Source organism: Carica papaya, chromosome 2 (genome assembly GCF_054855325.1).
Source record: "Carica papaya isolate Zhongbai chromosome 2, ASM5485532v1, whole genome shotgun sequence".
NCBI classification, from domain to species: domain Eukaryota; kingdom Viridiplantae; phylum Streptophyta; class Magnoliopsida; order Brassicales; family Caricaceae; genus Carica; species Carica papaya.
In genome coordinates this window covers 30,823,856-30,953,049 of record NC_142310.1, presented here as the reverse complement: position 1 = coordinate 30,953,049, position 129,194 = coordinate 30,823,856, and the positions used below count along the sequence as shown (strand labels likewise).

Sequence of the window (129,194 nt, the reverse complement as noted above, 5' to 3'; positions counted from 1 at the left end):
AGTTCTATTTATTATTCTCTCTATCCAAATAAAACAAAGGTATCTAAAGGAGGAGAAATACAAAAAGGTAGAGGGATAGGGATAATCAAAATTCGGAAGTTGGGTAAAAATTCCTCTGAAATGTGAAAATGAGAATAAATTCCGGCGTTTTGGATGTTTGGGTTTTTGAGCATGCGGCTGTGTCCAGCTGAGTCTAACATTAGACCTGACTGTTGCCTTCTATGACAGACACAGACAGCTTCCATTTTTTATATAGGGGTAGGTCTAGGGGTAGAAAACGACCGACGAACTAGACTCTAAACACAGTATATATCATGATCGACGAGCAATCTTTACTTTCTTTTTTAATCTAAGAAACTTTTCAAGAGGAAATAGCAAATTTGAAAAAAAAAAAAAAACATTTTAGAATTTATTTTGGAATTTATTGCACTACCATTCATTAATAATTGATGTTCCATTATTAGCTCCATTTATTCATTTTATGCGCATTATGCACACTAATTATAGTAAAATTTATGATTTTTAACTAATAATAAATCATAAATAAACTAAATGTGTGTCACAATATTACCGACGATTATGGGATAAAAATATTTGAATTTAATATACAAAATTATATGCACACAAAGAGGTAGATAACAAATATGTTACTCTATGAAAACTTACATACACATAAAAAAAAAAAAAATGGGAACCAACTGAATTAATAAGACTAAAGCCTTGAACTCCGTAAATTGGTGTTGTCCTACTCCTTTTTATAAGTTAAAACATTAGAGAAAGTTGGTTAATGAAAATAAATTCTCAAAACCAAATATTGAAGTAAACAAACAAAGTTTTGTTTTACATTATGTTGGAATAACCATTTTTTTTATAAAAAAAATAATAAAAATTCGAATCATATAAAATTTTATGTGAAAAGAAAACAATAAATTTCAAATTTTATTAAATTAAAATTTTATACGCTTTAATATTTTTCTGAGTACAAATTTTATTTTCTTATGACAAAATTAAATATAATTTCAAAATGATTTTTATTAAATTTATATTTTTCTTCCCAATATGGCCTTTTGTAACGGCCCCGGAAAATATTAAAATGAAATGAGTATTTAAATATATCGAATGCGGAAACGAGATCAAAATTTCAGTTAACATCCCTTACACGAAAAACCAAATAAACGTACTTAAAATATAAAAGGTTAAACTAACTAAGAAAGAAAACTCGAAAATAAACTATGCATATGACTACAGAGTCTCTAGGCATCCCCTTCGTCGTCCTCCTGCGGAACGGGCTCGGGAACCATGTCTTCCTGATCTGAAATGGTTAATTAAGGAGTGAGCTACACTAGCCCAGTAAGAACATCACGATATCTCACCGTCACGGAGATAAAGGTGGGTAGAAAACCACAAAAAGACCAATGGAGCATAATTTACAACAAAACCTTTTATCAATAATAAAACTTTTACCATCCACTTACCTTGGTGGAATTTATGAAAACAATATGAGAAAAACAATAACATTATCATAATCATTGAATAATCTAAGCTGTAAAACATAACACTTATCACGCCTCTTGTAATTCAATCATTGTACAACATATCTTTTTTCTCATTTACCAGCCTACTAGTATCCGTGGGGGTCCATAGGGGTTCCGCTACCCGTTAACCTTTAACATTCATAATCAGTTTCCAGGGCCGTCCCCATACCCCGTCCGGTATGGGCGCCAAAACCATGAACCTCAATACCCCGTCCGGTATGAGGGTGAAACGGGCCGTCCCCATACCCCGTCCGGTATGAGGGTGAAACGGGCCGTCCCCATACCCCGTCCGGTATGGGCGCCAAAACCATAAACCTCAATACCCCGTCCGGTATGAGGGTGAAACGGGCCGTCCCCATACCCCGTCCGGTATGGGCGCCAAAACCATAAGATCTCCATACCCCGTCCGGCATGTGAGACCACAATCCCGGTAGGGTTCCCTACGGACCCGGTCCGTCCACCATCTCCCAGGATATCTAGTCAGGCTGACCCCCATAATACAATTATCAGTCTACACAATCTTTCATTTTCCTTTTCCTCAATCAGCATCATCAATTCACATTTAAACAAGCAAATCGTAATTCATACCAAACAGACAACATACAGTATCAGTTTTTCAGTCATTCAACCCATAATTAATAAAAACGTAGTACATGCACACAAATCTGTAAAATGAACACATCAAACCTCATTTTGCATTTAAAGCTGTAAACAGGCCAAATAACAGTAAATCATCAATCACACTAGACTCGGGCTCCATTAGCAACCTTAAGCAATTTCACACATGCGTTAATTCAAGAAATACCGTTTTATCATTTTGAACTTTAATACCGTGATAGGAAATAGGGTGAGGGGTCCTTACTTGTTTTCGGGATCCGAATACGATTCACAGTGCGCCTGCAGGCTGTCCCTAATTTTCCCTGAATTTTTCCCGGGGAACTGAAACACACTAACAGTACCTGCACGTGTTCCAAAAAAAATCCAAATTAGGCCCAGGGCCTCTTTCGGCCCAAATCGCAACTCCGGCACGACGGCTCCGCCGTGCTCCGGCGACGGCGAGTCGCCTCGGGTTGACTGTTTTCGGCCGAATTCGGCCACTCTCGTATTGGTCCTTGTCAGAAAACAACCCTAGGGCCCTCGGGGGGCCAAAAAATCACGGAAAAGCGGAGCTTACCGGCGGCGGCGCTCTCGGGTGCAGCGGCTCTCCGGCGAGGTTCGTGTTTTGGTGATTCGGCTCCGGTCAACCTGTAGAGAAAAGAATGGTGATCACGGTGATATAAAAATTGCATCGAACGGAGGCCGGGAAGGGCCTCGTCGGAGGCAAAAACCGAGAGGGGGCGCGGCGGCGCCGCTGGGCTTCGGCCGCGTATTCCGGCCGTTTGGCCGGGATTTCGGCCTCGATTTGGCCATAGGAGGAATCAGCGGGGAAAAACGAGTCGGGGGTATGAAATTTACCTCGATCGGCGGTCGGAAATTTCCCCGGTGCGGCGGCGAGTGGCGGCGGGTGGCGGCGGTCGGCCTCTGGTTCGTCTTCTCCGGCGAGCGGCTGGCGGTTAGGGTTTTTGGTCTGGTGTGGGGGTTCTATTTATAACCCCTTGCCTTTTGATCACAGCCGTTCATTTCGTTTTAATCTGGACCGTTCGTTTTTGATTGAATCTGGACCGTCCGTGCGTTTGAATCTGGGCCGTCCGATCGCGCGATTGATCTGGGCCGTCGGATCGCACCCACGCGGATCGCCAACGTGGCTCCTTTCGGAGTGACGCGATCTTGCCACGTGGCAGGCCCTGGTTGGCCGGGACTGCTGACCGGGCCTGCTGACGTGGCTGATGACGTGGCCCCCCCCCTTTTTTTTTTTTTTTTTTTTTTTTTTTCCCTCCTCCTTTCCGGGTGCTACAACTCTCCCCCCCATAAAGAAATTTGGTCCCCAAATTTGCCTCATTACTCTTGATCAAACAGATGAGGATATTGGACCCTAAATTCTGATTCCAGCTCCCAAGTCGCCTCCCTAGGCGTGTGGTTCTGCCACAAGACTTTTACAAATGATATTTCCCGGTTACGGAGTATTCTGCTTTCTCGGTCCGTGATACTGACCGGTACTTCTTCATAAGACAAGTCCTCTCGGAGTGAAAGCGGTTCATGAGCCACGACATGAGAAGGGTCCGGATTGTACTTGCGCAGCATAGATACATGAAACACATTGTGAACCCGGGAGAGCTCAGGGGGCAGTGCAAGTCTGTAGGCAGTGGTACCAATTTTGTCTAAGATTTCAAAGGGTCCAATGTATCTGGGGTTTAATTTTCCCCTTCTGCCGAACCTACTAATTCCCTTGAAGGGGGTGACCTTAAGAAACACCCGGTCACCTTTCTCAAAGGCCAGGTCTCTCCTCCGGGTATCAGCATAGCTCTTCTGCCTACTCTGAGCTGTCTGGATGTTCCTCTTGATCTTAACTATCTTGGACGTGGTTTCTTCCACCAAATCCGGGCCAAACAATCTTCTATCGCCCACTTCCTCCCAACAAATCGGTGACCTGCACGGACGCCCGTATAGCGCCTCGTATGGGGCCATGCCGATGCTTGCTTGGTAACTGTTGTTGTAGGCAAACTCTATCAGGGGTAGATGGTCGTCCCAATGGCCTCCGGAGTCAAGGACACAAGCTCGGAGCATATCCTCCAGCGTACGGATTGTCCTCTCTGATTGTCCATCGGTTTGGGGGTGGAAGGCAGTACTGAGAGACAGCTTTGTTCCCATAGCTTGCTGGAAACTATTCCAAAACCGAGAAGTGAATCTGGGATCCCTGTCGGATACCACTGTTACTGGGACCCCATGCAGTCTGACTATTTCCCGGACATACATTCTTGCCAACTTGTCCAACGAATCAGTCATTCTGATGGCCAGGAAGTGGGAAGACTTAGTGAGTCGGTCAACAATTACCCATATGGCATCGTGTCCCGATCGTGCCTTGGGTAGTCCCGATACGAAGTCCATGGTGATGTGTTCCCACTTCCATTCTGGAATCGGTAAAGGCTGAAGCAACCCCCCTGGGCGTTGATGTTCTGCTTTGACCTGCTGACATACCAAGCACTTAGATACAAAGTCGGCTATATCTCTCTTCATCCCATTCCACCAGAATCGGGGTCGCATAGTTTGGTACATTTTTGTACTTCCTGGATGCATGGCGAACCTTGAACTATGGGACTCTGTCATGATGTCTCTTTTTAATTCATTGTCGTCTGGGACACACATTCTGTCCTTGAAACGAATCAATCCGTCGGCAGAGATCTGAAATTCTGAGTTCACTCTCTGTTCTGCATCCTTCTTGCGGTTTACTAGGGCGGGGTCGATTGACTGGGCTTCCTTTATTCTTTGGATTAACTCGGGTTGGACTGCTAGGTGGCTCAAACATGTGGCCCTCTTCAGATCTTGCAGTCGAACCTGCTGCGTAGCCCCAATGGACCTGCATTCCGAAACCATCAGATGGGCTAGGGTGCCTGCACTCTTCCTACTGAGGGCATCGGCTACTACGTTGCCCTTACCTGGATGGTATAGGATGTCACAATCATAGTCCTTGAGGAGTTCCATCCACCTTCTCTGACGCATGTTGAGATCCTTCTGAGTGAAGATGTGCTTCAAACTCTTATGATCGGTGTAGATCTGAAAGGTCTCTCCATACAAATAATGGCGCCAGATTTTCAGGGCGTGTATGATTGCGGCAAGCTCCAAGTTATGGGTAGGATAGTTCTTCTCATGATTCTTTAGCTGTCTAGACCCATATGCTATAACCTTTCCATGCTGCATCAGGACACAACCCAGGCCCAGATAGGAGGCATCACTATAAACTGTATACCCTCCTGATCCACTCGGTAGAGCCAGCACGAGTGCAGTAGTCAGTCGCTTCTTCAATTCTGAAAAACTCCTTTCGCAGTTCTCATTCCAATCAAACTTTGCATTCTTCTTTGTGAGTCGGGTTAGAGGGGCCGCTAGACTGGAGAACCCTTCGACAAACCGGCGGTAATAACCCGCCATCCCTAGGAAACTGCGAATTTCCTTAACTGTTGTCAGCCTTTCCCAACCAAGTACCGCTTCAACCTTTTCGGGGTTCACCGACACCCCTTCCTTCGATATAACATGTCCTAGGAAGGCGGTTTGCTCGAGCCAAAATCCACACTTGCTCAACTTTGCATACAACTTCTTTTCCCTGAGTACCTGGAGGACTTGGGCAAGATGATGAGCATGTTCTTCTCTACTTTTTGAGTAGACTAAAATATCATCGATGAACACGATGACAAATTTATCCAAGAACTCTCTGAAGATTCTGTTCATTAGATCCATAAAGATGGCCGGGGCGTTGGTTAGCCCAAACGGCATAACCAGGAACTCATAGTGTCCGTACCTGGTTCGGAATGCCGTCTTGGGGATGTCTTCTGCTCTCACTTTTACCTGATGGTAACCTGATCGTAGATCTATTTTAGAAAAGACCTGTGCACCCTGCAACTGATCGAAAAGGTCATCAATCCGGGGGAGAGGGTACTTGTTTTTAATTGTTACCTTGTTTATCCTTCTATAATCAATACACAGTCTCAACGTTCCATCTCATTTCTTTGCAAAAGTAACCCCGGCACCCCATGGGGAAATGCTGTGTCTAATGAAGCCACTGTTTTGTAGCTCAGTGATTTGTTTCCTTAGCTCTTCCATCTCGATGCGGCTCATTCGGTAAGGAGCTACCGAGATGGGTTGGGTTCCTGGCTGTAAATCTATGGTGAACTCGACCTCTCTGTCCCCTGGTAGACCGGGCAGTTCATCCGGAAATACGTCTGGAAAGTCTCGGACTACTGGAATCTCTTGGATACAAACTTCCTTCTTGGGTTTACCTAGTTAGGGAAAATACAATATCAACGCACTGGGAATTAAGAAGAAAAGAATTTGTCATTAGGGAGAATCAGTACCGAATAATTTTATTAACTTGTAAATGGCTCCTCGTTGGGAGGATTAAATACAATCTTTTTATTAAAGCAGTCTATGGTGGCGTGATACGCCGCCAGCCAATCCATTCCTAGGATTACATCAAAATCCCCTGTGTCTAACCCTATCAGGTCTACCCTCAATTTCCTATCTGCTATCTCCACGGCACATGCCCTGTAGACAACCTCTCCTAGTAATGTCTCCCCCCCAGCGGTAGATACAAACAATAATGAATCAAGTCTATCAGGTGGTACACAAATTTTGGAAGCAAGAACATGTGAAATAAAAGAATGTGATGCACCAGTATCAAACAAAATATGAGCAATGTGGCCAGAGATAGTATACATACCATGTACCACGTCCGGGTCTGCATCGGCATCCTTCTGGGTAAGGTTGTAAACTCTGCCCTGGATTGGAGGCCTCCCTTGATTCTGGTTCCTAGGGCACTCCCTCGCATAGTGCTGGGCACTGCCGCATATGCGACAGGTGTTGTTGAGGCGGTAGCAGGGTCGGTCCCCATGATCCCTGCCGCAGTACTGGCAGATCTTCCCACGAGCTGCCCCCATAGCCTGAGGAGGGCCCTGAACGGCAGACCTGGGTCTCTTACTGGGTTGGACAGGCATGGTAGGCGCTGGCCTGCGGAGTGGGGCTGAAGGTCGGGAACTTCCCGTTAGCTGAGGGCGGGTGTCGAAGCTCCTTTCTATGATCTGCGCCTTTGCCAGGACTGCCGAATATGTCTCGAGCTCCATCACCAACAAGTGCTGTCTGATCGCCGGGCGGAGACCCCACTGGAATTTCCTGGCCTTTCGGCCCTCATCCAACAATGTCTCCGGGGCATGTCGGCCCAGCTCCAGGAACTTGCGGGCATACTCCGACACTGTCATATTACCCTGGACCAACTGAGCAAATTCAATTTCCTTTAAATGTTGGATGTGCTTAGGGAGATACTCCGCATGGAAAGCCGCTAGGAACTGCTCCCAAGTAACTGGTACAGGCAGGGTGGCCCGCTTGAGCTCCCACCAGCGTACTGCTTCCCCTACCAGCATGTAGGAGGCAATGGCAGCCCTCTGCTCAGGAATTACTCCCAAGGTCTCAAAGGCTCTCTCAGTCTCCGCCAGCCAGTATTGGGCCTCTTCAAAAGAGGATCCCCCTGAAAAAGTAGAAGGGTTCAGTCTCCTGTACCTCTCTATGAAGCCGGGGTCGATCAAGGAGGGGGCGGGGTCCCGAGGTAAAGGAACTGGGGCCGGCTGAGGGTGAACTGGGGGACCCTGTGGTGGCGCCTGCTGATGGGGTGGGGGCACTGGAATATGCTGTGGCGGTACCTGTTGGTACTGTGGCTGTGGTACCGGGTCGTACCGCGGCTGTGGTGCCGGGTGGTACTGTGGAGGAACAGGCTCCTGCCGGGGTGGCTCGGGATCAGCCTGCTGTAACGGGGGCTCAACCTGCGCTAGCGGAGGAGGTCCGGGTAACTCCCTTCTCTCCTCTTGCCTTCGCTGGGCAGCTACGAGAGCTTCCACCATCTCATATAATCTGTCCAAATCCTCCCGAAGCGAATTATCTTGGGCCGCTCGGTTTAGTGGGGGCCTTCCTCTCCTCATTTCTGTGTACCTGCATTTACAAGGAATGGTTGAGTAACGACCCATCGGTGAGTATTTCTTTAAAGGACTATAGTGTAAGGGATGGGTCCGAGGAAATGCGGCTCTGATACCAACTGTAACGGCCCCGGAAAATATTAAAATGAAATGAGTATTTAAATATATCGAATGCGGAAGCGAGATCAAAATTTCAGTTAACATCCCTTACACGAAAAACCAAACAAACGTACTTAAAATATAAAAGGTTAAACTAACTAAGAAAGAAAACTCGAAAATAAACTATGCGTATGACTACAGAGTCTCTAGGCATCCCCTTCGTCGTCCTCCTGCGGAACGGGCTCGGGAACCATGTCTTCCTGATCTGAAATGGTTAATTAAGGAGTGAGCTACACTAGCCCAGTAAGAACATCACGATATCTCACCGTCACGGAGATAAAGGTGGGTAGAAAACCACAAAAAGACCAATGGAGCATAATTTACAACAAAACCTTTTATCAATAATAAAACTTTTACCATCCACTTACCTTGGTGGAATTTATGAAAACAATATGAGAAAAACAATAACATTATCATAATCATTGAATAATCTAAGCTGTAAAACATAACACTTATCACGCCTCTTGTAATTCAATCATTGTACAACATATCTTTTTTCTCATTTACCAGCCTACTAGTATCCGTGGGGGTCCATAGGGGTTCCGCTACCCGTTAACCTTTAACATTCATAATCAGTTTCCAGGGCCGTCCCCATACCCCGTCCGGTATGGGCGCCAAAACCATGAACCTCAATACCCCGTCCGGTATGAGGGTGAAACGGGCCGTCCCCATACCCCGTCCGGTATGAGGGTGAAACGGGCCGTCCCCATACCCCGTCCGGTATGGGCGCCAAAACCATAAACCTCAATACCCCGTCCGGTATGAGGGTGAAACGGGCCGTCCCCATACCCCGTCCGGTATGGGCGCCAAAACCATAAGATCTCCATACCCCGTCCGGCATGTGAGACCACAATCCCGGTAGGGTTCCCTACGGACCCGGTCCGTCCACCATCTCCCAGGATATCTAGTCAGGCTGACCCCCATAATACAATTATCAGTCTACACAATCTTTCATTTTCCTTTTCCTCAATCAGCATCATCAATTCACATTTAAACAAGCAAATCGTAATTCATACCAAACAGACAACATACAGTATCAGTTTTTCAGTCATTCAACCCATAATTAATAAAAACGTAGTACATGCACACAAATCTGTAAAATGAACACATCAAACCTCATTTTGCATTTAAAGCTGTAAACAGGCCAAATAACAGTAAATCATCAATCACACTAGACTCGGGCTCCATTAGCAACCTTAAGCAATTTCACACATGCGTTAATTCAAGAAATACCGTTTTATCATTTTGAACTTTAATACCGTGATAGGAAATAGGGTGAGGGGTCCTTACTTGTTTTCGGGATCCGAATACGATTCACAGTGCGCCTGCAGGCTGTCCCTAATTTTTCCTGAATTTTTTCCGGGGAACTGAAACACACTAACAGTACCTGCACGTGTTCCAAAAAAAATCCAAATTAGGCCCAGGGCCTCTTTCGGCCCAAATCGCAACTCCGGCACGACGGCTCCGCCGTGCTCCGGCGACGGCGCCAGCGGGTTGACTGTTTTCGGCTGTTTTCGGCCGAATTCGGCCACTCTCGCATTGGTCCTTGTCAGAAAACAACCCTAGGGCCCTCGGGGGGCCAAAAAATCACGGAAAAGCGGAGCTTACCGGCGGCGGCGCTCTCGGGTGCAGCGGCTCTCCGGCGAGGTTCGTGTTTTGGTGATTCGGCTCCGGTCAACCTGTAGAGAAAAGAATGGTGATCACGGTGATATAAAAATTGCATCGAACGGAGGCCGGGAAGGGCCTCGTCGGAGGCAAAAACCGAGAGGGGGCGCGGCGGCGCCGCTGGGCTTCGGCCGCGTATTCCGGCCGTTTGGCCGGGATTTCGGCCTCGATTTGGCCATAGGAGGAATCAGCGGGGAAAAACGAGTCGGGGGTATGAAATTTACCTCGATCGGCGGTCGGAAATTTCCCCGGTGCGGCGGCGAGTGGCGGCGGGTGGCGGCGGTCGGCCTCTGGTTCGTCTTCTCCGGCGAGCGGCTGGCGGTTAGGGTTTTTGGTCTGGTGTGGGGGTTCTATTTATAACCCCTTGCCTTTTGATCACAGCCGTTCATTTCGTTTTAATCTGGACCGTTCGTTTTTGATTGAATCTGGACCGTCCGTGCGTTTGAATCTGGGCCGTCCGATCGCGCGATTGATCTGGGCCGTCGGATCGCACCCACGCGGATCGCCAACGTGGCTCCTTTCGGAGTGACGCGATCTTGCCACGTGGCAGGCCCTGGTTGGCCGGGACTGCTGACCGGGCCTGCTGACGTGGCTGATGACGTGGCCCCCCCCCCCTTTTTTTTTTTTTTTTTTTTTTTTTTCCCTCCTCCTTTCCGGGTGCTACACCTTTACTCAAAATAAGATTGGTAAAAATAATTACTAAGGTGGAGAATATTTTTTAATTTAATTTTTCGCTCCTCAAAATTGAACTTCATTTATTTGGAAATGGAACCATCACTGTCATAACCGTTTTTCCGTTTGTTGCATTTCTCTCAGATTCCCAAAAAATTTTAATAAAAAAATAAAACTATTCTATTTCTCTGATCCAATCCAAATTCAAACATTTTCTTCTCCTCTCCTGAAAAATCCCCAATCAAAAACCCAAGCACAAAATCCTGCATCGCTTTCATTGCTTGCAAGATCTCCGCGCTTCCCGGTTGGCTTTCTAAATTCTCTGAAGATGGCTACAATGCAGAGCCTGATTGGTCTCATCAACAAAATCCAAAGAGCCTGCACCGTTCTTGGCGATCATGGCGGCGAGGGAATGTCTCTTTGGGAAGCTCTTCCTTCCGTTGCTGTCGTTGGTGGCCAGGTAATATATACGTACATACAATTAGATATACACATGCATTTCTGTTTTTCGTATTTTTTTTTTCTTTTCCGTGTTGAGATGTGTTGTTTGAATATTTGTTTTTGGTTCTGGGCTAGTAGAGTTCTGGAAAGTCGTCCGTCTTGGAAAGCGTGGTGGGGAGGGATTTCCTTCCTCGTGGATCCGGTAATTATGAATTTCTTCCTTTGTGATATACCTGTTGTTTTCGGTTTTCAATCATGTCTGTTTGGTTGGGTGGAAATGAGTGAAAAGGTTAGAACATGACTTTGATCTTTGGTTAATAACAGTCCATCTCAAGAAAACGAATTTAATGCGAAATATTGTTTAAGTTGACTAGTCTGGTTCTTGGTATAGTGGTGAACAAGTTGATTTCTATATTGAAGAAATAAGTTACCAAGTACAAGTATTTCACATTCTCCTTATGACATAAAATATTAAACTAAGTAATCACCATCATCTAATTCCTGTTTTAGTAACAAGTGGAACTACAATGAGCAATTTGTTTCTTGAAGAATCATTTTTACTTACTTTGCCTTTTTTGTTTGTGTGTTTTGTTTTTCTTTTCAAAAAGGCATTGTCACTCGAAGGCCGTTAGTACTGCAGCTTCATAAGTTGGATGATGGGCAGTCTGAATATGCAGAGTTTCTTCATGCGCCAAAAAAGAGGTTTTCTGAGTTCTGTAAGTTAAATACAAAGGCAATGTTTATAAGTTTCAACTCACATCATGGTTCCTCATGCAATCTTGAACATTAGTTGCTGCGTTCGAATTTGCCTTGCTGTCATAATTTATGGGTGTTCTTTCTGGCTATGCTACTCAAGGCATGCTAGGTGAATGTTCTGTACTTTGTACAGGTTGGCTACTGTTTATGAAATTATAGTTCTTCTATGAAGTTCCTTGTTTGTCGATGTTGAAGAGAACTGCCTGTGATGAGCAGGCAGGCAGAGGCTGATTGTCTTCATCTTGAAAATACCTCAGTAGGTCAGATAACATTGGAAAACCATATCTTGGTATTTATAGAAACTTCAAATTTGCCATCTTATAGATTCTTATTCCTGGCTTACTTTTAAGATTGAGAGTCCTTTGCTTCCAAGCCATATTTTCAAGATTCATGTTCTTGTCAAACAAAGCGAGTATTCATCTTAACCACCTCCCAATCTTGTATATTTTCTATATTTTAAATGATAGAAGTGTTGGTTTAGGGCATTGACCCTGCACTTTACTCATGGCTGAAGTCCAGGAACACATTAAAAAAGAAAAAGTTAGCCGAGAGCATTTAGTTTTAGGATGTGAAAAAATTTATTCAAATCCTGACTATAAAATAAAACAACAGAAAGATGACAACAAAATACAATAGGCAGTTGGCAGATCAAAATAATGCAGAAAGGCTTAGACCATTTTCTTCCTCCCTTTATAGACCCTGGCAAACAGTTCAATTCTTGGGACCTTACTATATCACAATTGTAAAAAATGTGGCTATGGGAGGGAGCATCATGAAAGTACATAATGCACAAATCTAGACACCAAGCACAGTTATGCTTGCCAACTTGAAGCAGATCTTTAATATTAAGACTTAAGCGTAAAGCCATTTATTGCATAGTAATGAAAGATGATGTAGTCTAAAAATTGGAAGGGTTTTCTGTTGGAAGCAGCAACTGCTGTGTAGGCCTAATCTTAATTTGGAGTATTAAAGAATTTTGGTGGAGTTGGGATCTTTTGCTTTGTTTCTTTTATTTATATATACTTTGTTTAGAACTGGGACGAGCCGAAATTTCAGATTTAGAAATTCATGGTATCCTTTCCACTTATGCTAGTAAACTTGTGATGGAGAGCGCATTGTCCTTGTTACTTATTCCCACCTTGATTTCGTAATGACTTAAGTGTTAATGGACATTGAATGCAATATAATGCCTATTATCGTACATGTAAATGACCATATGAATAGAGACAAACATTTCTTTTACCTGGTCATCTTACTAGAAATCTTTGTTGGGTTATTTTTATCGTAAGTAATTATTTTAAATAAGCATTGTATTTAAAATGGAATTATAAAGGTCGAGATATGTTCGAAGTATTTCTCCTAAAAAAGGAATCATAAAGTTAATGCAGTTATGAAGTGAAAAACAAATTATTTGAGCTACATCCTTTGTTATGTCCTTTTTTCTCATCTATAATAAAATTTTGTAATTATCATTACAAAGAAAATAGTACGTCTCTGTGGAGCAAAAGCTAGCTAATGGTTTAAATTTATTCTTCTTTGCTTGCCAAGCAACACAAAGTCTGAGTTGATCACCCAAAACATGCACTAAAGATGTGGGATTTGAGGTGCACTAGTTGCACCAACTCCTCAAGGGGAAAGAAAACTAGCCTACAAAATTGCTCATCTAGTAAAGTAGTTAGCTTTATTGCATCTAATATTTGGAACGGTTGGCTCTTGGTGTCACCAGGCTGATTCAAAGCATTGCCTTCTCTGGGGAACGATTAATGATAGATTTGGTATACAGAGAATGCATTCTGATAGTTGTAGATTTTTCACTGCCATCCCTGATTGTATGTGAGCTATAACATGTATCAAGGTACGATGAGCATTATTCAATTTTGCAGCTGCCGTGCGTAAGGAGATCCAAGATGAAACAGATCGCATAACAGGGAAGACAAAACACATCTCAAACATTCCGATTCACTTGAGCATATATTCCCCACATGGTTTGTTTTTATGGTTTCCTTTTAACTAAATACTGATTGAAATCATTCTATTAACTTACTGCAGAACAGATAACGAAGAATTGCTTTATCTTTACTTTTGCTTTTTTTTTTGTTTTCTTGCCAAAATTATGGATATTCTGAATAAAGAATAATGGTATTTGTTTATCCATTATTCCTTTTTCCTTCATACATTCATTTCTACCTTTATCTGTTCAATCTTTCTGCTGAACACTTAATGAGTGTTTTATGAGAATTTTACTAGTGGACAAGAGACTATTGCTTGATCACCGTGATATATTAATCCTGCGGTAATAGCTAATTTAACACAGTGAGGCATGCATTTGATATTCTTGCACCTGGCAAATTCAGCTACTCGAGTTCCATATTGATGCAGTCTCATGCAGGATTTTTTATTGGCGACCTATCTGTCTTGCCATTCTTCTTTTCCTACTTATTTGATGATAGTTGTGGTCCCGAATAAATTAGTTTTCTTCTTGTGTTTGATTTTGTTATTACTTTAATTCTTTCATCTATTGGTTCTAAGTTGACTGTAAAATGCATGATTCTATTTGGCAGTGGTCAACTTAACTCTCATAGATCTTCCCGGGTTGACAAAGGTGGCTGTAGGTAAATAAGACATGATGTTATCTTCAAATACAGGCTAAAAACATAAATCATTCAATTAATTTTAGCAGTTCTCATTTTTTGCAATGCAATGTGGCGATTTTTCCTTTGGCAGAGGGACAACCAGAGAGCATTGTTGAAGACATTGAAAACATGGTTCGGTCTTATGTTGAGAAGGTGAGAATCCTGTATAACTGGGCATCTGCGTACCTATAAATATTTTGAATTCAAGTAATATATTTGTTTGAAGCATATTCTGTCTAGGAAGTTCTTTGCATTGCCAATTCTTAAGGACTTCATGTTTACCAAATTCTCTGATTTTTCTAGCCTAACAGCATTATATTGGCTATTTCTCCTGCCAATCAAGATATTGCCACTTCAGACGCCATAAAACTTGCAAGAGAAGTTGATCCTTCAGGTACTAAACATTCAGTATGTTCAAGATTAAAAGTATTCTGTTCTCTCCAGGCTTCCAGGACACTGTAATAATTTCAGTTATTGAACAAAGAGGTTCACATTCCATAATCCTTGGTGCATTTAGGTGAGAGAACTTTCGGAGTGTTGACAAAACTTGATCTCATGGACAAGGGAACAAATGCACTGGATGTATGGATTTTCTTTGTTCTGCATTAATACCAAAGACTCCCTTATTTTCTAACATAATATATCAAGATAATAGTTGCTTTGTTGCATGTTTAGGTTCTTGAAGGTAGGTCATACCGGCTGCAACATCCCTGGGTTGGGATCGTGAATCGTTCCCAAGCTGATATCAATAAGAATGTTGACATGATTGTTGCTCGCCGAAAGGAGTGTGAATATTTTGAAACAAGCCCTGAGTATGGACACTTGGCAAATAAAATGGGATCAGAGTACCTTGCAAAATTGTTGTCTCAGGTCCTTATCATCCAGATTCTCTTATATATGTTTAGCTTGGATTGTAACCCTGGGACGTGCCTCACCTTGGACTTCTATTTCTTTTTTGCTTTGGTTCCTCCTTTTTGTTTCTCTTTTTTATCTTCTTCAGCATTTAGAAGTTGTAATCAGACAGCGTATACCAAGCATCATTGCTTTGATAAACAAGAGCATAGATGAGATTAATGCAGAGTTAGATCGCATTGGCAGGCCTATTGCAGTAGATTCGGGGGTAACAATAGATAGGAAATCAGTTATTTTATAAATGAAACTATTAATTTTTGTATCCCACTGATTAGAAGTTTTTTCCCTATATGAACAGGCCCAATTATACACAATTTTGGAATTATGTCGTGCATTTGACCGTGTCTTCAAGGAACACTTGGATGGAGGGTAAAGTCCATGAACTTCTTCAGCATTGTACTTTCTTTATAAGACTATTCTCTGATACTATATTTTCCAGATTGTTTGATGAGGATCATGATCTGGACCTTATAAGAGATACTTTTACCATGACCTTTTTCAGCATTGTTCCTCTTTATAAGATTATCCTCTGATAGTATTTTATCCAAATTGTTTGGTGGCAGTCATGCTCTGGACCTTCTATGAGATATTTTGTTTTCATCCGCTAAAGTTCGTAACAAATTCCAAGTAGTTTGTCCATTTCTACAAACTGGAAAATAGGTATCTGAATGATTTCCATTCATAGTAACCACTGCAAAGAAGATATGATTTAGGATTTGGAGCTCAATGTTTACTCATTGTTAGTGAAACTTACCTGAAGAGTTAGTAGACCTTGCAACTGGGAGTTTGAAGCAAATTAGAGTATTCATGGATTTTCCATTTATCTATGTCTTTAAGCATAACAAGCTGCCTTCTTAATGGAGGAAAAACAGGAACTTATCATTAGATTTTCACTAGATTTGAATGCCATTTTCTTCACCAGAATGAACCTTCTAGATGGTAGACTGAAATCTTGTCCTATTCCTAAACTAATTGTCATGGGCGTACAAATGTATCAAGTAAGATCAAGTTCTTCTGAACAAATTTTACGATCCTACTTGTTGGGACTCCTCCTGATGATATCCAGCTAATGGTTCAATACACATGAAATTTTGAGAATACAAGAGTTCTTCACTCTTGCTCAACCCTAATGCTGAGGCGAACTGAAAATTTGTCTTCCTGAATTATGCACTATAGATATTGTGGGTAAAGAAAAAAATACAATTAGGTTTTATTTGAAATGATAAATATTCTTCTTAAAAGGTTTCATTCTTATTTTGTTTTTGCATATTAGGAACCAGAAGGATAACATTATAAAGAAGGAACTGAAACAGATCCCTTTTTTTGTTCAAGGGACACGCCTCCCTAGGAGGATCTGGTGTCCTCTTTGATATTTTGACTAGCTTGTAACTATTCTTTTGTACATGGCGGTGGCAGTCCTCTAGTGACTTTTTAAAATTACCCTAGCCCTTCTCTTTTAAAAGAAAATAAAAGGGTAACTTGTTATCATCTTATTGTTTTGTGATTGAGAAAACTAAATGCTTGCTGAGCTGGGTTCAATATGCATTATGATATGATTTCTATCTTACCCTGATTCCTTCTGTAAGTTGCATGTTAGATAATGTAAGTTTGCTACTTCAGACGACCAGGTGGAGATCGGATCTATGGAGTTTTTGACAATCAATTACCAGCTGCTTTAAAAAAGCTCCCTTTTGATCGTCATCTTTCTTTGAAAAATGTCCAGAAGGTTGTTTCAGAGGCTGACGGTTATCAGCCACATTTGATTGCTCCAGAACAAGGATATAGAAGGCTCATTGATGGATCAATTAGCTATTTCAAAGGCCCAGCTGAAGCCTCTGTGGATGCTGTAATGTTCTTTGTTGCTTTCTATCATAACTAGTGACTCTTATTCTTGTGGTTATAATTATAGGATGGGAGCTATTTGTTTGATTTTTTGTGGAAAATAATTTCTTTCAAAAACCATACAGATAATCTCAATCACTAATGGATCCATTCAATGTGCTTGCTTAATGCTTCTAGTTGTGCATAATATGATTTATTTCAAAAAAAATGTCGTGCCTAATATGATAGTGCTGATTACATACACATATATGAATACAAATGGTAGAATAAGTTGCTTTACCTTGTACATCATACAGTTATATGACCCTCTTTTCAACAAATTGTATATTTCTATAAATCTATTGTTACTAGATTAGTTACCATCATTATAATCGTGGTCCCTATTGATATATTTCCATTGTAATGTTGTTGTTGTTGTCACTGTTACATCTATGAAGTTACTGCTAATGTTAGTTTTTCTGGCTGCAATGTCAAGAACCATTGAGAATGTCAGAACCTTTTGTCATGGTTCTGATCTGAAGAAAAAAGAAGAAAAGAAGAAGAAGAGAAAGCAGAAGACCAAAGTCGAGGAGAAATAGGGAATAAATTTATTTCTTTTCCGATGATGTCTACAAGCATAGATAGATAGACTTTCATAGGCTTAAACACTATGTTTCCAGCGAGGATCACACAGCCATTTTGGCCCTAGTAGCGGCTGCGGCTGGTGATGGCAGATTTGTTGGTAATACAAAATAAAAGAAACCCAAACCCTAAATGTTTACAAAAAGACTATTTTGCCTCTTTTTTGTAATTTTTCCTTTTTACCCTTAATATCTTGACAATACTATCCCTTTAAACATTAACCTTATCCTCAAGGTTGATTTGGGAAAACTTTGTCTTCGAGGATCCCTTCTGTGACAATCTCCTCTAAGACCATTACCGTTTTACTCGTGCAATGGTGTCTTGGGAGGTACCAATCTCCACACTTGTAACAAACAGTTGTTACTTTTCTAGGTTCCATATCTCTTCCTGTAGTTCAGGGTGGTTGATCATAATTTTCAGATCTTTATGAAAATTTGGCATCATTCCCAGTAAAATATAAACTTTGAGATATTTCTATAACAGATTGTTCCTGTAATAAGGTCTGTTCGAATACTTGATTAAGTGTTTGCGGCTTGAGAAACCTTATCATGAGTTGTAACTCTAGTTTAAGGCTACAAATAAAGGTGGGTATGAAAAATATTTCTAAAAATGTTGGGTTATCTACATCCATGAGAAAGCATATATGTTCAAATTGTTTCAAATAGTCGAGAATAGTACCTATTCGGGATAGTTTGATGAACTCTATGAAATTTTTTTGCGATGGTCCCCCAAATCTACGGTTAAGTTCCTCCGCTAAATATTTCTAATCCATTACATCAATTTTGGCTAACCACACATGGTACCATATATTGGCAACTTCTCCCAAATATAATGATGCAACCTCCATCTTTTACTCGTTAGGAGTGTTGTAGATTATGAAGTATTTTTCACATCTCTGAAACCACCCGCGAGGGTTTACTCATTCGAAAAGTGAAATTTCCAACTTGGGAAGCAAAAAAAATTAGGCGGAACCGGTTTTGTGCATAGGATCCAGTGGGCCGGTTCGATTCGGACAGTTTCGGACTAACTTGGTTCAGTTTCAGTCGATCGGTTCAAAACCAGGTCGGGTTGGTCTGTCTGGTCCAGGGTGGTTCGGATCGGATTGATTATGTCCAGATTGGTTCGGTCTAGGCCAATAATTGGGTCCGAACTAGAAAATCTGATTTTAGATATCTGGGGGGCCTCTGAACCCCATATTTCTTTTGCTTATTCCTCAAGTGTGAAAAACGGCGGCAAATTCTCCCTCTGCCCGTACGTGACTGCCATTTGGACTGTTGAGGTTGGCATCCTGTGGCGTTGCATTCCATCGCGTTTTGACTCCTCGTGTGTGAAGGGATGTGGCCGATTTTCTTGTAGTCCGATTGGAGCGGTTGTTGACTGCTCCGTCGGATTCGACTTCTACTAATGCAGCGCTCGACCGCATATTAGCTCTGCTAGGTAATCAAACTGATCCTGGAACTCATGTTTCATTTCGTGTACTTCTTCCATGAATGCGGTGAGTCTCTACTCGATATCCTTCATGGTGAGCCTCGATCACTGCTGCCTTCCCTTTAGATCGAGTGTAGGATGCGACACCCGGCAGAGGACTCAGCTGGTCCCTACTCTGATACCATCTTGTTAGAATCCTTTGTCATGGTTCTGATTTGAAGAAAAAAGAAGAAAAGAAGAAGAAGACTGAGGTCGATGAGAAATAGGGATATAAATTCGAATTGTATCATTCCGGTAAATTTGTGAAATTTTTGAACTCCAATGAGTTCAGAGAGTTCAGGCCCATTAGTTTGGTAGATTGCATGTATAAAGCCTTTGTGTAGACAAATTCTTGATGCTGTGATGGTTGCCAACGAGATGGTTGATGAGCGAATGGCTATAAAGAGGAATGGTTTAGTGTGGAAATTGGATATAGAGAAAACATATGATCATGTAAATTGGAATTTTGTAGATTTCATGCTGTATAGAATGGGTTTTGGGTCTAAATGCAGGAATTGGATGAGAACTTGTATCACTACTACTTCTTTCACTGTTTTGGTCAATGGGGGTCCCTCAAAGTTCTTTAACGCCTCAAGAGGTTTAAGGCAAGGGGATCCTCTATCCCCCTTACTGTTCATTATGGTTATGGAAGGCTTAAACGGGCTACTTAGGAGAGCGAATGATCTTAATTTACTGAGAGGTGTTGTGGTGGAGAATAGTGACAATACAATGGAGGTGTCTTATTTATTCTTTGCTGATGATACACTCGTATTTTGCCAGCCAGATTTGAAGAACCTATTGCATTTGAAAAGTGTTTTGTTATGGTTTCAAGCTGTGTCGGGACTTAAAATACATCTTTTCAAGTCTGAATTAGCAAGAATTGGTGGTAGCTGTGAGGCTGGTAATTTTGGTTCGATTTTAGGGTGTAAGGAGGTAAAATTCCCTTTCAAATATCTTGGGATTCATTTGAGAGCTAAATACAAGGATCAACTTACATGAGAACTAATTATTGATTTATTTGATAAAAGACTTGCGGAGTGGAAAAGAAATTTTCTTTCTAAAAGGGGTAAATGTACCTTAATTAAAAGCACACTTACAAACATCCCAATATATTATCTTTCTACTCTAACCATTATAGTGAAGGTGGCAAAAAAGCTGGAAGCTATCCAATACAGATTTTTATGAGGCAACATGGATGATAACCGTAAATACCATCTCGTGAATTGGAATACCTTAAAAGAACCAATCACAAGTGGGGGGCTTGGCTTTAGATCTTTGGTGAATATGAATGAAACTTTACATGGCAAATGGTTATGGAGGTATTCGAGGGAGGAGACGAGTTTGTGGAGGAGGGTTGTTGAGGCCCGGTGGGGCAAATTTATAAATTCTAGTGTTTCTGACCGCACTTCTATCCCCCATGGGAGAGGGTTATGGAGGAAGATTCTTATGCACAGAACCTGTTTTATGCACTGCACAAAGTGGAAACTGGGTAGGGGAAATAAAATTAAATTCTGGGAAGATAATTGGGTGGGAGGTGGCCAAGCATCTTCAGTATTACTCAAAACAAGAATATGGCTATTATTGAGGCTTACCAGAGGTCTGATGGGGAAGTGGTTTGGTCTATTAATGTAACAGAAATTTAAATGACTGGGAGTTAGGGGAATATAAAGTTTTATTGCAGCTATTGGCGGAACAGAAAATTTCTTGTGAGGATGATCAACTTGTGTGGAATCTGGAAAAAATGGCTTCTTTTCTGTTTTCTCTTATTATCAGTTTTTGTGTCTGGAAAGAGAAGTGGGCAGGATTGTTTTTCCAGCTAAATAAATTTGGAAGACCTTGGTTCCTCCTCGTGTGTCCTTTTTTGCTTGGGAGGCTTGTTGGGAGAAGATTTTAACTACTGATAAACTTAGAATCAAGGGCTGCATCCTGGTGAATGGGTGCTATTGTTGTTTGAAGGCAGAGAAAACTTGTAACCACTTATTATTGTGGTCTCCCATGCCTTATTGTTTGTGGTCTTTTATTTTTGGGTTGTTGGGCATCGAGTGGGTCATTGCGGGTTTGGTGGGAGATGAGATATGGGCTTGGGATAGGTTAAATGTCAAAAATAAGTTGGTTAATATGATCCATTTGACTGTTTTTTGGGTCATATGGAAAGAAAAGAATAATAGAACATTTGATGGTGAGTCTAGTAGCATGATTAGGTTAAAAGATAGATGATTGTTTTATTTTGGGTTTATATTGTTAGGATATGATATTTTTAGTGATGTAAATTTTGAGTTTGTCATCAATTCACTAACCATATTGTAAATTTTTGTATATGGGCGGTATCTCTGTTTTTGGTACCTTGCTAATATACAATTGATACTTTTTATTTAAAAAAAAGAAGTATAGATAGATAGACTTTTATAGGCTTAACCATCATGTTTCTGGGGAGTATCACGTGGTCGTTTTGGCCATGGTGGTGGCTGCGGTTGATGATGGCAGATTTGTTGGTAGTACAAAATAAAAGAAACTCTAATGCTAAATGTTTACAAAAAGACCAGTTTGCCTCTTTCTTGTAATTTTTCTTTTTTACCCTTAATATCCTGATAGAGAACCATAATGATTCCCTTGTTATCCAAGTGTTCCATGTATGTTCCTTTAGTGATTTATAACTAAAAAACCAAAAAAAATTCTAAAATTAAAAAAAAATGAAAGTTTTAGAATCAAGGTAATTCAGGAAAGAAATACTAATTTACTTTTGAGGGTTTTTAGTTCGAGTCCTACGGAAAACAAGCTTGCTAGAGAGATAATAAAATTGAAAGCATGAAACCATGGTGAGCTCATAGGGAGGAAAATGGATTTAGGGATCAAGTAGAGCTCATGAAGAGGGAAATGAATCGGGAGCAGGGGACTAAATCAGGTTAAGGTGTATAAACAAAGAGCCAAATACGTGGCGCAATCTAGTGAAAAAGAGAATAATGGGTCTACATCATATCAATCGGAGAATGTTGAGGATACGTGGCATAAATCTAGGATAGGTAATTAAGGAGAAATTAGAGTTAAATGAAGTGTATTGAAGTCAGAGGGTCATTCGGGTGTTAATTGGCTAGGGTTCTCCTTGTTGCTCTATTTTCGTGGAGGATCTTTAAGAATTATTCATGACGATTCTAGTTTTTTTAGAATTTAAGTACTCTGTACTCGTTGATCTAAGTATGATAAGTCTGAATAGCAAACATTTTTCTTCTAGTTTTTAAGTTTTTTCAATTCTTCTTCCCCTTTACTCTTTCTTTTTTTAGAATTTAAGTACTCTGACAACTTGATATCAGAGCAGATCGATTCTGATGAGTCGCCTATAAGTTTTGTAGCCATGGTGAAAAATAAAGGGAAGGTGGTAGTTAATGAATCACAGAAATTGCCAACAATGGAGGACAATGTGAAAGAATTCAATTAGAAGCTCTTGGACTTCATGGTGGAGATGTACAACGTATAGCAACAAACCAGGGTTCTCCTAGACCAAAGGTTCAAACAACTTGTAAAGATGCTGTGAAGTGGAGTAAGGTTGGGTGAGTTGTCACTAAATTTACGTCATTCATATATTATATCAACTTAGGATCGCGATTTACTTCCCATCCCAAAGCAGTGAGGTGCTGGGGGTAGTTGCATGTAGAACCCATGGAATAACCCGTTGGGAAACTCTACACGGAAGGTGGATATTCCCATCTTTAAGGGTCAAAACCCTATAACATGGATAAGATGATGTGTGAAATACTTTCATGCATATAACATAGTTAAAGAGAATAAAGTAGAAACAACAGCTCTTTACTTAGGAGATAAGGTGGAGATATGGTTTCATGGGCTAGCCAATTCTCTGAGGGTGTTATAATGAGATGTATTTGTTGAAGAAGTTTGTAGAAGGTTTGGGGGCTAGCTAGTATTGATATTTTAGAAGAATTTAATAACTTAGTACAAGAACATATAGAGATTAAGTATCAAGAAAAATTTGAAGAGATGAGGTCACTATTACTCATTAATAACTCTGAACTCTCAAAGAAATATTTCATGTTAAATTTTATTAGTAGTTTGAAAGAAGAACTTTGATCCATAGTGAGAATGCATAAACCATTTACTTTGAACCATGTTTGTGAATTAGCTCTATGGCAAGAGCAAGCTGTTGAAGCAATAAACCGCAATAAAAGAAGTAGACACCTTAGTTCTACAACCTATAGTCTAAAACCCCACTATCCAACCTCTAGTTTTGAAGTACCTACTGGCAGTAACAATAATTTACCCAAAATCTCAACAAATCAGAAAAGTCAGCATGGGAGAACCCAATATCAAAATGAGAATAAACTAAATGATTCTTGCTACCAATAAGGAAAGAAATATTTTTTAGGGAATCAATGTAAACTTAAAACAGTCACGACAATGAAGAGATGCAAGGGAGAGGAGGTTGAAAAGGAAGAAACTTGAAGTTTTTAGAGAAAATAAACTTCTAATTTTTTATTTCTTCTTTTATTTACATTTAGAAGATATATATAGACTAGTTATTTTTATTCTATTTGAACTCTAATTATAGGATATAATTATACTATTAGAACTCTAAATAATATAGTATTCAACTTAACATAAAATCCTTATCAACACTCCCCATTAAGTTGGTGCAAAAATATCACATATGTCCAACTTGCAAATTAGGTTCTGAAGAGATTTGTTGTATAATTCTTTAGTGAAAATGTCAGCCACTTGGTCGTCAAAAAATACATGATATAAACATAGAGAGCCATCAACTACCTTCTCTTTTATGAAGTGTCGATCAATCTCTATGTGTTTTGTTTTATAATGTTGAATTGGATTATGAGAAATGTTAATTGCTGTTTTATTGTCACAAAACATAGATAGTTTCTCATTTTTAAGCAGTTTTAACACCCTCATTAGTTTTTGCAACCATAATACTTCACATACTCTTTGGGCCATTGCTCTATATTCTGCCTCAGCACTGGAGCAAGCAACTACACTTTATTTCTTATTTTTTCATGTGACTAAGTTGCTTCCTACAAGTGTGCAGTAACTTGTAGTTGATCTTCTATCATTTAGGGAATCAGCCCAATCGGCATCTATAAATGCTTTTATTTTAAGGTGACCATACTTAGAAAAGAGCAGACTTTTTCCTGGTGCAGACTTCAGGTATCGTAATATACGAAAAACAGCATGTAAATGAGTCTCACGAGGATCATGCATGTACTGGTTCACAAGACTAACTGCATATGCTATATTGAGTCTGGTATATGAGAGATAAATGAGTTTTCCAACTAATCTCTGGTATCTTTCCAAGTCAACTAATGTACCACTACTTACTTGCAATTTGTGGTTGCTCTCAATAGGTGATTATGTCGGCTTGTAATCCATCATACCAGTCTCTTCTAGTGAATTTAGGATATATTTCATTTGAGAAATGAAGATCCCTTTATTAGATCTGACAACTTCAATCCCCAAGAAGTATTGCAATGTTCCTAAATCTTTTATTTCAAACTCTTGAGCAAAAAATTTTTTCAACTGAGCCGTCTCCTTTATATCATCTGCAGTCACCACAATATCATCCACATAAACAATGAGAAGAGTAACTTTATTCTTACGATGTTTAATAAATAAGATATGATCCGCATTACTTTGTTGATATACAAAAGAGATCATAACTGTTCTAAACCATTCAAACCATGCTCTTGGAAACTGTTTCAATCCATATACAGCCTTTTTTAATTGATAAACTTTTCCTTGCATCCTCTCATCTTCAAATTCAGGTGAAATTTTTATGTACACCTCTTCCTCTAAGTCTCCATTGAGGAATACATTTTTTATATCAAACTGCTGTAAATCCCAATAAAGGTTAGCTGCGCAAGACAAAAATATTCTAATTGTGTTCATCTTTATAATAAGTGCAAATGTTTCCTGATAGTCAATCTCATAAGTCTAAGTAAATCTTTTGGCCACCAATCTAGTTTTGTACCTTTTAATAGATCCGTCTGCTTTGTGTTTTACATTAAACACCCATTTGCAATCAATTATTTTCTTTCCTTGTGGAGGTGAAACAAGTTCCTATGTTTCATTCTTTGTCAATGCTCTCATTTCTTCAATCATGACTTTCTTCCACTTAGGATATTATAGAGCTTTTCTCCAATCCTGTGGAATAGACACAAAGGAGACAGATAAGATAAAGGCTCTATAGGAGGGAGATAGAGAGTCATAGGAAACAAACTTATATATAGAGTGCTTAGTGCAGGTTCTCGTTCCCTTTCTAATAGCAATAGGTTTATCTGATAAATCATAAAATAAAGATAACTCACCAGTATCTTTTGTAACCAAAGAAGATTCTTGATCTGAAATAGATTGCATAATGACTTTTTCAGACTTCTCTCTCCTTGAATATCTTTTCAAGTATGATTTATTTAGACGTCCAACATTATTTTCTTGATTAAGACTTTCTATAATAGAATTCTCCTCCTGAATATGATTCTCAATAATTACCCAATTATGTATCATTTCTTCATTCTCACTCTTTCCCTGAATATGATTCTCAATCATTACCCAATTATGTATCACTTCTTCATTCTCACTCTTCCCCTGAAGAGGTGTTGGGTTTGAGTTGAAGTAAGACTCATTCTCCCTAAAGGTAACATCCATAGTTACAAAGTATTGTCTATATGGTGGATGATAATACTTGTAACTTTTTTAGGTAGAAGAATATCCAACAAATACATACTTAAGAGCTCTAAATTTTAGTTTACTCACATTTCTAATATGAACAAAACATACACATTCAAATTCTTTTGGGAGAATAATATAGAAATTTTTTCCTTACAAAACCTCTATAAATTTTTTAAAATTCAGGATCTGCAAAGACTTTCTATTGATAAGATAAACAGGTGAGAGAACTGTATTTTTCCAGTAACTCTTTAGTAGATTCATGGTGAATATTAGTGACCAAGTTACCTTTAGTATGTGTCTGTTTTTTCTTTCAGTAACCCCATTTTGTTCACTGGTGTAAGCATAACTTGTTTGATGAATTATCCCATTTGACTCCAAGTAGGCACAGAACCCACTATTTATATATTTTGTACCATTTTCAATTCGCAGAATTTTAACTTTAGCACTAAACTGTGTACATATCATTTTTAAAAAAAATTAAAAACATGAAAATATATCACTTTTTGCTTTTAACAGATAAATCCATGTTAATCTAATACAACAGTCAATAAAAATAACAAACTATTTATGAACAAAAAGAGATGTATTCTGAGTAAGTTCCCACACATCAGAGTGAATAGTTTTAAAAGGATCAATACTTCTATTATTACTTAAATGATAAGAACTTCTCTTATGTTTAGCAAGTTTGCATGCATAATAAAATAAAGACTCCATAGAAGTTATTTTAAATAACTTAGCATATAATTTTTCTAAAACAAAAAGGGACGGATGTCCCAATCGTCAGTACTGTTATAGTATCTCCATATTAATTTCTTTATTCCCAATGGTTGCTTGATTTCCAATTAAGTTCAGATGTTTATTCAAGACATATAAACCATCTTGCAGTCTACCAGTTCCAATCATCTTTCTGGTTTGAAGATTCTAAAAGATGTAATGATCAGGAAAAAATTTAATTTTACAGTTGAGATATCTAGTTATGACACTAATAGATAAAAATTATTAGAAAAACTAGACATATATAAAACTGAAGACAGTGTAATGTAGGAGTACAATTAATGAAACCTGTATCCGACACGGGAGTGTATGACCTATCTGCTATACGGACATTATCCCCTTCAGTATAAGAAAAATAGGTTAAGAATTCTTTAAAAGAGCATGTCATGTGTTTGTTAGTTCTACAATTTATGATCCAATTATCAGGAGTGAAAATAGAATTAACAATATCTGATTTTACCATATTTGATGTGCTAACAGTTGATGAAGAGTTAAATTGATTTAGAAGACATTTCAGATTTTGAATTTCTTATGTGGAAAAGACTCCAATGGATAGTGAACCAGGTATTTCCCTAACTTCAACAAAATTTACTTGAGCTCTTGTGGTTCCACCTCTTCTTCTTCCCCAACCTATAATTGGTCTTCTATGCAACTTCTAACAAGTTTTCCTAGTGTGTCTTGGTTTGCCACAATAGTCACATTTCCATATATCTCTGGATTGATCAGACTGAGCAAGTAATTCAGCTTTCTCAACTGGTATAATGTGAAGTATGGTATTTCATCTACTCTCTTCTTGCTAAACATAAGCATGAGTTTGTTCTAATGAAGGAAAAAGATCTTTACCAAGCACTTGGACTCGTATTTGATCATATTCGGTGTTCAAACCAGCTAAAAAATTATAAATTCGCTTTTTTCTATCAATTTCTGAAATTTGATTGCATCTGCAGGGCACTCTGCTTAAAAATCTTGATAGTAATCTAATTCCTGTCATAATTCATTTAGTTCAGAAAAATATTGAGAAATAGTCATATCTCCTTATTTTGTGCCATGAACTTTATTGCGGAGTTCATAAATCTAGGTGTCATTACTCATCTGTGAATTTATGAATTATGACATTACCAATGAGCTCTCAGAATCTCATCTATTATATTTTAAAGTACTAACATCTGGTTTTTTCACTTTACTAGTAATGTAACCCTGCAATCCTCTAAATTTGATGAACAATAAATAAGATTTCGACCAAGCAAGATAATTAGTTCTATCAAGTTTTACGGGATTGATTTGTAATGAAGGATTATCAAAACTAGTAACACTTCCTTTTTTTACTTCTGTTCATTTTAGACTGCTAAAAATAAGAAGAAAAACTATCCAGTAATAAAAAATAGACCTATGTGCACCAAGGAGCTAAAAAAGAAAATCAGATCTAGTTCGGCTATAAACAGCTCGGGTTTAGTTCTAAAACGGTTCAGACTCGGCTCTAGAACGGCTTATACTCGGCTCAAAGTCGGTTTGACTCGTCTTATCTGGACAGATCTCTGAACGTGCGCCAGAAAAAGGTAACGGTGTGGCCTTTTTTACATGTATCTATTGATGTGCGGCTGTAATTTTTTTTTACTAGTGTTTCTAGATGTGCGGCTACACCTCTTTACTGGCGCTTGAGGATGTGCGACTGCAACTTTTTACCAGCGCTTATGGTTGTGCGGTTGTATATTATTACCGGTGCTTTCGGAGGTGTGACTGCACTTTTTACCGATGCCTGCGAATGTGCGGTTTCAATTTTTACCGATGTTTGCGAATGTGCAGTTTCAATTTTTATCGGTGCCTGCGAATGTGCGGCTGCATTTTTTTATCGGTGCTCTGATACCATGAAATTTTTAAAGAAAATAAACTTCTAATTTTTTATTTCTTGTTTTGTTTACATTTAGAAGATATATATAAACTAATTATTTTTATTCTATTTAAACTCTAATTATAAAATATAATCTTACTATTAGAAGTTTAAATAATATAATATTTTAGTTAACATAAAATCCTTATCAACAAAACTCAAACAGAAGAATGACAAGAATCCTTAGAGGACCCTGTAACCTTGAAATTACAGGCTACAATAGGCTGTTCCTCAGGGGGTGTTGTGAGGATAAGAGGTATACTCAATAAGAACGCTATTATAATTTTGTTAGACAGTGGTAGTTCCTATTCATTTATGGATACCTAGGTGACAGAAGAATTGAAGGGCCAGGTGGAATACAACAGACCTCTCACTAGGATAATGGCTAATGTTCACAAAGTGACCAATGAAGGTGAATGTTTAGGAATCCAATGGAGAAGGCAGAACTACAAATTTTGTTAAATTTCAGAGTAACTCTACTGAGAAATTATAACATGATACCTGGGGTAGATTAGATGAAGATGTATAACCCTATAATCTTTGATCCTGTGAAGCTAAAGTTGAGTTTCAAACTGGAAGGAAGGCAAATAACCTTGTAAAGGGTGAGGGTTCCTGACAAGTTAACCAATTCATCAGGAGAGAAACTTAGTAAGATGATAAAAAAGTGGAGGTAAGCATAGGACACAGACAGTTTATTGTCTATGGTCCATAGAATCTAACAGCAGAAAGCCTGGGAATTTTTCAAGATGAAAAGAACCAAACAGAACAAGTGTTACAAGTTTTCCAAGATATCATTGAGGAGCCAGAAGGCCTTCCACCCTCTAGAGGCTTGGATCATGGCATTTCTTTGCTGAACAACAATTCCCCAGTTAACCTGAGACCCTATCGATATCCACAGTTTCAGAAAAAAATAGATTAAACATCAGGTTAAAAAGATGCTTGATGCCTCAATTATCCAACCTAGCCACTCTTCATTTGCATCTGTGCAGTCCTATTAGTCAAAAAGAAGGATGGAACTTGGAGATTATGTGGGATTATAGGGAGTTCGACAAGATTACAATCAAGGATGAATTTTCAATTTCTGTCATTGATGATCTTTTTAGATGAATTGCATGGGGCAACAGATATAGTTACCACCAAATATAAATGGAGGAGGAAGACATTTACATGACAACATTTCGAACTCATCATGGATATTATGAATTCACAGTCATGTCATTCAGTTTGCCAATATACTCGTCACATTTCAATGCCTTCTGAACCAGGTATCTGAAGCTTATTTATGGAAGTTGTACTGATTTTATTTGATGACATTCTGGTATATGGCCCTTGCCTGGATCAACACAAAAAGTACCTAAAATTGGTGTTCATACTGCTCAGGCAACATTAATTATATGCAAAAAATCCAAATGTTATTTTGCCGAAGAAGAAATTGAATATTTGGACATATCATCTCTAAACAAGAGGTCAAAAAAATCTTTAAAAAGTAGAGGCCATGCTGATCTGGCCTCTTCCAACCTCTATCAAAGGCTGCAGGGTTTTCTTGGACTCACAGGGTATTATTGAAACTTTATCTGCAATTATGGTACCATCAGCAAAGCTCTGACTGATATGCTAAAAAGGAAGTATTTAAATGGATCGAGGAAGCAAAAAACACATTTGAACTGTTAAAAGAGGTAATGAGTGGAGCATCAGTATTAAGATTACCAGATTTTTCTAAGTCATTTATTTTGAAAGCTGATGCTTGTGGAGTAGGAATACGAGCTGTACTTATGCAAGAAAACAAATTAAATGGAGGTATTATTTGGAAGGTGCACCCTTTATCATAAAAACAAATCAAAAAAGTATCAAGCACCTGTTGGAGCAAAGAGTAACATCATGTGCAGCAAAAGGGAATTATTAAATTACTGGGATTGAACTACTCTATTCAGTACAAAAAGAGAGTAGAGAACAAGGTGGCAGATCCACTCTCCGGACGGGAATATGTAAATCAGAAAAAAGAAGAGGTAGCATTACTATCGGCAGTTACCATTAATTCCCCCACTTAGTTGGTAGAAGCCACGAAAAGCTAGCAAAGAGATTTTCCTACTGAAGAGCTACTAAAAGAACTGACAATTGAGAAGGATGGCCGACTATCCTACCAACTCCAGGCAGGAATATTGAGATGCTTTCAAAAGCAGGCTGGTCATCGGAACATTAGGAGGATTAAGAGAGAAACTAATCCAAGAATGCCATGATACAGTATTAGGAGGTCATTTGGGAATCAGAGGCACTTAGTATGCTTGAAACAATATTTTCTATGGCCTGGCCTAAGAAAGATGTGGTGAAACAAGTGCAAAACTGTAAGATGTGTTAAAGGTGTACTATGGAAAAAGTTCAACTACCGTGGTTATTATGACCACTTCCTTCATCAGAACGAGCTAGGACCTACATATCAATGGCTTTTATTGAGTAGTTGCCCAAATCGGCAGATAAGGATACCGTCTTAGTGGTGGTGAATCTTATGGCCGAATATGTTCACTTTATAACCCTGAAGCACTCCTTTACTGCTTCAAAAGTGGCTCAAGTTTTTCTTGATAATGTTTAAGATTGCATGGTAGCCCTAAGATGATAGTAACAACATTTTTACTAGCCTATTCTAGAAGGAACTCATGAGAATAACAGGAACAACTTTGCATTACAGTTCTTCCTACCATCCTCCTTTACTCTTTCCTTTTCTTTTCTCTTCGATCTAACCATTTTTCTTCTCATTCTTGCACTCACCTTCATTGGCTACATGTCAGAAGTACCTGACATTCAGATATATAGCAATTATTGTAATTTTATCAAATTTCTGAACTTTATATAGCATTTTGGAAATTCTGGTAGTGAAATTTAAAATTTTAAAAGTTCAAGTGAGGCTACTTATTAGTTTCCTTATTAGGTATTTTACACACAGTGAAATTCTGGTTTTCTTTTACATGAAGACGGGATGTGCACAGATTTTTTGGACCCTATCAAGGTCTTTGTTTTGCACCAATATTTTCAATGTTTGACTTTTTGTAACAAAGAAGTTAATTATTTACAAATTGCACTTAAGGTTGAATACATGCACGACTGAGGAATTTTCTGTATAATTCAGTTTTGGAAGTATGTATTAGATATTCTCTATCTCCTGTACATGGTAACTGATTAGATCGAACCATCTTTCTAAGAGCAACTTGTCTAAGTTTTTTAATTTGGTTAATTTGGTTAATTTGGAAGCATGTATTAGATATTCTGCATCTCCTGCACATGGTAACTTAGTAAATAGAACCATCTTTCCAACCACCCTTGTCGTGATTGGAAATTGAAACTAAGATGTCTCACCCAAAAATGGAAGTGGTACCACCAGAGACAAACTCTCTTACTGTCACTTCTCAAACTTATGTTGAAAGGCAATGACTGAAGATATTGATGAAGGGGAAGTGTATTTTTATCATTTTACCGCCTTTGAATGTCAATACATCACTTGTCCAACTTGAAGTTGAGGATAAGCTCTTCATATTCTGAGGCACTTTGTTTTTGAATTTTCTCCATTGAATATGTTTATCTTGTTCTGTTCCTCAGGTGCATTTCATATTGAAAGAACTTGTACGGAAGTCAATAGCCGAAACCGAGGTAAAAGAAACTTTTAGCTGGACTATTGAAGACATCTTGCATGAGATTCTAATTGGACTTATATACAAGTGAAATAATTTTTATTTTTTTTAAATTGGGCAATTTTTGTATTGCAATAATTCTGCTTTTGTTGCCAAAAAAGAGCTATCACCTCTATGGGTAAAATGGTGGCTTTTCTGATTGCATTTAAACTATTCTTCTTCTTTCTCTATCATGTAGAAGCTGGCAGGAACCTGAAGGAAGAATTTTAAGGAAAGCTTTTTCCAATTTCACACAATGCAACTCTAATATGTTTGTCATGCTTTACTATCAAGCCTGTCTTTAGCAACTTGGATCTCTGGATATTATCTGTTAGCATGTTTGACATAGGTTGTTCCCTTTGTCTTATGTAAAGTTAAGGTTGAGTTTGACTAAAATTTTGATTATGCAGAATAGAAACGAGAATAAACTGCAAATGAGATAAACATTTGCGTAAAAAAAAATTTCTAATTCTCAGTCATTTCTATATTCAACTTAAATTAGGTACTGTTGTGATTGATCTCTTCACAGGTGTTTGTCTTCATTGTATGCATGTCTTAATTTCTGATGGCATTTGTTTATGGATCCTTGAGTAGAAGATTAAACCAAATGAGACATGAACCATTTGGCATTCATGAACCTTTTTCGTCTGATTTCTGTTTCATCTGTGTAACAAAATGTATAGAGTCAGAAGGGTGCCCGATACTGAAGTCTCTCTCTCTCTCTGTGTCTTATGAGATTTTGCACTTTGATTTATTAAATTCCTACCACATGGCATTGCAGGAGTTGAAGCGGTTTCCAACACTTCAAACTGACATAGCAGCTGCTGCAAATGAAGCATTGGAAAGATTCCGAGATGAGAGCAAGAAAACAGTTCTACGGTTGGTGGATATGGAATCTAGCTATCTAACAGTTGAATTTTTCCGGAAACTTCATCTTGAGCCAGAGAAGGCTCAAAATTCCTCAGGCCCAAATGCAGACCGTTATTCTGATAATCATTTCAGAAGAATTGGTATATAATATTTTTCTTTCTTGATTACAATAAGTTTGATATTTTTCACTTTTCTACTTAAAAAAAAAAAAACCTCGAGCTAATATACACAAGATTCAGTGATCTGCATTTGCTGATTCTAGAATTAGTTTAATTTGTTTCTGTTCTGTTAGGTTGAGACAATGATGCTGGAGGTATAATGTCATCCATCGTTAGGCTATGTGTAGAAAAATCAAGAACTCTTTTGGAATTGATTTGGAAATTCACATTCATTGCAACTAGTTACTGATGGTATTTTATTAGCATATAATAAAAATTGACCTATTAAGAATTTTAAGTAAAAATAAATCAACAAATTCCAAATTGCATAAGTTCTAATCAAAATGGATGCACTGGTCCGTTCGACTTGAAATTCTCTATAAATTCAATCTTTAATTATTTTAAATGAGATTTTCATCGTCCTAATTAGAGTAGTTATCCACAGGACTCCTTAATTTATTCCAAACATAGCTTTAATATTTGGGGTATAACATATTTATCAGTTTGAAATTCTTTTGAGTTTTCCTCTGTTTCTGTGATGCAGTTACCAACTGACCAATGCAAGACAAAAAACAATAAAACTTTGCACTGTCCTTTTATTTCTGCAGGATCAAATGTCACTGCTTATATAAATATGGTGTGCGACACGCTCAGGAATTCTATTCCGAAGGCTGTGGTTTACTGCCAAGTAAGAGAAGCCAGGAGATCACTTCTAAACTACTTCTACAGTCAAGTTGGGAGGAGAGAGGTAATTTTTGGGTGCTTTTTTCTTCGAACCCCTCAACCCTCTTCCTGACTCTTGAGAAAATATAAAATGAGATAGATGTTCTTATAACTTGAGAGTTTTCTTATTGTCTCAATGGGGCTCATAAAATTTTGAACGCCCATCCTCATGATAATGAGGGGGAAAAATAAACAACTCAACCACAGTAAGTTGGTTTATAACTTGAGAGTTTAAGATACAAGGCTTAATTTGATTTGATTCTATTTCATCCTCACTCAATTCCAACTTTTTGATCTTTATAGTACTTTTGACATGAGTTAGAACAAAAATTTGTATGTTAAACCTCCCCTCCACCTTGACATTGAACTTTTAGAGGGTAGGAATTAAATTCATATGAATTAAAAAGGAGAATTGGACTTCTATTTTTAAAGAATTCAAAGTGGGGGCTAGAGGTAAGATCCAAAACGTAAAAATATAACGTAATGCCACAGAATCAATGTCATTTCTCAAAGTAGGTGCTGTATGGTTCAGTTTATTGTTGGTAATAATAGGAAGAGGATGGAAAAAGGTGCAGAATAAATTTGAAGCTAATAATTCCATTTCCATGGTGTGTGCAGAAGGAGAGGCTTGGTGCAATGTTGGACGAGGACCCACAGCTCATGGACAAGCGAGCAACCTTAGCTAAAAGACTTGAGTTGTACAAGCAAGCTAGAGATGACATTGATTCTGTGGCCTGGAAATAGCAATCTCTGATTCTATAACAATTATGCAGGCTTGCAAATTTTTTATGCTTAAAAAAGCTTCACAGCCTAAATCTTCTCTCAACTTTGCACATTCTTTTGTACTCAATTTTGAAAAGTATCGAGTTTACTTTGGATTACCTCTATGTTTTGTAAATTGAATTTCTTTTTTTTTTTTTTTTTTTAAATCTGCAATCTTTTCTCAATTATTTCCTGCAAAGATTAATACAAACACCTAAATACTTTTTATATTTATATTGTATTAGCCGCAAAGATTAATACATACACGTATTATATTGTATTAGCACATACATACACATTTCTTCATATCATGCAAAGTTCACACTCTTTTTGAGTTTTGAGATTTCGACCCACGGGCAGGTCTTTACCTCAGAAATGAAGATTAGGCAGGTTTGCAAAATCATAATGAAATGGGTAGTTCATAACATCTATAATCGATTCATCCGTTTCTGCGGACTTCAAATGGATGAATGGCAATTCTGCTATACCTGCCTGTAGCAAAATGTTGTCTACAAAATATCTCAGACCGTACAAAACATTATGCCTCAGACATGTACTTTTTTTCCTTTATTTTTAAAATGTCAACAAACAGCATATAGACATTCATATTCCAGGTATATAATTAAATACACGGTCAAAAGGACAAAGAAGATGAGCGTCAAAAAGACAAAGACGACAAGCCTTTGTACAGTATAACCCCCAACTTGAAAAAAAAAAAAAAAAAGAACATAAAAAATAATGCATCAGGAAAATACATGAAATCTGTAATGTACAAACAAAGCAGAAAGAAAAACCTCTATGGGCGCAGATCTAGCAAAATTTCCTCCCAGAGCGGTCAGCGAAACATTAGTTACTTCTGGTGTGCACCAAACTTGTATCATGAGTCTGAGTCTTGGCGGCTCGCTAGGCACAACTCATGCAGTTCATTGAGTATCCACTCCTCCCCAGTGTGTCCACCCAAAACCAGGACCCTTGTGCCACCAACCGCGCATGTGCTATGCCCCCAAGCGAACTTAGGTGGCTGGCCAGGAACGTTAAGAATCCTCCATGATGGTTTCTCCTCTGCCGGGTCTAAAAGGAAGAGCTGAGAAGGGGAGTGAAGCCCAGCAATAGAACCACCAAAAACAATTATCCTCCCACAAGGCATGCTGACAGCAACATGATCAAGTCTAGGAGGAGGGACCACTGCACTTTGGCTCCCTATGCCAGTGAATGAACTACATTCCAGCTCCCTCCATTGTGGTTTCTCATCCTCCAAATCAATCGTATATGCCTCACCAGATCGCAACCGCAAGTGCCCACTCTTGGCAAGCCCACCAAACATAAGAATTTTTGTTCGGCCATAAACTGAAAGTGAATGCCCCAATCTAGAAGGAGGTGCCCATGAAGTTGGAATTTCTCTCCATGTTGGCTTGTCCGTGGTGAGATCCAACAAATATGTATCACTGAGGAGTACCCCAGCATCTGTGCATCCACCTGAGACAACCAGCTTTGAGCCTTCTATGGTGCATGAGCTATGCCAGGATCTAGGGAGAGGAGGAGTTCCCCCAGACACTTCTTTCCATGTTGGCTGCTTGGCATCCAAGTCTAGGACAAAAACGTCATTGAGCAACCCTTGCCTTCCGCATCCTCCAAATACCACCAACCATGAACCATTCAGACATGACAGAGTGTGACCCCAGCGTCCTGGTGGGGATGATTTCACACTCACTCTCTGCCACTCTGGGTTTGCTGCATCCAGATTCAGAACAAATGTGTCATCCATTGGCTGCATGTTAACTCCTTCCCCACCAAACAACACAAGGCGGTTCCCTGCAGCGCATGCACTGAAATTGCAGCGTGAAGGCTCAACTGCTCCTCCAACAGTGAGTTTTCTCCAACAAACTGCTTCAAGAGTGGTCAGCTCCCTCGCAAGACGCCCCCATCCTAATTTTTTCGTCATTATTTCCAGTGTTCCAGTGACTTCTCTTCCCCATGCATTTTGGCAGACCATCTTCCGGACATGCTCATTCTTTGTCAATTGACGGATCCTTCTGCAGACAGATCCAATGGATGCAACATCCCTTGGAGTCAAGCGCGACAATATGTTGTGAGCCAAGACTTCATCAGAAAGTTGAAGTATACTACAAGTCTCTTGATACTCATTAAATGGTGACTGTCCACTCAGAGAAGGATATTTGGACGAGTGATCATATTGCTGACTGCAAGTCTCTTTGAAAACAGGATAAGAAACCTGGTTTAAATCTACTTTTGCTTCTGAAAACACTTGAATACCTATTACGTGGGTAACAGTCCCATCATCATCATATATAGGCGCAAGTCGAAGCCTGTTCACCAAGGGAGTCCCATCCTTCCTGAAATTCAGAAGCTCACCTTGGAATTCAATACCTTCTTCAAGACATCTTCTCATCTCCGAAACAACAACTGGGTCCACTAAAGGATGCCGTCTTTGAGCACGAGGATCTCGGTACTGTAAGAACCGACTGGAAGAAAAAAGTTTTTGTTAAAAGTACGACAATTATCACATCAAGCTATCAAATAATCATAGAAACATAAAGCAGAAACATAAAAACATGTACACACATGCCTGGTTATGTATTAATTTCTTAGCGGTATATGATTGTTAACAGTTCTTTGGAACTATACTTTAAATCAGTGCCATCAAGATAGTAAAAATATGTGTATATTCATTATACAAATAAAAAAAGATGCCCGTTTAATGTCATAACTATGTTCATTATGCAGATAAATACAGTAGTAGTTAAGAAAGTTATTTTAACAATAAAACTACTTCAGAAATGGTCAAAAAAAAAAAAAAAAAAAAGAAAACACAGATGGCACACTTTTGCGTAGTAAATGTGAACACAAGAACATGTTCCTCGGAGAACACAACTGCATACCCTTAAATAAACAAGTCAACTTAAGAAGTTAAAAGAATGTGAAAAGCAGCAGAGAAGCAGTAAGGCATGACTAGAAAAACTCCATTCCAAAGGGAAATAAAATTATTAAGATTGCATCTTCTTCAGCTTCTTTTCATAAAGGCAACACATAAACAGTCAACAAGCCGCTATCATACCAAACATCGGGAATGATGTTCCAGTCTTCATGTCAATTCAATCAATGAACCTGCTTTGCAGTTAGCATGTCCAACCATCCTTTTCAATTTATAGTTTTCAAAACTCAACATCCACATGCACAAATGTAAACCAGCAATATTACAGCAATAGGTACGCGATACCACAGAATTGTCTTAAAATGTAAATTTGTCTTCAATATGAGTGAAAAAATTAAATTACTCATGATTCAATACTTTTATCACCATATGAAGTTTCTCGTCAACCTCGGCATTTGTTGACAAGTTTCACATCACTTTTTGGGTTAAAAACAAAATTGAGTTTGGTTACTGCAACTCGAAGATTAAATACTCGATTAAAAATTCATGACAGCAACAAACATGCCTAAATACAACTCGTGAAAATTGTTTCATGTTGGTGACCAAAATAACCTCTAATGGGATCTTGAGTCAGTTTCGAAGATGAATTCGTTAGCGTGAAGAATTTTCGTACAGTGAGATTTTTTAAAGACTAGATTTGAGAAAAAAAATTGCTTCAACACAGTAGAATTAGAATATCTTTGAAGCCAAGCTGAAAGTTCAGACCTATTTCAGCTAATTATATTCATCCAACCGTTACATGTCCCCATCATGAGTTTTAAGCACGCAGAAGTAACTTTCCTCGATCAAAATAGCAAATAAAGAACTCGTTTGAAGGAAAAAATTACTCCTCTGGCAACCGTTTTCACCAGAGGTAAAATCAGTTCCCTCACCAGAGAATCAAAACAATCGAAACGCCCGAAAAAAATAAAATCCGAATTCAAAAAGCACACTGATAAGCCACCCTGCTTTCACCGCTTTCTTTTCAGCTCAAATTTTCTCAGCGACCAGACAGAAAAATAAGCAACAGCATTATACCAAAGAGAACTTGAAAAAAACAATAAAAAAACGAACGAACAGCGAAAAGAAAGCAGAAGAAAAGAAATCGGAGTTTCCTTACCAGTTCCGACCAAGGACCTCGTCAGCGCGGTAACCGGTGAAGATCTCGAAGACGGTATTGACGTAAATGATCGGGAAATCATGCTCCAAAGCATCAGATACAACAAAAGAAGTAGGCGTGGTCGGATAATAGAATAGCCCTGGCTTCAACGGAAGCCCGCTCTCTGCTTCTTCTCCCTCTTCTTCTTCTTCTTCCTCTTCCTCCTCCTCCTCGTCCTCGTCATAGTCGTCTCTGGAGCATTTCTGTCTTTTATTTCCCGTTCCATCATGGATCTGTCCTCCTCCTCCAGTTGCCATCTGTCGAAGGTGGATTAGCTTTCCAACGCCGGTATTTCTCTGTCTCTCTGCAAAATCGAGGAGTGTGGTTTTTTGTTGTTTGTACTGTGAGCTTCTGGTATGATATTTGTTAATTGTCGTCTCTGAAGATATTTATCACTCATCAAATGCCATCCAAAAATGCTCCCCTTTTTCAATTAAATTACCAAATTACCATTCAATTTAAAATATTTAAATAATAATAATTTTTATTTATTTAAAAATATATACTAATTTAAAAGAAAATAATTGGTAAAAAAAAAAAATCTAAAATATAAAATATATTTAAGGGGAAAAAAAAGAAAAGGAGGAGTCCACGTAGGATTGGTGGGCAAATTACGGATGTTGACATGAGAAAATATCTCGACCTAACCAGTCATTGGCGTGATTAGGCCGGGACTTTGGGTCCACCCACCCCCCCGGAGCTCCATTCTTTTTTCTTTTCTTTTACTTTTAAACTCCATAATTTCTTCAATAATGAATTTCTCAATTACAATTCCATAATTTTTATTGCCATTATTGGAAACAAAAATTAACCAATCAATATATATATATATATATGTTGACATCTCTTTACAATATACTTCAGAATTTTTAGAATTTTTTTATTGCTTACAGCAAAAATGTTTTCATATTTATCTTCAAATTGTTACTTACGTACAAGAATGTAATATATTTAAAATTATTTATCAACTAGACTAATCTTTCTTTTAAGTTTTCAAGCCAAATTTCTTGCTATTAATTAAATCGTCCCAAATAATTATTAGGGCATTTTTTTAAATTATAATAATGTAATATATTTAAAATTTTATCATTTAATTATTATTTACAGCCAAAATTTTAAATTAAAAGTGTGTCTGTTTATTTTTTTTTTTGGGTTAAAAAATGAAAAAATAAATAAATTATTGGTTGATGATACGGACCAAACAATATCTTAATAATGAATTTATTTATCAACTTTAACCAAACCATGCGTATTAATTTGGAGATATTAATTCTTGTAGTGATTGACACTATTGATAGTGAAAGTTGGTTCTCCGGTGTTTTAACTCCCAAAATGTTCGAGTGCAAATAAACAATTGCATGTGCATTCATATATTTTTTTGTCAAAATTCACAAATAAACGTTTCCTTTTTTTTTTTTTGTCTTTTTGCCAATATCTAAGAAAATATAATTATTAAATTTGTATTCAAAGAAATAGAATTTTTAAGAATTTGAGTGAATATATAAAACTCGTTACTTTATAGATGCATTATTGATTAATAGTAATCAATTTATAATATTTAATTTAGTATGATTAATCACTAATATATTAATAAAATTGTGACGATAAAATTGGATTAAATCATTGTGAGCGTACTTTGATTGCTCATGATACCATTTTTTTAATTTTTACTTAACTTTTAAAATCTATTTTTTAGTTCAAGATCTCTTTTACTGGCACTAACTAGAATTAAAGAATTAGTAGATAAATTCTGCTCAAAATGAGAATGGGCTAAAGTTATGAACATATGATCGATAATACGATGATCGGGTCGATTTTATAATTATAAATTTATTCTATATCAGACATGACCAAAATAAGATTATATATATTCTGATTATGAAAAATTGTCATTTAAACGTACGTAAATAAATATTATGTTTACATGTGGATACTTATGTTATTACATTCTATTTAAGATTATGAATAGGCGTAATTGAGCCTACTTTGATGACCATTAATATTTTTTTTTTCTTTTTCTCCATATGTAGGATATTATAATTATTAGATTGGTATACAACCTAATAGATTTTTTAATAGGTTTAATAAGTATGTAGAACTCATCATTTTATAAGCGTATTTATTATAAACTAAAAATAATCAATGTATAATACTTAATTTAATGATATTAAAAATTAAATTATTAATATATTAATGACACTACAACAACTAAATTAATTTAAAATTTTGATATAACTTTTTTTAAAAAAAATCATATTTTTGATTTAGGAAACAAAAGAATTTTGATTAGTTAATATTTTACATCAAGTGTCAATTTTATTATTTAAATCATTATTAAAAAGTCGAATTTAACTACTTTAGATAATTTGATCCACTAGTAAAAATCTGATAGTAAATTTTTAGGGAGATAGCTTCGATTACTTGTACCTCAGTACCATTATTTTCATTTATATATGCCTAAATTTAAGGTGGATATATATATATATATCTCTCTCTAAATTACCTTAGCAATAAGGATAGTAATTTGCTTTCGCTTAATTTAATTTACTCAAATCTGATTTGATATAACGTCTTTTACATTAAAATATGAGTTGGATTCAGGTAAGGTCAAGTTGTAGGAAAAAAGAGAGAGATTAAGGCTTCTTGAGGTTAAATCTTTCGAAATCTATATGTATATTTTATTTTATTTTTTATAGATTTATTTATATTTATATTGACAAATATAATTAACATTTATTATTATATATACTAATAAATATATTTTTAATTTTTTAAATATAAATTTATAATAATATAACAAAACAAATTCAACACAGTTCAAATTAAGGGGGGGAAAAAAAAAATTTAAATCCGCCACTTTGCCACCTCTATTACAGGCCAATTTTAGTGCACTAAAATATATTTTTAGACCATTCACACTGGAAGTAAATGATTCACAAGAAAATTTTTCTTCCAGCCTTACCTCAAAAGAATTGGATCATGAATCTGATTCGAAAGCTTCCATCTGCTTATGAACAGAATAAATCTTCAAGGTTATAGATTTTTGTGTCAATAATAAACAATAAACATAACATTATATGTATCCAAATGATTAAACTTGAGCAATTGAAGGATTTCATTACCTACGGTTGGTTAGGAAGAAGTAGACGACGTTTAAAGTCGGCCCATGTCAGGCCTTTTTCAAGATACTCAATATTTGAAGGATCGAAGGGTCCTTTAATTCTGTCTACAGACCTTATCAATGCCCCAGCTGGAATTACACTTGTTGATAGGTCCGGTGATGTTCCGTAGCTCAAACATGAAGAAAAACCCTAAATTGTATATTAAAAAATTATGTAAATAATTATTTTTTGAAAAATTAATCACTGATAACGAAAATAAACTAATCAAAACCTAATTACAATTGATTTTGACTGGTGAAAATTATTGGATTAAAAAGAAAATTCAAATTTCCAGATGCAATTAGCAAGAGTTTTGGATAAGAAAGATCACAATAAGTAGTTCCTATAATTTGATCCGGAACATAGCCCAGGGTTCTTTTAAAATTACAGTTCAATCGAATAAATTGAAAGAAATTACGACTTAAATTATCAGAAAACAGACGCTTAATGTTTTTTTCGAAATAAGAACTCACCTTAAATATAAGCACTTCTACATCTTGCTCGTCCACAAGCGCATGAACAATAAGCGCTTCTCCTCTAGCAGACTGGGAATATAATTCCAGCATCGCGATCTCCTCATTATACTCGTCCTCTTCATATTCATCTTCGTACCTCACTCTCCTCCTCGCATCGCACCGGCTTCTGCTTGAAAAAGCCTCTTGTTTGCTCAGCTTCAGAACTTTCACGGCGGAGACAACGGCGATGTCAGGTACAATCCTCTGGCGAAGAGAGGTGTTCAGCCGTGAGAAAACAGGGAAGATGGCGGATGAGGATAGCGCAGCCCATTTCCCTCCTAACTGGTTCAACATGAGGCAATAGATTAAAATACAGAGCAACGGATGCAGCCCAAATAAATAAATATTTATTTTGAAGAAGCCGCCTGTTCTCTCTCAAGATAAGGTTGTTTTCAATTTTTAATCAAATAAATAAATAATTTAAAGAATTTATATATTTATGTATATCAAAGTAATATCCAAAAAGGTAAACGGCAATTTGCTTAAAAAAAATAAAGAATATATTAAGATAAAATTTTAGATATTATAATTTATTTATTTTTAAAATATAAAAACAAAATTTATTTTTTAATCGATTATAGATTATGTACTATATAATATTTAAATAAAAAATTAATTAATAGTTAAATTTTTAAAATATAAATAAAATTTAATTGTAAAATATGTATTATATAATTAAATTTTTAAATTATAAAACCATGTATACCACGCTACAAAAAATTTATTAAAGGAATAAAACTATAGACAATAGTTTTTTTTTTGTACAAATTAAATGTAGAGTATACTTTGATTATTTTTCATAAAATATAATTTATATTTTATATTTCAATTTGTTAAATCCGGGTTGGCAATATGTGGGAATTATAAAATCTTAGCCCGACCCAATAAAATTATTGCAAGTCCCAAATCTATGCCAAATTTTATTTATTCCAATGATTTTTAGAGATTTGAATTTTTTTTAAGAACACTAAATTAGCATAGTGATTAGATTTTTTAAAAAGAACAAAATAAACAAAAATACAAAAGGTTGAAAGAAGATGTCTCATTTAATTTTCAGCATTTACAACAAGCAAAAAATCTAAAGACTATAACACAGTGATATATGTAGGATTTTGGATAAAAATGGTATGTGTTTTTACTTCTAATTATGTCGATAACAAGATAAGAAGCGATTCTCTTTAGTGCATTCAAAACAAATCCAAAATTTGTTAGCTAAATTCTTATATAAATATTTTGAGAATAATTCAAAATATAAAATAATTTTACAATTAAAATATATGATGGACAATAGTTAGAGAATTAAAATGATAATATATCCTTTATTGTGACTTTTTAACGTAAAAGATTTGGTTCATGCAAACATTTATTTGTATTATCAGCACGTAAGTCTAAATAATGAGAAAAATATATTAAAAGTAGTAACAAAACAACCATCAACCATAAAAACAATAAAACAAGAAGAAAGATGGTAAGATAAGTCAAACTTGAAGTATAAACTTAAATAAATTAATGAATTGATATTAAAAAAGTAAAGATTTCACACAAAAAAAAATTGAATAAACCAAAAAAAAAAAAAAAAAACCTACAAAAGAAATTCGTAATGTAATGGAAGAAATAGTAATAATAAAAAACTGACAAGATAAACAAAATAATAATAATTAGAAGAATTAGATGATAAAAAATCATGAATAGAATCTAGTAGTATAAGTAACAATAAGAAAAAAGAGAATCAATAAAGTGAATATTAGTAATAAAAAAATATTGAAGAAGTAAAATATAAACTGCTAAAATTTGTTGTTGATTTAAATTTTTTAGAGAATTTTCTAGATTGCTAAACATACTTCAAAAATTTATTTATAATTCAGACTCTTTATGTAATCACTTTAATATACTTTTGTAATGTTATTGGGATTATAATAATTAGTTTAGGTAAAATTTGATACATAAAATTTTAATAGTTATTAATGTCTCAAAAAAATAAGAAGTAAGAGGTTGAGAAGGGTGAACTCATGTTGCCTTGTCCTTTCATTTATAAGGGAGTTGCTTAAGCATTTTATTTGATATTAAAAGAATTTATGACATAATATCAATTTGTTTTGCATGATGAAATCTTTTAAAAAACTTAAATTATGACATTTAAATTTTAATACTGGTATTACGTCAAAAATCTGATTGATTGAAGAATTTTGATCAAAATTGAAAGAACACTACCTACTTTAATATTTTTTTAGTCTCTAATAAAGCTTATTGAAAATTTAAATTGATGTTTGAATTATAAAATCTTAGCCTAACCCAATAAAATTATTGCGAGTCCCGAATCTATGCCAAATTTTATTTATTCTAATGATTTTTAGAGATTTGAATTTTTTGAAGAAGACTAAATTAGTCTAATGTAGTGATTAGATTTTTTAAAAAGAAAAAATAAATAAAAAATACAAAAGGTTGAAAGAAGATTTCTCATTTGATTTTCAACATTTACAACAAGCAAACAATCTAATATATGTAGGATTTTGGATAAAAATGGTATGTGTTTTTACTTCTAATTATGTCGATAATAGGATAAGAAGCGATTCTCTCTAGTGCATTCAAAACAAATCCAAAATTCAGTAACTAAATTCTTATATAAATATTTTAAGAATAATTCAAAATATAAAATAATTTTACGATTAAAATATGTGATGGACAATAGTTAGAGAATTAAAATGATAATATGTCCTTTATTGTGACTTTTTAACGTAAAAGATTTGGTTCATGCAAATATTTATTTATATTTTTAGTACATAAGTCCAAATAATGAGAAAAATATATTGAAAATAGTAACAAAACAACCATCAACCATAAAACAATAAAACAAGAAGAAAGATATTAAGATAAGTCAAACTTGAAGTATAAACTTAAACAAATTAACGAATTGATATTAAAAAAGTAAAGATTTCATAAAAAAAAAAACTTGAATAAACCAAAATAAATAAAAAAACAAACCTACAAAAGAAATTCATAATGTAATGAAAGAAATAGTAATAATAAAAAACTGACAAAATAAAAAAAATAACAATAATTAAAAAAATTAGATGATAAAAGATCATGAATAGAATATGGTAGTATAAGTAATAATAAGAAAAAAGAGAGTCAATAAAGTGAATATTAGTAATAAAAAAATATTGAAGAAGTAAAATACAAACTGCTAAAATTTGTTGTTGATTTAAATTTTTTAGAGAATTTTCTAGATTGCTAAACATACTTCAAAAATTTATTTATAATTCAGACTCTTTATGTAATCACTTTAATATACTTTTGTAATGTTATTGGGATTACAATAATTAGTTTAGGTAAAATTTGATACATAAGATTTTAATTGTTATTAATGTCTCAAAAAAATAAGAAGAGGTTGAGAAGGGTGAACTCATGTTGCCTTGTCCTTTCATTTATAAGGAAGTTGTTTAAGCATTTTATTTGATATCAAAAGAACTTATGACATAATATCAATTTGTTTTGCATGATGAAATTTTTTAAAAAATTTAAATTATGATGTTTAAATTTTAATACTGATATTGCGTCAAAAACCTGATTGATTAAAGAATTTTGATCAAACTGAAAGAACACTACCCACTTTACTATTTTTTTAGTCTATAATAAAGCATATTGAAAATTTAAATTGATGTTTGAAGAGTCAATCAGTTTTAAATTGATCAAAATTTATTTTGTTTTATTAAATAGTAATATCAAATGTTACATAGTGTTAGGTGTACATAAATTAGTTAAATAGTTCATACACCTTAATAAGACAAAGACTTTTAAGATTAAATGAATTTAGATGCCAACCATGATGTTACACAAATTATAAATGTACTAGATGATTAATCACGTGACAAATATTTAAATTTATTGTTTAAAAATTATTATAAATTTTATAAAATTAAGATATTAATTATTATTCTATATAAATTTAAAACTAAACGTTTAAAGTATCTTTTATAAATAAAAAGTCGAAAGGTTGTTTACACACTTAATAATAAAACTCGAAATGAAAGATTTAAAATGAATATAATAAGATTGAATAGATATAACCATGTCATCAAATTATAATGACATAAATGCAATGTGGTATTATTGTAGAAAGTATATCAATTACAAATGTATTAGAATAGAAATAATTAATTATAAATTTATTAAGATGTTAATTCATGAACCCAGAGATTTCAAAGTTCAAGGTCAAAGTACAAAGAATCTGAATGGTCTAAGGACCAAAAATAGAATTAAGTGTTTTTAATATATATATATATGTATATAACTTGAACTTTGAAAATTGGTAATAGGGGCTAAGTTTCAACGATCTTATATCGTAATACATGTTATATTCTCACATCGTTTTCATTTTGTTTTTGATTGCCTCATTTTATTTTTATTTGATAAAATTAATTACGCTTTTTGTATAAAATTGTTATTAGATCTTACATCGTATATAAAAGAATATATTAACATATTTATCTACTACTTATTTAAATAAATAAAAAATTTATATTTAAAATAAACTATCGACGAATTAGATAATTTTATATTACTATTTTAACGTTTATTTCATGCAATATTTCCTTATTTTATTTTAGTTATTCGTAATTTTTCTAAATTTTGAACATAAAATTTACGCTATTTGGAATAAAATAGATTAAAAATTCACATGTGGCACATTAATTTATTGATAAAAAAAAAATCTTGTACTAATCTGCACTTATAAATGTCATTATAAATTTATAGTATGATATCTGTACAAATTAAATATAACTTTACTTGTATGAAATATAATTAAAAAATTATAATGAGCATCCCTAATTTATTGGTGTAAGAAGAGAAAAACAAATTAAATGGCAAGAAATCTCCATAAAGATCATAAGACTATGGATTTAGAGGAGCGGACGAAATCGCTGCTGTGTTCTTTTCCTGTTTTAAGGACTCTCTTCGTGTATTTATTCATCCTGTGATCTTCCCCTTCCCTGTGTCCTAAGTAACAGGGACTAGAGGCTTCAATCAATCATCTAAAAGAAGCTCTATATCCCTAGTAATCCTCTCATTTTCCTGTGAGATCAGATACCTTTAGATCACTAAGTTTTCATTTGATCTCTCTTTCTATCCCGTAATCATAGGGTTTTTCTTTACGTTATAAATAGATCTTATCTCCACATTCAACTCATCAATTTTTCTCTTTTCTGCAGACACACAGGCTATTGAGGAACAGAGACATAGACTATACAGTTTAGTTGTCGGCTGCGAGGAAACAAACCGTTTGCGTGTTAACCTTGTCTTTGCTTATCGAGCCATGGCTGCTTTGCAGATAGTAGATGAGTCGAGCGTCAACGACAACGTTTTCAGTTTTGAATGGTGTAAGGGTACTGAAGTTGTTGTCCCCGACAACTTTCCTGCCGGTTTGAGAGTCCTTGTCGTCGATGATGATATTACGTGCTTGCGTATTACTGAGCAGATTCTTCGCCGTTGCAACTATTGTGGTTAGTCACCGCATCCTAGCCTTTTATTTATTTATCTTTTTTTTTTATCATTAATTCAGTGAGTGTTCCGCCGAAATGGAGCGAACTCCTTGGGATTGAAGTAGTATTTCAGAATGGAGGAATTTTGAATTTTCCAATTAATAAATGACCCTAATTACCATTATTATTGGCGGCTTCGAGTCATGCTGGATTGTTGTTTCATGAGATTTAACTTTTGAGTTCCTATCGACATCCTTTTTCTCCATTCTGCGTTGCATCAGGAGTAATGAACCATTTCTTATTTTTAATTAACCAGACAACGCGTTGACAGTGTTGTATAAAATAATTGTTGTTTGACCATAACATTTAAAAGTATTATTCTGTGGTTAAGAAAAAGGAATAACCTTAAGGATGAGAAGCAAATTCAAGTGGATGGCTTTACTTTCTGTAAGCTTGAATTTGTAATGACCATTTCTTCCAAGTAACTTCGAGGTATTTGATATTTTTTCCCCCACTTTTTCATGAGAGACGAAATATAGGTGCAAAAATGCAGAAGTAATATACAGTGTTCTCCCTGTTGCTCCTACTTATTGACATGGTTGCCTTCATTGGCTGCAGTTACCACCTGCTCACAGGCCGTGGCTGCGTTGACCCTTCTGCGGGAGAAGAAAGGCTGTTTTGATCTGGTTATAAGTGATGTCCATATGCCTGATATGGACGGGTTTAAACTGCTTGAACATGTTGGGCTTGAAATGGACCTTCCTGTTATTAGTGAGTATTATTTTATTTATGATGAGGTTTCCGTCTAATAATGATTTTAAGTTGTTTGCATGAACAAAGATGTTTTGCATGTCCAGTGATGTCTGCTGACGGGATAACAAGTACGGTCATGAGCGGAATTAGACACGGGGCTTGTGATTACTTGCTTAAGCCTATCCGTGAGGAAGAACTTAAACATATATGGCAGCATGTTGTCCGGAAAAAGTTGAACGAAAACAAAGAGCTTGAAAATTCTGGCAACCTGGAAGAGAACGATGGCAATAAGCGAGGAAATGATGACTCTAAATATACTTGTGCCAATGATGGAACAGTTAAAGCTCAGAAAAAAAGGACCAATACTAATGATGAAGGTGATGCTGAAGTGGAGAACAAAGATCCATCCACAGAAAAGAAGCCACGTGTAGTGTGGTCATTGGAACTCCATCAGCAATTTATTAGTGCTGTTGACCAGATTGGGATTGATAGTAAGATCACGACAATTTATTTCTCTTATTTAATTTACATTATGTTGACTTATTACTTTGGCTACAATTGCAGAGGCTGCACCGAAGAAGATTCTTCAAGTGATGAATGTTCCTGGCTTGAGCAGAGAAAATGTTGCAAGTCATTTGCAGGTTTGTACTTTGTGTTAGTCTTGTTTGTTTAAATATGTTACTTTGCTTTAAACCTATTGTCATCAAGAGTGTAAAATCAGTAACCACTAAAATTTATGTATGACTTGGATAGGCGTCAACAATATTTGAGTTAAAATTTATGTAAATGCTGATATTGTTACATAATTTTGCAGAAATATAGATTGTATTTGAAGAGATTGAATGGAGTAGCTGAAGAGGGAGGGATTTCAAGTCCACTTCCTGGTAACATAGAATCCAACGTACAACTTGCTTCTCTGGGAAGATATAACATTCAAGCTTTGGCAGCCTCCGGACAACTTCCTCCACAAACAATAGCTGCACTCCATGCAGAGCTTTTAGGTCGACCAGCAGGTGACCTAGTTTCGGCACTGGGCCAGCCTCCTCTCTTACAAGCATCTCTGCAGGGGCCCGAGAAAAACCCTGAATTATATATTTAAAAGTTACAATAATAAAAACTTAGTTACAGTTGATGTTGAGTGGTGGAATTATTGGATTGAAAAAAGAAATTCAAATTTTCATATGCAGCTTGCAATAGTTTTGGATAAGAAAGATCATAATAAATAGTTCTTCTATTTTGATTTGGAACATAGCCTAGGTTCTTGTAAATTTACAGTTCAATAAAATAATTCGAAAGAAATTACAACTTAAATTATCAGAAAATAGACGCTTAATGCTTTTCTCTAAATAAGAACTCACCTTAAATATAAGCACTTCTACTTCTTGCTCGTCCACAAGTGCTTGAACAATATAATTCCAGCATCGCGATCTCCTCATCGTATCTCACTTTCCTCCTCGCATCGCACGGGCTTCTGCTTGAAAAAGCCTCTTGTTTGCTCAGCTTCATAACTTTCACGGCGGAGATAATGGTGATGTTAGGCAAAATCCTGTCGCGAAGAGACGTCTTCGGCCGTGAGAAAACAGGTTTGGTTGGCTGGTGAGGATAGCGTAGCCCATTTCTCTCCTAACTGGTTCGACGTAAGGCAACAGATTAAAATGCAGAGCAAAGGATACAGCCGAAATGAATGAAGAAGCCGCGCGTTTCTCTCTAAGGGTTTAAACAAATAAATAAATATTTATCGAATTTATATATTTGTATATAGAAGCAATATCAAAAAAGGTAAACGTTAATTTTTAAAAAAATAAAAAATAAAGATAATATGTTAATTCTAATTCAAATTATATATTAAGATAAAATTCTATACACTATTACTTATTTACTTTTTAAAATATAAAAATAAACTTAATGTAATAATATATATATATATAATAATTATCTATTTAAAATTTTAAATATAAAAATAAAATTTAATTTTTAATTAATTGTAAATTACACACTACATAATATTTAGATATAAAAATAATTTCAGTGATTTATATAATAGTTATTTATTTATTTTTTTAAAAATATAAATAAATGTTTAATTTTAATTAATTATAAATTATGCATTATAAGTTAATTTTTTACATTAAAAAACAATGTGTTACGCGATATAAAAATCTAATTTAAACAAATAAACTATACACAATAATTTTTTTTTATTTAAGAAAAAAAAAATGAAGGAAAAGTACAAAAGGTTGAAAGACTCTCTCATTTTATTTTCAGCATCTACAACAAGTCAACAATCTAAAAGACTACAACATAGTGAAACATGTAGGATGTTGGATAAAAATGGTATATAATTCTATCCATAATAGGATAAAAAGCGATTCCCTTTAATTTTTGAAATAAAATGAACAAAATATTTATTTCGATATGTATGGAAAAAACTGAACAAGTGCTTTTTTTTTGTTAAAAATTAGATTTAGTCAATGCATTTAAAATGAATCTAAAAATTCGACTACTAAATTTCTATAACAATATTTTTATAATTCAACGACTAAATTTCTATGTAAAACATTTTTACAATTAAAGTATCTAATCGATCATAATTAGAGGATTAAAATGATAACACGTCCTTTAGAGTACATTTTTAACCTAAAAAATTTCGTTCTTGCATGCCTTTCTTTGTACTTTAATAGGTAAATAGAAATTATAGAAAAAATATATAAAAAAATAGTAAAAGGATAACCATCAACCATAACAAACAATGAAAAAAAAAAAAGAAAAAGAATAAAGATGGTAAGATAAGTGAAGCTTGAAGTCTAAGCTTAAACAACTTAATGAATTGGTATGAGAAAAAAAAAATGATTTCTTAAAAATACTTGAATAAATCAAAATAAACAAAAAACAAAAAAAAAAACCTACAAATGAATTCATAAAGTAGTAGAAGAAGCAATAGAAAAAGAAAGTTATGATTAATAATGAAAAATAGATATTAAAAAAATAACGAAAATAGAAAAGTAAGAGGATCAACAAAATAACAACAATTAGATGAACTAGACAATAGCAGTATAAGTAATAACAACAAAAATAGAATCAATGAAGTGAATACTATTGTAACACCTGGAACTGGAATTTGACCTTAGATAATTTTTTTCATTTACAAAATATATATAAATAATTAAAACTTTTTATTTTTATTTAAATTTTTAAAAAAAAATAAATTATGGACGAAATTAAAAATAATTTTGAAAAAAATAGATGAAATTGAGAATAAGATGAGTGTTTTTGAAAGAAAATTTAAAAACAAGATGTAACATCATAAAAATAGAAAGTTTGGCTACGTAGGACGACCTGGTTAGAAGCCATAGCGAACCAGAGCATGCTGCTTGGCAAACACGCTGATATCAGCACCACGCGGGAGGCCATGCAAGCGATCCGTGTGCTTGACGATTTGATGGTCCAGATCACATCTCGTGTGTATAGAGGACTCAGATACATTTTCTCTTCAGGTGTGATCAGACGGATGAGGTTAATTGCGATGGACGGCTCAGATTCGTTCAAGCAATCAGCCTAAATGAAAAATCATCGAACGATCATCCTCACTCCACTTTGATTCAAATGAGCGATCTGGATTGAATGGAGGAGAGTATTTAAACTCCTCTTCGCAGGGAATCAAAACCCTATCTGACAGAGGGGTGACTGGAGAATAAGAAGAAAGGTGGTAAAAAAAAGAACCAGACGCTGGAGAAGGAGGCCGACCACCGTCGCTGCCGCACCGAAGCCACCGTCGAAGCCAAAACAAGTATTTGTTTCCCTTCCCGCTAAGAATTCAATCCCAAGTCTCCCTATACTCATATCAGAGCTAATAGATTGACGGATGAGCTAAAAACTGCGGGTAAAGCCCGATCAAGTCGTTGTGACCAAAATCTAAAATCCTCTCCAATGACCTTTTTCTCGTTTTCCGTTTCACGTAATATTTTGATCACCGTGTTCTCCATCCTTTTCTAGTGCAAGTTAATTGAAGAGGAACCTCAGTCGCTAAAGAGAACCGGTGGAATTATCGCACCCGGATATCCCCCCGCCAGTAGGTTTCAATTTTTATTTTTTTCGGTCAATCGAGGCTTCCTAACCTATTTTTTTCGCAAGTTTAAGCGTAAAATCAGCCAAAACTAGTCGAAACTAGCCAAGCCAAGGAGAACCACCACTATGCCGAATCCTAAAATTTGCTGAAAAAGTTTTTAAATGTCTATTTTGACCTTTTGGGGTATTGTTATATACTTGATGGGTGCTTTTAATTTTACATAAAAAAATCGAAGAAACCCGAAAACTGTCAAGAAACATAGTAGATAGTATAGTATTTCGAACATCGATCTGGGGTAAGAATCTTTTACCATTTTTCTTGTTACGGTAAACTGAGACTTAATAATCAATAATATTATATTTTATAAAATCTAAAATTAATTACAGATTACTAGTGAAGTCAGAACCGATCAGTACATGTTCGTCCTAGTTTTTTGTTTAGTTTCTCTTATACAACATAAAATACTTACTATTATGTTGTGTGTGTTAAATTGCTACTTTCTATTACCTTCTCGGTTATTTAGTTTATTTAACTGCATAACCCCAATTGTTGGTTCGTTTGCAATAAGTGTCTCAATTATGTTATTTTGACTTATGTACAGTCTCTTTGCATAGTTTATTATTGATTGGTAAATATGAGATACTGATATATAATTGAGAATTGGTTGATAATGCAAATCTATATATAAAAGATTACTGGGTATCGTGGAAAAGGATTGATGGACTTGACACATAAAAAAAATTCTACTGTGAACGTTACATCAATCAGACGGGACTGGAAAGTCCTATACCGAAAGAGTTTGAAAAATATAGTTCACTCTCATACCGGACGGGATATTGAGATGATTGTATGTTTGGCGCTCATTACCGAACGAGTTATGAGAACGATCGATTGCTTAACAAATTTGGATATTGAGTTTACATGTAGGGGAGATATCCCTATAGACCCTCAGATGTACCAGTAAGCAGGTAAAAAGAAAAATTATTGTTCTTGCTCACTTATATATGAAATTATAATGTTATTTGAGTTATTGTCCTCATAGGTCAATTTTGAAAGCTCATAACGGTAAATATAGAATAAATGATTTTATGTTAAATGAATTTATTTAAGAAAGTAAATGATTGCATTAGTTATTTTATAATTTTTATCAACATTCAATTTTCCGTGTCAGTGATTAGTGTGATATTCTTACTGAACTAGTGTAGTTCATCCCCCTATTTAACCATTTTAGAGTAAAAAGATTAAGATCTAGATCCTAAATAACATGATGATTACGAGTAAAAGTTACCTTTCGGACCTCGTCAAAGTTGCTAGTAGAGGTTAACTCCATAAAATTTTAGCTTCATTTATGTTTTTATTATTTAACTATTTTTAGGGACATTTTCAAAACTTTATTGGACATCCCAAATTATTGTATAAAGAATGTAAACTCTAATTATTATTTGTTTATACTATTTTAATATATATTTATTTCTTTAATATTTCAGGCTTTTACAACTACTAATGAAAAAGATATCAAAGAAGTAAAAGTAAAATACATATGACCGTAATTTGTTGTGAATTTAAATTTGCTAGAGAATTTTTTATACTACTAAATAAACTTTGAGAACTGATTTCTAATTTAGACTTAATTTGTAGTCACTTTAATGTACTTTTGTAATGTTATTGGAATGATAATAATTAATTTATGTAAAATTTGACATATGAAAATTCTAATGGTTATAGATGTTTAAAAGAAAAAAAAAAGAGTAAGAGATTGAGAAGGACGAATTCATTTTGCCTTGTACTATCATTTACAAGGGAATTGCTTATGTATTTTTATCTGATATTAGAAGAATTTATGGCGTAATATTAATTTGTTTGCATGATGAAACCCTTTAAAAGACTCAAATTATGGTATTTGAGTTTTGGTGTTGATATTGCATCGAAAACCTTGTTGATTAAAGAATTTTGATAAGAATGAATGTATGTTATCTACTTCACTATTTTTTAGTTCCTAATAAAGCATATTGAATATCTAAATTAGTATTTGAAGAGTCAATTAATTTTAAATTAATCAATCTTTATTTTGTTTCACTAAATAGTAATATCAAATGTTACATAGTGCTAGGTGCATATGAATTAGTTAAAAGAGTTCATGAATCTTAATCTAGTTGAATAATTTTAATGTTCAATGAATTTACATGCGAACCATAATATTTGAATTTATTATTTAAAAATTATTATAAATTTTATAAAAATAAAATATTAGTTATTATCTTATATAGATTATAAGATAAATGTTTAAAGTAATTTTTAAAAATAAAAGGGTTGAGAGGTTCTTTACAAACTAAATAATGAAAATCAAAATGAAAAAAAAATTAATATGAGTATAATAATATTGAATAGATATAACCTGGCGCCATGTCATCAAATTGCAAGGACATGAATGTAATGTGGTATTATTGTAGTAAGTATATCATTAAAAATATATTAGAATAGAAATACTTAATTATAAATAAATTAAGATGTCAATTCATGAACCTAAAGATTTCAAAGTTCAAGGTCAAAATAGAAAAGAGTGTGAATAGTCAAAGACCAAAAATGGAATTAAGTTTTTTAATAGTCAAAGACAAAAATGGAATTAAGTGGTTTTTTATAACACATGCATAACTTGAATTTAAAAATTGGCAATCGAGATAAGTTTCAATGATCTTATCTCGTCATGCATGTAATATTCTCACAACGTTCTCATATTATTATTGATTGCGTCATTTTATTTTATTTGAAAAAGTTAATCACGTTGTTTATATGAAATTATTACTAAATTTTATATTATATATAAATAAATATATTGATATATTTATTTTTTATTTTTTTAAATAATAAAAAATTATATTTAAAATAAATAATCGACGAATTAGATAATTTTATATTAATATTTTAACACGTATTTCATGCAATATATTTTTATTTTATTTTAATTATTCATAATTTTTTTAAATTTTAAATAAAAAATTAAATTATTTAAAATAAATCAGCATAAATACTTACATTTAGAAAATTAGTAATAGAGGCAAGTTTCAATGATCTTATTTCGTCATGCATATAATATTATCATAACATTCTCATATTGTTATTGATTGCGTCATTCTATTTCATTTGAAGAAGTTAATTACGTTTTCTATATGAAACTGTTACTAAATTTTATATCATATATAAATAAATATATTAACATGTTTATTTCTTATTATTTAAATAATAAAAAATTATATTTAAATACTTTTATGTGTATTTCATGCAATATTTTCTTATTTTATTTTAGTTACTCGTAATTTTTTTAAATTTTAAATAGAAAAATTTCGCTGTTTGAAATAAAACAGATTAAATATTTACATGTGGCACATTAATTTATTGATAAGAAAAACTTCTTGTACTAATCTGCACTTATAAATGTCTATATAAATTTATAGTATGATATCTGTACTAATTAATATGACTTTACTCTTATGAAATGATAAAAAAAAAATTATTAATTAGCATCCCTAATTTATTGATTTCAAAAGAGAAAAAAAAAAAAGAAATGGTAAGAAATCTCCGTTATAAAGATTATAAGACTGTAGATTTTCAAGAGCGGACGAAATCAATGCTAATGTTTTTTTTCCGCATTTAAGAACTCTCCTCCGTGTATATTTATTCATCCCATGATCTTCACCTTCTCCGTGTCCTAAGTAACAAGGACTAGACGCTCCAGTCAATCATCTATAGAAGCTTTACATCCCAAAATTCAGCATCTATAACCTAGCAATCCTCTCATTTTCCTCGCAGATCAGATCCTTTAAATCACTCAGTTTTCATTTGATTTCTCTCTCTATCCCTTAATCCTAGGGTTTCTCTTTACCTAATAAGTTGACCTTATCTCCATATTCAACATGTCAATTTTCACTTTTATGCAGATACCCGGCTCGGTGAGGCACAGAGACATAGACTATACGGTTTAGTTGTTGACTGCGAGAAAACAAACCGGTTGCGTGTTAACCTTGTCTTTGCTTATTGACTATGGCTGCTTTGCAGAGAGTAGCTGAGTCGAGCGCCAGCGCCAGTGCTCTCAGTTATGGAACGTGTAAAGGTACTGAAGTTGTTGTCCCTGATAAATTTCCTGCTGGTTTGAGAGTCCTTGTCGTAGATGATGATGCTACCTGCTTGCGTATTGTCGAGCAGATGCTTCGCCGTTGCCAGTATTATGGTTAGTCACCGCATTCTCAGCCTTTATTTATTCATCTTTTTTTTTTTCTTATCATTGATACAGTGGGTTTTCCGCCGAAATGGAGTGAACTCCTTGGGGTTGAAGTAGTATTTTCAGAATGGACGAATTATGAATTATCCAATTAATAAAGGGCCCTAATTACTTTTATTATGTGCTTCTTGTGAAGCGTGTGAATTGCGGCAATTGTTAGCAGTGGTCATTTTGAAGGCATAAATCACGTCTTTATATATATTTTTTTGTTTTGTTGGTTGGATTGTGTGTGTTTCGTGTCCGTGAGATGTTCCTAGAAGACCTAGACACCGTTGACTTGTTACCGCTTTCTTTTTAAATTATTAGAAAGAAGTATTATTAACGGCTTCGATTCATACTGGATTGTTGTTTCATGAGATTTAGTTTTTAAGTTCCTATCGACATCCTTTTTCTACATTCTGCGTTGCTTCAAGAGTAATGAACCATTTCTTACTTTTAACTAACCAGACAAGGTGTTCAGACAAGGCGTTCACAGTGTTGTGTAAAATAATTGATGTTTAACCTTAACATCCTAAAGTATTATTCTGTGATTAAAAAAAGGAAAAAGCTTAAGGATGAAAAGCAAATTCAAGTGATAGCTTTACTTTCTGAAAGCTTGAATTTGTAATGACTTTTCCTTCCAAGTAACTTGCGTGATATTTGATTTTTTTTCCCTACTTTTGACGAGAGACGAAACATAAGTGTAAAAATGTAAAAGCAATGAGCTTACCTGTTGCTCGTATCTCTTGACATGGTTGCCTTCATTGGCTGCAGTTACCACTAGCTCACAGGCTAAGGTTGCCTTGACCCTTCTGCGGGAGAAGAAAGGCTGTTTTGATGTGGTTCTATGTGATGTTCATATGCCTGATATGGACGGGTTTAAACTGCTTGAACATGTTGGGTTGGAAATGGACCTTCCTGTTATTAGTGAGTATTGTTTTACTTATGATGAGGTTTTCTTCTAATGATAATCTTAAGTTGTTTGCATGACCAAGATATTTCTGTCTCTAGTGATGTCGGATGATGGGAGAACAAGTGCTGTCATGAGGGGAATAAAACATGGGGCTTGTGATTACTTGATTAAGCCTATCCGTGAGGAAGAACTTAAAAATATATGGCAGCATGTTGTCCGGAAAAAGTGGAACGAAAACAAAGAGCTAGAAAATTCTTGCAGCCTGGAAGATAATGATCGGCATAAGCGAGGAAATGATGACTCTGAATATACTTCTTCTGTCAATGATGGAGCAGAAGGAACAGTTAAACCTCAGAAAAAGAGGACAAATGCTAAAGAAGAAGATGATGGTGAACTGGAGAATGAAGATCCGTCCACGGCAAAGAAGCCACGTGTAGTGTGGTCAGTGGAACTCCATCAGCAATTTGTTACTGCTGTTAACCAGCTTGGGATTGATAGTACGCTCACAACAATTTATTCTTTTATTTAATTCTGCATTATGTTGACTGCACATGGGGCTTTGTAATTTGTGACTTATTCTTCCTGATTTCCTCTTTCCATTATTGCTGATTATAACTGTGGCTACAATTGCAGAGGCTGTACCGAAGAGGATTCTTGAATTGATGAATGTTCCTGGCTTGACCAGAGAAAATGTTGCAAGTCATTTGCAGGTTTGTACTTTGTGATAGTCTTGTTTGTTTAAATATGTCTCTCTGCTTTAACCCTATCATCATCAAGAGTATAGAATCAGTGATCACTAAATGAATGACTTGGATAGGCATCAGCAATATTTGGGTTAAATTTATATGAAGAAAAAGTATTTTTTATCATTTCAGTTCCTTGTAATTATATTATGTCTGAAGATCAATGAAGGAAAATGCATGAAGTTGCGTAAGGTTTAGTTAGAAGCATTGAGGAAATAGGATTGCTATGTTTCTAGGTACCCTTATTCTTGAAACTTGGCTGTTGTGTTGGTTCTTTTTTCAAATCATAGTCCATGTCAAAATTGGACTTGTGTTGGACGATGGTCTGAGCCATTTCTGCCTGGCAGTGGCAGCATATCCAACCAACACTACTTCTTCTTGAAAGGAAGCCTGTTGAATGGTTGTATTGTTAGGAATTATTAACATTTTTCTGAAGCTTGGTTGAAAAACAAACTTTACTGTGAAACTGTTCGTTACAATTTTCTTATGAAGAACATTTTAGTTTTGGTTGGCTGGATGCGACCACGGGGATTTTTTTGGATAGTAATGGAGGTCCTTTTTTGGGTAGATCATAACAAGATGCATCAATTAAAGGCAGAAGCTCTTGCCACTTTAAATTTTCACTAGTAGCATGCAATTACTATTTTTGAAAATCAGATGTTTCATTTAAAATTATGATTCTCTGAAATATATTTTACATTTATGTAAATACTGAAATATATTACATAACTTTGCAGAAATTTAGATTATATTTGAAGAGATTGAGTGGAGTGGCCCAACAAGGAGGGATTTCAAGTCCACTTTGTGGTAACATAGAATCCAATGTAAAACTTGCTTCTCTGGGAAGATATGACATTCAAGCTTTGGCTGCCTCTGGGCAAATTCCTCCACAAACATTAGCTGCACTGCATGCAGAGCTTTTAGGTCGACCAGCAGGTAACCTAGTTTCGGCAGTGGACCAACCTCCTCTCTTACAAGCATCTCTGCAGGGGCCCAAGTGCATTCCAGTTGAGCATGGTGTGGCATTCGGTCAGCCCTTAGTGAAATGTCAATCTAACATTCCCAAACATTATCAGCAGTCTATAATGCCTGCTGGGGATGTTCCTCCGGAACTTGGAGCATGGCCATCAAATAATAATCTTGTTGCTGTTGGACATGGAAGCAATCTTGGAGGGTTGAGTTCTCATAACAGTAACATGTTGATGGATGTGTTGGAGCAGCAGCAGCACCTGCAACAACAAAAACAGCAGCAGCAATCTGCATTCCCTGACGCCAATCGCTCTATCAATGTTCAACCATCTTGCCTTGTGATGCCTTCTCAGTCAGCAACCAGTTTTCAGGCAGGAAATAGTCCTGCTTCTGTAAATCCGAATTGTGTGAATAGGACTGCTATTATTGATTACACCCTTCTCTCACCTCAGTCAAGTAATTCATCATTCACTATGGGACAAATCCCAGATGCGGATCTAAGGACCTCTGGTGTTCTTAGCGGGTACTCAGCACCTGGTTCTATTTCTGCTGCAGCATCATCTATTTCAGCATATGCTGAAAATAGCGGCCATCAGCAACTTCGAAACTCAACTATCCCATTTAAAACTTCCAGACAATTGCCAGCACTTGTTCCTAATGTCTGTTCCTATGTTGATAAGCCAAATGAAATGATTGATCAAAGATCACTTGGAAATCTTGGATTTGTTGGTAACGGAACTTGCATTCCAAGTCGGTTTGCAGTAGATGAATTTGAATCACCAATGAACAATTTAAGCCATGGAAAAGCTTTTGTGGAGAATAATGGTGTTCGGATGAAGCCAGAACCCAATATGGAATTTGTGGATAATGCAAAAGTGGGCACGGGAGTATTGCAACAATTTCCTTCAACTGATCTCATGAGCGTTTTCACAGAATAGGTACTTTTTATTTGGATTTGACCTAAATCTATTTTGCTTGGGTTTACTTGGTTCTTATGTTAATGTGCTCTTGACTGTTCTCGGGTGCTGTTAAACATTTTGTTGGCATTTAATTTAAGCATAGATCATAAGACATAGAAGCTACTTGATTCATTTTAGTTCATTTTAGCTTTCTGATAAATTTTTCTTGTTTGGTCAGGATATTTCTGTGCCTTGTCCAAACAGAACTAATTTCTCTCTGGGTCTGAAAATTACTTAACTGGTTTTTATAAAATAGCTGAAGTCACCTTTTCAGTTTTAGGGTATGTTCACAATAAATGGACTTTTTTTTGGAATTCATTTGAAAAATATATTTTTAGTTTAACTTTTGGAGGATGAAAATTTAGCTTTAAATGAATTTTCAAGTGTTTGGAATTGGAAATGATGGTTCCCTTTCCACTTGAAAGAAAGATGGTTAATTTGTTTTGAACAGAGACTTAGTTTCACATCTCTTTGAAGTTTTTATTATATTTTTAATTATATCTGTATACTTGATCTGGTAAAAAGGGAGTGTTTAATTATATGATTTACTCACAGCAGGTTTGTCTTATGTGCTTGGCCAATATGTACAAAGGGTAAGGATTTTTTGGTACCATCAGGTGTTGCAAAGGGATTCAAGTTGAAGTCTATCATTTTTACTGCAGACTTAATTTCCAGTGGCTGCATCAGAGTCAGGTGTGCTATGGAGTCAGGATCACTGCAAGTGTGAAAACTAGAACAGTGGAACTTTATTTTATCTTCTGAAGGTTAAACAGTCCTGAGTACATGCATCCAGTTGAAGTATGATTTCATTAGTCTGTAGGAAAATAAGTTTTTAGACTCCAACAGGTTAAATTCATGTCCAAGATGATGGCATCGTGCCTACATAGTTATGCAGTTAGGTGGATTTAATTATGTTGGAAAACTCATTTTTTATTGTTCAGATTAATCAAATTGAAGTCCTTCTATGTTTGGCATCTTTTGTGGTTTGGAGGATGGTAAAATTGAACATACAGGGTGGTCAATATAACTGTCAAATAGGATGTAGTGGATAATTTTCGGCAGGTACTTATTTTCTTGCTGAAGAAATTTGACAGGTACTTTAAGCAGGGAAACTGTTGATAACTTCCCTGACCCCTTGCCTGATTAGGGCTTTGAATATGTGTGCTATTCCGGAGTTTTACTCTATTCCCCTCCAACGGGACTGCTTTGCTTTCACTATTTTATATGATTATCTCGCATAGGGTGATCATCAATTAGGAATCAGACTAAATTACATCTGGTTGGACGGAATCGGATAAGTTAGAATAGACTAAATTAGATTGAATTACCGAATTAAAAGGGATATTAGAATCAAAGATCAGACCTGTTTTATCCAGTTCGGTTGGAATGGACTGAAATAGACAATTATTTTTGTATATATGTATTTATGTATATAGTGTGAAGAACACTGAACTGTTCGGCTCTCTCACCTTCATCAGCGAACTCAAGAAGAAGACAAGTGTGCAAATCTGTCCGGGTCAGTAAATGATCCCAGTCAGCAATCCAACTCAGCTTTTTGCCTCCAGATGAAGCACGCATGGCCAACAACTGGAACGTAATCGTCCTTTCCTGCAAGCTGCTGATGTCCTTCTTTATCTTCTGCATTTTCAGTTTTGATTTCGTGCAGAGTGTTCTTGATATGTTCTTTGTTTTCTTATGGTGTATGATTTTGAATTCTTGTAAAGAGCGGCCAAGCTCTATAAATTCTGTAGCTCGCCTGTTAACATTAATTAATGAAAAGCTGTGTAGTGTCCAGCTTCTCTCCCCCAGAATCAAGCTAACTTGTTTCTTAACTTGAAGAAGCTAATAAAACATTTAGTTACTAAAGTATATCATGGTTTCATTTGAGATGCTTTTAACTCAAATTCACAAAAAATTCATCAGGTATTTTTTTAATCTCTGGTTTCTGGAACCGCTGTCGATCTCTCTCCTTTGTTTTTAGCTCGTCTCCTTTCATCTTCTTCTCTTCCCCAAGCCCTGCAACAGTTGAGGTGAAGAACAAACAGTCAAAAACTTTAAATTATTTATAATATGGTTTCTTTCGAAATAGGCTTTCAAATATTGTTTAGTAATCTATAGTTAAACAAGAAGTTCCGTTGATCAGGTACGGTACTGTCAATACAAAATCACTCTAATATTTTATTTCTATTCCACTTTAAAAAATGAGTGCCCTCGTAACATTAAGAATCTGTCGGTGCTTCTTTTCCATTCTGTCATTTTGTTCTACAAATTCGTTGATGTATGATCCATTTCTTATGATAGAATTCTTTCATCTCGAGCTCTCTTCTGCTATCACTTCGTACAATCTTGATTTTAGAATTAAATTAGGTTTCCACAAGAGCACAAAAACTTTCCAAGGTGTGACTTGCCCATGATTTAGACTCATGCAGATATATCCATACACAATGACAATAATCATTTAAAATGGAAATAAAATACTGATATTCATCGTAAGAAATCTTGTTGCATGGACACCAAATGTCACAATGTATTATCTTTAAAGCATAAATTTAATATTGACTATTAGGAAACATGACCAAGGGACATACACAACAAGGTCCACATTCTTTATTCTTTGTATTGTTTGGAATAAATTTTGCAACAAATAATGAACTACGTCCTATTTTATAGTGCCAAACATTAAATTATTTTTTGAATTCAAAGTGGAATGCAGCCGACAAACTTTTACAATTCATCATTGCATTGTTATCAAACTCTAACTTATGCCACCATTCTTGATTATACCAACTTCAATTGTCTTGGAGGTTGAAAGATCTTGCATGATGTAAGATTATGATGTGACAATTCATATATTCAGCTAATTTTCTTGTTGAAATCAAGTTAAAATTGAATCACATATAATGCGATGTATAGTATTAATGCATCACCGATCTTTAGTATATCAGTGCGTAAGACTTTCATTCTATTTTCGTTGGACAAAACAATATATGAGTTAATTCTATTTATAGCTTCAGTAAATAAAAAAAAAAAAAATGAACACACAACACAATTTGATGTCTAATGTTTAAAATCCAAGATAATTCTTTGTTGTTTACTGTGGAATGAGCAAAAAGACAAATGTACATATTAAAACATTCTGTTGGATTTATTTCTAGTGCTTGTAATAAGGAGGGCTGCCTTGTCCTCGACTACAGTATGACCACAAGTTGTGTGTATTCTTCTTGAGTAATTGTAATCAATTTTTGCCATTTTCTGATTCACTTGAGGCTATTGAGGAAACTTGATTGAGACTGGAGGATTTTTCTTTTCCATGATTTTTGCGCCTCGTACAGTATCTATGTAACTTGTAATCTATCCATAATATATCTTGTAATCTTACAACAAATTTACTTATTTGGATTAACTTTATAATATCTCTCTAGTGATTGCCTAGTGATTTTGCAGTAGGTATAATGATATTTTTCTTTGTAAGAACTAATTTCTTTTTATAGTTTTATTCGTATTTCTAGCACTAAAAATTAGGATTTTTTTGTTATAGAAATTAAGGAAATATCTCTTTGCTTTTCTTTTTACTGGATTATTGAATAAACTTTACTTAAAGTAGCAAAAAACTTTATAAATAGAACTTAAACTCTAACTATTTGTATGACTCGTTTATTCCATAAAGAACTTCATTACCCAACCTCACTATTGGTAATCAACTAAAGTTTTTAGTCTTCCACATGTACACTTTGGGATGAACTCATAATTTATTAACTCATCAAAGAACTCCTTTAGTTTCGAAAAATATATGCTCACTAGTCTTGATTCTTTATAAGGTCAATAATTGCTTGCTTTACCTTATATATCATCATGACATTTTGTTGTGAATGTCTTTGTTTCGACTCAATCTAGAATTGGTAAGTAGTGTTGGTATGATATGTTCCACTCGATGTCAGATGTGAGTGTGTTTTGTGTCCAATTAATTAGAATCTCATTACAAATAGTGGAATAAAGACAATATAGGATTTGGTTAGCATTTTTAAAGTGTCGTCTATAAACCCTAGTTTATTTTTGGTTATCAACGTTATTTGTACAGATCTAATATTGGAATAATAACTTATTGCATTTAGAGGTTGTGTTACAAGTAGTGCAATCGAGACATCAGTACTACCTATTTAATATGAACTATTAAGATTTATATGATCGAGAATATTACAGCTTGTTGGAGAGATTTCTTGATGAAAGGTTAAACCTTCCATATGAGTCGAGATTTCTTCATCAATATGCTCTGGTACCATTTCAAAATTTGTTTATGGAAGAGATTCTCGTGTAGCCATTAATAGATCTCTAAGAGAAATATAAAAGAAGTGAAAAATCCAACAACAAAGGTAACAAAGGTAAGTGGCAAAAAAAAAAGTCCGTTAGAGTTTTCAAAAAGAGAAATTTTTATTGTTTTCTCGATGCTTATTAATTTATAGAAGTTAGGTACTTATATCTAAGTTTTCTTAAATTATATGATATTCATACACCATAATTTTACTAAATCATCTTCCAAAAGTATCGGAAAAAATTTCCACATGGGCTCTTTTTTTTAGGGTAGGTCACGAATATTTACATTCCTCTTTAGGCTAAATCAAATCTACTTACGACTCAACTTTTTTCTTCAACATGTTGTGCTTGTGTTTCCTCTTCAAGTTGCTGATTTTGGGTGTTTTCTCGTGGGCTTTACAACATCGGCTCTTCATATTTTAACATCGCTTTTAAGTAAAATTCGAATCTCATACTATTTGTACACACACACACATGCATACGCTCTAGTGTTATGCATATAAATGTAAAATACATCTCTTATATATATGTATATATATTATGTATATGTATATTTGATGTATGTATATATGTTATTAATTTATTTTTTGAATTTTCAGATCTAACCAATAACAAATGAGGATTAAAGGAATTTACACCTTTTATAATTGGATTGAAGACTGAAATAATTAATATTTAATTCAATTTCATCCAGTTTAAATAACCAGTTGTATTCCAATTTTTGAATCTGGAGCAGTATTATTTAGTCACCCCTACTCTCAATATTCATCTCTTTCCCATGGTCATATGATTCTTGACATTTTCGGCTTATATTGCACAAGCAAATCTCTTTGTACTTCGGCAGATGTATGCTATGAGTTGGACTCAACAGTATAATTTCTGTACTAATTCTTTTTTATTGTTAACATCTAGGTAGCTGACACTAATTGAACATCTTTTTTTTATTAAAATTATTGGTTATCAAGAGTTTAATTTAAGGCTGCTTAGCTACTAGATTATATATATATATATATAATAGTTCAGTTGGTATAAATAATCAACATGATTTGTTTAGTATACATGTTTATTTAAAAGAGAATATCATTATATTTTATTAAAATAACTTACTTCTAACACAAAAGAATTCAATTTAGTATGAATATAAATCGGATTAATATATAATCTAACGCAAACTAAATTATCATTGAATAATTCAAATATATTTTTAAGATACAAAATTATTTAATTAAAATTAGAGTTCAAATTTCACCACGTCTTATCTATTAAAAAAAAGAGTAATTTTTTTGAACAAAATGGATAGTACCCTCGTTATTCAACTTTTAAACAAGATGATCAATAACGAGATGGTTGTCACGCATGCAAATTTCAATCTCTTACTTACAATTAAAATTTGGTTTATGAAAGACTGAATTGTTAAGGTACAACAAACATATCAGAAAGATAATATAGGTGATGATTACTTGGCGAACCTAGCTTATGATAGGTTTATAGGAGGCTACTCCTTATTGTAATCCCCTCCTAAGTTCCTGAACATTCTCCGTGAGAATAAATTTAATATTTTTTTAATTTAAATTATGTAATATCTATGTTTGATTGTTTTTATTAACTCATTTAATTATTATTTTTGTATAAAAAAAATAAAAGTATATTTAAACACAAAATTATAAGCACTTCTTTTTGTAAGATCCTTAAATAGATAGCATACATTCATTGATAATCTTATATAAACCAAGTTGCTCTACAAACACCATATCTCTTCCATATCCAACCCAAGGGTTCATAGACATTTTAGTAGCTATATACTATTTTATTATTAAATATTTAGAATGACAAATTTGTTCATTTCTTTTTTGAAAAAGATAAATTCATTCCTGTTTAATTCTACATGTACCGAACTAACATATATAATTTCTTATCATACAATATTTAACTATATTTTTTTCTGTTTACCATGTAATCAATGCTACCAGCTGTTTCGCAAGAATCTTCTATTTATTTATTTATTTTTTTAGATCCAGTTCTTCACTTCTTTTTCTATTATATATGTGACTATGAGTTGACCACAAACTTATAATTAAAGCTTCTTTTTTTCTTGACCAAACTTTACAGGAAGATAAGTTAGCAAATCCCGAAAAGTTTTGACGTGATTAAATTGAAGTTAGAAAAGATTAAGCATGAGAGTGCAATTTACAGAAAGGTGATGATGGGTCATGGGGGCAAATTTCAAAACAATCATTTAGTTTATGTTCATGAATCACGTTGAATTTTCTTTGGTAATTACCTTTTTGGTGAAGAGAGAGAGAGAGAAAAGGAAGTTGCTTTCAATGCAATTGGGTCCGTGTACGTGGCCAACAACCCATTTGATTAATGATGTTTCTAAGTTTTAATTTCTAAGGTCTCTGTCCATCTTTCTGATTTTGGTATTAGCTCTGTGTATTAATTTTCTTGGTTTAGTTTAAATTAGTTTTGTCCTCTTGGCACATCTTCTAATTCTCTTTGTCAATACTTAAATACTCTCTCTTCAGTCTTGTATTCTTCTTGGAGTTTTAAAGCTTTCAACCCCCTTTTTCTCTGGTCTAAAATTGAACCAAATCACCTTTTCTGGACCTTGTAAGTTCCAAGGCAGCTTCCTCATGGAAACAAACAAGGAAGTTGCCCTGACCCAGATGAGGAAATCAGTACAGAAGCTTGGTTCTTCCGCAGAGGTAAGGCAGCTTTATTTTATGCCGTTTCTTTGCAATCGATGACTCGTTTACCTGATTCATTTGTCTCAGTTTACTTCTTTTTTTTCCCCTGTGGTTTTTGGTTCTCTTGGTTGCAGGAATATGGGGATCCAACACTTATGAGGTTCTTGATTGCAAGATCAATGGACCCAGAAAAGGCAGCCAAGATGTTTGTTCAATGGCACAAGTGGAGATCTGCAATGGTTCCAAATGGGTTGATTCCAGAATCTGAAGTAGCCGATGAATTGGAATGGAGAAAGATATTTCTGCAGGGTTTATCAAGAGATGGATACTCGATTGTGATTTGTAAAGCAAGCAGACATTTTCCTGCAAAAGATCATCTCCAATTCAAGAGTAATCAGCTAACTCTTCTGCTTGCATGATCTATCTTCTTTTTTCTTTTCTGGAAGTACAAATTGATAGCTTACCGTTCTCGCGGAAACTTGGGTTTTCGTTGATTGGATTCGGTTTGATTGTTTAAATGATGCCGTTTTGACATGCATTGTCCTCATCTATGGGCCATACCAATAATGTCTTTTGACATTCACTTCACATGAATGAGTCATGAGATAGAGTTTGCCGCTAGGTGACTAATAATTTGGTAGGTACTTTGAACTCATTGCTCCCATGAATTCTTTATTATTTGTAGGTTTTTAATTGTAAAAGTATGCTGGTTCTGTTGGGACCTTTTTAGAAAACTTTAGGAATATGCTGCCACTGATTAGAAAATATAATATAGTAAGGTTACAATCAGCAGTGTCGGAGTGCTTCTCCTCCATAGAACATACTTGTTGTTGCACTTGTTTGGATAGGGCAGGAAAAAGTTCCATAATGAAAAATGCTTAAACTTCTGATGGTTTATTTTTGGTGAGTTGGTGGAGGGGGAAGGCAAAAGAGGTTAATGTTAAATAGTTAAGGGTAAATCGGGTCTTGTACTGCTACCTTATTACCAAAAGGCCGAAAAATAAGGAACTTTAATTCTCACATGAAGTTTTCTGGAAATAAGTTAGCTAATGTGATCCCTTTGACAGTATTTTGGGTCTTATAGAAAGAAAGGAATAGTAGAGTGTTTGATAGTGAGGCTAGTAGCATGACTAGGTTAAAGGATAGGTGGTTGTATTATTTTGGAACTATATTGTTAGGGTATGGGATTATTAGTGATGCGGATTTTGGAACTGTTATTAATTCACTAACTTTATTGTAAATTTTTTGTATATAGGCGGTACCCCCGTTTTTGGTACCTTGCTAATACACAATTGATAATTTTTATTTCAAAAAAAAAAAAACAAGAAGTTTTCTGTTAATCTAAGTTAGGTGTATGTTATTGTTTAGGCTATAAAGTTAGGAGATAAAACTGAAAGGGAAGAAAAAAGTGAAGGAAGAACATATCAGCTATGAAACCAATTCTTTTCCTGATTAGTTTGAGAGAAACGTGAGAGGGAAAAAATGGATATTATTGAGTTTATACTTCTAAAAACCTGTAGTTCAAAATTTAAGTTTGATTGATGTACTCCAGTTGAAATGGCTTCCTGATTATATGTCATGATGGATCATTGGCTAAAGTGAGGTTTTATAATGCATTAGGGCTTTTCCTTGTTTTTCGAGAATCTCCTCACTTTTTCTACTCTATCCTGAAGAGTAATTAGGACAAACTCAGTCACGTTTTCATATTCCAATTCAACACTTTGTTTGTCGATGAAATTAGCAGATGAAATTCTTATTCATTTTGTTTGTCGATTGGTGCAGAATTTGTGGTTCATCTGCTGGACAAAACACTTGCAAGGTATACTTCATTCTCACTAATATTTGACAATTGTACACTACAACTTACCAAAACTCTTGTTTGAGATTATGGACCATTTGGAGATATGATTCACCAGTAAAATGTGTACTGCTAATACATTGACAAAAACCTAAAAATATCTACTTTATATTATTATAAATGTTCCTTGCTTTACATGTATGTACTAAAAAATGATAAATCCATTCTGTTACATAGCTTGCATAACTCCAGTGGATAAGTTGCAAAAGGCCAGTATCAAAAAGAGCCTCGAAGTAGCCCAAAAAATCAGAAATGACCGAAGTTTGATGTGAAGGGCATAATTTATGACTGAAAGATAAAAGAAAAGAAACGTAAGCAAAAGCCCAATAGGTTAACCAAAACAATTTCGAAGTCTTTAATTCTGCCCTGGCAATGACCCTTGTCAACTATTTGCACCTTCTGAGTGACTCCATATCTTGTATCTATGTCAAATCAATATAATGGTGATTGTAATCTTTGAATGATGAGGATGGGATATCCAAAAAAATTTTGAAGCTTAACTTATGTATCAAAGAAATGAAAAGGCAAAAGAGGGGCCTTGGAATTTACTGGAAGAGGAAAATGACCAGGTAATGCTTCAGAATCTTACGAATGAATGAACATCTGCTTGAATGCAGTTGCAGGCTCAGAGATATAGTGTTTGAAAAGGTAGGGAGGGATCAGGAGCCAAAAATTTTCCTTCGCAAACTAGAGGGTCATATTGGAAAACTAGATGGATTGCTTTGAAAAGTTTTACATTCTTGGTGAATAATCCAAGAGATGATCCAGTGATCTTAATAAACTGGGATCTTCTTGACATCTGCCTACTTATTTTGTCTAGGTATGCTTTATGGTAAAGAGATACGGGTTCATCTTAAATGAGGTGTTTGTTGTTGCCTATTTCAGCTCCTTTAAAGGAAGAGAAATAGGAAATGAAAAATTGATTGGCATTCTTGATCTGCAGCATATAACATATAAGAACATTGATGCACGTGGATTAATTACTGGGTTTCAATTTTTACAGGTAAAACTTTATTCTGCAATTTTTCTTTGTGAGAATACATATATGGTATTGTTTGCTTCATTTTCCATTAACTACTGGCTAATCTCTAATTCTAATTAGAATATGATTTATTGTCTTTGAGTTATCTCCCCCTATCTTGAATTTCTTGAATTAAGGTAACTCAAATTCAAACGATCATGAATATTAAACTAATAAAAAAATCAGAAGTAGGAATTTCAAAGGTGAACCTTGGGCATGAGAGAATGTTATTGGGGCTTCCATGTCCAGATAGAAGATCACCTCAATCATTCCCTGTCTATTTTTGGGTCATATGAAGGCAGAGAAATCAGAAAGCTTTTGGGAATTCTTCCTCCTCTCTTGCTAGCATTAGGGATCATTGGTTGAGGACTCTTTATATTTTTGTTGAAGGTCACCTTATTCAAATTGGGGTTGATATTCTGGATATTTTAATCCTCTTCTATCCTTGAGATGCGTAGATTCTGTATATTTGGTGTTGGATGGCAACCACTTGATTCTGTTCAATGGTTTAATTTTCCCTAAAAAATTAAGAATTGGAAATTAGCTAGAAATTGAATGCAAAATGAATCAGACTAGTTGGGTGGCTAGGAGAATTAGTATATTTGTTAACAGAAAAGACAGGAAATATGTGACATTTAACCACTCAATAATGTATACAAAGCAAAAATGCACCATGGAAATCTTTTATCTTGGCACTTACTGTTGTAGACCGTTGATATTGTTGTGGTCAGTGCAGAAACTTAAGTTTTCACATTTACACATCAAAAAGCAAAATTTGTGGCTAAGAATGGCAGAAGGAAAAGCCATGTTGGTGACTTCTAACTTTTGTCCAAGCCTTCATGTTGGAAATGAGGCTATTTACTTCCCAAAGTAATTGAAACTCACTAGTTCTACATCCTTTTTTGAACTTGTAAGTGCTAATCAAACCTGCTGTTGATACAATTTAATTTGGTAAATGAGTTCTAATGTATCTTAGTGCTGGAATACGTTAAAATATTGAGGGTATTCTTGCAAAAAAGAAAAGTAAAAAAAAAGGCTATAAATCGTACCAGCACAAAGCCAAAAATAAAAAGTTTGTCTACTTAACTTTTTTAATCTTGACTTAAATATACGTAATCTTAAGTAATTTAGAAACTAAGCAAACTCTAGCTTATTATTTTTGCTCTATATCAATTTTAAGCCTGGTTGACCAAAGAGAAACTCAATTTGAACACTCTCTTAACTCGTGTGCATTGAGTTTACAAACACTCAAGCCCATGCAGAGCAGCTTGGCAATGGAAAATACATGTTTCCTTGGTAGATAAGATTTTGAAAAGATTAAGGGAAGCTGAACCATATAGAAATTTGGCATCATATCTTGCATCTACTTCTTTTAGCTTATGGAATATTGTAGGGTTGAGTAGATGGAACATTGTAGTTTTAGTTCATCAAAGGATACCCTAGGTTTAGGAGGTATGTAAGTTGTGAAAAAATACCACTCAGACGAATTCTTGTTTTACTTGTGTAAAGACTATATCTAACACTGTTTCTCTCCAAGAATGCACATTTCACCAATGACATCTTCTCATGATTATTTACTTTTATGATTCTACTCCTTACGCTACATCAGTAACTGAAGGAATTAATGAGTTGCTTTAAGAAAAGGCGATTCTGAGTTGTGTTGTGTAAAAGCAACAATGATGGTTATGCAGTTGGTGTTGTTTTGAAACTGTATAATGCTGGTGTCTGCATTTAGATTTGCTTTAGCTTTTTTTTTGTTGTACATATATGCAGGCTTACTATCCTGAACGCCTAGCAAAATGCTTTCTTTTGCATATGCCAAGATTTTTTGTTAGTGTTTGGAAGATGGTTTCTCGATTTCTTGAGAAGGCAACACAAGAAAAGGTTTGTTTGTCTGCTATCAAAATCTGTGTAGTCAAGCCAAATCAACAAGGCCATATATATAGATATATATATATATATATTCATGAGTAACTACTTATTGTCTATGTACATGTTCCATTATATAAAGTTTTAAATGCTGTCACTGGTCCTGATATCAAACTGTTTGACAGATTGTGATTGTCACCAGTGAAGAAGAAATGAAGGAATTTATAGAAGAAATTGGCGAGGAAACCTTGCCGGAAGAGTATGGTGGCCGGGCAAAACTCATAGCTCTTCAAGATGCTGTTGTGACCGAATTTGAAGGTTAATGTCAGAACATGAGCAGTCACCCGAATTGCAGCAGTTGGAAGGTTGAATCTTCCAAAACAACGGAATTTGCAGTAGCCGGATTGAATACCTAATCTCATAGAACCAGACTATATGCTTATATGAATAGTAACTGAGATTGAGTAATAATGTTGATTGATATACATACTAACACTTGGCTCTTATATATATATATATATATATATATATTATCTATACAATCATTTTCATATGTATGCGGCATAATGAGTCCTTCATTGATGGGGAAATAATCCGGTTAAAAGGATTGGTGTTTGCTTTTAATGTTCTTTTTCCTTTTACTCTGTTCATAGGAAATGAATGAAAAAACAACAGTTGCTCTTTTGCATAACTTACTCTTTTAAGTGTCTGTATCTGAATAAACAGAACAGAGCACATGGTTTTAGAAATATAAAGGTGAGTCAGACTGCCCCTTTTATATTTGTCTTATAGAAAATTGGAGAATTTTCTCCCACTAAAACAAATATAAAGTTGTCTTAATTATATAAAATAGAAACGAGAATATGAAATAAAATTAATAAAAATTTAGATTAAAATTATACTATAAATTTAATTCTTTTTTTTTCTTCAAAATTTTAATTCAATGGTATATTCAAGTTAAAGTTTATATATTTATGTTTCTATAAATATTTAAATAGTTTTTTTTTTTTTGGAATAATAAGGGTAATTTTTGGTATTTTGTTTTATTTTTTTATTTATTGTAAAAGTTTTAAGAAATATGAAAATAGTTAAAAGGTGATCCCTGTCACGCACGGCCGCACACGATATCCCTCGACAGCAAAAAAACTATCGACTTCAAACTAGGAACTCTCAGCCGCCACCGCCACCGCCACAACCCCTTTCCTCCCCACACGAACTCCCTCTTCTTCTCTTCACTTCCACAGCCCCCAGTCTCTTCACCCAATAACCGACAATGGCCGCCCTCACACACCACCGCCACCTGCAAACACACTTTCTCTCCAGACTCCCCGTCGCCAAACCCATTTCCAGACTTCAAACCACCAGAGTTCGCATGTCCCTCCAGGAATCGGGCCCATCTGTCGCGGTAGTTGGCGTCACCGGTGCCGTCGGCCAAGAATTTCTCTCCGTGCTATCGGACCGGGACTTTCCCTACCGTTCCATCAAAATGCTGGCCTCCAAACGCTCCGCTGGAAGGCGCATCGCATTTGAGGGCACCGAATTTGTAGTGGAGGAGCTTACCCCCGAAAGCTTTGATGGTGTCGACATCGCCCTGTTCAGCGCTGGCGGCTCCATCAGTAAGCAGTTTGGTCCCATCGCTGTCGAGAAAGGAGCCATCGTTGTGGACAACAGCTCCGCGTTTCGGATGGTCGATGGCGTGCCGCTCGTGATTCCGGAGGTGAACCCGGAGGCCATGGAGGGGATCAAAATTGGCACCGGCAAGGGCGCCTTGATTGCGAATCCTAATTGCTCTACCATCATTTGCTTGGTGGCTGCCACTCCTCTTCACCGCCGCGCCAAGGTAACAAAATATAAAAATATGGAGATGATAGGTTAAGATAACTAAGTATGAATTTCAAAAGAAATTCCAGAAATTAGTTCAAAAATAGCTCTCTTAAGATTTCATGATTTATTTCAAAGACCAAAAATTATCTTGCGTGTAGATTTCTTATTCAGTTAATTCATAAATGTAATGAAATTTCGTTGTTCATTCCTCCAATACTAGCCGTAGAGGACTGCATCTGATATGCTTAGATGTTATGTTTTTTGAGCTCCAACTCTGTTTTGGCGTATTACAGGTAACACGAATGGTCGTTAGTACTTATCAAGCTGCAAGTGGCGCTGGTGCTGCTGCAATGGAAGAACTTGTGCAGCAAACTCGTGAGGTTTCTCCATTTCATTATGTCTTATTCATAGATGGATCAGTTCGTAAGATTGATAAATCTATTGCTTTGTTATGTCCTTGAAATTGACTCGGTTTCCTCTTTTGGTTTGAAGGTCCTGGAAGGAAAACCCCCAACTTGTAGCATATTTAAGCAACAGGTAAGTTCAGTTGGCATATATTACTGTGGCGTTTATGGTATCCCATCAACTTTCTTAGATTGCCATTGTATTTTCATTTTCTGCAGTATGCTTTCAATTTGTTTTCGCACAATGCTCCTGTACTCGAGAATGGATACAATGAAGAGGAAATGAAATTGGTCAAGGAGACTAGAAAAATATGGGTAAGTATCAAATTCAAGGTGCTTTTATTTTGATTTGCTTTGATGCATCTTTTTTTTTTTCATTTCTAACTCAATTATTAGTTCTATTTCTATCTTTCAATTGAATTATTATCATAAAAATATTTCAAGGCAGAGTGATCATTCATCTAAAGAAAAAAAGGTCAGTGATGGTAACTTAAAACAATAATATTGTTCTAATTATCCAAAATCCTAATATGAATTAGAACTAAGAATGTAACTCTGGTAAAGCTAGGTGGAATACAAATCTGTTAGTGTATACTAAGTGCTTCACAATCCTACAGAATGACATGGAGGTTAAAGTGACTGCCACATGTATACGAGTTCCTGTCATGCGTGCACATGCTGAGAGTGTGAATCTTCAGTTTGAAAAGCCCCTTGATGAGGTAATAAAAGACATTGTGATTTACTGTTAGTTTCAGGTCAATCTTCATTCAGCCTCTTTCTGTTTTTTCTAGGTTAGTTTGTCGTTCAGATCATTCTTTTTTTTTATGAAGTTTGTCTTTCAGATCTTCATTGTTTCCAATGAACAATATTGCATCTCTATATTTGCATTAAGGAATGAGGTTTGGGTATATATCTTTGGGGTTAACTTCTTGTATTTGTTTTGAGACTATATTTACCGTCATTAAAATCAAACCTAAATAGTCAATAACTAGCGAAAGCTTCTACGTAGTTTTTGGATAGATTTGCTTGGTAAAAAGGTGTTTTCTTCCTCATCCCTTCATCAATTTATGAGCCTTTGCACTTTCCATTTCTTCTCTTTTGTCCTTCATTGGTGAACTTGTGTTTGTTGAAAAGCTTGTTCATCCTTTTTACTAGATCGAATAAAGTATGATTAAATTGCCAGTTGTAGAAAATCTATTATTTTATTCTTCCTTTTCTAGATTGCATGTGCAAGGGAGGAACTGCAGGACTTTTTTGTTCTTCCCAAATTGAGACTTGAGGTTTTCTGGTTCTGAGTTTTGTTATGAGTTAGTTTTTCCATTAAATCAGACAAAAATGTTCAAGCAAGAATAAAATAATTAATTTGAGACAAGCTGATTCCATCCTTAGCTTACCTTCTGTTGGCATTTTCATCCTTTGACTTATTCTGAAAAATTTGGAACCAGAGAGGTTTTAGAATTTTAATATTAATGCTGTCCAATAATGTAATTTATGTATACTTGCACCCTTTGAGCTCTCTTTGTTTTGTAGTCAAACGGAAATCTTGCCTTTTGGTGCATGATTGAATATGGCCTTATGGCCTAGATTTGATTTTGTTTCTGCTGTACCAACTGTTGCATGTAAAAAAATGTTTTCTATTATCAGCTTTATCAAGTAAATTTTTGATGTTATTTTTATTCTTTAGGACACAGCAAGGGATATTCTAAAGAATGCTCCTGGAGTGGTGGTTATTGATAATCGGTCCTCTAATCGGTTCCCTACACCATTGGAGGTATCAAACAAAGATGACGTTGCAGTTGGGAGGATTCGTCGTGATGTTTCTCAGGATGGAAATTATGGGTAAAACTTTGCATAGCTGGTCTGTGTTTCTTTCGATAATTGCTCGTCGTTTTCATATCGTAATAACATTACTGGAGTTCTTCAAAACAGGTTGGATATCTTTGTCTGTGGTGACCAGATACGCAAAGGAGCTGCACTCAATGCTGTTCAGATTGCTGAGATGCTGGTCTAATCCACATTTGGCTTTAGTGATGAGGTTTTATCTTTGCACGGGTTAGTTGATACGGTCAGGTGGGCTGATTTTAAGTCGCTTGTAGTAGTGTATCATCTGCAGATGATCGTGCTTCTGCTAAGATTTGTTCAATTCTTGCAGTCTCTTCATTTTTGCTTCCTAAAGAGTTATAGCTGTATTGGTATCTATTTGGGTAGTTTACTTATGAGATTTATACCTTTGTTTAAGAAGGGATTTTGTTGAAATAGTATTGTAATGTAACTTACAAGGATGATGGTATCTGATAGTTTTGGGATACAGTCTACGCGCATATGCCCTGGAAGTCAAATTAATTTAGAAGGTTTGATAATTCTTTTAATTTCTTTTTTCTTACTCGTTTTATCTCCGGTTTGGCTTTGCCGTTGATTTTGCATATTTCCTTTGCAATAGCATTACTGTTTCGCAATGAAAATATGACACAGGAATCTCCGAATTCAGAGTTGTTATTTGTTTTTTTGAACTGAGCCCTAGGGAAGTTAGAAGCCCAAAAATTCTAAATCCTTAAAAATTTTTGGTCTTAAAGATCTATTGACATATAACTTGTTTAGAATCTCCAAGCAATTCCATAAGATCCCAAACACTAGTTTGGTGTTTATAGATTTTAATTTGTCTTTCACGAGATCAGTACATACTACTCTGGGATCGATCTATAGCTTGAAATACAAAATTGTTTGCTTTTTAGATTACGATGTTAGAATTTGAGTATAAATAAGACATGCCTGGGAGATTTTGACAAATATTTCACCTGATTTATTTAATGTGAAAATATTTGCAAATTAGTCTCTTTTTTAAGTGGAGATTTCTCATCGAAACTTTAACCTAAAATTTAAAAGGTTGTTGAAATGTTAGAACATGGTTTGAGATACACTGCAGTATAATTGACATTATTGCAAAATGGGTGTAATGATATAATATTTATGCTACTATAATATATCCATAACTTTTTATTGTAATCCATGGTTATGTAATGAAAGATTCGATGACAACAGAACGAGGGTGAGAGACATTTATAGGTACAGGGAAGGAAGATTAGATTAGATTGAAGTAAAATAAGAAACATTTTACAGGTAGGGAAGGAAGATTTGACGAAGCTACTGTTTGGCCATTAAAGTTGTTTCTTTTTCATAACATATTAATAGTTACTACTTTTTAAAATCATTATGAGAAAAGTCACCACTCTTAAATTTGAGGAAAAAAAAAAATGTTTAAAGGCCTCAGAACAAATTAAATTTCAAAATTTGATGTTTATTTGAAGAGTTCAGTTTCTACTAATAATAATAATAATAAAATTAATATAATTATATGAGATTATTATTTTTTTTATATATAAAAAAACGGTTTAAAAATAATTAAAGAAACAATTTTTTTTAAAAAAAATGTTCAATTTTTTTTTTATTTTTAAATTGGTTATTAATTAGTTTAAAATTTAAATGTATTTTTAATGATTTTATGTTAGGAGAGAGAATAGTTTTGAAAATAGATATAAAATTTTGAGAATTAAATGTTTATGAAATAAATATAAAATTAAATTTAAAAAAATAAAATTGAGGGGAAACGTATAAACTAAACGGTAACAGTAAATTGGATGTGTAGATGATACCTTTCTTCCCAGCCAAGGGTAACCTTAAAGGATTTGACAGAAGAGATGCGAAGAGTGATTGGGTCACATCAAACTCCTTCCCCGCCAAGTTCTTAATTTTCCTTCATTTACAAAATTGGTCAACCTCAAGTCTACTTTTATTTTTATTATAATTATTTACCTAATAAAATATTTATTTTATTTAAAATATTATACTTTAATTAATGAATTAATTTCTAAAATAATTCTCTTTATTTCTGAATTTTTTTCTGACATGTATAGTGGATTCTCTCCCTCTCTCTCTTTTTTTTTTTTTTTAAAAAAAAAAAACTATAAATATAAATTACATGTGACTCAATTTAATTAGGAAATTATAAGTAACTTCATCATATAATTTAATGACATTTTGAAATTTAATTTTAAAAAAATTAACTCAGAAAAACATATAAAAAATATTTTATTTATTTTCCCCCGGATACTTAATGAAACTTCCAATAACGTGTCGCCACGTCGGATGGAACCTTCCAGAATTTCAGGAAACAACCAATAATGTTGAATGTTTCTACTAATAATAATAATAATAAAATTAATATAATTATATGAGATTATTATTTTTTTTATATATAAAAAAACGGTTTAAAAATAATTAAAGAAACAATTTTTTTTAAAAAAAATGTTCAATTTTTTTTTTATTTTTAAATTGGTTATTAATTAGTTTAAAATTTAAATGTATTTTTAATGATTTTATGTTAGGAGAGAGAATAGTTTTGAAAATAGATATAAAATTTTGAGAATTAAATGTTTATGAAATAAATATAAAATTAAATTTAAAAAAATAAAATTGAGGGGAAACGTATAAACTAAACGGTAACAGTAAATTGGATGTGTAGATGATACCTTTCTTCCCAGCCAAGGGTAACCTTAAAGGATTTGACAGAAGAGATGCGAAGAGTGATTGGGTCACATCAAACTCCTTCCCCGCCAAGTTCTTAATTTTCCTTCATTTACAAAATTGGTCAACCTCAAGTCTACTTTTATTTTTATTATAATTATTTACCTAATAAAATATTTATTTTATTTAAAATATTATACTTTAATTAATGAATTAATTTCTAAAATAATTCTCTTTATTTCTGAATTTTTTTCTGACATGTATAGTGGATTCTCTCCCTCTCTCTCTTTTTTTTTTTTTTTAAAAAAAAAAAACTATAAATATAAATTACATGTGACTCAATTTAATTAGGAAATTATAAGTAACTTCATCATATAATTTAATGACATTTTGAAATTTAATTTTAAAAAAATTAACTCAGAAAAACATATAAAAAATATTTTATTTATTTTCCCCCGGATACTTAATGAAACTTCCAATAACGTGTCGCCACGTCGGATGGAACCTTCCAGAATTTCAGGAAACAACCAATAATGTTGAATGTTTGATTTTCTTCCGTTAATATTTCGGTGAGGATCACCGTATCAGATCATTGGTCGTCAACGGCCGGAGACTAACGAAGGAAACGACCGGAGAACCGCGACAAACCCTTTTGCTCTGACTCTTTGACTTTTTTATGCAAGACCAACCACAGCACGAAACGTGCAACATCACCGACGTGGCTGTTTCTAAAGATGCTCCTGCGATGGATAGGATCATTACCCCTCAACCTATCACGTACGAGGAATTCTTCTCTGGACAAGCACCAGCCTTTTCCTCTCTCTTTTCAATTTGAATAAGAGAAACACGCACTCTCTCTCTCTCTCTCTCTCTCTCTCTCTCTCTCTGTATGTATGTGTATATATATATTGTATGTGTGCTCCCTTGATCATAGGGCATAAGGTCTCTTTTGAATTTTCATAGTAGCTGTCATCTTTCTCTGCATTCTCTGGTTAGTTTCATTTTCTATATTCAATTGCATTTCGCTTATTTCTCTTCATATTTTGTTATTTTAGATATGATCAATTTTTAAGCTCGAGTTAAATTATTGGCATGATAACCACTGTTGTAGGAGATAACCTTGATCTCAACTCTTTTTATAAGCTATTCTTCCTTGTATAAGTGAACTAGCCAAGTTTTGTGGTCGATTCAGCTTCTTGTGTGGCAGAAGATGTTGATGGCTCTTTTTTCTCTTTCTAATGTGAGTTATGAGAAGGTTGGAGCGGCTTTAATGTTCTTGATCTTTGAGAATAATTTATGATGGTCTTAACTGGATTCTTTTCAAGTCTACTTTCTTATGATCAGTAATGTAAGTTATATAGTTTTGGTGCTAGTTTTTTGGATTTTCTGAAATTCGAGTAAAAAGCTTTACTTCGTTTTCATTTTCTAATCATGCCAAAAAGAAGAACACTTCCCAACAAAAGCCCTTGACATTCAATTTTCTTTTAATCTTGAGAGTTATTTACTAGAGATTGATAAGATTGGGGCTAGATAAGTTTTCTTTTAACCGATAATCCTTTCAGGGTAAGCTTCAGTTATATTTAACAGTGGAACTAAGAGTCTTCTGCTTCACTGTTAAATTCTTGACAAATATGTACATTTTAAATGAAATAAATTATTTTATACCTTTGATTTTTTACATTCTAACATCATGGACAAGACATGTTTGGTAATCTGCTCTACTAATAGCCTAGGCAACCTCATTGGCATTCGGACTTCTCCATTGAAAATTTTGATGCATTATTTAGGTCTGGAAAAAATTCCACAAAAATAATATGTTAGTCCTCATTCCTACTAAAACTAAAAAAATGTCAGTTTATCTTAGAAATGTTTGAGTGAATAGATAAAAATTACAAGCCAACAACAAAACTCCATTCGAATTAGAAGTACATAAATATCTCATCCACTTCTGCTTAACATTGTTGACAGGTTTCCTTATAAGTAGATGATTTCATTATGTTGAAATGAATGTTTTTTACATAAAATTTTAGAGTAATGCATCAAACGATGGGTAGAGATGTGGGTTTGCTCTCTGTTGCATTAAAAAAAATGATAAATTATCGGCAAGAACTTTTTAGCCGCAAACAGATGGAGTTCAAGTTTATAGGAACTTTTGTTAATCTCCCTGCTTAATTAACTTTTTCTTGTTAGTGTTACTACCTCGTCATTTTATGTGTCAAGTCAATTTTGGGAGATTGTGCATTGGTGAAAATGATGAATAAAATTTTAGTACATCTTATCCTGAGATCAGACAAAATGATGATTGCTTTGTTGATAATCAAAGTAGTCTGCCTGCAAGGGGCACATCTTTTCAAATGGCATTCCAGAGCCAGTCTGTTGCAAAGATCCCTGCTGCACAAAATCTTGCTTATTATGAAGCAAGGAAATTGTATATAAGATCTTATGGTTGTTTGTGACTCATTGGATCATTACATGAAAAAAAATCCTGTATCTGGTATAGCATGGTGTTTTTTTTTTTTTTTTGTTTTTTCTCCTAGTGTGTGTCTGTGCTGCTTTGGCATGTTAGACAGTATGCTATTAACTTCAACTTAAGGAATTTTTTAGTTTCAAGTTCCAATCCTCTTTGGAATCTTTATATGTCGTACTTACTAAATATCTTGTATATAGAAACTGCAGTTAAAAATCATTACAGAATGGGTGAGACAATTAATTTGTACGGATTTGCCTCCGTTGTATCTCCTGAATCTCTAAAGACATTTCTGGAGAGACATACAGGGAAAGGAACTATTTATGCTTTAGAGGTTGTGCCACCGAAAAATGAAATGTTAAGAGCACGTGCCAAAGTTCAATTCATATCCGCAGAAAGCGCTTGCTATATTGATTTCTTGGCTAATAAACGTTCCCTGTGGTTTGAAAATTCTTGTTTGAAGACTTCATTTATGGACTACAATATTGCACCAGAGCCAAGGATTTTTCGGCATAGCATAGATAATGTCACAGTGAACTTTGGATGTCAGATTTCAGAGGAAAGGTTTTCTGTTCTCTGGAAGAAAGCAAATGTTCTAGTAAGATTTGGTTTGAGAAAGATGTACTTTTTTCTGTCTTATCTTTCTACGGATTTCAAGCTTGTGCTCTCCTTTGATAACATTTGGAAGATTGAGCTACATCGGCCACGTGGTCAAACAAAAAATTTTTTCATCATTCAGGTACACCATGCTGAATTTATAGGTTTGTCATTTCGTCCCCAAGTTCTTATGTTAAAAGTTTTCATCTTTTTAGCCTAAAGAATGAAGGTAGTTGCAAAATTATTTCTTGCATTAACCAATTAAGTGTGACCTTACTTACGGAGTCCAAAACTTTTTACTGGGAGAACTAATCTATTCCTTAGAATGAATACATAACCTTTTTTTTTTTAAATATTGAACTGGTTACCTCTTATAATTTATTATACATTTTGTTTTAATTAAGATTGGCAGTCCACTCCAGTCCATAGTTTGTTATATGTTTTTTAACCTAAAGAATGAAGATAGTTGCGAAATTTCTTGCATGATCCAATTAAGATGAACTTACTTACGGAGTCCAAAATTTTTTACTGGAAGAACTCCATCATGACTAAAATTCCAAGTATCTATAGGAAATATTTAGGTCAATTACACAAGCTTCAATTGAAAATTAAACTCAATATCTACTTTAAGATTTTTCCTTCAAAAATTTATTCATTCCCCTTTAATTTTGTGGTTATTGCGGGATGTTACTTGACTTCTCTATGTACATATATGGCTAGAAATGTTAGAAGAGAGAAAATTACTTGATATAATTTGCAAACCCTAAATGTTTGTGCTTACTGAAATAAAGAAAATAGTACTTAATTATTTATTATATTAAAAATAATTCTCTTAAACATATCTTTTTTTTCTCTCTTAATTAAGTTTTTAAGTAAATTATATCCATAAATACTTTTAATTTAAAATTTACCTTTATTGTAAATTAAAGTTTAAAACTTTTATCTCAAAAACGTTAAGTGGATCATAGTAATGAAGTCTTAATAGTTTGTTTACATTTAAACTTGACACTAACATGCATATTGTAGAACACAGTGCAGGAAATCATATAATTGTAGCAGAAGACATTAATTTTGTTAATAAAAAGAGGAGCTGGTGAATTATCTCACACCATCATTCAGAATAAGCAGGGTTTCCCAATGATTTTATTAAGGAAAAATAAAACTAAAATAAATCATATGAGCAAACTGGTTCAATTAAAAAAATAATAATTCTTTATTCCTTCTAAGGAATCCATTAAAAGGTTCAAGCGGAATCTGCTTTCCATTTGAAAATGTTAAAAGTTGCTTTTAGCTTCTGTTGAATAGGGGAGATTGTGGATATTCTTCCTTAGTGTTTATCTTTCTCTTGCTAGTTACTCGGTGCTCCACGAATTTATGAGAAAGATGTACCTGCTCTCAGCTACTTCAAAGAGGCTACTGATGACCAATGGGTGAGGCAAGTTGATTTTACTCCATCCTGTTGCATTGGGCAATCTTCTGCTATATGCTTGGAGCTTCGATGTTGGAGACAACTTTCAGATTTTCAGAAAGCCTTTGGCTATTATAAAGAAAGGATAGGAAAGTGGATTCTGGAGACAGGTTCTAGTTTCTCTTGTAATCAAAATCTCGTCTCTGTAGTGAGCCCACCCCAAGGCGTAAACTTGCCATATGAAATCTTATTTAAGGTTAACTCCTTGGTTCAGCACGGTTGTCTTCCAGGACCAGCTCTAAGTTCTGGTTTCTTTAATTTGGTTGATCCACAGAGAGTAAACATTGCATACATTGAACATGCTCTTGAGAAACTATATAACTTGAAAGAATGTTGCTATGAACCTTTAAGGTGGCTTAGTAAGCAATATCAGGAATATCAGAGGTCAAGCCGACTGACTATTTTTCCATCTGTTGCCTTAGATGAGGGATTGGTTTACATTCGGAGAGTTCAAGTAACCCCATGTAAAGTATATTTCTGTGGCCCAGAGCTGAACCTGTCCAATCGGGTGTTGCGCAATTATCCTGATGATATCAATAATTTCCTTCGTGTTTCTTTTGTTGATGAGGAGCTGGGAAAGATGTATTCCGCAGATTTGTGTCCACGCTTATCATCTGCAGATAAAGAAATACTTCCTGTGGATGAGGAAAGAAGAACTAGAATTTATCAAAGGATACTGTCAATTCTCAGAAATGGCATTATTATTGGTGACAAGAAATTCAAGTTTCTTGCCTTCTCTTCAAGTCAAGTAAGAGAAAATTCTGTATGGATGTTTGCTTCAAGACCGGGACTTACTGCAGCAGATATCAGAGAACGGATAGGTGATTTTCGTCAGATACGAAATGTAGCAAAATATGCTGCCAGACTTGGTCAATCTTTCAGCTCATCAAGAGAAACTTTACATGTTAGTAGGGAGGAAATTGAAGTGATTTCTGATGTAGAAGCTACAAGAGATGGGATTAAATATGTTTTCTCTGATGGAATTGGAAAGATATCTCAGCAGTTGGCTGAAGTAGTTGCTAAAAAATGTGGTTGTAATGGTTATACGCCTTCAGCCTTTCAGATCCGTTATGGTGGATACAAAGGTGTTGTGGCAATTGATCCTGAATCGTCCGTAAAATTATCCTTCAGAAAGAGTATGGACAAATTCAAGTCTGATAGTACTAACTTGGATGTTTTGGCATGGAGTAAGTATCAACCTTACTTTCTTAATCGTCAGTTGATCACCCTTATGTCCAGCCTTGGGGTTAAAGATGATTGTTTTAGAAAGAAGCAGAAAGAGGCTCTAGCTCAGCTGGATGCTATGTTAACAGATTCATTGAGGGCACAGGACGCACTCGAGTTGATGTCCCCAGGGGAGAACATGCACTTCCTTAGAGAAATGCTTAACTGTGGTTACAAGCCAGATTCAGAACCATTTCTTTCGATGATGTTACGAAGCTTTTGTGCAGCAAAGCTGCACGATTTACGAACTAAAACAAGGATATTCATTCGAGATGGAAGATCTATGATGGGATGCCTGGATGAAACTGGGAAATTGGAATATGGTCAGGTATTTGTGCAATATTCTGGTGCCAACAGATGGGAGGTCTCTGCTGATTCCTTGCAAATATCCAGTGGCAATGGCTTACATGTCGTTCAGGGCAATGTGGTGATTGCCAAAAATCCTTGTCTACATCCTGGAGATATGCGAGTTTTAAGGGCTGTAGATGTGCCAGCTTTGCACCACATGGTGGATTGTGTTGTTTTTCCACAGAAAGGAAAGAGGTCAGCCATTGTATTTGCTACTTCATATTTTCTTGTTTCTTGTATGATCATATATGGCACATATTTCTTAGGTCATGAAGGAGCTTATTTATTTTAGTATGGTGCCCAATGATACAGGATACATTTCTTAGGTGGTGATAGAAACTGATCTATTTACAATGATGTGATTTTTGACTCCAAAAGAACACATGCAAGTATGTCTATACTAAAATTTTCCTTTGCATGCATGACTGATGCTAGATGATACAATGTTGGTCTCCTCTAGTTACATCTTCAATTCTCTTATTTCTACCTTAGCTTTCACTAGAATTCAAGATATTCTTTTTGTCAATCTAGTAAGTGAAATGTTCATCGGTTTTATCATGATAACATCCTTCAACTACACTTTTTTCCCTTTAACTGGTGAAGAAAATTTATGCATTCAGATGATTCTTTTTTTTAAATTTCAACTTTTCAGTTTTTGCTTACAAAGGCTTAAAAATAGTTAATAAGGCCATGAAATTTGCAAAAACTAAAATAACAAAGAATACAATACTAATTTTCCATAGTCACATGTAGGTATTTCATATGATAGTGTGAGCTAACTTTTCAACTGTATCATACATGGTGGTTGAACTTTTCCTCCCAGATATTCTCTGACGCTTGTGAAATTGTGGTTGGATGTCAAGGAAAAAAAGTTCCATCCTAGTTCTTTTTTTTTTTTTTTGAAGTTTTTCTGTTCCCATGGCTAACCTGTATAACTGTGTAGGACTATCTTTTTACGAGTATATTTGTTGACATTAATTAGTAAACTTTTTAGACCTCATCCTAATGAATGTTCTGGGAGTGATCTGGATGGCGATATGTATTCTGTTTGCTGGGACCCTGATATCATTCCTCCTCAGCAATTTCCACCTATGGATTATACACCAGCACCAACTATGATTTTGGATCATGATGTCACCATTGAGGTATAACTCTATCAAATAATTTCATATCTAAATTAATCTAGATCAAATCTATGAATAAGTTTCTTCTTTCCATATTTCCCCACTGTTTTTTTTCTTTTAAATTTGTGAGCATCAGGGCTATAACCTAAATTATATGTTCTTTTTGGCATCTCAGTATTTAATGTCTAATGCTCATAGCAAAACGGATGACCTTTGAATCTTTCTGAGTGAGACACATAGATGTTCTTGCATTGAGTTCTGTGTTTTATTTTATTCTTTCTTTTTTCTTCCCCCTTGATGTATTTTGCTCTATTCTCTCTCTAATAAGACTTAAGACAACCTTCTCCACCAAGACCGCCATAATTGTGTTGCAAATATATTAGATTTCATGAAGAGAGCTGAAATTGTCTGCATAAGTTGTAATGCAGGAGTACATGTTGAAGTAGCCACTCTGACCTTTATTTATATCAACAAGTCTGAGATAAAAGAAGAATGAACTTTCACAAGTTTCTTAGATTCTCATCTTGTCATCTAGTGAGATTTCTAGATGGAGATAATATTGGATCATCGAAGTGTTGATTCAAGTTGCATTGTCATTTTCTAATAAAGTTAAACTACTTATACATTCTTGGAAGTTCTAATTCGATGTTCTGTATCAGTTATTTACATTAACATAAGTCTATATGTATATCATTGAATTAAAGTTTTCTCTTGTTTATCTACTGATTATAAATACTCATGTTTATTTATCATTATTTACAAATTATTTTAAACTATTTATGACTGGATTGGTGCTTTTTGCTATCCTAAATGTTCTCACTTTGCAATTGGCTTCTTTATTCACAGCAAGTTGAGGAGTTTTTTGCCAACTATGTAGTGAATGATAGTTTGGGCATCATTTCTAGTGCTCACACTGTCCATGCTGATAGAGAACCTATGATGGCAAAGAGTGAATCATGCATAAAGCTTGCAGAGCTATCTTCTATTGCTGTAGATTTCCCAAAAACAGGTGTTCCAGCAAAAATACCTCCTAATCTACGCATCAAACAATACCCGGATTTCATGGAGAAATGTGATAAACCCACCTACAAATCCAAGCGTGTGATTGGAAAGCTTTACCGTGAGGTGAAAAGGATTGCATCTCAGGAAAACCCTATAAGATCTTTCACCAAGGAAATGGCAAAGAAGTATTATGACCCTGATATGGAAGTAGATGGTTTTGAGGACTACGTAAATGACGCTTTGTGTTACAGAAGAGATTATAATGACAAATTGGCCAGCCTGATGCATTACTACGGGATCAAAAGCGAGGCTGAAATAATAAGTGGGTGTATCATAGAGATGTCCAAGTCTTTCCACAGAAGGGATGTGGAGCAGATTGTTTTGGCTGTTAATGCATTGAGGAAAGAAGCACGCTCCTGGTTCAATGAAAAAAGGAGTGACTTAGACTCTGGTGCAGATAATATATTTGCAAAAGCATCAGCTTGGTACCATGTAACCTACCATCCTAAATATTATAACGCTCGTGGCCATTTTCTTAGTTTTGCATGGTGTGTTTATGATCAGCTTCTCCAAATCAAAAGGGACAAAGTAAGTATCAGAAGATCTTCACCCATGTCTTCCCCGGAGAGTCATGTCCTTCATGAACTGAATGTGAACTAGTTTGCCCCTTAAGTTTCCGTATGCCTATAGAAGAACCATCATTAGCTTAGAATGACAAATTGTGTGCATATATGCTTATGTAGATGCAGCGTGTATATGTATAAATGAGCATATATTTTGCTATGTGCGTATGCTTAGTTTTACAGTCAATTTTACAACTACAAAAGTTATTTTCAGTAAAAAAATCAGGTGGTCATTGTACTTCTAGTTTGTTTTCTTTTTTGCTTGAGTAATTCAATTGTAGTTTCTTTCACGGAAACAAACTATACTACTCTCCCGCATTTTGTGATGTAAGTCACCCGGACATAAGCATGCATTTGTTTGTTAACACTTTGTCAGGATTTTTTCTGCTATTTCATATATTAACTCAAATAATTTTTATATATATTTTTTTTATTATTGAATTGAAAATTTAAAAAATGCACTGTTAATTTTAATAATTAAGTAGATGACTCATTAAATTAATATTTTATTATTTTTTTTATCTATTTATTATTGAAGTTAATTTAAAAAATATTTAAAATAATAGATAACCATTATAAATGAAAAGATATTTTGATGAAGTGAATAATTTTAAAATAAATTATAAAATTATTGTATTTTATGAATATTAAATTATAATAATAAAAATAATTATCAATATATTCAATTATTTTAAATATAAAAATAATATAAATTCTCATTTTAAAATATTTTTCATTAATTAAAATTATAAAATTTTTATGTATAATAGTTAGATAAAGAGAATAAATGAATTAAAAAATTAATAATTTTTTTTAAAAAATTTCTCAATGCATGTATCATTTTTTATTATTTTTATATAAATATATTAAATTTAATAAAAAATAATTTATACATAAAAATTTCTTATAAGCTTGTATTTATTGTATTATATTAACACAAAAATATTTGTGTATGCAAATAAAAAAAGAAAAGACAACATCAGCTTACAATCACACAATAAAATCTATACTCACCCAATCAACTACCCAGGTAAATAAGTTAATTCTTTTTTTTTCAAACCTTTACTTTTTTAAGTCTCACTTTTAATCCCATTTGGAATAGGAATCACAATGTCAACTTTAAACCCATTTTTTTCAAACTAAATAGTGGGTTTGGAGTAAGTCAGGTTTGGATTGACATGGAAAGTAGTTGGAAGGTGAAGCAGCTGTGATTGGCCTACCAAAATTCACAAAATAATTGAACTGTGTGCAAATAAAATGACTTGCAAAATTGACACTGGTTCAAAAAAGTTTCAAAAGACTTAACAAGTAGGGGTAGAGTTTTGAGTGCCATAAATTTACTCCATTGTCTTCCCTGATTTGGAGTGGAGCAGATGACAAATAATTGGGTGCATATTCTATTGCTATCCCTGATCACTAAAGGGACAGCGGACTAAAATGCACACATACGAAATATAATTATGTTCAAACTTTGTATCTTTTTTATAGAGATAAAAGTTATAAAATTATTTATAAAGTCTGCATTCAAACTTGGTGTAGTTGAGAGAGGTGATGTAAAATTTGAAAATTCATAATAGGAATATATTTCTTTTCACAACACTACTAATCTAGACATGATCAAAATAATTTGGTCCACGATTAAGGTCAGGCCAGCATTAAAGTTGTTCATTCACACCAATTTTTCTAAACGAGAATTAAGCACTGTTATTTATTTTAAAAGTCAAAGTTAAAGAAAACCCCAAATTTAGCCTTTTCAATTTTGTCCATGGCCCTAAACAACACTATATTAAAAGCCCCTTTGATCCTTCAGCCCAAGGAAAAAAAAAAAAAAAAACAATGAAAACATAGAGGAGGACCAGACTCCACTTCACTTCCCAAGAAACGCCATCGTTTAGGGAAGATTTTCTTCCTTCTTCAAGACTGGCTAAAAACCGCTGCAGTCGGGAGAGAGGCTTGTTTTGATGGTGACGGGTCTAAGAGATTGATATTGAAGCGCAAAAGAGGAAGGTGTTCGACCCAAGGGAAGGGAAAGAATCAGAGAGCAGCGTGAAAGTAGGGATTCAGTGTTAACTCGGGAGAAAAGAAGGGATATCAGAGGGTTTGACCGGGGAAAGATTTTGGTGAAGAAGGGGGAAGCAGGTTCTAGAAGGAGAAGAGGCCGAGAGAGACGGGAGAGAGAAGGGAAGATATGAGGGAGGAGTCTCCTGTTTTTCTTTGAGGGGGAGCTTCTGTTTTGAGGATTGGGAAGACAGCGATTTGGTAAAAAGGGAGGCCGAAGAGAGAGAGAGAGAGAGAGGGAGGTTTATTGAGGGAGCAAAAAATCTCAAACAAAAGACGGGAAGGTGAAAGAGGGTTTCGGATTTTTCATTGTTGTTTGGCGAGAGTGAAAAAGAATAGCAAAAAGAAGAGGAAACGGGGAGCCTCGGTTTTGTGAAGAAGAAGAACAGTGATCGATAAAGAGTAGACTAAGGAAAAGCTGGACAAGCAAATTATCGTGTGACCGTAAGTAACTGTCAGTTGTCTCATTAACATAAAATATATTTGATTCATGTTTTTGATTCATATGACTGAGAATGTAAACCCACGTGGAAATGGAGGCTCTGAGTTTATTCATTCCGATTAGCCTTTTTTTGTTTCTGTTTTCCACGCTTATCAGTTATATCTGCTTTACATTTGCGCATATATATATATATATATATCTGCATGTATATATATATTTATTTATATATTACCATAGAACAGTGTCTGCACAAATGCGAATCGACTAATTACGTTAGTGCTTGCTTAATTTGATATTGAGCTTTCATTCTGCTAAATGGATTAGAAATTCTAAACGTAAAAATTTAAAAAATGGGAGAGAAACAAAGCCTTGTTAGTGATAACAAAAATATAATATTCGGTTGGGCCTTCAGTTCAGAAGGTTTTAAAATCAGTTCTGGAACACTGAGCCCCCTCTAAAAATAAGGGTTCTGAAACTAGTGTTAATATCTTCCCTTTTTCCTTTCTCGTCCAGTGAGTCATCCCTTCTCTACCTCCCAAACGTACTCTAGCAAGCAAGGTCTCTTTTTTCCCCCAATTCGTTTTTTCTTCCTTTTCCCTATTTTCTTTTTATTCTCCTTCTCTATCTAAAATTTAGACCTTGATATTTTCTTTCTAGTACTTGTAGTTTGTCTAATTTTGCAACTGCTGAAACTTAATTTTTCGGATTATTAAGTTATGGGCGTATGGTTTCCAGAAACTCATTTTTCTATAAAGTAAAGGTGTTTTTTAGTGACTATATGTTTGAGTAGCTTCCTGTTGTAATGCTTTTGAAAATTGAAAATTGTGAGAAGGATATTTTTTAATGGTTACCCAATTCATTTAGATGTATATTTTGGCTATTCTTTGGGTTCCAATATTTGGTCTGAGTTTCTTTTTCTTTTTTTTTTTTGAATAAATATTTGGTCTGAGTTTCTATGGTTTCTTACCAACATGTTAATCTGTTGAATTTTGGAACATCTCTGTTACAATTTCTTAGCACAAGAGCAGAAGCACAACTAGTTTGGCTTCCAGTTTCTCTCTCTGAAGGACAAATTTTTGTTTTACTTTGCAGTTGCAAGTACAAAGCACTTTTATGTGCTTCGGTATATGCAGGCATTTATGTGAAAAGGGATTCTACCTATAAGGACATGCATAATCATTAGCGGGGAATCATCAGACTGCAATGTCTTATTCATGGATGCGAACCTTTTCAGCTCGAAGAAAATGCTATGGCATTGGTTTCCTCCAGAGAAGCGCGTCTTCTCCAAAAATCCATGTGTATAGTGTTCACTCAGCCCCCATCTTCTCCAAGCAAACTCTCAAGGAATCATTTTTTGGTAACTTTTTTTTTCGGTACTGGAATTCTAATGCTATAGATTTTGTTTTGAAGGGTAGTATTTTGTTTTTTGCATCAATAATTACTGGCATGTTTTTTCTTTCAGGATCATGTTTCAATTCTGTCACTAATGGAAGTGGAATTTTCTGGTTGGGTCAAAAGCCTTGTACTATTTCACTTACAAGCGTGAATCGTAATAGTGTATTTCAATTCACCAGTCTCTTTTGCTCAGTATCCGAAAATGAATTATTCGATGATGATCATTGCTCAAGTGATGATGCATGTGATCACATGGAGATTTCAGGTTTTGATTCTGCGGCTGATGTTGTGGGTAAACATAAAGAAAAGATGGTGTACGAGAAACCCATTGATTTCACTAAAGTAGACATTAACCTACTACCAACAGTCATGATTGTTGGTCGCCCAAATGTTGGCAAGTCAGCCTTGTTTAACCGGTTAGCTTTATTTTTATCTATTTACGAATATGAATTATTTTATATTATTTTGGTGACAAGGTGATATTTCTGGTGATGTTGAAGGTTGATCCGGAGGAGGGAAGCTCTTGTGTACAACACCCCTGATGATCATGTCACTAGGGACCTAAGAGAAGGTATTGCCAAACTGGGTGATCTGCGATTCAGAGTACTTGACTCTGCTGGCTTGGAAACAGAAGCATCTTCAGGGTCTATTCTTGGCAGAACCACGGCAATGATTGCCAATGTGCTTGTGAGGACCCAGTTTGCAATTCTCCTAATTGATGTGAGGTCAGTTGTAAACCTTTTATGCAATTTTCGCTTGTCTTTTAGACAAGAAATGTCTATGATTGATGTTCAGCTAGGCAGAAACTTGTCTCCTAATATTGCAGCCTTAATATGGTGTTAGGAAACATACCATCAATGAGTTAACAGAAGTTAAGAATGAATTTTAGGACCTGACAATCCCTTTTGCCACCAAAATAGACACATTCACGAGAAAAATGAAGAGAAATAGGGAAAGAAGAGAACAGAAACTCATATCTGATCTTTCTGGTCTTTAAAGTTTTTTTTACAGTATAAGTTATGTATTGTTATTGAATATATTTTGCTGCTCTTGAGGTGTACATGTAATTGATTTCTTGCTTCTTTGTCTTTAGGAATGGACTTCATCCGATGGACTTGGAGGTTGGGAAGTGGTTGCGCAGACATGCACCAGAAATTAAGCCCATAGTAGCCATGAATAAATCTGAATCACTTCATGATGGTGTTGGTTCTTTTGCTGAAGCTGCTTCTGAAGCCCATATGTTAGGATTTGGGGAGCCAATTGCTATATCTGCTGAGACTGGATTGGGTATGACAGCACTCTATGAAGTTCTTCGACCTCCACTTGAGGATTATATGGTCAGAGCTCTAAACGGTGAGAAGTTTGTTCTTTGAGATAATTTGTCATGCCAATTGAAGTATTTATTCTCCCTCCATCATATGAGTGATTTCCACTTACCTCCCTATTTCAGAATGTAGCTACTAGGATAACCTACTTTAAGTATTGGCTACATGCCAAATTGACAATGAAATTACTATTTATGGTCTAATAATGTGTATAATAGAAAAATAAATTTGGTGGTTGCTGGATTGCAAAATGTTTTATATGGATTCTAGGGTGGTATTTGTTGGGGACCATGGCTTACCTTTTCAAGAGTGGCAATGGTGTAGAAGACTTGCTATGGCCTTCCTTCATGTTAATATTCTTTAAAAGGATCTGTTGATGGTAGTTATTCCTGTATTTTTTTCTTTGTAGTTTAGCCTTTTTGTTTTCGTAGTTGTGGAGACAAGTTTTACCAGATATCTGCTCATCATACTGGTTTTGTAATTCTCAGATTAGTTTGCAGTCTTATTTATTCTTGCCAAGTTTGTTAGAATATCTGTTTTCCAATCAACTTCCCCTTTGTTTCTAATTGCAAATTGATGATCTAGGTATAAAGTAAGACATATTTGGATCCGAAGACAAAGTTGTGTTTGTTGAAAATCATGTATCAGAAGAATCCAATTTATTAAATTTTAATCTTATAAGTCTAGTGGTGCACTTTTTTTAAAAAAGACGTTGAGTGGGGCACAAATGCCTATTAAAAAAATATTTATTTCTCCTAGATTTTGTCACAAATTCCTATGCTACTTTCACTTTTATCTACATATATGAATAATGTATGCCATTTCTATGAGATGCTCATATTTAAAATTTTCTGATGATGGAGCACTTCTGAAGCTTAGCCATGACTTATTAATTTACAAACTACATTTCTTTTCTTGTCCATGATCTTGGATCTAACTATTCCTGTTGTCATTCTGTCTCTCTGTCACTGCTTTGCCTTCTATTATCCTAGACAGTTGCAGTCAAGATAATATCTCAAATCAGGACAGTAACTCTGGTGAGGTTGATGAGTCTAAGTTGCCACTACAGTTAGCTATTGTAGGACGGCCTAATGTGGGGAAGTCAACACTGCTCAATGTATTGTTGCAAGAAGAGCGTGTACTGGTGGGTCCAGAAGCTGGGTTGACGCGAGATTCTGTGAGAGCACAGTTTCTGTTTCAAGGAAGAACTGTATATTTGGTACATATCAACTTTTGACGATTAACTCAACTTGTACATTTCAGCTTCAGCTTCACTGTCTTATTGGAAAAATGTGTTTGTCCTGCATTGATCTCATGAACTTCTTTTTATCCTTATCATTATATTTATCTTGTTGAATAAAATTGAATACACTATTAACAGAACTAGGAATTCTAAAGCATTAAATAGATTTTTGTTTGCCAGGTTGATTTGTTAATTTATTTTCTACATTGATATCTGGTGAAAAGCATGACAAATCCATCTTTCTTTTTGCTTTCGCCTGCCATTAATGTTCTGCTGAACAAAACTTCTACACAATTTAAGTCTCTTTTCTGTTTTTTCCATGTTGATCACAGTATTTGTTTAAACTATCCTTTACCTGCAGCAAAAGAGGAGTTCCTTTGTTGTAAATGTGTCTGGCTCATTCTTACCCAGCATTAGGTATTCTAATGCCTACATTGTTGTGCTAATAAACAGTTTAGGGCATTACCTGCTTTTGGTAAAAGTCAGTGTCTGTTTTAATGTGTTTTATATATATATACATATATCAAATCAAAATACATAATTTGATGTTTTTGTGCTTTATTACTCAGGTTGATACTGCAGGTTGGTTGCAGAGAACAGAGCTACAGAAAGGACCGGCATCATTGAGCATCATGCAATCAAGAAAGAGTCTGATGCGGGCTCATGTAATTGCTCTTGTCCTTGATGCAGAAGAGGTGTGTATACATTTATTAGCCATCTTGCTGTATTCATCTTGGCAGTTAATTTAGTGCATGATAACAGATACAATAAGATTCTTCTGGGAGGTTTCTATAGTTAATACTTTGGACCAATATAAAGTTCTCATGTTTTTGGACACTTGAGAAGCCTACCTCATTCTTACCTATATGGATATTTATAACACAGTTGAGAGATGTTCAATACCAAACCATACAGCATGAGGATTTCCCCCCACTTCTAATTTACCTTTATTCTATGTTTATGGTACATATAATATTCAGATTTCAAAGGCTAGAAGGAGTATGACGCATGCTGAGGTAGTCATAGCAAGACGGGCTGTGGAAGAAGGACGTGGTCTGGTTATTGTTGTAAACAAGATGGATTGTCTAAGGGGGAAACAGAAATCCATGCTATATCAGAAGGTCAAGGAAGCTGTTCCTCAAGAAATTCAGACAGTTTTACCCCAGGTTGGTCACTTTATTTCCATGTCACTCCCCATTCTTTCTGCTTCTTGTCCTTTATCAAAAGGACAAGTGCAAAGGCAGGGCTTGTTGTCATGAATGCGGGCACTTCATTCAGATACTTGAAAGACAAATCTTGTTTTGTGAAGATCTGATGGTTGCTTAATGACATTTTTAAAGCCGATTTTGGTTCATGTGCTGGTTTCGATTTGTTTGACTTGTTCTACTTATGCAGTCACTTTTTCGTCTTTCATTGTTTTAGTATATTTTGAATTTGTTATACTTGGTATACAATGTTCTGATGTTCTTGATCTATGAATCAATTAGTGGGAAGTTAAGTGCTCTAGTATCCTCTCTAGTTTCTGGTATAATCTATGTTGTGGCCTCTGAAGCTGATGACTTCGGCTTTGCGGCAGGTGACAGGAATACCAGTAATATTCATTTCAGCATTAGAAGGAAGAGGCCGTATGGCCATCATGCGCCAGGTCATTGATACATATAATAAATGGTGTTTAAGGTTGCCCACAGGTCGTCTTAATCGGTGGTTGTGTAAGGTCAGTACTCATTACTTTCCATCCCCCCCTTCCCCCTTCCGCTAACATAGCATGGGAAATTCGAAGGTGACCTGGTACTATAGTAACGATACTCTGATTCTGATTTTGGTAATCACTAGATTTAAATTGAAAATCGTCTAATTGAATTTAATGGAAAAGAGAAGAGAATATTAATTATGATGAGTCGATTTGCTACCATAGTGTCTTGTAGAATGTGCCAACATAGCAAAGGCACATGGTAAGCAATAAAATTTGATGTGTATGAGTTTGTGTTTGGTCAGGTAATGAGCAGACATTCGTGGAAAGACAAGGCTGCACAACCCAAGATCAAGTACGTCACACAGGTAAAAGCCCGGCCACCCACTTTTGTAGCCTTTATGAGTGGGAAGACACAGCTATCGGACACGGACCTCAGGTTCTTAACAAAGTCTTTAAAAGAGGATTTTGATTTAGGTGGAATTCCCATTAGGATCATGCAAAGGTCTATTCCTCAAATGTCTAAGGTTAGCGGTAGCAAAAGCAGCCAGTTCACCGGCAGAACGGTTCAAAGAACCTTGTCCGAAAAGAGAGAGGTGCTTGCTTAAGAATCCAACAATTTTAGCTTGCTTTCTCATTTTGTGTTTTTTTTTTTTTTTTTTTTTTTTTTTTCTATTGTATTTATTTATTCATAGCTTTTCTTGGCAAGGAATAGCCCTTAACTAGTTGCTTAGAAAGACTCTGCTGACACTTCTGAGCATGGATAAGAGGATAGTAACATTTATATGTTCCTTAAAGTTTTTTATTTAGGTGGGTAGACTAGATTTTCCTCATTTTATAAACATTTATGTACTTTTTGGCGTCATATTTCTTTATTAAATCACTCAGTGTAGATATGTCTTAAGAAAATTATAATTGTTCTAGTGGTAAATGTATATGATGTTTATATTAATGAAAACTGGTAAATGGATACTTGAGGTCCAAAGATTAATCCCTTCAGCATAACCTTGCCCCTTGACGTTAAGATCTGGAAAATTGGGCCTGGAGAAAACAAGCTTTCCCATCTACATTTGGCTGATCCTCCTCTGAAATAATTCCAAAGTCTCCACCTTGAACTGACGAGCATTTGTTTCGCAACTTGTTTGTTTCCATGGATGAATTTCTTTTCATCTCTAGGATGAAGTTTAATAATGTCTATAATGTTATTTATAATGGATGTGTATGTATAAAGTTACAAACTTGAAACTGAGTATGATGAAATTATAAATTAGACAAATATATATATACTTAGCTCCGCTATAAACATATAATTAATAAATTTTTGAAAATTAGTACTTATTATAATTTAGTTTTTAATTTTTTTTTAATTATAATTTAATTATTAATGTTTTTTACTTATTTAAAGTTTTTTTTAGCAAATAAAATAAAATAATTAGGGTATGTTTAGATTATTTTACAAAATAATTTTAATTAATTAATTAAATTAACAAATTAATAATAATTTATTGCTTGATAATAAGTACGAAAATTTCTACTTCCTATGTAGCTATGAAGCAAAACTCCATGGCCGCTCATCTCTAATTTATAGCAATGAGCATGTCCATAAACTATCAAATTCTGATACAATGGTTGTTCAAATTTTCAATTAAGTAAAAAATCAAAATTCTACTTTGTCTAACACAAAATTACCTGAAGTAGCATGTCCTTACATGTAATCCCCTGTCACCCAGCAGAAATATTTGCCGGGATTATTGGGTACGATATTGGAAGCTTAATGGCGTAGGAGCAAAAGGAGTCACAAAACTGAGCTTTATCCGCTGCACTAGAGTTCTAAATGACCGGGTGAAACCGAAGTCATCGGGGTAAAGTTGACTCTTTTTGTCACTACTCAATCACAGGTCGAAACGTGTCGAAAGAAAAGCAAAAAGCAATGAATTCTTCTCGGGAGTGGAGACCACTTCAAGATCAAAGTCAGTAGAGTCAAGGGCCAGTGCTACTTGGAAAGTGGAGTGAGTGAGAAAGAAATTGGAGGGACTTGCCTTGAATAGAATTGACGAAGACGATCAAGAATATATTTTCTCTTCGACTAAGCTTCGCCTTCTTCTTCTTCTACTGGTCCATTTTTTGCTTTCTCTGGTTCGGTGAGTCTTCCTCTTCGCTTATTTTCGTTTGCTTCCTTTTTTTTTTTGTGATCTCCTTCTTTTGTACCATTAAGATGGATTTTAACTTCATGGATGTTTGCGTGGTTTTGACTATATGTTTGCTTAGACGTGAAGCTTTATTTCAGTCAACTTAGTTTAGTGCATTTGAAGTTGTTGCTGCGTTTAATTTAATTATACATCGTGTTTAATTTTTACGTAATCCTGGTATGATTCTGGTTGAAAATGCAGGGAAGCCTGTGTTTATCATTTTAATTCTCTTTCTTTTCTCTGTTTTTCCACTTAAAATTGATGATAACTTATAATGTTCATAATTTCTTTTAAATGTTTTTACTCTCTTCTTCCTTTAGCTTTTTTTTTTTTTTTTTCTTATTAGTTACAGAACTACTAGCTAGTCTGTGACTGTATTAAGTTTAAAGAGCAAGTGAGTTCGGTACATGTGGAAATGATCGAGCTCGGAATAGGAACAGAGGAAGACTATCATTTTGAAATTAGATAGATGTCAGATAAGAAAATTTAGTAATATAAGTATATAAATTTGTTTCTATGCGCTAGCTCAAAATGTTTTTCACGGTCTGCTGTAAATTTTCTTGTTGCGGACAGATTCTGCTCCTAACTTTCTCCGCCCTCTTGATAAAAGATCCCATCTTTCTATATCTATATAGAGAGAGATCAAGTCCCCGTTTGGTTAAAACTTCTTTTAGTTTTTATTTCCTAACACATAAATGTTTACGTAAGAAACATGTTATGTTAATTGAAAATTAGAATAAGTGGAAAGAGAACATGACTTTCAAAGTAACAAAAAGTTGTTTTCCATATTTACTTAAAAAATTATTATTTTTAAATGCTTAACTACCACATGCATACTACAATACGTACTTCTGTATACCAATGTATTTGTTTAGAAAATAAAAACTATGGGTTTAGGAATTATGTACCTGGAATGTAGTCTTGAGAAGAGAAGAAGAAATAGAGAGAGAGAAAGAAGTAGAAGAGAATAAAAGGAAGGATCAAGAAGAATAAGAAACAAGTTCAGAGGATTTGCGGAGAGAATTTAATATTATGTTCCGTATTTCATTGAATGAAGAGCAAGTGCGAGGCACCAACTTATATTTAAGATTATTCTTGTTCTAAGGGATAGACATTTAGGTGTGGCAACAAAGTGTCTCTTTGCTCAACTCACGCCTCCATGCGAGGTGCTATAATCATTTTACCAATCGACAAGAGCATGTCGATCTGTATTCTCATGAGATTTTGATGCTTCCCTTGCTTCCTGTTTTCCTCCTTAAAACAAGTACATGGATCTTCTAATAAATGGACAGGATTGCCATCTAATGGCATCTAGAGAGTTAATTGAGGATGGAGAGTGAGGAAAATTTTGGATATTTTTGTTCAAAATTCTGCTGTTCAGTGAAGAAGGTAGAGGCTTGTGCTATGCAAATTCCAAATTGCACTGTACTCACCCATATGAGGGTGACATTGAGAAGAAGCTTCATGTCCGAGGTTTATAATTCCCAGCAGCAAACCTGAGCCCTCATCAACCAAAAGATGGCTCTTTTCAGTCAGCAGGTGGAGCGGCTCACCAAACTACTGCACGGTGGAGTGCGGCTGAGTGAAATGCCTGTAAAAGTAAGTTTTTCTGCCCCTGCTTTGAACATGGATAGAGGATTGTTGTCAAACCCAAAGTATAGGGAAGTTGGGGTTTGTACTGGTCCGGGGTTGAAGGGTAATCTCACTAGAAACCCTACCCCAAAAATCAATATTCCTATTTTTGGAAGAAGATATCCAAGAACTTGGATGAGGAGGTGCATTAAATACTTCTAAGTTTTTAATATTCTAGAGGAACATAGAGTGGAAACAACCTCATTATATCAAAGGGGCAAGGCTGATATTTGGTTCCATAGATAGCAAATAACTCTCTAATATTTGAATGGGAATCATTTGTGGAAGAATTGTGTAGGAGATTTGGAAGATTAGCTGGGGTAGATGTTGAGGAATTCAACAAACTGGTGCAACAAAATACTGTCTTGAATTATCAAGAAAGATTTGAGGAGATGAGATCCCTGCTCCCGACAGAGAATTCAGGTTTTACTGAGAGATACTTTATCTCTATCTCTATCAGTGGCCTAAAAGAAGAACTTAGGCCTGTAGTGAGAATGCACTGACCACCCACCCTGAATCATGCATTTGAGTTGACTCTGTGGCAAGAGCAGGTGGTTGATGCCATTAACAACAAATCAAGACACAAATTTCCTCCACAACATTTGCCACGTCACTTCAAGTAAACCCTACTCCCAAGGGCATTCCACTAATACTGAAAAATGCTCCAAGATCCAAAACTTTCAAAAGGTATCACCTATGAGGGGTCCAAACTAATCGAAAATGAGGAGAATCAATCTTTACTACAGATGCGTGGAGAGAAGTACTTTCTTGGATATCAATGTAAAGAACAAAATAGCCACGACAGTGGAGAAATATGAAGAAGAGGAAGGAGAAGGTGAAGATGATCAATCTCTGGAGGAAGGGCAGCAGGATAATTCAGGAGATCCTGTAACCTCATCTCTGCAAGATATAACTGGGGGTTCCTTAGGTGGTTCTGTTAAAATCAGAGGGCTGTTGAATGAGAAACCCATTTTAATATTGTTGGATAGTTGAAGTTCACTTTCCTTTGTAAAAAATTGCACAGGAAGTAAAGGATCTGGTGGTACGTGGCAAACCTCTTACGGTGATGGTAGCAAATAGTGACATATTATCCAGTGAAGAAGAATGGCCAAGTATCCAGTGACAGATGCAGAATTATAAATTCTACTACAATTTCATAATAACTCCCTTAGGGAATTATGGCATGATTCTGGGTGTAGATTGGATGAAACTTCACAATCCTGTCATTTTTTATTTGCTGGATCAAAAGTCAGTTTTACGAGAGATGGAGAACAAATCACTCCATAAGGAATCAAAGCATCTGAATCCTTGATTTTGCTGAAAAAAGAACCGTAAAAAAATAGTGGCAAGCCGAGGGCAATTGATGTAAGCATGGATGGCTTGTACTATTCAAGCAACCAACCAAGTCAAGAAAAGAAGCAGCTCCAAAAGAAGTTAAAAACCCATGGGAAATCTCTCACCACTCATGAGAGATTTTTTCCCACTCAAGAAATATTTTTCTTTCAAGAAAGAAAGTTTCATTTTCATATCTTTCTCAAATGGCAAAAAAGAAACCAAAATCAAGGAATTGTGGAAATCCATCCATCAAGAGAGAATCAAAATTATATACTTCCAAGTTTTCAAACTAAGATCATATCTTGCTAAAAGAGAATATTCACATATGGGAAAAATCAAGGGAGATCATGGAAGGATTCTAATATTTATCACAAGATCATGGATGGATTTACTTTTCGAAGGAATCCAAAAATTTTCATTAAATTAAGAGATATTCATTAAATTAAGAGATCTTCAATTTTATTTAAATTATAAGATTTTCCTAAATCAATTAATGTTTCAAGAAATGAGAAAATTAAATCTTCAACTTTTAAAGGAAGGTATCTCCACAATTAATTAAAATATTCTCCATTTAGAAAAGTTTCCTTATAGGAAGATCATATCTATCTTATTTTAGTTGTAACTTTTAATTTTGCTTGTTTTTTCATTCTAGTCTAGAATTAATTTTCTATGTAATTTTTACAATTAATTTGGGAGATTTATTTTCTTTATAATGCACATGATCTACACTATAAATAGATTTTCAATTCATAGTTGTAATAATTCAAGTTTTATCCAATAAAATTATAAAGTTTTAGTTTTCAACTAGGGAGGTTTTCTTCAATTTTCTTGTTGAATGAGGATTGATTCAACTTATCAAGGTAAGTTCTTGTGCCGTTTTATCAATTTGCTTTCAAATCGATTTCTAATTTATCAATTTCATACTTATGGGGTTTTTAATCAATTCAAACTATCTTAATTACCTTAATTCATAATTCCAGGTGAATTATTGGATTAAATAGGGATGATTTGTTGAGGGTTTTTATGATTCTAAATACTGATGTTACATGTAGGGTTTTTGATCCGTTAGTTGATCTCAGGTTCCGCATTAGCAATAGTGCTCCATTTGCTACATTTGGTCTCTAGAAACTGAAGGCTCATGGAACAAGGAAGGTGCAAATGAGTCCTTGGAGAAAGTCTTACAAGACTTCAGAGACTTCTTCAGTGAAGCAGGACTTCCACCTATCCGGAGTGTGGACCATGCCATTCCCTTAGAACCGGAAAGCTCTCCTATCAACCTTTGACCTTACTGGTACCCCTACCTAAATATAGTAGCCAACCTAGGTATGGTAGCCAAAGGAGGTGACAACCTCAAGTCGCCAACTTGTTTGGTTCCCATGGTTGCTATTGGCTCATTCGGTATCTTTACACAAAGATTGGATGTGATGAGTAAAACAATTGTTATTGGAATATAATTGAAGCATTTTTTCTCTAAATTCTGGTTTCTCTCTTTTCATCAAATCATTTCTTTTCTCTTCTTCCTCTTTTCCTTTTCCCTTGTTCCTTTACCTTTATCTTTTCTCTCTTCGTATCTTAATCTCTTCTCCTTCTACCTTAAAACTCTGCTAAAACAGAGTTGTCCATTATTTATTTAGTAGTGCTTATGAAATCGTTAAAATGCGTCCTAATCAGAAGATTACAGAGGACAGATAGAATCTATGTAGATATCGATGTTTTGTATGATATTGAATTGAACAAAGAGCGGATACAAAGCTTCAACTTATATGTAACTGATTGTTTAGTGAACACCAATTATGGCTTAGTAACTGAACTCTAGAAATATAATTTCTTATTTCAACAATAGCCCACTTTAAATGTTGTGGGAAAAATATTGTTGATATCTTTTTTAGGCCAAACTTTTGCTGCTTATTTTGCATGTTAGGACGTATTTGCCCTCTTTTTTTATAGATGAATTAGGAAAAACACTTCATTTTCGTTTCAGCGAATTTCGACTTTTATGGAAAAAGTAGTATGATATCATTATTGCTTACGATGATATCTCCCCAAATGATTTTAAATATACAAATTGACTTCATTTTCATTTGATCATCCCTTGCAATATGTTGTCAAGAGTTCCATCTTAAAAATACAATGTAATTAGTTATTTTTACTTGCAAATTAGGTTCTTATCCGAATTATGAGAAGATTCAGAATCTTTGCACATAATCAGGAAAACATTTGTTTTTTTTTTTCACTGTCTGTGTGCAGCTACACTAGTCCAAACTCGTTCTAATAATCTTTTGACTACTACTGGATTGGTCTTGTTTCACAAAAAAAAAAATTATGTTCTTTTTACGCCCAGCAACAGGAATCGCCCAATTGCATTAGTAGGATGGATACAAAGTATGTGCATTTGAATTTGACTTTGCTCATTGAGGACTGAATTTGTAATTTGTTTCTTAAATTTTGTTCATGATGAATTTGCAGTGGCTGGCATGTAACAATATACAAGAGTTCAAGACTCCTTATACCCATGGGTAAGACAATTCATTTATATGGATTCCCTTCGCCTGTTTCTGCAGAAGCAGTTAAAGAATTCCTGGAGTTGCACACAGGAAAAGGAACTGTTTATGCCATTAAAGTTAGACAAACTAAAAATGGTGGTCCAAGAGCATACGCAATTGTCCAATTTACAGCTGCCAGATATGCTGAGCATATTATTTCCTTGAGTAATCAGCGACTTTGGTATGGGATGTCATATCTCAAGGCTCGGAAAATGGAGCAAGATATGGTGCCAAAGCCAAGAATGTCGCTGTATAGAATGGACAATCTCCAATTGCATTTTGGCTGCCAAATTTCAAAAGAAAAGTTTTCCACTTTTTGGACCAAGGCTGGTGTTTATCTGAATTTTGGAATTGGAATGCGAAAATTACACTTCATGCTATCTCATGATGAGGTGGAATACAAGCTTGAGCTTTCCTATGAGAACATTTGGCAGATTGAGCTTCATTTTCGACGCGGTCAAGCTACAAAGTATCTTTTGATTCAGGTTGGTTTATAAAAATCTGATCCTCCTTTTCAATTTTATTGTTAATGTTGTTTTGGTACTCTTTCAACTAATTAACATAAGTTTTATCAAGAATTCACAGTTTCCATTTCATATGTTTTGGTAGGTTTTTTGTAATTCTTAGAGTAGGTTTTGAATCGTCATTATTTCATATTGCTTGTTTTTTGGCTTTAAGAGATTTGTTTTTGGTGAGTTGATGTCTACCATCCATTGTTACTAAAGGTTCTTTATGAGTCAAGGATCCTCTCTCTCAATGATGGATTTATTATTTAATGATAATGGATCCTTCACAGTCAAGTTGTACTATAATCAGTTGGTCAAGAATGAAATGGTAGAACACAGGTTTGCGATGCTGCACATATCTATGAAATCAAGACTAAGATTGAGGTCACCAAACAAGGAAATCAAACAGTTACTGAATATTCTAATCTCCTGCAAAGTCTTTGGCAAGAGATAGATCATTATCAATGTACATTCAAATGAGGTGCAGTGAAGAATTTATGATTTTTTTGCCAGATTTAATATTAAGTTGGATGCAGAACGGATTCAAGTCCTTGGCAATGAGGATCAACCTTCTCTTAATGGACAATTTCTGTAATCTATGCTGAGGAAGGAAGGCGAGGAATTATGTTTCAGAATATTTCGGTTGAGAATTTGGTCTTAGTGTCAAAAACAACAAGTAAGAGTACTGTGTTAGAGCAGACATCCATTGAAGATAAAAAGTAGTTAGTGTCAAAACTTGTGGTCAATCTACTATAAAACATCCCATCGCATCAAAGAAAAATGTTGGAAGCTTCATGACAGGCCACAAGTCCCAAATAAGAATAGAACAGGGAGGAACGAACAGGGAAGAGTACAGGGTCAAGTCATACAGCCGGAGTTAATAGCAACTAGAGATACAATTTGAATTGAACATAAATGATGGAGAGATTGAAGAATTTTCTAAAGTCAATGGAGAAGCAATCATCTTCTGCAAGTACTTGTAATCTAGCCTTCTCAGATATATCATCTTCTTCTCATGTTCTTAGAGCTTCACATAATGTTACCCCTAACACATAGATCATCAACTCAGAAGCCACACACCATATGACCTTTTCCTCCACAAAGTTCATCTCATACATGCCTTGCTCTAGTAATAAAAAGATTCACCATAGCTAATGATTTAATAACTACTGTTGCGAATCAAGGAGATATATTTATTAGTGATTCACTTGCATTAAAAAATGTCTTTGTTCGAAAATTATTTACCAACCTTTTGTCTATTCAAAAACTGACAGATACTAATTGCAGTATGACTTTTGTCCTTCTCAATGTGTATTTCAGGAACAAGATCCAAGGAAGATGATTGGATATGCTAGGGAGAGATGGTCTTTACTATCTCAAAGAACCAAATAAGAAACATAGAATTGAATATTGTTGTCCTCTATCATTCCTTACTAGTAATTTAAATCCAATAAAGATAAGATTTGGCTTCACCACCTTCGCTTAGTTGTTCGTCATTTAATATTTTAAAAAATTTACTTCTCTCTTTGTTTAGAGAATTACTGTTTTGATTTTTGTTATAACGTGTATGAACTCCCAAAGCACAAACATTTTGTTTTTCTAATAAGCAAAAAGAACATCTATTACATTCACTCTTATTCATAGGGTATATTCGGGGGCATTCTACTGTACCTAACATTTCTGGAACTTATTGGTTTGTCTCATATATTGAGGATTGCACTTGTATAGTGTGGATTTTTCTTTTAAAAAGCAAGCCAAATGTTAGTCTTATGTTTCAAAATTTTCTCAATTAGAATGAAAACATTTTTGGTCTACTAATGCCACAAATTTAATTTTAGTCAAACCATATTTCCATTATTTCAACAACATGACATCATTCATGAGTCATCTTGCACTAACACTCCTCAAGAAATAGGATAGCTGAAAGAAAAATGGCCATCTACAAGTTGCCCAGGCCTTGGCTTTTCAAAGAAAAAAATTCTAAAAATTTATTGAGGAGAAGCTGTATTAACTGCAACTCACATCATAAATAGACTTTCCACAAGGATGCTTGATTGTCAAAGTCCCACGCAAGTCTTTGCAGAGTTCTATCCCATTTCAATGTCTTTAACAAACTTATCCCTCAAAATATTGGTTGTGTTCCAGTGTTCATGTTCATCTCAGCTTAGGGCCAAGCTTGATCCAAGGACTCTCAAATATATATTTGCTGGTTACTCGTCTACTCAAACAAGATATAAATAAAGGACTCAAATATATATTTGCTGGTTACTCGTCTACTCAAACAGGATATAAATAAAGGACTCAAATATATTTTTGCTGGTTTCTCGTCTACTCAAACAGGTTAAAAATACTATCATCGTGTCACATAAACTACATATTTTTGCTAACATCACCTTTTTTGATGGTGATCAATACTTTCATGATCCTTATCTTCAAGGGGAGATCTCATACATGGAAGATAATGATCCTAACTCTTTTCTTCTCGAGTTGCCTATGTCTAAGCTAGTCTCATCCATTTGCATTCATGTCTAGTCTGAGTTTGTCTATGTGCACATCATCCGGTCTAATTCTGCTATCCATGAGGTTTCAGAAGAAAGGTGATCTCTTCCTCACTCCAACCATAGAAAACTCATCTTAAGTCTTTTGATAAGGTTTATTCAAGAAAGACATGGTCATTGCACAAGTACAGTTATCTAATCCAAACATGAGGATTGTTGAGATTAGTACTTCAACTACTTCTCACAATTCTAATATTCTAGTTACCCAAAAAGAAAACAAGTATGATATCCCTATAACTATTTTTTTAAAATTTATAAAAAGGCTAGGTTTTGGCGACTGTCCAGTTAAGGAAAGCTAACCGCCTTAAAATGTTTTCTTCACCCAAAAGTATAATAGGCTCACTTGGTCTAAACTTAATTTGGTCACCACAGTTCTATTAACAAACTGGTAAGTTAAGTCCTTGACCTCATTCGATCAAACATTATAGGTCGGTCATTGCCAACCCATAATACACTTACAAAGTGGCGATCTCTATGTGCTCAATAAAATTTGATCTCGTAACTTTCAAGTAGAACACTATGATCTTAATTATTAGATTATCATGTGGTTAGTGATATTCCTATAACTCTTAGGAAAAGAACTAGCCACCTATTGTATCTTCTCGTGTCATATAAAAAGTTATTCCATAATCACAGGAGATCATGTACTTGAAGGGTTCACATAGTAAGGAGATCTTGTTTAAAGGAGGGAAAAGATTAAGTCTTGATTATATTGATGTCGATTACGCAGAATTAGTTGATGATAAAAGAACAACCTTAGATTATTGGATGTTCTTTGGCCAAAATCTGGTTTTGTGGAGGAATAAAGAAAAAAGTGATTACGAGATCAAGTGAAGAAATCACAGGAGATCATGTACTTGAAGGGTTCACATAGTAAGGAGATCTTGTTTAGAGGAGGGAAAAGATTGAATCTTGACTATATTGATGCTGATTATGCAGGATTAGTTGATGATAAGAGATCAACATTCGGTTATTGGATGTTCTTAAGTCAAAATCTAGTTATGTGGAGGAGTAAAGAGAGAAGTGGTTGCGAGATCAAGTGAAGAAGCAGAATTCATATGAATGGCACTTGAAATTTGTGAGCTCCTATGATTGAAGATAATTTTGGAAGATTTGAATATTAAGTGAGGTTCAATGAGGTTATATTGTGACGACATTTTTGCACAAAGCATATAGAAGTTGATAATCATATATAGTCGACTAGTAGATATACTCACAAAGGGGGCCGTCCAATGTAGTTTTTCAGAGTTTAGTTACAAGTTCGGAATCGAAAACGCCCATTCATCTATTTGAGGGGGAGAATGGAAGAACATGCTTTTTTCACCTACCCTCATCCTGTATAGTTGTGTGTCTGTTTATGTGTGTGTGTGTGTATATATATATATGTAATGGATGAGGATAAAATTAGGATTTCTCCTTAATGCAAATCTCATAATCAACCGATGTGATAAAAAACCTATGATAATGGATGAAGAACATAATGGCCTGTGGGCTAGCGTTGCTTCGCCTTCCTTCCTCTATTCTCATCCATAGATTACTGATAGTTGTACTAAGTTGTGTGAACATGGCCTCCATGTAGAGTCTTTTATTGATTGGCTCAATTTTTGCACTTGGTTAAGACATTATGAAAATAATACTCATTGCGAGAAAGGTTAGTAGAAAATAATACTTCTTCACATATGTTCTCGTGTTTCGCTCACTTTTAATCTTCTTCCCTCAAGTTGAGCGTCAGAATTGATTACTCTTGAACCAAGATACTCAAGATTATCTTCTGACACTGTTAGGAATTCTAGAAAAAGAAAAATAGCAATACAACTTCTAGAAGCATGAGTTCAAGCATACAGATGAAGAATATGTGTAATTGTATCTTTATGTTAAGTAGTTACAATCTAATTAGTTATTTCATGATGTAATGGAACAAAAATACAGTGAAAAAAAGGGAAACTTAGAGTGCAAGAAAAGACTATGGATATGATATTTTTGTTTTTGATTTATTTGTATGATGAGTATAAACGGATACAAAAAATAACCAATGGAACAAATATGAAAGGATAGATTATGCAAGATGGTAAGATTTATTTAAAGTAAACTCTGATACCAAATAATGCGAAAGCCAAGATCAACCAATGTGATCAAAAACCCAAATATATAGTTTAACATAAAAACTTAATTTCTAAATACTCTCCTTACTTAACTTACAATCAACCTGTGATTGTAAACTAAGGTAATTGGGAAAAAGAATAAGAATTGATAAAACGCCACAAGAGTTATTTTAATAAGTAGAATTAATTCCTCACTTAACAAGAACATCAAAGAAAACCTTCACAAAGAGCACTCAATAGCCAACCGGAGCAAAAGCCATTTTATTTTATTAAACTTGAACTTGAATTGAATTACAACCAAAGATGTGAGGCTTTTTTGTTGTCATTGGTCTAAAAAATTGTAATAGAACTCAAATGTCTAAAAATCTCGGAAACAAATCTCAAATTCCTATCTAGGATACTTAAAGAAAATACTAAAATAAAGACACATAAATTAAGATAAACTAAAACTCGTCTCTCTTGATAAGTAGCTTGAATCTTCAAGGATTGTGGCCGAATGGAGCTTGCCTTATCTTGGACTATTTTTCTCAGTTTTGGACTCCATTATTTAATGAATTTTAGTGTTTGAAGATGAGTTGAAGATAAAGATAAATTCCAGCCATGTTGGATGAGAGAAAGAACTCCTTTATATGAATCGGCCTGTGTAGAAAATATTATCCCTTAAGCTCTCACACATCCAACATGATTTCAACTTCTTTAAAATATTAATTTATGAAGAGGAAAAACTAATTAGGACTCTTAAAGGATGTATTTGAATTCCTTAAGGAAATTTAGCCATAAATCCTACTTGAAGTAGGAATCCTTGCTGATTTGGATGAAGAGAGGAAGAGTGGAGAAAATCTCTCATGGGAGAGAAATTCCCTCACGGGTGGAACTCTCCTCCATGCATGTCTTTCAGCCATGTTTCTTTAATTGTAGGAGGATGCATGCCTGAGATCTTCCTTGGCTGAATGAGCTTGATACTTTTCCTTTGGGGGATTCTTCCTTTGGCCCAAACTTTTCTTCTGCATGGAGCCATCCTTGGACAAATAATTTGAAAACTTGCTTGGGCTGCTTGGCTCTTGCTCTTGTGGTTAGCCCACTAGGCATCATTATACTCTTTTCAAGTGGCCCAAGTCCATCATTCATCATGTTCAAACCTTATTTTGCTTGTTGGCCTTCATGTGTGTGCGGTTTATAGCCCAAACCGCCTTGATCATGTGTTGGACAGTCTTGGCCGCTTGTTCTTTTTTGGAAAGCCGTGACCGCTTGCTTGGTCTCCCTTAAAGGCCATGGCTCTTTAACATCATTTGGCCATGTTTTTTCTTGTGGCCATCAGCTTGGAAGCTCAGGCCCATGAATCCTCAAGTAGCCGCGAGGTGATAAGGGATCTTGAGTCTTCTTGTGGCCTAATTTGATTTGGTCTACCTTGGTTCGTGTCACTCCTGATTTTGTTATACTTTATCACTTACCCTTACCCTCTTTATTTTGTTATACTTTATCACTTACCCTAATCCTCCTTAGCTGTGTATATATCTATATATACACATGTAAACTGCCCTCTAATTCAGTACATACAGAATTAACATACTCTCTCAAGGATCTTGATGTCTTGAAATAAAATATAAAAGTCACTTTGAAGGTGTTTTTATATACTTACACAGAGGAGACCATGGACTGGGTGGTCCTTTGTTATATTAAAGCACATTTAAATGTGTTGTTATGTACTAAAATGGGTGGTACTTTGTGGCTAATGTCTTGGCTAAGTTTACTTATATGGGCTGTGATTGATTGGAAGAAAATTTGGTGTGAAGTTGTTTCGCTTCCTACCATACGCTTAAGGTTAAAATTTGGTGTGAAGTACTTATGGAAATAAATAAGCAGTGAACAATAGATCTCTGTGGCCACAAGTTAGTAGCTTGCTGAATGATGCTTTTCTTCAATGAAAGTTTTTTGTTTACTGACCATGCTTTTGAAAAGCACATGTTGTACTCTTGAGGGAACAAAAGTTGCATATTTTGAGGTTTTCTGTGAACAATACAACAGATTGAATGACAGAAATTTATGGTTTTATTGTCTGTTTGAGATGTTTGCCAATGTTTGCAATTCTCATTTGACAGTATCCTTATGTTCTTTGTAAAATCAATGCTCTAGCTTACTTGTGGGTTAGTCATATTTGAGGGAAAATTTTAAGTTATTGTTTTTCTGTTTCCTTCTAATTTTTTAGATGCTTGGTGCTCCTCGGATCTTTGAGAAAGATGTAACAAGTGAAGATCTCATATCCAACTACTTTAAGGATGGATCTGAATCCCAATGGACCAGAACAACTGATTTTAGTCCATCATACTATATTGGACAGTCTTCTGCATATTGTTTGGAGCTACCTTCCAGCCTCCAACTTCCAAATTTCCAGGAGAACTTTGCTTATTACAAAGAAAATGAAGGAGAATTTTATGTCGAGCATGGCAATAGTTTTTCTTGCAATCTGAATCTGGTCCCGATAGTTGGCCCACCACCTGGAATTAACTTGCCATACAAGATCTTGTTTAAGATTAATTCATTGGTTCAACATGGGCTTCTTGCGGGGCCAACAATTGATGCTACATTTTATCAGTTGCTTGATCCACGTAGAATGAACATAGCCTGTATAGAGCATGCTCTAGAGAACCTTTATAATCTAAAAGAATGTTGCTATGAACCATCAAGATGGCTCCGTGAACATTACAGGAAATACCTCTCATCTAGGAATCATCCGCAATCGTCTGATATATCTTTGGATAAGGGTTTGGTATACATACATAGGGTTCAGATAACACCTTCTAAAATCTATTTTTGTGGTCCTGAAGTTAATGTCTCAAATCGTGTACTACGCAACTATCCTGAAGATACTGATAATTTTCTTCGGGTTTCTTTTGTTGATGAAGACTTGGACAAAATGCATTCAACCAATTTGGCTCCTCGCACATCTTCTAACAAGAGAACTAGAATCTATACTAGGATCCTTTCAACGCTTCAAAATGGTATAGTCTTTGGCAGCAAGAAATTTGAATTTCTTGCATTTTCATCAAGTCAATTGAGAGAAAATTCTGCATGGATGTTTGCTTCAAGAATTGGGCGCACTGCTGCAGATATAAGGCAGTGGATGGGAGATTTTCATCACATAAGAAATGTGGCTAAATATGCTGCCAGACTTGGTCAATCCTTCAGCTCGTCAACTGAAACACTGAGTGTCTGTAGAGATGATGTTGGAATTATTCCTGATGTGGAGCTCAAAGGGGCTGAAAAAACATATGTGTTTTCTGATGGGATTGGGAAGATATCAATTGATTTTGCAAAGCAAGTGGCCAAGAAATGTGGCCTTGGAGGTTCTATTCCATCTGCTTTCCAAATTCGGTATGGTGGGTACAAGGGTGTTGTTGCTATTGATCCAACTTCATTTATGAAATTGTCCCTGAGACACAGCATGTGGAAGTATGAATCAAGAAACACAAAACTGGATGTTTTGACTTGGAGCAAGTATCAGCCTTGTTTTCTGAATCGGCAACTGATAACCCTTTTGTCTACTCTTGGAGTTCCAGACTCTGTATTTGAGAGAAAACAGAAAGAAGCAATTGATCTTCTGGAAATGATCCTAACTGATCCATTAAGGGCACAGGAGGCTCTGGAATGTATGTCTCCAGGAGAGAATACTAACATACTCAAAGAAATGCTCTTGTGCAGTTATAAGCCTGATACTGAACCGTTCCTTTCAATGATGTTACAAGTTTTTCGGGCTTCAAAGCTGCTAGACTTGCGGACTAAAACACGGATATTTGTTCCAAATGGAAGATCTATGATGGGATGCTTAGATGAAACCAAAACGTTAGAATATGGGCACGTGTTTGTTCAATTTTCAGGTGCAAGGCGTAATCAGTTTCGTAGTGATTCCACCATGTTTGCTGGTCAATCAGAGCAGTCTTTTGTGGTTGTCGGAGATGTAGTTGTTGCTAAAAATCCCTGTTTGCATCCAGGCGATGTACGGGTCCTAAAAGCTGTGGATGTGCCAGCATTGCACCATATGGTGGATTGTGTTGTTTTTCCGCAAAAAGGAAGAAGGTGTCAACTTTATTTGTTACTTTGGCTGTTACGCATTAAGTTCATGTTAAGAGCGTAACCCTACTTCTTATTCCCTGAATCTTTGCATCACGTGATTCGAAATATATGCAAATATGCATTAATGGTGCATAGAAATTGCACAAATATGTCTCTCTGTATGGGCATGAGCAGAAGGTTGGATGGCGGTGGTGGATATGACTTGTTTATAGGTTCCCGATATTCTGCCATGTTCTCATGCAAGAGAAAGTCTATAGAGAGCTTATTCAACTGAGTAGATCTGTTTCATGTTAATCGGTTTGATAGTTTAAATAATTATCATTTTTTTATCATAGTATCCATTGTAGCCTCTGTTGCAACTGCCATCATGATCATTTCTCTGTTCTGTCCGTCTCTCTTTCACTTCCTTTCACTCTGTTGATCGATGCCAACTTTTAAATGTCATGATATGTCTTAGCTTGCCTATGGTTTTTAAAGAATGCTCAAGGTCTGCACTTAGATTGTTTTCTTAACTTTTTAGTTATAGTTTCGAAAACTGAAGAATTAATAAAAAAAGTCCTGTCGTATTGTGTACTTAATTATTGCACTCTCTTTCCTGCAAAATCTCTAGATATTTGAATTCTGTGGTTGTGCATAAGATGTTTACCAATGCTGATGCATGTCAATCTGACAGGAGTGGGACAATGGATGATTAGATAGCTCTTGTTTACTGAATATCCACCAGAAGTACAGGGAATTTGTGAATTGGATGAGTTTAGAGATTAAGCTGTGTTAAACAGAGATTTGACATTGATAGAATGCTGTATATAGTGTAAATTGTCATTATATTTTTTTAGTGCCTTCCGAGTGATTGTACATAAGATAGCTTTGCTCAGGTTGAATAATTGATTGCCCTTCCATAGAAGCTGTTCATGAATGATTGACTTATAATAGCATCATCTTCTCAGACCTCATCCAAATGAATGTTCGGGAAGTGATCTGGATGGAGATATCTACTTTGTCTGTTGGGACCGTGAATTGATTCCTCGAAGGCAAATTGAACCCATGGATTACACACCACCACCCAGTATGTTGTTGGATCACGATGTGACGATTGAGGTAATTCTTTTTGTAGTTATATATTAAGCAATTCAGTCATTTTCAGAAGGAAACTTCTCATTATATTTTCTGATCGATTACCTTGCTTGATCACTTTTGCTTGTTATTTTATTTATTGTTCCTTTTTCTGCATGTAGGAAGTCGAAGAGTATTTTACCAATTACATAGTTAACGACAGTTTAGGAATAATTGCAAATGCTCATGTTGCATTTGCGGATAAGGAGCGGGACAGAGCATTGAGCGAACCATGTTTAAAGCTTGCTCGTCTATTTTCAATTGCTGTAGATTTTCCAAAAACTGGTGTGGCAGCTGAAATACCACCGGAGCTGCATGTTAAAGAATATCCTGATTTCATGGATAAGCCTGATAAACCGACCTATGAATCACACAATGTTATTGGAAAGCTTTTTCGGGAGGTGAAAGACATAGCTCCATCCACTAGCTCTGTAAGGCCCTTCACTCAGCAAGCTGCAAGGCAATTTTATGACTCTGACATGGAAGTTGATGGATTCGAGGATTACATTGATGATGCTTTTCTTTATAAAAGCAACTATGATTTCAAGTTGGGCAATCTGATGGACTACTATGGCATAAAAACTGAAGCTGAAATACTTAGTGGAAGTATTATGGGAATGTCAAAGGCGTTCACTAAAAGAAGGGATGCAGACAGCATTAGCATGGCTGTGAAGTCCTTGAGAAAGGAAGCACGGTCCTGGTTCAGAGAGACAAGTACGGGTTCTGGGGTTGACGATGAGTACGCAAAAGCTTCAGCTTGGTACTACGTCACCTATCATCCTAGTTATTGGGGTTGCTACAATGAGGGATTGAATCGGGACCATTTTCTTAGTTTCCCATGGTGTGTTTATGACAAGTTGATCCAAATTAAGAGGAACATTTCTAGAACGAGAGCATCTTTCGATATGTCATCCCTGGAATGCCAGCTAAGCCATGGGTTGCATTTGGCCTGAGTCCAGCATGTCTAAAAAACTTTCATCTCTAAGGAGCAGCATTTTGTTTCTAGGATAACCAAGGTGGGTGGATATGTCCATAATAATATTAGTAGTCAGTCAGCTCTTCGAATATAGCTGATATTTACTAGTGTGTTTATGTAAATGATCATAAGTTTGTGGTTTTGAAAATTCTTTTCGTATGCTGTTATTCTGTGTTAGACATTGTCGTTCTAAGAGACAGAGACATAAATAGGACCACAAAATTGATAATTTACTATAAGCATAAATATATACGCACACAGACACGCACATTGCATACTCAAATTAAGGACCACAATATCAATTAGTATTAATTAGTTAAAATAAAGTGTTCCGGGTACATATAATTAGAGTATTTTGATTCTGGGAGATGGTGATGCAAACTCTTTTTGAAGGGTGTCTTTAAAATTTTTGGACTTATTATTATATATAGAGCTTACGGAACAGGCTTATTAATAACTTATGTGTGTAAATATTTCATACATATACAAACTGAGTTTGCTTTCTTAATTACATTTATATAATTTCTTGTTAAAACATCGATCTCTCCATTTCCTTTTTTGTTTTTTGTTTTTTCTTTCCAAGTATATTTCTCTATTTCATAATTAAGTAAATGACATTATGATCATACCTAAAACTTATTATTAGCATCGAAAGTGATTTAGAACCATGCTAGTGGTCCTGACCCTATGTATGTATATGTAATGTGTGTGTGTGTGTATATATATATATATATACCATGTGGGTCTTCTCTCTTTCCTCCAATCCAATTCTTATGTCAAATAGCTCAAGAAGAAAACATTATTTTATTGCTGTCACTTACGTTACTAAATGCTCTCTCATTGTTTATTCAAGATTTCAATGTAAACCTCAAGCCCCACCCTTTTCTTAAAAGTAAAGACACATTATTCTTCCCTAAACACACTAATACTTAAATTCTCAATTCCCTATTTAGATCCTACTTTTTTCCCTTAAGATATTACTCTGTAGGCTAGGCTTGGCCACTCTGTATGGACTTTGAGCACCCGTCAATCTCTTTATGTAATTTAACAATCTTAGACCTAATGCAACTTTTTTTCTTTTTTTGTTAGGACTAGACATTATCTTTTAAATTTTTGATCTTGTGTTAGATAAAAACTTGTAGAACTCTTTACATTGATAGGTATTCTAATTTTCTTAAATCAACTTTGCTACATTCTTCATTTTTGTTACTGTGTTAAAGATTTCAGAAGATTTTAAATTTAAATTGTTTTCCATAATATATATATATATATATATATATAGAACACAATCTAATATTGTGTTAAGGATGTCAATTGCTTAAGGTCTTGAAATGTGTCTACTAGTGCCAAATCTAAAAAAAACCTAGAAAAGTTTACAAGTCAAACTCTCTCTTGCAAAGCACCAAATAAAATTATATCATATTAAAAGTGAATTTACCAAGCATGATTCATCCACTAAAATTTGTTGATCTCAAATTGAACTGGATTTCAAGACCATGCATCTCCTCTCTAAACTAATTAGAATTGCATTGAATCACTACACAGGTAAATAATGCATTAGAACTCAATAATAAACAAATGTCCAACTACGGCCATAAACCTATGACCTAATATTGATTGTTTGTATATAAATTTCTATTATCCCACATAAAAGCAATCACTCTAAAGCCTCATTTAAGGCTTTAAATGCTCATATGTTGTATGACTTATCACTCTTAAATCAACTTCTTCTCATTTGGATTCCTGAATTAAAAAACCTGTTGGTTTTAACTCTCTCAAGATATACTTAACAAACATTTTCTTTTCAATCCTCTCTAAATCTACGTTCCAAAACAATATCATTACATAAATAAGACACATTCAACCACATAGAACAAGATGGTATAGACTTATCCTAACTACATATATTGGCCATATATTTATTATTGGTGTTTAGTTAATACAAGAATCGCTAACTAACAGAATAAAGCCAATCATTTGTATGCATATATCTCTTGGTGTCCCCTAACGTCATAGATCTATTAATATTTTCAATATATAAGATTATCTTTATATTAGATTAGATTCTTGTGTATCAAGATAAAATTTATTTTTAAATTAATTAACTAATTAACAGGGAATATAAACATATAAAAGTAATTCAAAAAGTTAAATAAATGACTATATTATAAAAGAATTAAATATAAATTAATCTATTATCTGTATTAAGCACTAACTTCTTGTCTAATATAATCAGAATAGTACTCTTTACTAAAAATAAATTCTATTTTTTCTGTTTGTTGACTATTAGATTTTTGTGTTCCTTTTAGAGTATAGAAAAGATTAATTTTCAAATTTTATTATTTTTATAATAATTACAAAGTACATACTTATTATTTTATAATATTCGTTATAATAAATAATACATAGAGGACGACTGATCTACATGGCTAAAATTTAACCTAACCTAACTAAATTGTTAGAGGCATCTCTTTCAGATCTAATTGGAGCTTGAAGCTTTACAACCTACCTTAATAAATTAAGGAGCTTAAATAAAATGGACTTTCGCCTTTATCTAGGGTTACTTCGGGTACGATCGACCACCTCTATCATTGGCTTAAAACCATGCGTGTTGCTAAGTTTAAGATCTATCTATATATATATATATAATGTATTATAAGCATGCATATGGTTTATTCTTTATTTTCCCGAAGCTCATCTTTGGTAGAAACACTTTTCCTCCCTGGATGGGTTACTGTTAACTTTAAGGAAACAGCTAAAACTATGTCCTCCATACAGAACTTTGTTTGTTAAGCTATATACAAACATACATACATACATCCATATATATATATATATATATATATATTAACACTAGCCTTTGTATATTCGTTTAAAGTGAAAAAGGCCCATTTGGCTGCATAGATAGTCTTTTTCTAATATGGATTTGTGGGGAATCAATCAAGACAATATTTTATACGTGCGTGTAAAAAAGTTATTGGGACCGTAAATATTCTACAGTGACTATATATATATATATATATATTTACATTAGATTGCATGTGATGCTGTTAAAAAATAGTACGGAAATAGATTAGGGTTTTTAGGTATGTTTTCACGTTCGGGCACATGCAATACACCCTGTTTTATTTGATGAAAACAAATGAACAAACAGCCTTTAATACCCCAGGCATATGGGGCCTAGCTATGTCTGCTTTATAGGCTTGTAGAGTGGGGACACTTCGTATATACTTCAAGAATTTTCTGTTCAATACAAGATAACACTTACTCATTTTTTTATTAAGTAAAATTTGAATTTTCAACTTCTATTTCTATAAAGATAAAAGAATTTAAAACTTATGTGTTAAGTTTGACCCTCTACAAACTAAAATTCTTTTAAAATATTATTTTTATAATATTTAAATTTATTTATTAAAACTACAAATATACATACGGACGAGAGAATAATATTAAAGAAATACTTTAATAGCAAATATTCTAATATTATTATTTCAAATTACAAGGTAAACGAATTTGAAAATAACTTTTGGGCTAAATAACAATGGTAATCAGCTAATGTAGCCGTCTTTTAATAATACGAGATAACTAAAAAAGTATTTGTGTTTAAATAAGTGATTTTAAAAATTAGTTTTAGGAAGCATACGATCACTTAACATATTCATAACATTATTTTTGGCACTTGAGTTAGCAAATAAGAAAAGTGACTCGTGCAATACAATATTTCTTTAGATATAGACTTTATTACTTTTTAAGTCAAGTAATTTATTGGCTTGAGTCTTATAATTAGCATTTTTCTTGTTATTAGGTTGAAGATTATATTTTTTTCCGTTAATCCACTATATACTTCCGTAGATACAAATTTGATAGTAACCCAGTTGATGGTTTGTTATTTTTTAAACTATACGGTTATATATTCATTTATTTATACGCGAGTATAATGAGACAATTGTCAAGTATTTCAAATACACATAATATCAAGAATTACTCTAAATGATGTCTAAACCTAAGTAATACAACAAATTAAAAGTGTTTTACTAAAATTAAAGTACTTCAGCTATAAGGCAAACATGTTCGCTAGACTTGGACGTTGTTTTGTTAATTTCAACTAATTATAATAAAGAATATAGTTTATGGATTGAAATAGCAACATTTTCAAGGAAAAAATTATTTTTTATCGATTATAAAATAAAAATTTAATTGTCATAAATCATTGAAATATAAAATTTTATCCATATAAAGTGGATAAAAACTGTAGTTTAATTCATCTTAATAAACTTACAATAGTAAATATAAAAGTAAATCCAAATTCATATTTTACCATCACCAAAATGCCATATATAACATCAAATTTTTATTTTTCACACATAAGCATTGAATATAAGATGTTTGCAGGTGCATTATTCCATCAACAATTGTTTAAAACGTGGATTACAATATGATCATGTAATTAATGGAGCATCACTTACGCTTTAACACAGCAAGTAATTGAATTCCTTCTCTATAGCTTGATTCAATCTGGTTGGAAATGGCAGAAAGACTTTTAACCAGGCGTTCAAAAAATTCATCAATTATTTCACTTCCAAAGTGGGTGGTAAAAAGCTTCTCCAGTACAGCTCGCATGTGAATCACCCAATCTCTTATATCTACTGGACCTTTTAACCACGAAGCAGGATTTGTTAACTCCATTTTCTCAATGCTAAACTCCCCGTTTCTCTCCACAAGATCTGACATCTCCTCTGGGGACGCAGCGTACAGTGGCAAGTTGAACCCATCAACTTGATCTTCACTCACTAAACCCTAAAAATTATTATATACAGCCATCAATATGTATATATATATATATATAATAAAGAAAAGTAACAAGTTGGTGTTGCATGATTATACAAGAAAATAATTAAGAAAAATGGGCATCCTGGAATCTGAGGTACAGAATATAATCTGAGATTGATCAGTAAACAAAGATTTATAGAAAGAAACAATGGTTTGAGTTAACAAAACATCATCATCATATTCGTACTTATCTTGTCCTATGTCGTTCTGATCACTTCATGAGAGAACCTTTGGAATTACCATGTGTATATATAAATGTACGTATAATTCACTGTATAATTCACCTGTTCTCTTATTTTACAAATATATAAATGTTTTCCAATTTTACCGACTAGTATTTAACTAAACCTTTGGTGCATCCCTTCTTGAATAAAAGTTTGGAGGTTCGGATTGGGTTATACTCTCATGTTTCCTCATTAAATATTATTTTCTAGTAAAATTATGATTAGTATTTATATATAACTTAATCTATGTAGGAATAAATTTGTATCGAAAAAAATTATTTTTCAATTTTAACTTCAATTATGAATATCATAAAAAGATGAAACCAGAAAAAACGTACTAACCAAATTAACAAATTGACATGTTCTAAAAATAGAAGTTAATTTTGATTTTACATATATATATATATATATATATATATAGAGAGAGAGAGAGAGAGAGAGAGAGAGATGGTAGAAATTAAAGGGAAGAGCGTACCTGAGTAGCCATTTCCATGAGAATTGATCCCATGCAATCATACATCAACCCAGCTGGGAGTTGAATATAAGGCATCCCATGTGGGACGCCAGCCATGATTATCACAATCATCCCTCCACTTACGATCTCCACCGCTCGAGCACTCAGAAACCTCTCCATGTCCTCTGCAAATTGCTTAGCATATGCCCTACCTACACCCTCTACCGCATTTGTATAGTGAACCCTCCCTTTATTCCACGCCGGAGAATTTCCATCCACCAACTCTTCCGGCATCTTAGAGAGCCAATGCATTGCGCAAGCAGCATGCACAAGATGGACTGACGATTCGGGAAACAATCGGCCATGAAAAGATCCCGGCACGGCCGCTGGAAAATAGTTGAGTTGTTTTGGGAGAGAAGTGAAGAGGGTGTTGAAATCGTTTGTGGGCAAATCGTTGAAGAATATGAGGAATTCGGGAGGAGTTGAAGAGGTAGGGAACTGAGCTTGGTATTTGGATTTAATGACTTGGAGTATATTTTGCATGGATATAAAAGTGTTTGGTCCAGCTGCACATCCTAAATCAGCTATGCATAACTTGTTTGATAATGGGGAAGATATTATGGTTTTGATGTCAAATTTCTCAAAAATCACCTTGTTAAATTTTTCCTTTATAACATCCACTGATCGTCTCTGCGATATTATAATTATATATAAGATCCGTGATGTAATCGTTGAACATTAATTCAAATAGTTTCTGCTTAAATATATATATATATATATATATATGCACATGAATTATAAAAGCATCAAAAATAGGTATTAGATCATTTTAGCTACCTATATATCTAATGGATCCGATTAGGGTTAGGGCCGTAGAGGGGCAAGTGGGGTTTGGCAAAGAAGAAGAATATTCTTTGAATTAATAATCAATTCAACTAATATTGTTGGGACCATATACACACACCTACCTATATATATATATATATATATATATAGATGTGAAAACTAAAACAAAATGAGGTTAATTCTATATATACATATGTATAGAGATATATATATATATCTTATTGAATGCAACTTGTTCATTTCTGTTTGTAATTTTAATCCCAGCTAGATTCTTCGATTATTGTACAATTAATGTCGGTGATGATAATTGAACACAAGAGTACTCAAAATTTGGTGCGTGCATGCGAGAGTATTACACTATGTGATCGTAAATCCGGCGTTTTGTGTTCATTTATCAGGTTGCAGCTACGAAACCATATGAAATTAACCATACACACACATAGGCAATATATGTCTCTATATATAGACTAACAGTGGTGGGTGCACTCTGCATTCATCCAAACATGATAAGGGTAACAAAGAAAATGATGCTCCATGCATATTTTGCAAGTTATATAACAAGTAGAAAGTAGATGTATAATGTGAATTATATATAAAGTGGTCTCAGTCATGTATACATACCTGATAGTGGGAATTTTTGGTGTAGCTGTAAGTACCATCTCCACCATTCATAGGGAATGAACATTCCATGTTTGCTTTTACCATCTCGCTCTCTCTCTCTCTCTCTCTCTCTCTCTCTCTCTCTGAAGTTCTGGTAAGAGAAGTATTATGCACAATACATATATATATACACGTCCGTAGGTAGATTCAAATGGGTTCTATTTATTAGCTATATATATTTATTTATCAAAATTATGTATATATGTGTATATAGAGGCGCATGATCAGCATGAGTCCGAGGCGTATTTTTATATATGGGTCATCTGTCTCTCCCTTCTAAAAAATTCTTAAATAAGAATCAATCATAGCTCCCCCTCAAGGAGGAAGGACAGGCCATGGCTCCCCCTCCCCCTGGCTCTACTACGTCTTATATAATAAGATATATACATGGTCCTCTCCCATGTATAATATACGTACATCTTATAATGCCATCTTCCATATATATGTAGCATATATTTTATGTATATGTACATACAAATTAATTAAGTTTAGTGTGTGTGTGTATAATAAGTTCAGTCTATATGTCTGTATATACAAATTACGAATATCTTATGTACTATCATGTGGTATATATAAATTAAATTTGTGTTTCACAAATGGACCTCCTCCTACGTCGCCAATGCAAGATCAACGTGCATGAGCCCAGCCCACTTTATTTGCCTAGAGGAGAACAGGGCCTTTCATTTTTCATTTTCTCTTTCTTTATTTTTTCTTAATTTTTAATTTGTAAAAGTTTTTTAAGTTTGTCAGATGTCTCAAATCTTTAATCTATAAAAGTTCCATAAGTAGAGTACTTATATAATGCAATATTTTATTTTTTCAAATAAATTGAGTCTTTCTTATTGCATTAGGTTGGATTAATTTTTAACTAAGTTCATATGTAAAATTAAAAATATATTTGAGCTTAAAAAGATTATATATAATATATTTTTTAATAAATTATTTAACTTTGGTTTATATATAACTATATATCCTTTTTACTTTCAATTAAAAGTATACATTTACATATTTTGTTACTCTAAATAAAAATATATGTAATGTGTATTTTTAAAATTTGATATATCTAATATATTTATATATAATTCAAATTTTGTCGAGTTTTACAAACAATATAACGGAATAAAAAATCAGATAAATCTTTTAAACTTATCTTACATTTAAATTATATTCATGTTTTATATATTTAAAATTGGATCAGATTCAAATTTTATAAAACTCATACCAAACATAGTACTTTTTATTGATAGTTAAGTAGATAAGATTATATAACAATCAGTCTATCTACATATTATCGCATGTTATTTAAAATATATTTTTAAATTTAAATTATTTAAAATATATTTAAAAAAAATTAAATTATTTAAAATATATTTTTTAAAAAATTAAATATACGGAGTGAATAATCTATCAAATTGAACAATCTCTTATCCAACATGATTTGAAACAGAAGAATAAATTAATAAAAATTGAATGATGCATTTATCTGTTGTTGATATCTAACTACTATACTTTATATACTATAATTTTCACTAAGTTTGTTTATTTTTACATTATATTTACACTGTAGTTAATCTTAACTTTTAAAATTCATATTATATATACATAAATGTAACTTTATTAATACATATATGTACTACAATCAAGTTCTAATTTTACTAAAAATAATTTTATCTTATGTAGATTCAAATCAAACTTCTTTTTTAGATAATAGAAATAACTTAATAGAATAAAGTATAAATTATCATATTGTATTTTGTACTCAATATTGCACATAGAAGTTTAATAATGTAAATAATAAAATCTACTAATTATAACGATTCATTAGATGTGTAATTATGTTTGTGCAGAAGCAAATTATCCATTGCCCTTTTAAGCGTGTGAGAGTTTTTTTATTTATGATTACTTTTCGAGATTTATTGAGTTTCATCAAAATTTAAATATCACTATAAGATATATGATAATTAATAATTAAAATTTTTAAAAATTTAATTAATAAAAAAATTATGTGTCTAGTGTAAAATTACCCGTGAAATAGATATGATAAAAAATAATATGTGCAATAATAAAAATATTTATTGAACTATAATACTTAATATATTCACCAAATGAAAGATTCTATGTAACACCCCAAAATTTTATTATTATTTTTATGAATATTATTTTAAATTTTATTTTAAATTTTTATAAATTTTAAATGAAATAAATGATTATTTAAATAATAATATATGGTTTTAATTTAGTTTAATTTAATTAATTAGAAATTAAAATAATAATAATGATAAAAATGGGTAAATTTATTTTTGGAGTTTAATTGAAAATAATTTTGAGAAAAATGGGTAAAAATTCCGATTCTGATGATGTTTTTGAAAAGAAAATCGAAAATCGGGGGTCAAAATGTAATTTAAAAAATTATGCCACGTCAGCAGATACGTCAGCAGCCTCGGCCAACCAGGACACGCCGCATGGCAAAGACGCTGACGCGGGAGGCCATGTGGAGCGAAGCCACGAGGGTGATCCACGTGCGCATGATCGGACGACTGAGATCTGTTCCCGCATGCAAGGACGGCCCAGATGGAACGCGTGCAGACGGTCCAGATTGCATCACGCACGGACGGTTCAGATCGCATCACGATGGACGACCCAGATTCATTTCTAATTTAATCGCGATCGGACGACCCAGATTAAATCGTGATAGACGGCTTAGATTAAAAGGAGAATGTTATAAATAATCTCATCAACACCCGACCCCAAACCCTAGCCGCCAGAGCCCTCGCCAAAGAAGACAGCCCAGCCACCGGAGGAACTGACCGCCGTCACCTGCCGCCGCACCGGAGCACTTTCCAGCCACCAAACGAGGTAAAATTTCTTCCCTTGGCTCGAATTTCGATGTTGAACCCACCTGTGGCCAAATCGGAGCCAAACCACTGGCCAATTGGCTGAAAAACACCGCCGAATCCTAGCGGCGCGTCGCAGGTTTCCTTAGGTTTTGCCTCTGATGAGGCTCTTCTTAATTCCCGTTCGATGTAATTTTTACACCACTGTGACCACCGTCATTTTCTCTGCAAGCTGACTGGAGCAAAATGCCAAATCGAGACTCGCGCCGAAGGAGCCGCCGCACCCGAGAGCTCCGCCATCGGTAAGTCTCGATTTTTTGTATTTTTTGGCTCACCAAGGGCCCCACGTGTGTTTCCTCACAGGAACTGGTGCTAGTTTAGCTGAATTTGGCCGAAAATAGCCAACCAGAGGCGGATCGCCGCCGCATCGCTGGAGCACGGCAGAGTCGCCGTGCCGGAGTTCTGAAATTGGCTGAGGAGGCCCTGGGTCTGATTTGGAGTTTTTTGGGGACATGTGCAGGTACCAAAAGTGTGTTTCATTTCCCAAAAAAAAAAATTCAAGGAATCTATAGACTGCCCGTAAGCACAGTGAAAAACCGATTTTAGACTTCGAATTAAGTAATGATCTCTCACCCTATTTCCTATCATGGCATTAAAGCTTAATAAATGATAAAACGGTATTTTATGAATTAATAGATATGTATAATTAATTAAGGTTGCTAATGGAGCCCGGATCTGATATATTTTCGATCAGTCGCTGTTTTAGTTATTTCACAGTTTTAAATGCATTATGGTATCTGATTTATTTATTCTATGGTTTTGAATGCATGAATCACTGTTTACTTCATTATGGCTTGATATTGTGAATCCGATGATATGCCTACATTGTTGGATGCTAGTTACTGGTTTAAATATTTATGATTATGAGAGAAACAGAAAACTAAAAAAAGAATAGAAAATGTATGTGAATTGATAAGTGGATAAGTCGACAACCTCACTAGATATCTTAGGAGATGGTGGACGAATCGGGTCCATAGGGAACCCTACCGGAAATGTTGTCTCTCATACCGGACAGAGTATGAAGACTTTAAATATTTTGGTGCTCATACCAGACGGGGTATGGGGACAGCCCGCTTCACCCTCATACCGGACGGGGTATTGAGGTTTATGATTTTGGCGCCCATACCGGACGGGGTATGTGGACGACCCTGGAGTTAAGTTATTAAGATGAATGGTTCACGTGTAGCGGGGACCTCTATGGATTCCCATGGATATTGATAGGGTGGTAAAATAGGAAATTTGTTGTCTGATGATTAAAATACTAAAGGTATGACATGTGTTATGTTACAGAGTGCATATGATTTCATGATATTATAATGTTATTGTTTTCATAAGTTGTTTTTATGAATCTCACCGAAGTAAGTGGACAGTAAATGGTTTTATTATTGATAAATGAATTTGTTATGAATTATGCTCAATTGGTCGTTTTTGTTTTCCACCAACCTTTACTTCTGTGACAGTGAGATAATGTGACATCTTTACTAGGCTAGTGTACCTCATTCCTTACTTAACCATTTCAGATAAGAAGGACTTGGTTCCCGAGCCCGTTCCGCAGGAAGACGGCGAGTAGATGCCTAAAGATTTTATAGTTTTCCTTATAGTATTCATTTCTAGTATTTACTTTAGTTAGCTTATTCTTTGATACGTTTAATACGTTTTGGTTATTGTGAATGGGATGTTAATCATAATATTTTATTTCGCTTCCGCACTTAGAATTTTTTATATATACATTTTCTTTTAATTCTTGGGGCCGTTACATTTGGTATCAGAGTCGCGTTCCTCGAACTCGTCCTTTACACAATAATATTTAGACAAATACCAATTAATTAATCATTACTCAACCCTTCCTTGTGAAATGCAAGTGCAGAGAGATGAGGAGAGAAAGACCCCCACTAAACCGAGCAGCCCAGGATGATTCACTTCGGGAAGATGTGGACAGAATATTTGAGATGCTATAAAGGATCATTGCTGCCTAACAAGGCCGAGAGGAGAGAAGGGAATTATCCGACCCTCCCCCACTACCACAGGTTGAGCCACCGCTACAGCGAGCAGATCCCGAACCACTCCGGCACAAGCCTGCTCCTCCACAGTACACCCCCGGCACCACCGCCGCAGTATAATCCGGTGCCCCAGCCACAGTACTACCCGACACCGCCACAGTACAATCCAGTGCCCCCATTATATCAGCAGGTGCCACCATAGGGCCCCTTAGTCTATCCTCAGCCCGGCCCAGTCCCTTTTTCACGGGACCCAGCTCCTTCCCTGATTGACCTGGGCTATGTGGAGAGGTACAAAAGACTGAACTCTTTCACTTTTGCAGGGGAATCCTCTTTCGAAGATGCCCAGTACTGGTTGGCGGAGACAGAGAAGGCTTTCAAGACCTTAGGAGTGGTTCTCGAGCAGAGGGTTACCCTTGCTTCCTACATGTTGGTGGGGGAAGCAGGTCGTTGGTGGGAGCTCAAGCAGACCACCCTGCCTACACCAGTCACTTGGGAGCAGTTCTTAGCAGCCTTTCATGCGGAATACCTCCTCGAGCACATCTGACATCTAAAGGAGATGGAGTTTGTCCAGCTGGTCCAGAGAAACATGACGGTATTGGAATATGCTCGTAAGTTCCTAAAGCTGGACCGACACTCCTCTAAGACACTGATAGATGAGGGCAGGAAGGTTAGGAGGTTCCAGTGGGGCCTCCGCCCAGAGATCAAACAACACTTATTAGTACTAGAGATCAAGACATATTCAACCGTTCTCGCAAAGGCGTAGATCGTGGAGAGGAGTTTGAACACCCTTCCTCAGTCAGCAGGGAATCACAGACCCTCAGCTCCACCCCACAGACCAGCACCTACTGCGCCTGTTCAACAAAATAAGAGGCCCAGACTGGCGATCCAGACTCCCCCTCAGGCTCCAGGGGCAGCACGTGGCAAGATCTGTCAACACTGCGGCAGGGATCACGGGGACCGACCATGCTATCACCTCAACAACACCTGTCGCATATGTGGTAGTGTCCAGCACTATGCGAGAAAGTGCCCGAGGAACCAGAACCAAGGAAGACCTCCTATTAAAGGTAGGGTTTACAACCTCACACAGTAGGATGCCGATGCCGACCCGGACGTGGTACAGAGTATGTACATTATCTGTAACCATATTGCTCATGTTTTATTTGACACTGGTGCATCGCATTCATTTGTTTCACATGTTTTTGCATCCAAACTTAATGTATCACCTGATAAACTTGATTTAATGTTATTTGTGTCTACTGCTGGGGGTGAAACACTATTAGGAAAAGTTGTCTACAGGGCTTGTGCCATAGAGATAACAAATAGAAAACTAAGTATAGATCTAATAGGGTTAGACACAGGGAATTTTGATGTAATTTTAGGGATGGATTAGCTAGCGGCGTATCACGCCACCATAGATTGCTTTAACAAGAAGGTTGTATTTAATCCTCTTAATGAGGAGCCATTTACAAATTAATAAAATCATTTGGTACTTATTCCTTGATAGCAAGTTTTCTTAATTTTCAAGTACTTTAACCTTGCTATTTTCTCTAACTAGGCAAGCCCAAGAAGGAAATTTGTATCTAAGAGATTCCGGTAGTCCGAGATTTTCCAGATGTATTTCCGGACGAACTACCCGGACTGCCAGTGGACAAGAAAGTTGAGTTTACTATAGACCTATAACCAGGCACCCAGCCCATTTCGGTTGATCCTTATCGCATGAGCCACGTTGAGATGGAAGAGCTGAAGAAACAGATCACTGAATTGCAAGACAGTGGTTTTATTAGATACAGTGTATTTCCTTGGGGTGCCGGAGTCACTTTCGCCAGGAAGGGAGATAGAACGTTGAGACTGTGTATTGATTACTGAGGATTGAACAAGGTCACAATCAAGAACAAATATCCCCTTCCCAGAATTGACGACCTCTTCGATCAGCTGCAGGGTGCATAGGTCTTCTCCAAAATAGACCTGCGATTAGGTTACTATCAGGTGAAAATAAGACATCCCCAAAACGGCCTTTCAAACCAGGTACGGATACTATGAGTTTCTGGTCATGCTATTTGGGCTAACCAACGCCCCAACCATC

At 34.8% G+C, this 129,194-nt stretch overlaps 11 protein-coding genes across 23 annotated transcripts; 8 read left to right on the top strand and 3 right to left on the bottom strand.

The window, feature by feature from the left end:
- The first annotated feature begins 10,688 nt into the window (after positions 1-10,688).
- Positions 10,689-34,891, top strand: DL1C (DYNAMIN-like 1C). The gene is made up of 16 exons (XM_088214050.1): positions 10,689-11,042; positions 11,162-11,225; positions 11,632-11,739; positions 13,663-13,764; positions 14,341-14,391; positions 14,504-14,565; positions 14,716-14,806; positions 14,930-14,994; positions 15,088-15,282; positions 15,413-15,532; positions 15,623-15,693; positions 16,945-17,170; positions 32,189-32,239; positions 33,041-33,269; positions 33,896-34,035; positions 34,629-34,891. Exons 1-16 carry the CDS (start codon positions 10,911-10,913, stop codon positions 34,752-34,754), a joined length of 1,833 nt encoding a protein of 610 aa, XP_088070176.1. The 5' UTR covers positions 10,689-10,910; the 3' UTR covers positions 34,755-34,891.
- Positions 34,892-35,310: 419 nt separating this feature from the next.
- FKF1 (flavin-binding, kelch repeat, f box 1) lies at positions 35,311-39,238 on the bottom strand. The gene is made up of 2 exons (XM_022055656.2): positions 38,825-39,238; positions 35,311-37,255 (listed from the first exon to the last, which is right to left on the bottom strand). The coding sequence occupies exons 1-2, from the start codon at positions 39,118-39,120 to the stop codon at positions 35,650-35,652; spliced, it is 1,902 nt and encodes a 633-aa protein (XP_021911348.2). The 5' UTR covers positions 39,121-39,238; the 3' UTR covers positions 35,311-35,649.
- A 2,385-nt stretch (positions 39,239-41,623) lies between these two features.
- LOC110823804 (uncharacterized) lies at positions 41,624-42,910 on the bottom strand. 2 transcript variants are annotated; one of them, XM_022054283.2, is made up of 3 exons: positions 42,498-42,910; positions 41,986-42,174; positions 41,624-41,888 (listed from the first exon to the last, which is right to left on the bottom strand). In XM_022054283.2, the coding sequence occupies exons 1-2, from the start codon at positions 42,831-42,833 to the stop codon at positions 41,986-41,988; spliced, it is 525 nt and encodes a 174-aa protein (XP_021909975.2). In that variant the 5' UTR covers positions 42,834-42,910; the 3' UTR covers positions 41,624-41,888. The 2 variants fall into 2 exon arrangements, with proteins under 2 accessions (XP_021909975.2, XP_021909974.2); XM_022054282.2 differs by having other exon boundaries at positions 41,624-41,867; positions 42,498-42,908.
- A 4,515-nt stretch (positions 42,911-47,425) lies between these two features.
- LOC110823661 (two-component response regulator ORR21-like) lies at positions 47,426-50,094 on the top strand. Of its 2 annotated transcripts, none has more exons than XM_088214049.1 (6): positions 47,426-47,595; positions 47,750-48,040; positions 48,638-48,790; positions 48,877-49,263; positions 49,337-49,413; positions 49,587-50,094. In XM_088214049.1, exons 2-6 carry the CDS (start codon positions 47,854-47,856, stop codon positions 49,869-49,871), a joined length of 1,089 nt encoding a protein of 362 aa, XP_088070175.1. In that variant the 5' UTR covers positions 47,426-47,595; positions 47,750-47,853; the 3' UTR covers positions 49,872-50,094. The 2 variants fall into 2 exon arrangements, with proteins under 2 accessions (XP_088070175.1, XP_021909791.1); XM_022054099.2 differs by having other exon boundaries at positions 47,426-47,614.
- A 6,350-nt stretch (positions 50,095-56,444) lies between these two features.
- On the top strand, positions 56,445-61,642 carry LOC110823630 (two-component response regulator ORR21-like). Of its 6 annotated transcripts, none has more exons than XM_088214045.1 (8): positions 56,445-56,785; positions 56,892-57,063; positions 57,868-58,020; positions 58,105-58,503; positions 58,640-58,716; positions 59,487-60,656; positions 61,236-61,270; positions 61,340-61,642. In XM_088214045.1, the coding sequence occupies exons 1-6, from the start codon at positions 56,750-56,752 to the stop codon at positions 60,654-60,656; spliced, it is 2,007 nt and encodes a 668-aa protein (XP_088070171.1). In that variant the 5' UTR covers positions 56,445-56,749; the 3' UTR covers positions 61,236-61,270; positions 61,340-61,642. The 6 variants fall into 6 exon arrangements, with proteins under 6 accessions (XP_088070171.1, XP_088070172.1, XP_088070173.1 ...); XM_088214046.1 differs by having other exon boundaries at positions 61,233-61,270; XM_088214047.1 differs by lacking the exon at positions 61,236-61,270.
- A 5,495-nt stretch (positions 61,643-67,137) lies between these two features.
- On the top strand, positions 67,138-73,047 carry LOC110823632 (Sec14p-like phosphatidylinositol transfer family protein). 2 transcript variants are annotated; one of them, XM_022054069.2, is made up of 6 exons: positions 67,152-67,693; positions 67,810-68,065; positions 69,458-69,494; positions 70,419-70,536; positions 72,328-72,438; positions 72,609-73,047. In XM_022054069.2, the coding sequence occupies exons 1-6, from the start codon at positions 67,622-67,624 to the stop codon at positions 72,744-72,746; spliced, it is 732 nt and encodes a 243-aa protein (XP_021909761.1). In that variant the 5' UTR covers positions 67,152-67,621; the 3' UTR covers positions 72,747-73,047. The 2 variants fall into 2 exon arrangements, with proteins under 2 accessions (XP_021909762.1, XP_021909761.1); XM_022054070.2 differs by lacking the exon at positions 72,328-72,438 and having other exon boundaries at positions 67,138-67,693.
- A 471-nt stretch (positions 73,048-73,518) lies between these two features.
- LOC110823631 (semialdehyde dehydrogenase family protein) lies at positions 73,519-77,020 on the top strand. Its single transcript, XM_022054068.2, has 7 exons — positions 73,519-74,263; positions 74,541-74,627; positions 74,740-74,784; positions 74,871-74,966; positions 75,269-75,370; positions 76,336-76,490; positions 76,581-77,020. Exons 1-7 carry the CDS (start codon positions 73,697-73,699, stop codon positions 76,660-76,662), a joined length of 1,134 nt encoding a protein of 377 aa, XP_021909760.1. The 5' UTR covers positions 73,519-73,696; the 3' UTR covers positions 76,663-77,020.
- Positions 77,021-79,998: 2,978 nt separating this feature from the next.
- Positions 79,999-88,392, top strand: LOC110823660 (putative RNA-dependent RNA polymerase 1). Of its 3 annotated transcripts, none has more exons than XM_088214042.1 (5): positions 79,999-80,163; positions 81,849-82,378; positions 83,589-85,471; positions 86,271-86,421; positions 87,247-88,392. In XM_088214042.1, the coding sequence occupies exons 2-5, from the start codon at positions 81,866-81,868 to the stop codon at positions 88,060-88,062; spliced, it is 3,363 nt and encodes a 1,120-aa protein (XP_088070168.1). In that variant the 5' UTR covers positions 79,999-80,163; positions 81,849-81,865; the 3' UTR covers positions 88,063-88,392. The 3 variants fall into 3 exon arrangements, with proteins under 3 accessions (XP_088070168.1, XP_088070167.1, XP_088070166.1); XM_088214041.1 differs by having other exon boundaries at positions 81,840-82,378; XM_088214040.1 differs by lacking the exon at positions 79,999-80,163 and having other exon boundaries at positions 80,170-82,378.
- Positions 88,393-89,855: 1,463 nt separating this feature from the next.
- Positions 89,856-97,087, top strand: LOC110823766 (GTP-binding protein). The gene is made up of 10 exons (XM_022054237.2): positions 89,856-90,527; positions 91,618-91,882; positions 91,988-92,336; positions 92,421-92,645; positions 93,014-93,273; positions 94,238-94,464; positions 95,058-95,183; positions 95,469-95,654; positions 96,065-96,202; positions 96,484-97,087. The coding sequence occupies exons 2-10, from the start codon at positions 91,729-91,731 to the stop codon at positions 96,784-96,786; spliced, it is 1,968 nt and encodes a 655-aa protein (XP_021909929.1). The 5' UTR covers positions 89,856-90,527; positions 91,618-91,728; the 3' UTR covers positions 96,787-97,087.
- Positions 97,088-97,900: 813 nt separating this feature from the next.
- RDR1 (RNA-dependent RNA polymerase 1) lies at positions 97,901-115,362 on the top strand. Of its 3 annotated transcripts, XM_088214038.1 has the most exons (6): positions 97,901-98,319; positions 102,414-103,716; positions 103,801-104,362; positions 111,250-113,162; positions 114,062-114,212; positions 114,350-115,362. In XM_088214038.1, exons 2-6 carry the CDS (start codon positions 103,706-103,708, stop codon positions 115,178-115,180), a joined length of 3,468 nt encoding a protein of 1,155 aa, XP_088070164.1. In that variant the 5' UTR covers positions 97,901-98,319; positions 102,414-103,705; the 3' UTR covers positions 115,181-115,362. The 3 variants fall into 3 exon arrangements, with proteins under 3 accessions (XP_088070164.1, XP_088070165.1, XP_021909716.2); XM_088214039.1 differs by lacking the exon at positions 102,414-103,716 and having other exon boundaries at positions 97,902-98,319; XM_022054024.2 differs by lacking the exon at positions 97,901-98,319 and having other exon boundaries at positions 111,250-113,117.
- Positions 115,363-119,526: 4,164 nt separating this feature from the next.
- On the bottom strand, positions 119,527-122,307 carry LOC110823659 (S-adenosyl-L-methionine-dependent methyltransferases superfamily protein). Its single transcript, XM_022054097.2, has 3 exons — positions 122,179-122,307; positions 120,733-121,401; positions 119,527-120,000 (listed from the first exon to the last, which is right to left on the bottom strand). Exons 1-3 carry the CDS (start codon positions 122,260-122,262, stop codon positions 119,662-119,664), a joined length of 1,092 nt encoding a protein of 363 aa, XP_021909789.2. The 5' UTR covers positions 122,263-122,307; the 3' UTR covers positions 119,527-119,661.
- Between the last annotated feature and the right edge of the window lie 6,887 nt (positions 122,308-129,194).

Bases quoted from the DNA above. Each gene is read 5' to 3' on its own strand.
- LOC110823632 (XM_022054069.2), top strand. From the start codon at position 67,622: ATGGAAACAAACAAGGAAGTTGCCCTGACCCAGATGAGGAAATCAGTA. The intron at 67,694-67,809 runs GTAAGGCAGCTT...TCTTGGTTGCAG, and splicing joins AGCTTGGTTCTTCCGCAGAG to GAATATGGGGATCCAACACT. The intron at 70,537-72,327 runs GTAAAACTTTAT...ACATATATGCAG, and splicing joins CTGGGTTTCAATTTTTACAG to GCTTACTATCCTGAACGCCT.
- LOC110823630 (XM_088214047.1), top strand. From the start codon at position 56,750: ATGTCAATTTTCACTTTTATGCAGATACCCGGCTCG. The intron at 56,786-56,891 runs GTGAGGCACAGA...GCTGCTTTGCAG, and splicing joins TTATGCAGATACCCGGCTCG to AGAGTAGCTGAGTCGAGCGC. The intron at 58,504-58,639 runs GTACGCTCACAA...CTACAATTGCAG, and splicing joins TAACCAGCTTGGGATTGATA to AGGCTGTACCGAAGAGGATT.
- LOC110823661 (XM_088214049.1), top strand. From the start codon at position 47,854: ATGGCTGCTTTGCAGATAGTAGATGAGTCGAGCGTCAACGACAACGTT. The intron at 48,791-48,876 runs GTGAGTATTATT...TTGCATGTCCAG, and splicing joins AATGGACCTTCCTGTTATTA to TGATGTCTGCTGACGGGATA. The intron at 49,414-49,586 runs GTTTGTACTTTG...ATAATTTTGCAG, and splicing joins ATGTTGCAAGTCATTTGCAG to AAATATAGATTGTATTTGAA.
- LOC110823660 (XM_088214040.1), top strand. From the start codon at position 81,809: ATGTCGTACTTACTAAATATCTTGTATATAGAAACTGCAGTTAAAAAT. The intron at 82,379-83,588 runs GTACACCATGCT...TTCTCTTGCTAG, and splicing joins AAAATTTTTTCATCATTCAG to TTACTCGGTGCTCCACGAAT. The intron at 86,422-87,246 runs GTATAACTCTAT...CTTTATTCACAG, and splicing joins ATCATGATGTCACCATTGAG to CAAGTTGAGGAGTTTTTTGC.
- LOC110823766 (XM_022054237.2), top strand. From the start codon at position 91,729: ATGTCTTATTCATGGATGCGAACCTTTTCAGCTCGAAGAAAATGCTAT. The intron at 92,646-93,013 runs GTCAGTTGTAAA...CTTTGTCTTTAG, and splicing joins ATTCTCCTAATTGATGTGAG to GAATGGACTTCATCCGATGG. The intron at 93,274-94,237 runs GTGAGAAGTTTG...CTATTATCCTAG, and splicing joins TATGGTCAGAGCTCTAAACG to ACAGTTGCAGTCAAGATAAT.
- DL1C (XM_088214050.1), top strand. From the start codon at position 10,911: ATGGCTACAATGCAGAGCCTGATTGGTCTCATCAACAAAATCCAAAGA. The intron at 15,283-15,412 runs GTCCTTATCATC...TATCTTCTTCAG, and splicing joins TTGCAAAATTGTTGTCTCAG to CATTTAGAAGTTGTAATCAG. The intron at 15,694-16,944 runs GTAAAGTCCATG...TTGCTACTTCAG, and splicing joins AAGGAACACTTGGATGGAGG to ACGACCAGGTGGAGATCGGA.
- LOC110823804 (XM_022054283.2), bottom strand. From the start codon at position 42,833: ATGTTGAACCAGTTAGGAGGGAAATGGGCTGCGCTATCCTCATCCGCC. The intron at 42,175-42,497 runs GTGAGTTCTTAT...TATACAATTTAG, and splicing joins TAGAAGTGCTTATATTTAAG to GGTTTTTCTTCATGTTTGAG.
- LOC110823659 (XM_022054097.2), bottom strand. From the start codon at position 122,262: ATGGTAAAAGCAAACATGGAATGTTCATTCCCTATGAATGGTGGAGAT. The intron at 121,402-122,178 runs GTATGTATACAT...ATAATATCGCAG, and splicing joins CCAAAAATTCCCACTATCAG to AGACGATCAGTGGATGTTAT. The intron at 120,001-120,732 runs GTACGCTCTTCC...AATAATTTTTAG, and splicing joins TCATGGAAATGGCTACTCAG to GGTTTAGTGAGTGAAGATCA.
- RDR1 (XM_088214038.1), top strand. The intron at 104,363-111,249 runs GTTGGTTTATAA...CTAATTTTTTAG, and splicing joins CAAAGTATCTTTTGATTCAG to ATGCTTGGTGCTCCTCGGAT. The intron at 114,213-114,349 runs GTAATTCTTTTT...TTCTGCATGTAG, and splicing joins ATCACGATGTGACGATTGAG to GAAGTCGAAGAGTATTTTAC.
- FKF1 (XM_022055656.2), bottom strand. From the start codon at position 39,120: ATGGCAACTGGAGGAGGAGGACAGATCCATGATGGAACGGGAAATAAA. The intron at 37,256-38,824 runs GTAAGGAAACTC...TTTTTCTTCCAG, and splicing joins GAGGTCCTTGGTCGGAACTG to TCGGTTCTTACAGTACCGAG.
- LOC110823631 (XM_022054068.2), top strand. From the start codon at position 73,697: ATGGCCGCCCTCACACACCACCGCCACCTGCAAACACACTTTCTCTCC. The intron at 74,264-74,540 runs GTAACAAAATAT...GGCGTATTACAG, and splicing joins CTCTTCACCGCCGCGCCAAG to GTAACACGAATGGTCGTTAG. The intron at 76,491-76,580 runs GTAAAACTTTGC...TCTTCAAAACAG, and splicing joins TCTCAGGATGGAAATTATGG to GTTGGATATCTTTGTCTGTG.